General features: G+C 38.1%; 5 protein-coding genes across 9 annotated transcripts; 2 read left to right on the top strand and 3 right to left on the bottom strand.

Moving 5' to 3' along the window:
• The first annotated feature begins 337 nt into the window (after positions 1-337).
• Positions 338-31,129, top strand: LOC117421468 (N-acetylgalactosaminyltransferase 7-like). 2 transcript variants are annotated; one of them, XM_034035935.3, is made up of 12 exons: positions 338-686; positions 2,350-2,804; positions 19,067-19,233; positions 20,676-20,806; positions 21,273-21,352; positions 22,160-22,342; positions 24,622-24,739; positions 27,173-27,295; positions 27,431-27,649; positions 27,859-27,957; positions 29,037-29,165; positions 30,628-31,129. In XM_034035935.3, the coding sequence occupies exons 1-12, from the start codon at positions 564-566 to the stop codon at positions 30,763-30,765; spliced, it is 1,965 nt and encodes a 654-aa protein (XP_033891826.2). In that variant the 5' UTR covers positions 338-563; the 3' UTR covers positions 30,766-31,129. The 2 variants fall into 2 exon arrangements, with proteins under 2 accessions (XP_033891826.2, XP_033891825.2); XM_034035934.3 differs by lacking the exon at positions 22,160-22,342 and adding an exon at positions 22,467-22,649 and having other exon boundaries at positions 339-686.
• A 3,017-nt stretch (positions 31,130-34,146) lies between these two features.
• On the bottom strand, positions 34,147-36,723 carry LOC117420537 (high mobility group protein B2-like). Of its 2 annotated transcripts, none has more exons than XM_059027755.1 (5): positions 36,510-36,723; positions 35,690-35,871; positions 35,257-35,402; positions 34,966-35,140; positions 34,147-34,663 (listed from the first exon to the last, which is right to left on the bottom strand). In XM_059027755.1, exons 2-5 carry the CDS (start codon positions 35,834-35,836, stop codon positions 34,499-34,501), a joined length of 633 nt encoding a protein of 210 aa, XP_058883738.1. In that variant the 5' UTR covers positions 35,837-35,871; positions 36,510-36,723; the 3' UTR covers positions 34,147-34,498. The 2 variants fall into 2 exon arrangements, with proteins under 2 accessions (XP_058883738.1, XP_033889878.1); XM_034033987.3 differs by having other exon boundaries at positions 35,690-35,848.
• A 51-nt stretch (positions 36,724-36,774) lies between these two features.
• LOC117420750 (histone deacetylase complex subunit SAP30-like) lies at positions 36,775-55,493 on the top strand. 2 transcript variants are annotated; one of them, XM_059027776.1, is made up of 5 exons: positions 36,775-36,858; positions 47,211-47,407; positions 49,294-49,422; positions 51,296-51,394; positions 53,427-55,493. In XM_059027776.1, the coding sequence occupies exons 2-5, from the start codon at positions 47,228-47,230 to the stop codon at positions 53,520-53,522; spliced, it is 504 nt and encodes a 167-aa protein (XP_058883759.1). In that variant the 5' UTR covers positions 36,775-36,858; positions 47,211-47,227; the 3' UTR covers positions 53,523-55,493. The 2 variants fall into 2 exon arrangements, with proteins under 2 accessions (XP_058883759.1, XP_033890242.1); XM_034034351.3 differs by lacking the exon at positions 36,775-36,858 and adding an exon at positions 46,743-46,996.
• Positions 55,494-57,563: 2,070 nt separating this feature from the next.
• Positions 57,564-62,161, bottom strand: LOC117420751 (scrapie-responsive protein 1-like). Of its 2 annotated transcripts, none has more exons than XM_034034354.2 (3): positions 62,056-62,161; positions 59,740-59,987; positions 57,564-58,058 (listed from the first exon to the last, which is right to left on the bottom strand). In XM_034034354.2, the coding sequence occupies exons 2-3, from the start codon at positions 59,976-59,978 to the stop codon at positions 58,004-58,006; spliced, it is 294 nt and encodes a 97-aa protein (XP_033890245.1). In that variant the 5' UTR covers positions 59,979-59,987; positions 62,056-62,161; the 3' UTR covers positions 57,564-58,003. The 2 variants fall into 2 exon arrangements, with proteins under 2 accessions (XP_033890245.1, XP_033890244.1); XM_034034353.2 differs by lacking the exon at positions 62,056-62,161 and adding an exon at positions 60,571-60,717.
• Positions 62,162-114,383: 52,222 nt separating this feature from the next.
• On the bottom strand, positions 114,384-117,100 carry LOC117421492 (heart- and neural crest derivatives-expressed protein 2). The gene is made up of 3 exons (XM_034035968.3): positions 116,851-117,100; positions 115,997-116,539; positions 114,384-115,120 (listed from the first exon to the last, which is right to left on the bottom strand). Exons 2-3 carry the CDS (start codon positions 116,522-116,524, stop codon positions 115,022-115,024), a joined length of 627 nt encoding a protein of 208 aa, XP_033891859.1. The 5' UTR covers positions 116,525-116,539; positions 116,851-117,100; the 3' UTR covers positions 114,384-115,021.
• Between the last annotated feature and the right edge of the window lie 4,796 nt (positions 117,101-121,896).

Here is a 121,896-nt window from a genome sequence, read left to right as displayed (position 1 = left end):
AACAAAAATGTTCATTTTACCCAAACACATACCTATAAATAGTAAAACCAGAGAAACTGATAATTTTGCAGTGGTCTCTTAATTTTTTCCAGAGCTGTATATTTTTGTAGCCTGTGAAAATAAGAAAATAAGATTCATAAAATACACGGTTCTGCTAATTAATTTATTCCACTCGTTTAACTAGATGTAAATATTAGTAAAGTGCCACATATCCAAGTTATTGTATGCATTACCACTCCCACTGACTAAATACACCAAAAACTTGAACCCGTCTTTTAAAATAAGCCACGTGCACTCATAAATCAACTTCCCAGATTGGTTCATTTCACATCCTTGTCACTGTCAGTCTTTGGGCAGTGTAATAAATCCGATGGCTGTGGCAGTGTAAATACGAGGAACACGTTTTACACGCAGGAGAAGGCAAAGCAGAGGGGGCAGCACCAAAGAAAATAGAACGATTTGAACAGGACTGAAACAGGACAAGAAGGCGAACACGGACAGGAAGAGAGGGCAGATACATTTAACATTTCATTTAATTAATTTCGTTTCCTGTTATTTTCATTATGAGGTTAAAAATAGGCTTTATTCTGCGCAGTTTGCTAATCGTGGGTACTTTTTTAGGATTGATTGTGCTCTGGTCTTCTCTTACACCCAAATCCAACGACGAAAATCCATTTGTTCAAGTGGTAGGTGTTTTAATTCTAAAATGTTATGTAATATTTAAATTATTGTTTGTTGTATGTATCATTCTGTTTCATATTCGAGCGAATGTCTTTGATATTTACAGTCCGGGTCGTTGTCATGGAAATCCAATTATTATTATTATTTTTATTATTATTTACACATCAACGGGTATCGAGTGCATGGAATGCAATTTAAATTGTGAATTGATAGTAAGGCATGGTATACACTGCTACTAGACATTTCCGAAAAAGAGAGTAAACCGTCGCCAGATGAGAGTAAACACGGAAGAAGGTGTTTGCAATTGATTCAGCTGCAGGATGGACCCCCAACACAGCAGGCCCGTGTGTGTGTTTAACATAAAGATACGGTATTGTCATAGTTTAACATGCCATGTCAGTATGTGACTTGCAGACCTGTTAAGTATGTCGGTGTTTAATGTTTTAAAGCAAGCGTAGACTAAATATAGTCGATCCATTTCTACAACACATCATTAATCCAGGTAGAGACAGACTATCAAACACGTGTGTTGCAGTAGGGCTCAGTCTATGTCTGTGGAATTCCAGGGAATTGTGTAGTTTTGTTGGGGGGCATATATCAGACCAACCCATTTTCTTAACATGTTAGATTTGGTTTACTTCTCAGACACAGCATTTTCTTTTAATACTTTTAGTTATGTCAATTAGTCTAATTCTCAAATACTTGCTTTATATTGATGTGTTGGAATAATCAATTAGACATATTCATATTGCTCACCAGTGTGTTCCAGTAATCAAAAGGTATTTGCATCCATGCAGTTCCTGGTTGAAATTATGTTTTGTAGATGCACTCATAGAGGTCAACCTTATCAGTGCACATACAATATAATCTTAAACTAGAAAATGAAAGTCAGATTAAGGGGCACAGATACCCCCCAAAATACATACATGTCACAGCATCAACTTTTTATTTTGTATCATTTTAATTGTTGTTGTACTAAACTCCACACTCTGTTGCTAAAACATTACAAGTATGTTGCTTCCCATAATAAAGTAATATGATGGTTCAAGTAATAACAATGTAATGAATAATTAGTTACTTGGCTAATGAAACCCGTTATCCAGACCTGGTTTCTTGTTCGACAGAGGCCTGAATATGAAATAAGAAAAACTTGAATTGTTTGTACATTAAATCTGAAACACACTTCTCATCCCAATTCAGGAAATAATTTACAAAAAGTTTGAAAAACCATTGCATTATACTGTATCTGTAATCTGTCAAGATGTAGAGTAAGGCATCCATTTTTTCAGCCTACCCTTACATTAACACGTTAAAAAAGGCATTTCATTTGAGAACTTAAACCCAGACCTCCAGAGGTAAAAGGCAATAGGACACTGTTGTGCTTGCTGTGCTAGAAGAATGTAATCACAACTGAACTAGCTGATTAAACTAAGTGCTTGCCTGGGGAAAGTACATTCATCTCAGATTCTATTACATGTTCATGTAAAAGCAATCAAATTATAATCCTTGTGGAAAGTTTGGGCGGATAACCATACTGTCAATTCAAAATGTAAGTTTTCTTGCTTAGTCATGTTCTTTAACAGTCAAACACTTTTTCTTAAAAGATTTTTTTCAGGTAGCGCTGTTTTGGTATTTGTTTTGTTTCATGTCTGAATTTTTTTGCTGCAGGAAAAAAGACCTGCCAACAATCCTCTGCCCAATGTGAAGGACCACGTCTTGGACAAATTTAATCCTGTGGTCCCCTGGCCTCATGTAGAAGGGGTTGAAGTTGACCTAGAGTCCATCCGACAAAAAAATGACGGTAAAAATAGACTACCTCATCCCCCGCAAGCTGGTGCAGACAATCAACAGAATATAATTCAGAAACAGTATATCACCTTTAAGCCACAGAAACATGTCTACCCAGATCCTGTATTGAGATCTGGAGTGTTGGGAAACTTTGAACTGAAAGAACCTGAGCCCCAAGGAGTGTCTGGTGGTCCCGGTGAGGGAGCAAAGCCATTCCTGCTTGGGCCAGAGTATAAAGATGCCATCCAAGCCAGCATCGGAGAGTTTGGTTTCAACATGGTGGTAAGCGAGATGATCTCCCTGGACCGCACTATAAGTGACCTGCGCCATGAAGAGTAAGTAGTTTTTCCTCTTTAAAGAGTAAGTAGTGGGGTTCAGCAAGTGCTCTGGCTTTTCTTTTCAGTACCACCTCATGGATCGTTATAGCTGTGTTACCTGTTTGACAATGTGGGCAATAATCCTTACACTATCCATGCACTAGAGAGGACATTTTGAAAAGAGCTTTAAAACAGACTTGTTATAAGTGTAAAAAGTTGTCAGGATGTTAACAATGAAAGGAAAAATGATGGGTGTGTTAAACAGTTGTAGCAACACGTGGGGATGTGTAACACTATTTTTTGGAATCCCGTTGTTTTGCCGGAAGTGAATGGCAGAGATCTGATATTCATTCAGGAGGTAGATTAATAAATTACTGTACCGTTTATGACGAGGGATGTAATAGGTTAAACGGTTAACCGATAAATGAATGTGTACCGTTTTTACATAACCGTTAACGTATAATACAAATTGATAAAATGTGTCCGGCATTTTGTACTTTCAAAGTAAATATCCAACAAAACATGTGCTCTTTACGCACTGCCTCTGAATTCTGCAAGTTCTCTGCCTGTAACATTTATTTGGCAACCTATGATGTTGGGTTAGGCATGATTAGTCGACTGAAAACTCATCTATCAAACTAGTTTCAAGCTGTTGATTTCTGGTGTTCGTACACGGAGCACAGAAGCTGGCGTCAAAACAGAAAAGGGAGGATTGTAAAGATGGAGCGGTCAGAACGAAGTTATGTTTCGAAATCCCTGCAAAATAAAAACATTTTAGTTTTAAGAAGCAGGTACGTTAATGTATTATTATTATTGCCACGTTTTACTTTACTTTGTGAAGTGAGTTCAAAACGTTGCTTTATAAATATCAAACAATTGAGGGTTTTCTGAAGAAAAGTGTTGGAAACGGGAGTAATGAAGGGGAATCGAGTGGCACTGCAGCAAAAGAAGTGCCGACAACTGACTCGATCAGCAGTACAAAAAAAAAAAATAGAACCCGATAAACTTGTGCTAAATGGCTTGCTTTGCGTGCTTACCTGGCAGATATTTTTGATCGCTTCAATATTCTTAACAAATCACTCCAAGGACAAAATATTTCTTTTATTCTCGCTGACAAAATCGAAAGCTGGATCAAGAAGCTGTCTTTGTGGTAAGATCGCGTACACCGTAGCAGCCTAGAAGCATTTGTAATTATTTTTTTTACTGTTGGCTGTAAAATATTGTCCAGTCATTTTATTGCTACAACTAGGGGTCACAGTGCAGCAGAGTTTGAGAATTGCTGCTCTGTGATAACAGATGACATTTTCGTTCATCTTTGAGTACAATGTTTTATTTTTTTATTTTTTAAACTTAAGATGTTTTAGTTCAGTTGTTGTGGGCATAGTTTGTTAAAGTTGCAGTTTATCTGTGGTCATTTCCAGCAGCGAAAAAAAAAAAACTTGTCTTTTAGGTACTTGCTTTTGAAATGGATTCACAGCATGGATTCAAGAATTGTTGATTGCTACTCTAAGTTTATGGGATACTATGGTAGGGTGGTGGGCAATTCACATGCACACACGGGAGACACAAGTTTTATTTGCAATACCACTCGTGCCCAGTTTTATTATTTTCTTTTGGCTTTATTTTCTTTTTAGCCCACAGAGGTTGCTGTTGTTTGTGGCCTGAATACCAAAAACGGTAGTCATTTCCACAGTAATACCAATACAGGTACTGACAGGTGCTCAAAAAATAATAAAGGCGAAACGAAAAAGGGAAAATAAAACACCGTAATAAAACTACAAAACAAAAGTGCTGCTTACGCAGTGCCCCCACTGCCTCTATGCTGGTTCCCCTTCTATTCATACACGTTCCCTAGGATACGTAACAATTTATTTTTTCTTTCTCTAGGCTGGCTGTCTTCCTCAGCTGTGCTTACCTATTTTGGTCACTCGCTCCAACTATTATTTTATTATTATTATTATTATTTATTTCTTAGCAGACGCCCTTATCCAGGGCGACTTACAATTGTTACAAGATATCACATTATACATTATTTCACATTACATACAATTACCCATTTATACAGTTGGGTGTTTACTGGAGCAATCTAGGTAAAGTACCTTGCTCAAGGGTACAACAGCAGTGTCCCCCACTGGGGATTGAACCCACAACCCTCCGGTCCAGAGTCCAAAGCCCTAAGCCCTAACCACTACTCCACACTGCTGCCCCACTACTGGCGTTCCTGCCTGGTCTATGTTTACACTGGCCTTCTCAACCAGCGTCTCCCAATCACGGCCACCCGCATGCATAACCAAGCGCGGTACTTATGGGCTGAGCAACCCCACAAGACCCGCCTCTCAACCAGTCGGAGAGAGGGAAAGCCAACACCCCTTCCTCCCAACCTCTCCATGTCATTACCATGATTGACAGCCAGATCTTACGAGGCTGCTGCCCCCTTCCTGCAGAACCACGCATGCGCCAGATAGTCGGCACAGACCTCCCCTGTTACAGATGGTAACATGTATTTTTTTTTTTTAATTGTGTTTTATTTTATGTGAAACCAGTGTCCCCTGTAGTGGATCGAGATTAACTATGAAGGAGATACTAGAAACTTAGAAAGGTGTACCGGTACACATATCATCAATGTGATACAATCGTGATGCAATTAAAGATAATTTGTGCTCTAAGCTGCCTTTTATTTTCGGTAAACAAATGTCATGCATGACAAAGACTAAACATATGTGGAAAGGGTATTTATTTAAAAAGTATTTAGTGTGATGGTGCAACAATGGTTAAACGGTTAACCAATAGAAATCAAATAGTTTAAACAGATTTTTTTATTAAACGATATTTAAATCCCTATTTATGACCTGTGAAAGGTGCAAGCTTACCCCCACCCTCAGTCACATCAGGAACCCGGAGGTATTTAACACACAGGAAAACGTTACTGGTACCGTTCACAGGTATAAATGTTTATTTTGGCACTGGATACTACACGCAAATTTTGCAAACGACAACTGATGCTCACCGACTAGCAGGTTGTATCATCAATAATTGACATAATAATCCTGTCCTCCCTCCTAAAGAAAGATATCATTATATAATCCCAGCCCTGCCTACTCCTAACAGGATTAATTATTCAATAAACATTTGCACCTGGGATGATTTTATACAAAAAAAAAACTATTCCTTACTTTTACAATAAAACATTCATATATTTTACGTTAAAGATGTTTCTTCTCATTTATACGTGTTTGTTTAACCTGCATTGTCTTGTTTACAAACGATCGTTAAACTATTATATTGCTTACTTATTATTATCATTGTCATTATTATTCTTTAGTCGTTAACTATTGCCAGTAAAGACTGAATTAGCATTATCCCTTCTAGTGGAAGATTACCGAACATGTGGCTGTAACAAACCCTTGTTCCACCTATATATCTACGGCAACTTCACCCTAATCTAAATACAGCAATACACCGTCATATATCAAACACACTTGATCAACAGCATGCACACTAAACCCACGGCTCTATTGCCAGTAGAATAATAATCACAATAACAGACAATTCAATATTACAGTGAGGGTCTCACACTCACAAGGCTCTTTATCAAAACACACACTGTACACAGCCACATTATAATGTTTGATTGAAAGCTTTAATTTAAATGTGAACTAACGAGCTGATTTTTTTTTTTTTGAGACTCCTCCAAAGTTCTTCTAAAATGTATTTATTTACTCTGGGAACCCCAAATGAGATGTCATGTCTTATAGTGCTTGTTCCCACTGGATTCATCAGTTGTGAGCCCAATTTACAAGACTGAAACTGGAACTGTTGGAATTGGGTACCAAACTATTTTTGCTCTATAGCTATCTTATATTTATAAGACAGCATTCACAATAGGGGTATTCAATCAAAGGCATGCAAAAAAGCCACTGAGACAAGACAGGTTGCACAACTATTTTAATTCTGAGTGTGCCAACACACACTATAGCTCTTGCTTTTGGATTTATACCCTATTTGTTTATTTATTTAGCAGACGCCTTTATCCAAGGCGACTTACAGAGACTAGGGTGTGTGAACTATGCATCAGCTGCACAGTCACGTCTCACCCGAAAGACGGAGGACAAGGAGGTGAAGTGACTTGCTCAGGGTCACACAATGAGTCAGTGGCTGAGCTGGGATTTGAACCGGGGGACCTCCTGGTTACAAGCCCTTTTCTTTAACCACTGGACCACTCACCCTAGTGGATGAAATGTCACAATTCAAAGACACTTTGCAAACTCCTTTTTATAATAGTGTTTATTCTGACTAGTTTATCAATCAAATTGTCCTTGATTGAAAACAATGACCTGTCTACATTTCTACAGCTATGGCCAAAAGGTAGACTTTTGTGATGTCATTTTGTTGTTTCTTTGGTTACATGATGTTAAATAAAAGATCTAAATTATGTTCATATAGTTGAACATAAAATGAGATCCAGTAATTAATAGCTCATAGTTACCTCTTTATCAAATTTTTATTTTTTCAATCCATCAAAATGTAGGCTCAATCATACACAGCATTTCCGTTAACTAACAAATACCTGTCGGAGATGGTTTCAAGAGCAAGTCGACAGGCAGAGACTGTCCATCACTCTGACTGGCAGCAAAAGGTCTGTGACAGGCAGCTAGAAACATTGACTGTCACTAACAAGAGCGAATGAGTGTACTTCTAGTGTGCATCTAGACTACACCTATTAAAGGCACAGGCAATCGAATGAATGCGTGAGTGATTTGGCAATTCCTGCCTTAGCGCATACTTGTTAACAAAGGAAGTCAGATAGGCCGATTCAATCCACGCCCCCTCCTTTTGTTCCTCCTTGAGGTGAGGATTTATTTTTGTTGTCCTCCATGATTGTGATTGACTATGTGTTTGTTGAAATGAAAGCATAAAGCAAGTGCAGCTTATTTTTATATCTTTGTATGGTTTTTACATGTTCTCTGTAGTCTAGATATGTCAGTATAGTCTTATGTAGCTAAGTTTGCGCATCCACCTTTAGTGCGCATCCACTTTAGTGCACACTGATATTATACCTGTAGTTTTAAGTTACGTTAAGGACTATTATGTAAAATATTTTAATCTGAGATTCTGAAGCAAAATATGAATGCTAAAAAATAAAGTATTTAAACAACTTTTGAAAACAAATTGTTATAAACTTTTTTTTTGTTCATGTTCTACTAAAAATTAGTCACATAGACCTATTTCTTTCTCCATAAAGGGCTAATCGCACTACAGCGTTTATTCACTTCGTTTTTTACACCCGACGTTTCGCTGCAATTTTTGTATTTGTGCAATTTTTTCCATGTGGCAGTTTGCACCCGATTCATATTGCCTTCAGATTACATCCAAATTTAGCAGGACAGGGTGGTGATCGCTGTGTGTTTTGTCCAAAAATCAAACCTGTTTTTGCACCGAATTTCGTTTTGTTTTTTTTGTTTTTTTGTTTTTTTTTACAACGATTATTCTCAAATATGAAAGGTAGTATTCAATTCCATAGGTTCAATTTTTATTTTTTATTTTTTTACCCTAATAAACGCTGAAGTGTGAATAGCCTTTCACTGTGTGTGTGTGTGTGTGTGTGTGTGTAACACTTCGAGTGGACGGGTGTCAGACGAATGATCATGGAATTTTGTCTTGTGACTTGTGGAGTAGTGGTTAGGGCTCTGGACTCTTGACCGGAGGGTCGTGGGTTCAATCCCCAGTGGGGGACACTGCTGCTGTACCCTTGAGCAAGGTACTTTACCTAGATTGCTCCAGTAAAAACCCAACTGTATAAATGGGTAATTGTATTTAAAAAATAATGTGATATCTTGTAACAATTGTAAGTCGCCCTGGATAATGGCATCTGCTTAGAAATAAATAATAATAATTTAAAATATTTAGTGATCAGTCACTGTGGCTGGCGACAGTTTATCCTAGCAAACGCTAATGCATTAATTGTATGAATCAACTGTAAACTTTTGTACAGTATTGAGAGGAACAGTAGTTCCTCGCGCCAAGTTATCAGCGAGAACTGCCAGAGACTCTATACAGCAAGGATAGTTTACGTGTTTTCAGGGTATTGGCGCAGCAAAAGTAAATCAACCAAAAACCACTATTTCACTTTTAATTTTAAATTCGCTGATTTTATTTGTTAGAAACCCAGGTTTAACATGTCAGCTAAATGTTAACTCGCTAAGTGTAAAATTTATAGACTGATTTTAAATTAATTTGTGATACGCTTATGTATTTAGCTAACTCTGGACTTTTGTGGTTAAGGAAAAAATATGTGATTTTTAACACCTGTTCAAATATAAAGTTAAGGACGTTTTTAATATGTGTGTGGGGAGGGGGTGCACCACTGGGATATACGACACTGTCACATTTTACTGTCCTTGTATTAAGAAACACGTAACATGCGATTTCTAAAGCCCATCTTTTCAGTGTTACAATTTATTTGATTATCCGTCACAACACGTGTATTTTCTTTCGCATGCCATATCAGTCTGTGTTTATTGTGCAGTTACACAAGGCTTCCTCCAGTTACACCTGACGAAAATGCAGCAAAAAAAGCGAACAAGACCAGCTACTGTAATGTAAAAGAGTTAATCTATAAAACCGTTTTAGATACTGTGATGTATTTTTAATCTTTAGTTGCTTTTGTGCATTTTCATTTGCAAGCGTACTGTGACATTTGGCCTTATCGAGCACTATATTCTGCAATTTTTAATACTGACTTCAGATACTGGTTTTTAATTCTGGAAACTGTTGTAGGTTTTTTTGTTTTGTTTTGTTTAATCTTTTGCTAAATTGCATTGCCTTTTACGTTTTATGCAGTTCTGTGCATGGGTAACATTTTGCATACTGATTTAAAAGTATGTACTGTATTACAATCCATGTGCCATCTCTTTTGGCAAGTTTTATATTTTCAGAATCGTATTGTTCTGAATTAAAATACTACTTCTGTTGAAAATTAGTACAAAACCAACTACAGTACATCTAAATGTATTTTAAAACACATCCCTTTCAGATATGTATTTTTGAAATTGTGTTCCCTGAAAAACGGACAAGGGTTGGAACGGGCCAAAATGAAATAATCAGATATGCGTCGCACTCTTTTAACCGTCACTGAAGTCAACATTTCATAGGACTGGATATGTGAGTGCTGACTGTAATTAATTTTCCCTAAAGCTAACACCATTGATCTGCAATCCCAGAACTGCTGTTCCTCACAATAAAACCTGGGTAATCCTCTCTTTGAATTTGAGAACACTGCCAAGCCAGAACTTTTATTATTTTTAGTTTTCATGAGATAGTATTTATATTGCAGTTATATATTTGCTGTAGTGTTTATATATCTCTTTAATGTTTTGTCACTGTTTCTGGGTGTGTTGTGCTGAGTAGTGGGGGACTGGCTGTTTGCCAGTTGAGAGTGTGGGTGGTGTACTGCTGTTGACCGGCGTTCTGCCTGCACAATAAACACTCAATAAAATATTTGGTGTCTGCTTGACTCCTTTGCTTGATAGATCTGACAACAGCCCTTTAAGTACTACAGTCCTTCCTTCCCTGTCTTGGGATCCTCACACATGCAGCTGGTGCTGGCTGCTACAATACGTTGTTAACTATTAACTATATATGGCAGCATAAAAAGCGGATGTGGGGTTATTTGTTTTAGCAGGGTGCTTAGTGAAAAGCAAATACAATATGTGTTGAAAGTGCCTGAGCTGGCTGCATAGTACTTATGCTGTTCTTGATGTCCACCAGGTTTCCCTCACTACCTTGCTGTGTTATTATTTTATGTCCTAAATATGGGGAAGGTACAAGCTGTATGGTGAAATCTATTGTTGTGGCTTGTGTCTTGGTCTGAAATGCAAAAGTGTCTCATGCCCAAGAAAAGGTTGGACACCCCTGCCTTAGGTTGCATTGCATTCAGCTGGCACCCCACCCACCTTTTTATATATTCAATTTCAGTTGTCTTAACTCTTTCATAATGACTGATCACGGTATACGAAAGTCCACATGGCAAACCGATCTCTTACCATTATATTTTTCGGATGTGTTTTATTGATATGGGTGAGGAAGGAAACAAAGTACATTACTTTAATCAATGATGTCATCTTTTTGAACGATAAATATATTTTATCTGAATGAAAAAAAAAAAAGTGGCCATGGGGGTGGTTGAGCAAATGTTGGTCTTGTGCACACCCCTGTACTGATATAGGCTGTACCTACACGTTGATGTTTTGCTTCTCAAAAACAGGTATTTTTTAGAATACCTGCAATACCTGTCTAGAGCATGGCTGATGAGATTGTATGACAATGTACTGAGAAAAAAAAAAAGAAACTGATGGGCCTCTTTCTGACCAGGATTTATACACACTTCTAAGACCAGTGACATCTTACTTGCATTCACTTCCATTGATATTCCAAATCATGTCATCCTGTGATACCATACAATTCAGGTTCTGAATCATAGGCAGCACATAGATTATTTTTTAACTATACCTTGTTTTAACAGGACCTTTAAAAAGGAGTCCAAATCAGTCTTCATATAATACTATATTTATAACTCAGCTCTGCCTGTCTTAATTAACATCCACTACACTACATACAGCTCTGGAAAAAAATTAAGAGACCACTGCAAAATTATCAGTTTCTCTGGTTTTACTATTTATAGGTATGTGTTTGGGTAAAATGAACATTTTTGTTTTATTCTATAAACAAAAATATATTCCAAATAAAAATATTGTCATTTAGAGCATTTATTTGCAGAAAATGACAACTGGTCAAAATAACAAAAAAGATGCAGTGTTGTCAGACCTCGAATAATGCAAAGAAAATAAGTTCATATTCATTTTTAAACAACACAATACTAATGTTTTAACTTAGGAAGAGTTCAGAAATCAATATTTGGTGGAATAACCCTGATTTTCAAGCACAGCTTTCATGCGTCTTGGCATGCTCTCCACCAGTCTTTCACATTGATGTTGGGTGACTTTATGCCACTCCTGGCGCAAAAATTCAAGCAGCTCGGCTTTGTTTGATGGCTTGTGACCATCCATCTTCCTCTTGATCACATTCCAGAGGTTTTCAGTGGGGTCCAGGTCTGGAGATTGGGCTGGCCATGACAGGGTCTTGATCTGGTGGTCCTCCATCCACACCTTGATTGACCTGGCTGTGTGGCATGGAGCATTGTCCTGCTGGAAAAACCAATCCTCAGAGTAGGGGAACATTGTCAGAGCAGAAGGAAGCAAGTTTTCTTCCAGGACAACCTTGTACTTGGCTTGATTCATGCGTCCTTCACAAAGACAAATCTGCCCGATTCCAGCCTTGCTGAAGCACCCCCAGATGAGTCCAATTTTCAGCTTTGCCCAACACCTGGTCGTCTAATGGTTAGACGGAGACCTGGAGAGGCCTACAAGCCACAGTGTCTCGCACCCACTGTGAAATGTGGTGAAGGATCGGTGATGATCTGGGGGTGCTTCAGCAAGGCTGGAATCGGGCAATTTTGGCATGAATCAAGCCAAGTACAAGGTTGTTCTGAAAGAAAACTTGCTTCCTTCTGCTCTGACAATGTTCCCCAACTCTGAGGATTGTTTTTTGCAGCAGGACAATGCTCCATGCCACACAGCCAGGTCAATCAAGGTGTGGATGGAGGACCAACAGATCAAGACCCTGTCATGGCCAGCCCAATCTCTAGACCTGAACCCCATTGAAAACCTCTGGAATGTGATCAAGAGGAAGATGGATGGTCACAAGCCATCAAACAAAGCCGAGCTGCTTGAATTTTTGCACCAGGAGTGGCATAAAGTCACCCAACATCAATGTGAAAGACTGGTGGAGAGCATGCCAAGACGCATGAAAGCTGTGCTTGAAAATTCCACCAAATATTGATTTCTGAATAGTGCAGCTGGCAACAAGGGAAAGACCTTGTGACAGCCTGGAGAGACAGCTGACAGGAGGAAAGAGACCCCATTGGGGCTGGTAAGGGTTAGCTACCCTTGTCGGCAGTATCCAGCTCTGTGTTTACAGGATGCTGGAGACACCCGCCCAAGGCTTCTAAGAAATTAAAGAGAAAAATACCCCTAGAGTCTGCGAGAGCGGGGGCGGAAGATGACTCAACGTTGGACAACACGGTTAACGACTTAGGAACGGAAACGGATATGAGTATGGAGAGTACTTCACAAAAGACTAGTTCAAGATCTGCAGTTAACAAAGACATGGAACTCCAGGTTTGTGTCTGCGGCTGGAGCAAGGCGACAACGGTCAGGGGTTTGAAGATTCATCAAGGGAGAATGAAATGCTTGAGGGAGAAGGGACAAGGGCCTCGCATTGATCAATACTTCTTACGAAGTCAGTCAAGTCAGTCGAATGAAATCCAGCGACAGGAAGCAAACCACAGTTCGCAGGATATCAGCACCCCTGTCATAGATGTGAGGAGGACTTGCATGGACACAGTTAGTGATGAACCTAATGATCCTTGTGAACCCGGTCAGACAAACCAGCATAAGAGAGAAAAGAACCTCAACGGGCACAAGCCTGGAGTTAAATGGCCAAGAGCTTGTGAGAAAACTGCATGGGACACAGTAAACACAGATCTCTGCGTTGCATTGGAAAGATTAAGTGGAACAGTTGAAAAGAAGCTGGATAAATTTGGGGACATCATCTACGCATATGGAAGTGAGAGGTTTGGAGTTGAAAAAAGGAAGGAAAAAGTACAAACTATTCCTGGAAAGTCTAGACGGCAGCAGGAGATTGAACGCTTAGTTAGAGAAAGGAGACAGCTGAGGAACCAATGGAGAAGAGCAGAACAAAGTCAGAAGGAGGGACTCAATCTCTTACAAAGGGTCATAAAAGATAAGCTTGCAACATTGCGCAGAGCTGAGCGCCTACGGAAACGCTACAAAAAGAAGGAGCGTGCGAGAGCTAACTTTTATAAAGACCCATTCAAATTTGTAAAGAAGTTATTCACCAGTGAGAAGAATGGCACACTAAAAGCATCTAAGGTTGAGCTGGAGAGATATTTGGAGGAAACACATACAGATTCAAAAAGGCAGGAGCCTATGTCAATTCCGTCAGACATCCCACCTATCAATCCACCAGAATACCAAATGGAGGACTGTGCACCTAAGTGGAAAGAAATAGAGCAAGCTGTGAAAAAAGCAAGGGCTTCATCATCTCCAGGGCCTAATGGAGTTCCGTACAGAGTGTACAAGAGTGCTTCAGGAGTTCTACGAATTCTGTGGAAATTGATGAAAGTGGCATGGGAAAAACAGGTTGTACCAAGAGCATGGCGCCGAGCAGGTGGAGTCTTTATACCTAAAGAAAAAGATTCTACAAGCATCAGTCAGTTTCGTCCCATTTCCCTATTAAACGTAGAAGGCAAGATTTTCTTCAGCATTATTGCTCAGAGATTGTCAGCTTACCTATTAAAGAACTGCTTCATTGACACTTCAATACAAAAAGCGGGCATTCCAGGTTTCCCAGGTTGCTTAGAACACATCAATGTGATCTGGCAACAAATTCAATCAGCTAAAAAGGAGAGGAAGGAGCTCCATGTGACATTCCTGGATTTGGCTAATGCATATGGTTCAGTGCCACATGAACTACTTTGGGCAGCATTTGATTTTTTCAGTGTACCGATGACAATAACAAATTTAGTGAAAGCCTATTTTGGAGATTTACAATTCAGTTTTTCAACTTCAGAATTCAGCACTACATGGCAATGCCTAGAGGTTGGAATAATGGCAGGATGCACCATTTCTCCACTGGCTTTTACCATGGCAATGGAAGTAATCATTAGGGCATCAAAATGGGTAGTAGGAGGAGAGCGCTTGGCTTCTGGAATGCGACTACCACCAATTCGAGCATACATGGATGACATGACAACCATGACTACAACAGTAGCCTGCACTAATCGATTATTGGGCAAATTAACCAATAACATTGAATGGGCACGAATGCAATTCAAGCCCACTAAATCAAGGAGCATCTCTATAATTAAAGGCAAAGTAGTAGATAAAACATTCTTCATTAATGGTGAGGCAATACCAACAGTGTCTGAGAAGCCAGTGAAGAGTCTTGGGAGATGGTACGACGGGGATCTAAAGGACACAGTTCGTGTGGGAGAAGTTAGACAACAAGCAGTGGAAGGGTTGAAGAGCATAGACAGCTGCGCTCTACCAGGTAAACTAAAACTCTGGTGCTTTCAGTTTGGTCTACTGCCGAGGTTGCTGTGGCCACTGACTGTGTACGAGGTTTCTTTGACAACAGTAGAGAAGCTGGAAGCTTTAATCAGTTCATACATCAGGAAATGGTTGGGAGTTCCACGCTGCCTCAGCAGAGTGGGACTTTATGGTAAAGGAATACTGCAGCTACCAGTCTCTGCTCTAACCGAGGAGTTTAAGTGCGCCAAGGTCAGACTGGAAATGACATTAGTAGAGTCACGCGATAAATGCGTAAGGGAGGCAGCACCTGTGTTGAAAACTGGAAGAAAGTGGGCGGCAAAGAAAGCTGTGGAAGATGCAAAGGCTGCCCTTCGAATTGGTGATATCATGGGGCAAGTTCAGCATGGAAGAGGGGGTCTTGGTTTCAGTTCAACTCCTCCTACATGGCACAAGGCGGCCCCAGCTCAAAGGAGGAAGCTGGTAGTCAATGAGGTGCAAAAGCAGGAGGAGAGGATGAGGTGTATAAAGGCCATTTCCCAGGCCAAACAGGGAGAATGGATGAGATGGGAGAGTATGGAACAACGCAAGATTGGCTGGCAAGACCTATGGTCAATGGAACAGAGCAGGATCAGTTTCCTCATCAGGTCAACATATGATGTTCTCCCATCACCACAGAACCTAAACCTCTGGGTAGGAGAGGATCCCTCATGTCCTTTGTGTTCAACACCTGCAACATTAAGGCACATTTTGACAGGATGTAAGGTGGCTCTTAGCCAAGGACGGTTTACTTGGCGCCATGACCAGGTGCTGCGATGTTTGGCCTTAGCATTGGAAGACAAGCGTAACATGACCAATAAGTTGCCACCTGTTCCATCAAAACATTACACACAAAAGACAACATTCCTCCGCCCAGGAGAGCAACCACCAAGAAAAGGTGTTAAAACCAATCCTCGCCCAGGACAACTGGAAGCTGCTAGAGACTGGAATATGCTGGCAGATGTTGGTCAACGGCTTATTTTTCCACCTGAGATTGCCACCACTAACCTTCGACCAGATATTGTCTTGTGGTCTGGATCAGCACGCCTTGTTCACCTGGTAGAGTTAACAGTGCCATGGGAGGATGCTGTAGATGAGGCGTATGAGAGGAAGAAACTGCGGTATGCTCAACTAGCCACTGAAGCGGAACAGCGAGGATGGAGAGTTCGGGTTTACCCAGTGGAAGTGGGTTGTCGAGGATTTGTGGCACACTCTACAACCCGGTTTCTCAGAGACGTCGGATTCAGTGGCCAAGAGTTGCGTCGCACAGTGAAGAACTTATCTGAAGCAGCAGAGAGGAGCAGCAACTGGCTGTGGTTGAGACGGAAAGATTCTGGCTGGGGACAGGTAAGTAAGCTGGGCTGAGTTGAGTGGGGGACGGAGGGGGGTGATGCTGGGACGCCAGAATCACCGTCGAGCCCTCTTGAGGTGTCGTGGGCTAGTCGACGAAACACTGAGGATGGAAGGTGCCCACTTGAAAACCCCAGAGATGTACCCTACTTAGCTCAATCCAGACGGTTGTCATGCTGATGCGCTGGGGAGGCCGCACTTTGGTTGATCCCCGGAGCCAGCATCGCAGCCGTTGTGTGTGCTGATGCGCCAGGGAGGCAAAATAAGCTGATCCCTGGAGCCAGCATTACACTTCAGCCATTAACACCAGACAGAAGGATATCTACATCATCATATGGAAGGAAACGTAAATGGATGGAGACACATATGGATCACATTAGTTTACTGTAAAGCTACGTCTTAGTTGGTGCTTATCTTGGCGAGAGCCGAGTTCAAATCAGCATGAAGTTTTAACATCTACTCTCGTGTAATGGAAATCTTTCAGTTTGCAGTCTTTCTTCCAGTACAGAAAGCAAACCATACTAGTATGAATGCGCTTGTACAATGGATTTGCCCCTTCCCTGTTTAATTGCAGTGCAATTGCAAAGTTTTGTACATATTACTTAAATTTGTCTTTGTTTAACGTTGCATTTAATTTAATCTATTGATATTAATTGATACACACCAAGTTACCACTTTGAATTTGTAGGGGTTTCTTTTTTTATTCAGTTTAAACTTAATTCAGGTACTGGAAGTCTGTAGTTGTGTGCAAGCTGTTCCTATGATGTTTTAAAACATGTGATTGGCCTTACAAATATAGTCCTACTCCAAATGCTTTGGTTGATTTTTTTTTTTATCGTACAAACCCTATCCGGTACATTCTTCCATTAGCAGTTTAAAAGCGTTAATGAAGAGCACAGAGTTTGAGTCCAGTTCCCATTAGAGTTTAGTTCTTATGAAAACTTGTGAGGCTTGGACTATAACTTATGAATGGCTTGTTGGATTGATCTGAAAATCTGTATCCATAGTGGTGGTAGAACGAAATGAGAACAGTCAAATATATATATATATATATATATATATATATAACATCCAAAACAAAAAAAATGTCTGCTAACTATTAATAGTGGCATGTCTCAAGCAATACAAATATGGCTAAACAGAATAAACAAAAACGTTCCTTGCGGAAGTGAAAGCTTCACGCAGGCGTGGCTGTTTGTTATTTCATCGGCTGTCATGCATTTTGTCTCGCTCAACCCGGGTCAAAGCATGTCGACCAACATCCTGAGGTGCGTCGCTGGGACCCGGGTACGACCCATGTAAGTGGTTTCAAAATACGCAGGATTGTGACCTGGGTAGGAGTGCCAGTGTGAAAGGGGCTTAGGAAGAAATTACATTGTAATGATTGTAGATGTCTGTCATGCAAGATCAATTGCTGTCTGTAGGAGAGGGGTGTGGCCAGAGGATCACCAAGCAATACATAAACTGTTTTATTGTCCAGCAAAATGGTTGCTATTAGGGTTGCAACGAAGGGTACATTTTGACCTTCGAAGGTTCGGATCACATTACAGAAGGAAGGTTCGAACCTTTGATGGTACTAATTTGCTACTTTTATTATTTATTTATTTTTCTTACCTGACGCCCTTATCCAGGGCGACTTACAATTGTCCAGCAGTGTAGAGTAGTGGTGTAGAGTAGTGGTTAGGGCTTTGACCAGAGAGTTTTGGGTTCACCGGAAAGCTGCTTTGTGGAGAAGTACTGTAGCTGCATAATGTTAATCAAATGTTATTTTGTAAAAATCCCGTCATTTTAAAACTATGCAGGCTATAGGAGGGAATAAATATATTTAGAGCTATTGGCACATCGGTCATGTTAGCAAATACTAAGCAGAATACTGTACTGTTGGTGTTCTGAATTGTGAAAAATAAGATAATACAGTAAGTCTTTGAATAAATGTTATGTGTTCTACGAACAGCAAACTGAGCATTTTACATATGCCAAGGACAGTATTATTATTATTATTATTATTATTATTATTATTATTATTATTACCAGGCTTTTTTTTTTTTTGGCAAGTTTTATATTTTTTTTTAATCATGGTTTATGTATTGTACATACTGGAACACCCTTGGTTTGTATTGAATAGTAAAGAAAAATCTTTCACATAGTTCTTTTGGTTGAGTGGAAAGAAGACTTTGAAGTTACGGAGTGCAAGCAACCAGTTGTAATAAAGCCACAGTAACAGTCGAGTTAGTGTTGATACCACCCAGTGGAAGTGAAACTAAACTTTTGTTCTCAGAACGGCAGCTAAGCCTCTTATCAGAAGTTCTCAGTATGATCTTAGCACACAGCTGCCATTTTAAAACTTCTCTTCCACCTGTGTGCAGATTCTTTGTTTTATGTGTGTGAATTGCAGTATTTACAGTAGCAAGCAAGTCATGTTGAAATTGAATTTGAATGAGCATTGCTTTTCACTTTACAGAACAAGCTGAAATTAATTTGTGTTTATAAATATAACATAACAGCTAAGAGGTCATTTACAGTATCCACTTAGTGTTAGTGCTGTCCTAGCTGGCTGTTGCAAGGAGTCAGATTCAATGTGCAGAGTCTACTCAAAGATACTGTAGCCCCACCTATATATGAATTCAGATGCAAATGATCGCCTCACATTTCTAATTAAGTCTTTTTAGTTTCATTTTTAAGCCGTTCCCTGCAGCTGAATAACCACTGTTTTCTCTCCTCTAGGTGCAAGTACTGGCATTATGATGAAAACTTGCTTACAAGCAGTATTATTATTGTCTTCCATAATGAAGGATGGTCCACCTTAATGAGAACTGTGCATAGTGTTATTAAACGGACACCTAGAAGATACCTAGCAGAAATTGTATTGATTGATGACTTCAGTAATAAAGGTAAATGTATACATTCAGTGTCAAATACTAAACATAAATACTATCGATTCTATTGGTATAATATAGCTGAATCATTCAAATCCACAACAATAGGTAACATCTGTTATTTTCAATACACTTCAAATTATTAAAAAAAATATATTATGGGTACTGTATCGGTGTAATGCTTCCAAATTTTAGAATTCTTCAATGGAATACAAGATTAATTACAGCATATGTGTAGCGTGACAAAGCAAACTATAAATATGTGGGGAAAGCAGTGGAGGGTGTGTATATTGGTCCGAGAGTGACGAGGAGCCTGTATCCTCTCCACTGAATTTGTGTCACACAAGTAAATTGTAGTCTGTGACTGCCAATGTCAGAGAAGACTACAATTCCCAGAGTTCTGTGGGGTCAACCATTTTGAGAGCATGGTTTTTACCTGTCTCCAATTAGGCAGACATAAAAGAGCATTTTTTTTTTTTTTTCTAAACGCAGGAAGTGTATGGGCTACGACCCACGGAGAGTCCTGTGCGTACTGAAAATAGGTTGACGGTTGGTGTTTTACCTGGGGGAAGTAATGTTCCACTAGATTTGGTGATTAGTATTGCTTGTTGTGTTGTGTTTTTTGTCAGTAACAGCTTAGCTGTCTGACTTGTAGAAAGGGGTAGTTAAAAGATAACTAAAAGGTTTAGTTAGTGGTTCGCACTAAGGAGCTAGTTTTTTTTTTTTTTTTTGGCTTTTTTTGTTTACGTTGTTGGTATTTACTTTGCTTGATTTCTGTATAGCAAGGACTCCAATAATGAGAAAATAAACATACAGGTACTGCCCTGTTTTAAACCAATACACTGTTGTCCAGAGTGCTTGGTTCCACCAGACTCTGTTCAAGATCTGAAAGAACAGTGACAAAACACCCCAGTCTGTCACAGTAGACAACATTACTTTATAGGAGAGAAGTAGAGTAGAGTAGAGTAATGTTTGCAGATCTGTAAAATGCCATGTAGCCTATGGGTGTGAATTGGTTGCTTTGTAGACCATAGCTTTAAACCACTGCTCAGCTCCTACCCCAAACAATTGCAGAATCCTGAAATGTTAATGGTAAGGCTGTGGAAGCTCTTTGAACTGTCCCAGTAAAAGGTTTCTTTGCTTTGAAGAAAGTCTTTTAGACTTCTGTAAATGTCTTTCATACTTTAAGGTGGGTGGAACTGTCTCTCTACACTATTTATACAATAAAATATCACTGAATAGAGAAGATTATTAAAGTAATTTGATCAGTATACTCATGTACCAAGGTCACGCTATTTATTAACTGAGTTGAACCACATTCACATGCCTCACCCTGCACTTCAAATAGCAGAACATTGCTTTTATCAGATTCATGCTAACTGTGTCTTTTTGGTTGTTAATTTTGTCATTTTGTAACTGTGAGAGGTAAAGTAAAGTTTATTTTTGTTTTTCTCCAGTTCACTTGAAAGATAGATTGGAGGAATATATAAAGCAGTGGGGTGGCTTGGTAAAATTGTTTCGAAACGAGAGGAGAGAAGGCTTAATTCAAGCAAGGAGCATTGGGGCAAAAAGTGCTGTGCTTGGTCAGGTAAATTTAAAACTAGTATTCTTGCTTTTATTTTGTTGTCCTTGGCAGCATTCATGGGTTCTCTCTAGTTTCACCCAAATCCCTACAAACTTATGTAGGGGAATATTTTGGGGTTCATTTCACAATTGATTAATGAGAAAGTACATGAATAACAAATTAATTACATTTTTTATAAACCCTAAAGTATTTGTGTTATTAATAAGTTTGTCTGTAGTACTTCTGTAAGTTATAAAGTTGAAACTAATTTACTGCACATTTCTCTGAACAACAAGTTACAATAGGGGGGGGGGGGCAGTAATTTGTGTTGTAAAATGTTTTTCATAAATAACTACTGCGGTCATACACATATACTGTTTAACCCTAAATTAACACAACAAAAATGACTTTACTCCTCAAAATATTTTGTGTTTAACAGGATGGTTCCCTTAAAACTGCTTATCTTCTGCTATTCTGAAAAATTCCCTAGGTGCTGATCTATCTGGATGCTCATTGTGAAGTGGGACCTAACTGGTATGCACCCCTAGTGGCACCTATCACTAAGGACAGGTAAAAGAACTTTATATGTACCATATTTGATGTAATAATGTATATGATGATGTTACATTATATAGTGTTTGTTTGCTTGTTTTTATTGGTGTTTTAAATATTTGGTTTGTTTTATTTATGCTTCAGGATGTTTACAATGAACTTTCAAGCTGTTGCCATGTCAGTTTACCTTGCTTTTAAATAGATGCAGCAATGATAAGGAAAGCAGATATCTGGCTAAAACTTCTTTTTGCTCTAAAATAACAGTAGGTTTTTGCCCTTTAAGTTACTGGTACTGTATTGACTCAAAATTACTTCAATACAATCTCTAAAACAAGCAAAAGACATTGAAGGGTGCATGTGTACTATTCTTTTATCCAAGTTTAACAGAAGAAAGCAAAAGTGAACTGACCTGGTAGTACTCTTGTAGTGTACACATGCATTTTAATTATAAATACTTGATCGAAATATGCACTGGTAAGCATAAGGGAAATTTTCCAACCATTTTAATTACATAATTATCAAAATATTGGCAAAGGTACATTATAGCAAAGTGGTAGCAGCCCAATTTTATAAAAAGAGCATTCCCATTTGGCTAGCCAACAAAAGAGTCAACGAGAGTCAGCTTTGACATTTGTTTTTTTTCATAAGTTCTTGTAATTGTTTTTAAATAGAATAATAAATTGAAAATTGACTCTAGGATTACATTTTACTTGTGGCCATTATGGTTGCCAAATAGCATACATACATTTAAAACTTTTAAAATGACATAACAAATGTCTAAAATGATGTAACATGTTTTACTGTTGTTTCTTGTTAATGTTCCAGAACTATATGTACAGTTCCCTTAATAGATTACATAGATGGAAATGATTATACCATTGAACCCCAGCAAGGTGGGGATGAAGATGGTTTTGCCAGAGGGGCCTGGGACTGGAGTTTGTTGTGGAAACGTGTGCCCTTAAGCAACAAGGAAAAGGCTAAAAGAAATCATAGAAGTGAACCTTATCGGTAAAAAAAAGTTTTTCATGCTTGTTTTATAAGTACATACATCTTGTTTGTTTGTATTCCTTTCTCCCACTTTGTATGCATTTGATGCATGGATTCCCTCACACCATCCACCTAACGACCACAGAACTATATGCACAGTCCCAGTCATTGATTCCATAAGTGGCCAGACTTATGAGCTTGAACCCCAAGGGGGTGGTGATGAAGATGGGTATGCGAGAGGAGCGTGGGACTGGAGCATGTTATGGAAACGTGTGCCTTTGTCAAAGAGGGAGAAGGAGAAGAGAGTAACTAGAACTGAACCATATCGGTAATTGTAGAAAAATGCTTACAAATATGGCTTGTTACTATGGTGGTGGACACTTTCTTTGTAAATGTAAGCTTTACTTGAAAATGGTTTCAGTTGGAAGTAACGGTGTGTCTGGGGTCATTGTCCTCCTATGATCTGTTAGTCCTGCATGCTTCTAGTTCTGTATTTTCAACTACTTTACTGTTGCATTTACCTTACATTGAACTGCTTGGGAATGCTGGCTGTTCCACTTTAATTGTTGTAACAATTTATGTAACATTCTAGAATATACTGATTTAAAGAAATTATGACTGTGGAAATTATTAAGCAAATTCTAAGGTTTATTTTCCAAGGTTTGTACACTTGAAATACACAATTAGGTTTTAGTAGGACATTAAATGCAATTTACACACCAGGTACATAACCACATAAACAGTTGTAGTCAAAAGTTTTCATAACCCAATGGAAATCTATAATTTAGAAATTTTATGGATGAGGGGAAAAAAAGGTAAAAGAAATAGATGTCTACTTTTTTTTTTTTTTTTTTTTCAAAAACTCCAAAAATGCTAATTCAAAAGTATTCATACCCTGACAAGGAAAATGAAATTAATAGCTAGTTGATTGCCAATATCTTTTGGTATGCTATGGAATCCATTTTCCCATGTATTGCAACTAAATTTCCTGTGCCATTAGAGGAAAAACAGCCCCATAAAAGGATATTACCACCTCCATGCTTGACAGTAGATATGGTGTTCTTTTCTTTGTACACCTCACCAGACTTTCTCCAAACGTAACGACTATCAGCGTGACCAAATAGGTCTTTTTGGTTTTTTTGGGGTTTTTTTTGTGTCATCACTCCACAAAACCTTTGACTAGAACTCATATCTATCTTTCAAATGCCGTTTTGCAAACGTTAAGCAATTTTGTCATTGTGACGTTTTCCTAAGAGTAACTTTTCCCTTGGCCTGCAACCATTGAGACCTTCATCATGCAATACTCAACCTATGGTTGAAATGGAAACCTCAGTCCCACTCGCAGCCAATTCATTTTGAATATCTTTGACAGTCAATCTCGGATTGTTATTAACCTTCCTCACAATTCTTTTACTTGTTCTTCGTGAAAGAACCTTCTTTCTTCCAGACCAAGGGAGCGTTGTGACAGTACCATGAGTCTTGTACTTTTTGATAATAGAAACATAAGTTGAAATTGGGATACTCAAATACTTGGAAATCTTCTTGTATCCTTCTCCAGCTTTATGACAATAAATAATTTTCTGCCTAAGATTTTCAGATAGCTCTTTACTTTTTCCCATATTGACTTATTGGTAATGACAGTAATCAACCTATGCCTAACCCTTTTATACTCTCTAAGAATGTTCACCTACAATCCAGCAATTTCTAGACTTTTCTAGAATTAGGTTCTGCATTCATATTGAAATTTCTAGCACCTCGTAGACAATACTATCACAGCATCAAAGGGTATGAGTACTTTAGAATTCGCAGTTTTGGAGTTTTGAAAAAAAAAAATGCCGAAATAATTTTTTCCCTCATCCACAAAGCAAAACTGTTGCTACAAAAGATTTTTCCTAAAATTATTTGTTTCTAGAAATTATAAATTTCCGTAGCGGGTATGTAAACTTTTGACTACAACTGTATACATGCTATCCTACATTCCTGGTTCATGCCATTCTCATTTACAGTGTTTGTTGTAAATGCATTCATTCTGTATTGTCGTATATGTTCTTTTCCTATACCTATTTTATTCTTGTTAGTTGTTTTATCTTTAACCCATTTACTTTTTTCTATGTATTCTAATGTGTAGCTGCTGTCTGCCACTCTACGAGAGTTGTTCTTATGAATTATGCCTTTCAATGCGTATTGTTCAAACATGTCCCAAGTGCCCAGGTGCCTGCAGTATACGTGTTTGGATTCACCAAAATGTGCAGTAAAATGTAGTGTATCTTTAGTTATTTGTTAATTTTCAATTGTTTTAGGTCCCCAGCTATGGCTGGTGGATTATTTGCCATTGAACGAGATTTCTTCTTTGAACTGGGATTATATGATCCAGGTCTGCAAATCTGGGGAGGAGAAAACTTTGAGATTTCTTTCAAGGTTAGTAAAATACATATTGGATAAACTGTATTTTAATTTTGTAATGTACAATTAATTCTGCTATGGGCTTCATGAAATAGTGTGCTTTTTAATTAGGATTGATATCAATTTGTTTATCATAATAATGCCACCAATTGCAGTACCCTTTTTTAGCATATAGAAATTGAAGTACAGTATATTGAAAATTTAAATATTCTATAGTGGCCACTAATACAAAACACATGTTTGCATGTGGTCCTCCTGACATTTCTGTTAATTGGTAAATACCAGTCAGACGGTTTCAAAAGCTAGGTGACTGGCAGAGGGTGAGACTGAAGCCACCCGTCAGTTGGACGTGCAGCAAAAGGTCTGTGACAGGCAGCTAGAAACCTTGACTGTCACTAACAGGAGCGAATGAGTGTGCATCTAGACTACACTTATTAACACTAGAACCACCGGATTTTCAAACTACCTAGAACCGCCACGCAGGTCACTGTGACCCATACATTTTTAAACTGCTTCGTTATGAAAATGAAAGACATACTGTCGGATACAACTGAAAAGGTTTATTCATGAACATCATATCTAACATTTGCATCGCAAAAACACAGTATTTTAAATGGACAATTAAACATAAAAGGCTTTATTTTTTAAAATGAGCACATATACAGCACGACTACAAACAGTGAAATATAATAAAATACTAATTTCAAAAGAAACAGGTATGTACATGTACCCGTAAACAGGTACATGTACACACAAAACTATAAAACCGAAATCATTGTTTCTAATACTACATAAAAGGAAAATATAACACTAATTCCGCTATGACGGCTGCATTGTACTCTATGGAGGAGTGTACGCATCTGCCAGCTGACTGTGCCTGCATCCAGGATTATGTAAACAGACGCAGTTCCATTGAACACTATTGTGTAAACTGATACATACAAACCTGTAAAACCGAAATGTTTTTTTTGTTGTTTTTTTTCCTCTCATAGTAATATCCAAAAAGAATAAATAACATACATTTCCTATTAGGCACATAAGTTGTTATCCTACCTGTCATTTCAGTTTGCTGTGTGCATCCGAGTGCAGCTTGCCGTATTCCAATCAAAATGACTACTTTCAAGATTAAATATTTCCTTCTGCTATATTCCCAGTTGCATTTGTGGAACAAAATGAAGGATTGTTGTCTCCCAGATACATTTAAAAATAAAAAAACTAGGCTTTCACTGAGTTTGCATCTTGACAAATCTACAATCATAGCAATCTTTGTCTTGTAGTCAGTCTACAAACAAAGAAAGGCTTGAAATAATAAAAAAAATGTGTGCTAGGAGTGTCTTGTTTGCTGCATTTACAAAAGAATAGAATATCTTACATTACGGTATATTAAAAAGACATGTATTGTAATGCATGGGTCACATTGACCCACGTGGCGGTTCTAGGCAGAACTGTTTATAACTTTTATCACTTTTGCGATTCTGGCTATCAAATGCCGCCTGGATATTTAATTCATATATTTAGGAAAAGTATAAAACGGACATACACATACAATTTACAACAGAAGAGTAATTAACATTTTAAATCCAAAATGAGCCAGATTGACCCGCATGGTGGTTCTAAGGCACAGGCAATCGAATGAGTGAGTGATTTTGCAGTTCCTGCCTTGGTGCATGCTTGTTAACAAAGCAAGACACCGATAGGCCAATTCAATCCAGCCCCCTCCTTTCATTTCGTTTTTCTCCATGATTCCGATTGATCGCGTGTTTGAAACGAAAGCATTAAGTGCAGTTGATTTTTGTATTGTTTTTTTTTTTTACGTGCTCTCTTTAGTCTAGATATGTCAGTCTGGTCTTAAGTTTGCACATCTTCCTATCTTTTCAGTACAAAATGCTTTTAATTCACGCTGATATTATTCCTGTAGTTTTCATTTGCAATAAGAACTATTGTGTAAAATAGTTGAAATTTATAAAGCAAAATATTAATGTTAAATAAGAAAACGAATTGTGTTTGTTTGTTTTTTTCCCCACAAAGGCCTATTTATTCTCCGTAACTATGTGCATGTGACTCTCTTTAAGAATGGACAGGTGTCACGCGAATGATGATGATGTTTTGTGACTGGTAAAACATTTAGTGACCAGCACATACCTTTTTGTTTTAAGATGTCCCATTTGAGTTTAGTTCTGTGTGATCAAGCTTTTTAGCTGCTATGACATGAATCAATTGTTTTCTTACTTATCACTTGAATTGATAATTTAGTCCTTTTTTAGATTTCAGTTTATTCACGGTTTAAATTGTAAAACACTATGGTATCCACTATGCAGATGTCCTTGGTGAAGTTTCTGTAATTTTCACTGTGTCTGTTAATCTCCAGTTTCTCTTGACAATATCACAGGTTTCAGATGCACAGTGTCTTCTGAGCAGTGTAATTCCTGTTTTCTTTCCAACATTCAGATTTGGCAGTGTGGAGGCCAGCTGCTATTTGTGCCTTGTTCTCGGGTTGGACATATTTACCGTCTCGAGGGGTGGCATGGAAACCCACAACCTGCTCATGTGGGTTCATCTCCAACGTTGAAGGTCAAGTTTTATATTTTGTACAGTTACAAAATTCTAAAATTGTCAAAGAATTCAACAAGTTTTCCATTTTTGTATGGTAGCTAGCTGGCACAAGGAGCTCAATCTCACAGCTGTATATAATAATTCCATTTTCAGAATTATGTCCGTGTTGTGGAGGTATGGTGGGATGAGTTCAAGGACTATTTCTATGCAAGCCGTCCTGAGACTTATGCTCTAGTCTATGGAGATATTTCGGAACTGAAAAAATTCCGTCAAGAACACAACTGTAAAAGTTTTAAATGGTTCATGGAGGAAATTGCCTATGATATTCCAGCACACTATCCACTGCCTCCAAAAAATGTGGATTGGGGAGAGGTAAATGTTTAGCTTTTTACTTTTATTTACTTAAATTTATTCCTTCATCTGTGCATACAAATGCCTAACTCCTCAAGTGAAACAGAATTGCTAGCACACTTTGTGTTTTGACATGTTTATGACAAATATGCACCTTTTTTTTAATCCTCACAAAACATGCTGTATGGATAAATGGTAAAACTGTTTGTTGTTTTTTTTTTTTCTTTCAGATAAGGGGATTTGAAACTAATTACTGTATAGACAGTATGGGTCACACCAATGGGGGCATCGTGGAAATGGGGCCTTGTCACAGGATGGGAGGAAACCAGGTAAAATAATGTGTGTGGGTGGGAACAATTATGCATTATTTAGTCGGTTTAGCACAGTGTTTCCCAACCCTGGTCCTGGGGACCCCCTGTGTCTGCTGGTTTTCATTCCAACTGAACTCACAATTACTTAACTAGACCCTTAATTGAACTGATCATTTGTTTAATTAGACCTTTTTAATTGTTGCAGATTTCAAGTTAGCTATACCATTTTATAAGTAACTTGAACTCTGCCGTTTTAAATGCCAACGTCATTTTCTGTGCACCCAACCCATATTTCAGGTAACTTATTCTGGAATATAAATTGGAATAAGTAGACATTACACAGTCAAACATGAGTGATGGTATGTTTAATTTTTACGAGAAGGCACCCTGCATGTTAATGGACTGGACCAAATGTCTGTGCATCTCTTGGATGAAGTTATATTTACAAGCTACTAACGTGATAATTTGTGAGAGTCTATTGATCAGTTAATAATCAATTCATAGCAGATTTATAGGTACTTAATTGGTGACGTCTGCTCATTTTCGTTAAATATATCGACAAGTCTAATCACCAGGACTGGGTGCAGTGTATTATAATTACACAACGGTCACACACTGCTCTCTCATGGTTTGCTAGGGAGGTCAGCTATTCTGTTAGAACTCAATAACTGGAAAGATAATGCTAATTAAGGACATCGGTTCTAAAACTATGCTTTCTGGTGAAACACTTCACAGGGGCTCTCGAGCTCTGTATACCTTGTAAAAAGCCACAACATTGCTGCTATTTCTTACAAATATTACATGTTTAGTGTTGATATATTTTTGTAAGCTTTACATTTTGCCAAACTACAGCCATGGTGAATACAATGTTCAAATATTACCTATTCGTTTTAAAAAGTAAATAAATAGTTCTGTGTGATCACAGAATAGTCTGAACAGCATCATATTCTGCTGGTGGAGTGGAGATTTGACCTATCAACCGAAAATAAACCAACATTTTATTGCAGAACTGGAAATGCTGAAAGTGTCATCCTATATTTTTTCTTATCAATGCAAAATGTATACATATTGTAACCTAAATACCTGTTTTCGTTTAGCTTTTCAGAATAAATGAAGTGAACCAGCTAATGCAATATGATCAATGCTTGACAAGCGGATCTGACGGCTCCAAGGTTATGATAACTCACTGTGACGTGAAAGAGTATTTAGAATGGCAATATTTCAAGGTTAGTGTTAGTCTTTCTATATCGCTAAATTCCATGCATGACAACAGTAAAAAAAAAAAAAAAAAAAGTTGTTAATGCTTACCAAATTATTTTTACAATATTGGTATATAACACTATGAAACACAATTTTTGTTCCTGGGTAGTGTTATTTCCTAATTGCTTATACCTCAAAAGTATAGAAAATGGCTATTATTCCCCAATTTACCTATTTCCAATGAGAAAACGGGCGAATTTGTACCTTTTTGTTCACATAAAGTCAGAAAAAAACAACATATGAATCCAAATTAACATGTATTTATACTAAAGTAATACAAAAATGACTACAAAAGATTTAGAAGTGAGTAGTTTTTCGAGATTTACGATTATACTGTAAATCACTTTCACGAATCAGCCCCCAAATGTAGTCTCCCATCATGTTCTCGTTATACTGTCCTTGGTAGCGGCGTTCAAAGTCCAGTATATCCTGGTGGAAGCGCTCGCCTTGCTCCTCCGAGTACGCTCCCATGTTCTCCTTGAATTTATCAAGATGAGCATCAAGGATATGGACTTTGAGGGACATCCTACAGCCCATTGTGCCGTAGTTCTTCACCAGAGTCTCAACCAGCTCCACATAGTTTTCGGCCTTGTGATTGCCCAGGAAGCCCCGAACCACTGCGACAAAGCTGTTCCAAGCCGCTTTCTCCTTACTAGTGAGCTTCTTGGGGAATTCATTGCACTCCAGGATCTTCTTTATCTGTGGTCCGACGAAGACACCGGCTTTGACCTTTGCCTCAGACAGCTTAGGGAAAAAGTCTTGAAGGTACTTGAAGGCTGCCATCTCCTTATCTAGAGCTCTGACAAATTGTTTCATAAGGCCCAATTTGATGTGCAGTGGTGGCATCAGCACCTTCCTGGGGTCCCAGCCGTACTCATCATACTTCAAGGTGTCCAGCAAGGTCTTGATGCTGTTGTAATCCTCTTTTGAGGTGCACCGAGTGAGCCAGGGGAAGAGACGGGTACTTGTTACCATTATGGAGCAGCACGGCTTTGAGGGTCCTGGATGAGCTGTCAATGAAGGACAGTATAACGAGAACATGATGGGAGACTACATTTGGGGGCTGATTCGTGAAAGTGATTTACAGTATAATCATAAATCTCGAAAAACTATTCACTTCTAAATCTTTTGTAGTCATTTTTGTATTTCTTTAATATAAATACATGTTAATTTGGATTCATAAGTTATTTTTTTCTGACTTTATGTGAACAAAAAGACACAAATTCGCCCGTTTTCTCATTGGAAATAGGTAAATTTCAAAATATCACTGTCCTGGTCACAAAAGCAAAGTTTGTGGGGAATAATAGCCATTTTCTATACTTTTGAGGCATAAGCCATTAGGAAATAACACTTACTACCCAGGAACAAAAAATTGTTACACGGTGTAATTAATGATCAGATTTTCATTGTTTGTTAATCTCATTTCAGGATTTGCACAGGTTTACCCATATACCTACAGGGAAATGTCTAGATCGTTCAGAGGTTCTTCATCAGGTCTTTGTATCGGATTGTGACACAAATAAAAGTACACAGAAGTGGGAGATGAACAATGTAGTGTCTGTGTGAACAACTGGACGTGCAGGACTGAATACAAAAGTAACCTGTGTAACTGCTGCAAATAGGAATTTTGTACAGACAAGTGTAAATATTTTAATGAAGGAGAACTGTGATAATAGGCTGTTCATTCATGAATTGTTTACAAAATTGATCATTTTCATTTTTCACCTTGAAGTCTTTAGATGATGTTTACATACTTTCCTCTTGGTTTCTTACACTCTATGTATATCTTTTAAGGTACATCTTTTCTTTGGGATTTCGCTCAAGGGTCTAAAATATGTGGCTTTGTTAAAAACTGTGCATTTAAATTATGGGTGGGAGTCAATGCAGTTATCCAGACAGATCATTAAAATATCTGTTTAAAAATCCAAAAGCGGTACCCATGGTTTGGTTCTTTTATTTTATTCTTAGTTATTATATTCAAACACTCCTGATCTGATTTAAATGATGTAAAGGGAAGCGGACGCTTGCCTCATCAACTGGAAACCTTTAGTGTTCATTTTTTATGACCAATGCTGTTTTGGAAAGCAGTGACACTATCAATAATGTGGCCACTTTCTTTGAAAGTACTGCCATCTTTAATAATGCTGTGCATTTTTTCTTTTTTGTGGGGAGAGTTCATATTTTGTCACCAAAGTGACAATCTATATAAACTAAGTCTTTCAGTAGAAATGTTGTTTAACTTGTTAAAGAAAATATGTATTCAGCTCATACAGTAAGTTTAGAATTATACCGAACGAAGAATGTACTTCAGTCTCCACATAAACCAGCAGACACACATTAGTTTTACTATCAGTTGTTGATTGTGTGTCAATTCTAGTTTTCACGTGAGCATCCTCTGAAATTGTTGCAAGGGTGTCCAGTCACGGGCCTGGAGGGCAATTCTACTCCACGTTAAATGAGACAATGAACAACTTCTGGGTCTGGCTGGAGGTTAAATGGTTCAATGAAATGATTTAGAACAGGGTTGGAACAAATACTAGGAGTGGAATAGCTCTCGGACCGTGATTGGCCACAGCTGGCTTATAGACTAAACTGTAAAAATGCATTGTAAATGTATTACATAATACTCTGCTTTTTATATGAAGATACTTTCTAGAATGGGTACATATATTTTAAAGATGAAATATTTTAATTGTATTACCATTTTAAAAAGAAGAATTTTTCACTGAAGATCTAATGAATCACTGAAACAAGTAAATTACATGGATTTTAAAAGAAATGTACTTGTCTACATGGCAAGCTATGCATAACTAGTTGTATGTATGCAAATTTGCATACAATGTAAATATAGATGCTGTTTCTATAAATTAAATACTTGATTTATAATATGTATTTAATGATGGGGGTGTGTGTAATTTTTATATATATATATATATATATATATATATATATTAGTGTGTTTTGTCTATGGGGAAATAAATATATTTTTACTTTGTGATGGATGATTTTTTTTTAACCATTGTGTCAAAACAAAATACCCCCTTGTAGGCTCTTCAACCACTTTTCCTGTAGTAACTTTTTGCACACCAAGTAAGCTTTTTTTGTTTCCTTTAAACCGATTAAAGGTCACACACAGCTCCGCACTTCTTTCCTGAAACGTAATGACAAACTTAATTTGTCATTTGATTAATTCAGTTTTTTATTGCGTTCAGCTTCCATTATTTGTTATCTGTTTCTCTGACCATGTCCATTTTTCAGATGAAGAGATTGTTTACAAATTAACAGAGAATAAAAAAAAGATTCCTCAGTACATTCTACTAGCCTCTCTACCACAATCAGATGTACTATATCAAAAGCCTTTAAAATATATGCACTTCTTTGTACAACATTCTCACAAGTACCTCTTCATTTTGATATCAAGGAGTTTACCAGTTTCTTTTTTCACCTTTATCCAGGCAATGGGATGTTTTTTAATGTACAGGGTGTGCTTAAACACATCAGATTAGCAAATGGGTATGCTTTACGGCTTACTCTGTCTGAGAGATCGATAATTATTAATATTATTAGTATTAGTATTTCTTTTAATTTCACTTATTAAAATGCAAAAAAAAAAAAAAAAGACCACACTATAAGTAAGGGGAAGTGTGATACTCTACTATACTTTTTCATAGGGAAAATGCAAGACTCATTGTTATTGATTTTCTGTATATTTTATTTGCTTGAATTACATATCCACAATTTCACTAATGTATCTAAACATACACAATTAAATCACCATGCGTACGATATGAGATCTAAATGAAAAAGCTTTGAAAAGTGAGTACAAAAACACTTAAATGTTTTCATCTGCTACTTATATACTACATTCTCGAGATGTTTGTGCAAATGTGGTATGGTCATTCATGCATTATTTTACGTTCCAGAGGTACATCTTATGAAAATAACCTACAACCAAATAGATGAGAAATGTATGATCTTACTTGAATTTCTGTGTACTGTACAACTATATTCTATAATGAACATGTATTTTATTAACACTAGTTTGTTATGAAAAAGTACACCATGATTTAAATCCAATGTGTACACAAGCACACAATACACAGGACTAGTAATGTAGGTTTAAGCACCGTTGTCTGGCCCAGTGGTTAAGAAAAAGGCTTGTAAACAGAAGGACCCTGGTTCAAATCCTGGCTCACTCAGACTCACTGTATGACCCTGAGCAAATCACTTGATCTCTGTGTTGTCTTTTTAGTGAGACGTTGTTTGTAAATGACTATGCAACTAATGCAGAGTTCACACACCCTAGTCTCTCCAAGTCACCTTGGATAAAGGCATTTGCTAAATAAACAATCAATAAGTGTTTAAATATCAGTGCAGGAAGGCAACGATAGTCCAGTGCATTCCCATCTGAATCATCATTTACGGTTTCAAAATAAATGGTCAGGATAACTGCTCTTAATCAGCAACTGCTCTTGTAATAGGCAGTAGTCTTGTTTTGGTTTTAAGTGGGGTGTTTGTTTGGTCACTAATTTTCAGGTTCTTAACTTAAAGGTTTAACATTATTTAAATAATGTAGCATACTAAATTGGACATGTAGTGCATACCTATATTTGAGCACAATCGACAGTTGGTAGGTCTCATTCATGCCTGAATAGTAATTGTTTTGAAACCCAGCTCTACATCTATGGAAACATGGCCTATACATTGATTGACAAGCACCTCCAAATTTTATTACAACCTCATTTTGAGGATATCCCAAGGATGTATTTAAAACAAACATTTGCATATAAACTCAAATTTAGAAATTATGCATCCTGTATATTTATTAATAAAAGCAGAATTAGTAAACTTTGACCAGCCACCATTTCATAGTACACTAAATAATCTGTCAAACAAAGCCCACCAAGTCTATCAGAAAGTGCAATAAAACACAAAAGGGAAACAAAATAATATACAAACTTTATTATAAAAATTGTGATCTATACATGAAAATTAAAACAAAAACAAGTTTCATGTAAAAAAAAAAATCCACAATTTGTTTGCTTTTACTGCACTACATAAGCTACAAAAGTAATTAAAATTGAATAGGCTGTGGAAATCCACATACCAGGGGAAAGCAAAACAATGAAATGAAGCAGTGCTTTCAGGATCACCAACTACTTGCATTACAAAACAGTACATTACCCTAGTAAGTATGTATTACAGCTATACACTTCTGTACATTTCTTAATTTCAGCCGCATGAGTTCACATTCATGTTTTGTAAATTCCAACTGAAGTCTTCGTGCTCAGAAGGCACATCACTCATCATCGTCATCATCCTCGTCGTCTTCCTCATCATCATCGTCATCTTCATCATCATCGTCATCCTCCTCTGGTTCAACCTTCTTCTTGGACCCAGTTGGCCTGCCTGGTCCCTTTTTTCCAGCATCACCCTTGCTCTTAGCACGATATGCTGCAACATCCTAGAGGTTCAGGAGAGCATTTAGTAAGGCGGCACATGTGTGAATAAATGCACTTTTGGTTTACCAATTGGTTCAATAATAAATACATATTGGTATAAATAAATAAATCCACCATCACTTCACTTTTGGCATTTAAGTGAAGTTAATGGTATTTTTAAATCTTACTATGTTTAACAAAAAAGTAGCCGACCACTGGTATTGTTTGGGAATTAAAATGTCTTTATAGCTATTAATAATAATAATAATAATATTCCTGTAACCAAGAGCCAACACCACTTTTAGAAACAACTCTTTCAACTCACCTTTTCATATTTTTCCTTTAGTTTAAGTGCTTTCTGTTCAAAGGGCACCTTGTCTTTGGCCGTTTGCTTGGACCACATTTCTCCCAATTTCTTTGCAGTGTCACCAATGGAACTACCTGGATAGTCAGCTTTGATCTTTGGACGGTTTTCAGAGCAGAATACAAAGAAAGCTGATCTGAAAATAAATAAAATAAGATCAATACGCAACACTGAGAGAAAATGCTACATTAGTCCAGGCCAAATATGTCTTTGCAGATGGCTTTAAAAGAAAAAGAAACACCAAGTACTTACGGTGGTCGCTTGGGGGCATTTGGGTCCTTCTTTTTCTTTCCCTTTTCACCCTTGGGAGGAATATAATCTTTCATTTCATGATCATAACGGGTCTTATCACTCTTTGCCAGGTCTTCAAATTTCCCCTTTTCTTTTGCAGACATTGTCTATAAAAAAAAAAAAAAAAAAAAAGTCATGTTAGATTCACGTACATTTTTTAAAATAGATTCTAAACTTTCCTGCCAATATTACCACAAGTCTTGAGATGCATACATAGTACTTAAACATACTTCGTAATCATTTGACGCCACAGCTATTAGAAAAGAACATACGCAACCAAAAGGAAATGCCAACTTTGGTTTTATATCAATACATAAAACAAAAAAATACAGAGGGGAGAAGACAATAAACAATATATATATCTATAAAACCATCACACATAACGTGCACTCACCCTCCATCTTTCTGAACACTTCTTGGAGAACTCGGAGAAATTTACTGACGTGTCCGGGTGTTTCTTCTTGTGCTCTTCTCTGCACGTCTGGACGAAGTACGCATAAGAGGACATCTTCCCCTTCGGTTTGGTAGGATCTTTACCCATGGCTGGTATTATCTAAAATTAGTAAACGTAGAAAACTAAAAAAAATATATGAAATTCATAAATATTATTAAACAACCCCTGCTAATTTAGACCACAAAATCAACAAAGTGTAAATCTACCCACTGAAACGCCCAAAAGGAAGACTTGGCGAATCCTGTGCGCTGTACTTCCTGCTCTGGTAATGGAGTCTGAACAATGATAAGCGTCCCTCCATTTTGTTTCCCGCCTAAACCCTCGCTAGACAAGACTCACAACCCCAAAACAAAATCCAACATGCATTATATTTATATAATCTTATATAACCATTATTTATAATACAAAAGTTCAGAGTCAAGATACACACAAAGCTAATCACGTACACATCTACAGCAAACAAAACATCTTGAACAACGCACGCTTATTTTTTTTTTATATATTTTTGAACAAAAATAATAAATAAAAGTTTTGCTTGCAAACATTTACAAAAACACGCTGGATAACATAACAATTAATACAGTAAAAACGCCACAACGAAAACAAAGAAATCGTACAGCTTGAAATAACTTACTTTTAAATTAGCATTTATTTCATATTTTTTTGTTGTTCTAGATCATGACGTTAAATATTTGAACACAGAATTAATTTAAATAAACACATTCAAAAGAAAACCACGCTGAAAGACATGCTTGCTTACCTCTGCTTAACCTTACAGTCTCTGTTACACAATGTGCAGTTCCGAGTTATGCGCACTGTTTTGTTTTGTTTTTCACTATATCACTGGTCACACAAGCTTGAAAAACTCTGTAAGCGCTCCTCCCACTCAAGCTCGTATTGGCTAACTGCTGACTTTCAAATTCGATTTCTATACGCTAATGACTGATTCACGCGTTCGGGTTGGCTCTTTTTTTAACTCTGTTTTTACAGTCCTAAACATAAAGTTGTCTGTCACGCCTATTTATATTACACCTAAACCAGTAGATAAAAGGAGAGTAGCACTGATTGGCCAAGGTTGTGATTTAAAATGCGCGGGGCAAACGTGATTGGTGAGTAACAAAAAGCAACGTTATGATTGGTCGTAGATTTGACTGCGTGGTTTAAAATACAAAAGGAGCGTTTTTTAAGGAAGCTGAGCATGGAAACAAAGGACATAAAAACGCAGGATAAAAGAAGACAGAGAAATAGACTGTTAACAGAATATTAGTTAAACAGTTTTTATTTAATATTATAAATTAATAAAACCGTATATCTGCCAGATTTAAAATACTTTTTGGCATCAATTTTAAGACCCGTCGTCACCACTAAAGTAAACGTTTGATGTTTGGTGTAGCATCTCTGCAGTCATTTACTTTTGTAACTACAGTGGGGGGTCTCACTACCAAATAAGTGAAATAATAGGCACCTTCTGTAAAAAGACAAGAACGGGTTGTTTTAATTGTACTGTATACTGTGCTGAATGGTATTTCCCCTCTGTTTTTTACGAACACGGTCTGTTTTACATTAGTATACCACTGGCTACAAAACATTACAAACTGTACAAACTTATTCGGTGGTAGCAGCGACTACAATTTAAGAAACAAACATGATTTCACTTAAACGACTTTAGGCTTAGCATCGCTATGTTATATCTACCTAACACGTGCATTTATTTTTTTAATATGAGAAAACAAATAACAATGTAATCCTCGATTTAGTTATTATTTGTTAAATGTCATACTTAGTTTACATAGTCTCACAAACCTTATCAGCATTTTGGTAAATTAAGAACAGATTAAGAAAAGAAAAAAAACAATAGCTGATTCCACTGTCTCAGGAGACGGGTGTTGTGCGTATTAAACTCCGCCCCAGACATTTGTCGCAGTTTTAAATTGAACTATGTGCTGACTATTTGGGATGGCCAGCTAGTAACTGTTTTATACAAAACGTTTTTGTTTCGTTTTGTTTGTTTACACAGTTTTATTACATGTATCTGAAACCTTAATCTTAATCTTGACATTTTTGGCAATGATAACCTTGAAAATGATCAACCAAAATATTATACTCAGAACCCCGGATTCACTTTTTTTTGTTAATGATATATTAGAACTCAGTCATGGTATATATTTTGTTGGCATACAGTTTGTTTGCAGCTTTTAAGATTTCAGCTCCAGGCATACCCCTTTCTTACCACTCTCTCAATTTATGAAGTAAACAAATAATACATACCTGAAGTTATAAATGTAATTTGCAAAAAAAATAATAATTCTCAGAAAATAACAAATGTTGGGAACTAGGATATGTTGTTTGGAACAAGGCTGTGTCTTGTTAGCACACCAGTTACCCCATATATGGGAATCTAATAGGGCATAACCTTGTGTTTAATATCCCTATTATGTTTTACATGTTACAGTACTACAATACAGTAATTCACTTGGTAAACTATTCTATGTTCTGTATAAAAATGTGCTTCCTACTTTTGTTCATGTACTTAAAAAAGACACACACTGACATAGCTTGCTCCCTGCAACACACAAAGTGGGTATTACTTGCCCCTGCCCTAAATGAATGCCTATGTAAACCAGACACAATGGGGGCCATTTGTTTTTAATGGCAGTGCAATCATGTTGAAATGAGGGCTTATTTTATGCATGAATGTTGTGGGGGTTGGGAAATGTAGCCCGAATTTGGTCTTTCATTATTTTTGCATAGCTTTTTGTGTTGGGCTTTTTTTTTTTTTTTTAACTTACTAAAGATATATAACAAACGCTCATCTTGTTTGAAGTGAAATACCTTTTTATTGTATGAGGCTGTTTTTGTAGGTGAATACCATGTGATACGTCAAACATTTATGATCATAATCAAAGCCAATGATCAAGCTTCCACCACCGTTGTAACGAGTGTAAGTGAATTCTCTTTTTTGTGTCAACTGAGATAAAATACACTGTTAAAGCAGACTGTGCTTTTTGTTGACATTCTGCAGTTTGGTTGCATTCTGTTGAGGCAGTTTCAGCTCCAGGCACACCCCCCTTGCCACAATTTTTGAATTAAACAAGCATGATGCATATCTGCATCAGTAAGTTGAATCACTTGCAAAAAAACACAATCTCCCATTTCCAACATAATCAAAGCCAATGAATCAAGCTTATCCACCATCATAGTAACAAGTGTTCACTGTCAATTGAGTGATGTCCCAGGTGCCCAGATCACAGCCCAAATGGCTTTCTAGGTTCATCTAATCTAACTTGATGTTAATATTTTATTGAGAATATCATATTCTAAAGATATATGGGGGTGTCTGTCCATCTGTATGCCACACTAACATTTTTGCATATCTCTGGAAAACCGCTTATGCAGTTATCATGAAACTAGGTATTACCCTGAATTCGCTTATACTACTGATAATATCAGATTCTGAGGATATTATTATTATTTGTTTATTTAGCAGACGCCTTTATCCAAGGCGACTTACAGAGACTAGGGTGTGTGAACTATGCATCAGCTGCAGAGTCACTTACAATTACGTCTCACCCGAAAGACGGAGCACAAGGAGGTGAAGTGACTTGCTCAGGGTCACACAATGAGTCAGTGGTTGAGGTGGGATTTGAACCGGGGACCTTCTGGTTACAAGCCCGTTTCTTTAACCACTCGACTACACAGCCTCCTACACAGCCTCCCTAGAGGTGTCTGGTTGTCCGTATAACCGTCCATTATGTCATACGTACATTTTTGCATATAGCTGGTGAATTGCTTATGGAATTGTGATGAAATATTTCATTGCTCATTTTTTATTCTATACTACTATGTAGTTACTGTTGATATATGTCACGGTCATCAATTTTTTCATTCTACTGATATCTCTCATTTTGAATTGACAAAAAAGTTTAAACTGCTGATACCTTATGACTTCCTGTGCAACTCCTAGTTTTCTGCAATTGTACCACACAACTTTCTCTATGCACATACCACAAATACACAAATCCAAAACACCTTTGAATTCTGAAACACAGTATTAGAAACAACATATACTTAATTGTCAAGTAATTTATTTGAAGTGATGTCTCACTGATATGTTATTGTAAGGCTGGATGACGGACCCTACATACTGACAGTATACAATACATTTATACTATGTGCAGTTCAAGGAGAAAACACAACAGCATAGCAATTGTTTTCTTTGTAACAAAAATCAAATTTGAGGTATGAAACTAATGGCAACACTATTCAGTGTGCTGTTCCAATACATCTAAAAATGAAGACATGAGTGCCATTTGCTCATCATGCGTCTTTTTCAGAGTGCCCGTGGCCTGCTGATGCTCTGACTTTAGGTCCTCCTGTAGCTGTTTAACAAGGGCCACAATCGCTGATCGCTGTTCCTTCTTTGAAGAGTTTATTTTAGTGTTAGCCAGGTTTTGCCCCAGTGATGTCGCCAGGCTGGACAAAATCCCTATCAACAATGTGCAGTTCTGCTGATTCGCTTCTCTGACTTAACGTTTTTCTTGCATTTCATTTCTGTGCTGCTCCCTTGCTAATTCCAATTTTTCCTCTTGCAATTTGAAATATCTTTCATCTGACCCAGAGGTAATTCATCAGCTCTCTTTCCACATCAGCCTTCATTTTCCTTCCTGTTTTAATAAAAAAAGAAACAGTTGAGTTTATACATATTTCCCTATTAACCAGAACCTATCAAAGGGCCATTGCAAGTTAAAATCTCTATGGTTCATAAATGTATGGCTATAGGACAGAGTGAGAAGCAGCCTTCTTTGCAATGTGCTGCAAGAAAATGACTGGGTTTATTAATCTTATACACTGTATGGCAGTGGACAACATATATCTAACAAAGGGACAGTATTCACATAACATGGAGTGTGGAAATGCACTGTAATGACTGTAAAAACACCTACCTCTGTGGGATGCTCTTGGTCTTCCACACAGCCATGATGAGGAGCTGCCAGCACCCCCCTGCTGATCCTGGCACCAGGGAGAGCTGGCAGACATCTGTGGGTGTTCTGGAGATGGGGAGTGTCTCCAGTTGTCCAGCTCTGTCAATTAAAGAAACACATTTGGTAAGATCACTGAACACATTAAGTGTAAAAAAATTAAAAACATAACTAAAACTAGTACAAAAAAATGCACATCTTCCAAACTGCCACTGAAGCTTAATGATTTTTTTTTTTTTTTAATAATTGGGCAGGTTCATAAAACATCCCATGTTAAAAACAATACATAAATCTAGTCTCAGTAGCAAGGCACGCATCTTTAATCGTGCATGATTTCCAAACAGGTAACATTCGTGTTTTATCTATGCCAGAAACAAACATTCTTAACATCGCCTCAATGTAAACAAAATATTCCGAAACGGGGCAGACATCAGCCAAAAACAAACAGCTAGGTTTTGTCGTTGCGTTTCGCCTGGGCAAAACAAGTATTGTGATCTCTCCCGTAAACCCGTAACAACTCCCAAGACAACAGTTTACTCTGGAATCACTGTAGTGCTGTGAATGTTTACCGACGCACTGAGAACATCACTGTTGCAGACACACTTTCCTGCTTTTCAGAGAGTACAGTAAAAATATGTATTTATCTACATAAACGTCGCGTGCATTTTTTATCTACAAGAAAGAAAAACAACTTATAAGCTTCTGGTTTACTAAAGCTTTACACAAATGACTTTCTTTTTTAAAACGATAATATGTGAAACGCTACCATCGTGCTGTTCCATCGTGGCGTTCTCCACACAGGAACTGTTTAAAAGACCCTGCAGCTCATTCACGGGCCGGCACCCTAAAACACTGTCCATTTGTTCATAAAACGAAAACTTTTTCGCCTGTCCCCCCTCCTATTGTTGCTGTCTTTAATTTTTCTGTAGTGAACCCGCAGTTTTTTTTTTTTATTTTGTCCCGGCACTGTTTTGGTGTTCGTGTGAATCCGTTATCTGCAAGGGCTTTTGCTATTTTTTCATACACTTGAATATTCCGCACAGCGCCCATTAATTGTTTTTTTTTTTTATTTCCGAGTCAACCCATATACGGATAACAACAATGTTGTCTCCTCGTTTTCACACATTCCAGCGCAATTTTGTTCGACGGCAGCCTTTGTAAAGAGTTAAATTATTTTCCGTTCACCTGTCGACTTCCAATCACACGCCTCCCTGTTACGTGATGACGTAGTTCCCTTGTCAGCAAATCAGGGCTGGAATCCACAAAGTTTTGGGTGCGTTTTTAAATTCACCGCTGCATGCACCGATGTAAAGCGGATTCACCAAACCGTTGTTAAATTCACCAGGAGCTGCTCAACGAACTGTTGTTAAATGCACCGGTGCGTCATCGCTGAAGCAGCGGATTCACCGGGGTTGAGTGTCGGTCAACTGCAGCAAAACCAAATGGCCGCTCTCACTGTGGAAGTTTGTCTTGTACAGAGATATACTATTATCAATGTAATTGTAGATTCAGAGACGCAAAATCTTTTGAAAATTGGAATGGAGTTGTGTATTTTTAATAAATACACATGTGTATTTTTAATAAATACACAATAGCGCTAATAAATATATTGATAAACAATATAACATTTGCTAATTTATCCAGAGTAGCGACTGAGCTGGTGACTTACAAGAATTCGATATGAGAGCGAGAACAGATTTTTTTTTTTTTACCGTGTATGTTATTTGTCCATTTATGCTTCAAACAAATATGTTACAAAGTTGCGAAAAGTGCGCGAACTGTACTTGAAAGTCTATCCATTAATATATTCATATTTATAAATATTTACAGTTGCAGGCTAGCTGCTTTCTACATTTTAATGTAACAACAAGCTAGCTCCTAAACCTTCGTCCAATAAGCTTTCAGCTCGCACAGGTCAACCACAGCCTTGCATGTCGCAGCAGCAACCTTTCTATTATTATTATCAGCTATGTTGATTCATCAAACTGTTGTTAAATTCCCCGCACCGATGAGCACCAAGTGATGTCACTTCTGACTCGGCGATGCAGAGCACTGATGAATTTAACACTGGCCACATCGGGTACGATAAAGCAAAGTGGGCCAGAAAAACCGTTCTCGGCTGGTCACGGTTGTTGTGGCCAGCAGTGGAAATACCCTATTTGGTAATATGACCAGACAGTAGTTACTGGACAGATCTCCTTCCATTGAAACAAAGTGTAAACACAAAAGTAAGGCTACTAATAAGTTGTTTTCATTGGTATTAATGGCATTTAGCTGTGTGCTTTCTGAAACCATTTCTTCAGCGAATCCAGAAAAACTATTTTCAGTTTCACTTTAATTGAGGGTTGATTTAGCATTTAGTTTTCTCCCAAGTCAAACACTGATCAATACATGTTTTGCATGATTGAGCGATAAGTGTGGGACACCCAACGTCAATCAGCATAGTAGTTTTTGCTTAAAGCAAGTTGACTACAAATGTATAATGAGGCATCGTATTGTGGTGAACCGCGGTTTCCGCAGGCAGGGGCTTCTCACAGGTGGAGGTGGGACGCAAAACTGGGACATCCCGCTCTGAAGCATAGCGCCAATACCGCTGTACAAAAGAACCAGCTCACTTGCAGGAAATGGTATTGGGCTTATGTCTTCATATTTGATTGCATCACCTATCAGCCTTGATCCCTACCCCCGTGCACACTACACTCTCCCGTGCCAGCCTCAAGTCCGCCCTCGGACTTGCTCACCAGGCTACAGGATTCCTCGTGAATTCCGGGGTACCTGCGTCCGCTTCTGACACCAATGTGGTGAACCGCGGTTCCCACAGGCAGGGGCTTCTCACAGGTGGAGGTGGGACGTGAACCCGGGACCTCCCACTTTTGAAGCATAGCGCAGATACCGCTGTACAAAAGAGACAGCTCTTTTGCCAGCGGTAACCGCAAGGATCGCCACACTGGTGTACAGAAGTGAGGATTATGGAGTGCATGCTATGGAAGGTGAAGAAGGAAAGGGCAGAGACAGAGGTTTTGCCGCAGCCAGGAGTGAGTAGTCTCTTGGAGAGGCTGGAGGAGCTTGTCACTGACCTGAGGGTCGGGAGTGAGTCGGGGATGGATACCCCGAGGGCCAAAAACAGCACAGAGTGAATGGGAGGTAGCTGTCTGTGGGGAGAGATGGAGGAGGCGGCGGTGGTGACATCATTGAGTAGCAGAGAGAGGCCTGATAGTGTGGAGCAGTACTACGAAGATGAGGGAAGCGGAACAGCAGTGATGAGGTCAGTAAGGGACAGGGAGGGGCCTGGTACTGCAGGGCAAAGCCACAACAACAGTGGAAGGACCCATATAAAGCCAACCAAGTTCAACGGTAAGGCCGATTGTGATGCTTTTAATACTTAATTCGAATTAATTCCACAGTTGGGGGGGTTGGACTGAGGGGGAGAAGGCCCTCCAATTGTCAGCAAACTTAACTGAGGAGGCCTTACCGTGTCTGTTAACCTTAACACTGGGACAAAGATTTACTATGGCGTGTTAACGGGGGTGTTGCGGTGCCATTTTGGGAGCAGCCGACAGCCCGGGCTGCTCCGCAACAAGCTCCGCAGCCGCAGCAGAAAGCCAGGGAAGCCACTGAGGGTACTAGTGGCGGTGATAGAGGGATTTACATAGAGGGCATAAGCTGGCTCGGGACCAGTTTTTGGAGGCCCTGGGGCCTGTGGAGCTACGTGTGCAGGTCCAGCTGGACTATTTCACAAAATTGCCAGGTTTATGCGCTGCTGGACCAAGAGGGGTTCTTCTGTCAGTTCAGGGTCCCTCAGGATCTCTACTCGGACCAAGGATGCACTTTTGAGTCCAAGCTGCTGACCGAGATGTGTCGCCTGTTGGGGATCCACAAGACCCAGACCACACTGATCCACCCCCAGAGTGTTGGCCTTGTGGAACAGTTCAACCGGATCCTCGCAGTGCAGCTGGTGATCACCGCTATCCACCAGTTTGACTGGGACACTCGGCTGCCCTTGGTCCTCCTGGCCTGCCGCTCCGCCGTCCAGGAGTCCACCCGCTGCACACCAGCGCGCCTGATGATGGGACGACCCTTGCTGAGCTAGTGTTCGGCCAGCTGCCAGATGCTGGCACTGAACCGCCTGGTCCCGAGTATGGATCACCTGGACACCGCCTACAGTTTCGCCTGTGGCCAGTTGCAGGCTGCAGGCATCTGCCAAAAGTGGAACTATGACACTCGGGTGAGGGGAAGGCACTTTAGTGCCGGAGAACTCGTCTGGGTGTATAGTCCCAGACACATGCGTGGCCTCTGTCCAAAGCTGGACAGTGCTTGGCTTGGACCCTGCCACATTTTGGAACGAGTACAGCTGCCACCCAGAGGACGTAAAGTGGTGCCTCACCGGGACTGACTCACCCCTCAGAGGGCGGAATGGTGACCTCCCCGACCCTGAAGTGCCCGACTCTTCCTTGCTCGAGAGCCCTTCACTGGCCGGATTCGACAGCCCTCAGTCCAAGGGAATTGTCAACCCTGGGGCTCCCCTTCCTGCACGCCCTCAGCACCAGCGCCGCCTGCCTCGCGTTTTCATGGATGAGGAGGACTGTGGGGTGGGGGGGGGGGGGGGGGCCTGTGTAACGACGAGGCAGACAATGGAACTGCAGCCAATCGCAGACATGCATTTGCAGGAGAGCCCCCATGGGGATTGATGGACTATGTGGGTACATTGAGATAATGGGTGGTGGGACACAAATGCAAGCCTGTGATTGGGGGAATGCACACGATGGCACAAAATGGGGGGGGGGGTACTGGCCGGCCCCCACTGACCAACGGCAGCTAAGAGGGTTCCTGGGGCTCGCCCTACCACCTGTTCTTGGCCAACTTCGCCAGTATAGCAGCCCCCCTGCACCAGCTGCTGCGCAAGGGAGAGAAATTCGACTGGACTCAGGAGCAGCAGACCGCCTTAATTGCCTGAATTGCTTTCTTTACAATATACCATAACACAAAATATTCACTTATAGTTTTCTTATACACTTTTTTAATGGGTTCAATATTTTTAATTTTTACATAAAAACTATGGCTTCATCCAACTTTTTCGGTAGGATAACGGGTTAAACAAACTATGACACGACAAACACACGTTTCAGTAAAACACTTAAAACAAACCATAACATTTTTCAAAGAAACTACGTTTGAAGACAAAGGTGCAATAAAACTAAGATATATGAAAGGGTTGCGAAACGTATTTTAAAGAAAAATTAGGCCTATATTTTAAGTATTTACGGTACAAGAGAACATTTTGAAAACGTTTACATTACTTTCATATTTACCAAAAAATTACAAGACCAATCATAGCAATATTTACCATACAATTATAAATACATGTGTTTGTGTAGTTGATGAATTTATTTAAATTAAAAGGCACACTTGTGGGAGAAAAAAAAAACATTTAAAAAAAGCACAAAGTTTCGGTTTTTCAAAATTGGTTAATACGTTTCACGCGCTCACACAAAACATGTTTGTCCAACCTTGCCATCTGCTTGGTTGAGCTATTGTTATTTATTCTTCTCGAGATTTGGTAAATTAAGCTGTTACGTTTTTATTGGAAAGCAATTCTAAGACATTTGAAAGTCGTGATCGACTGTAATGCAATACAGTACTACGTATGTGTTTTGTATCACTGCCATTTTCCTTTGCAATTTAATGGGCGGTTCTAAAAACCAGTTCCCCCTTGTAAACATGCAGCAATGGTGTCAGTCTTTTTTTTTTTTTTGTCAAGAAATAGAATACAGTATTCATATGTATTATAATAAAATGTAACTAAACGTACCTTTCTGTCTTAAAGAAAGAATGTGATCTTGAACCCAAAACATGTGTTCACCAACATGCTTTAAATTTGGAATAGAAAATAACCAATAGTACTATGTATTGTGGGGATTGTAGTTCTATAACAAATTCTCCGTGAGTCTTTTTTTTTTTTTTTTATAAGAATGACCACAATACCCACAGTTACCCTGGCTAACTAAAACATGCGCACTAAAAAGTCAACTGAGAAAAATCTGCGATTTCCTCATTGGCAACATTTAATTCAAACTGCCCTTGAAGTATTTTCAGCAGAGGAAATAAGTCAAATCGATGCTGTAACAAAATATAACCGAATGCAGAATTAACTTTACATGTAGGATAACTACTGTTTTTTTTTTTTTTATTATTTTCTTTATGTTGTTTTATATTTCATATGAAAAGTTACGTTTTGTGTGGCATACACCGGTGGACCTCTGGATCAAAGGTTTGCTTTTTTTTAGATTGTAACTTTGGAAAAGTCCTGTTTTAAATGAAAGAACATAACATAAATAAAACCGTAATTGAGGAATTAAAATGTTGTGCAATGGTATCTCTGTTTGTTTTTTTGCACGTGACAACAGAGTCATGTAAACCAAAGGTTACTTTCGCAGTTTTTAGAATTTTATTTTAATTAATTTTTTTTTTTTTTTTTTTTACAGATTAACTGTTTGAAGAAATGAGGGGCTATACGGAAGGCGAGAGAGTCGGAGGCGTAGTTGCTGGTCCAAGCTTGGAGCTGTGCTGTCTGGAGGAGGAAGGGGAAAGATGTAATAAACCCAAAGGAAATGCCAGCTTCAGCAAAAGAATACAGAAAAGTATATCCCAAAAGAAAATTAATCTAGCGGTCGACAAAAGTGTAAGTTCTGTTCACCACGCCGGTACTATGTTTCATGCATCAGAAGTTAATTTTAAAATATAGAAAACACGATTATAACTCGGTTGGTCCCATATGATTAAAAAAAAAGTTTTCCAAGTCTATAAATGATACACGTGCAAAAAGCAAAGTTTGAGGAAATGTATTATTTTCTACTACTGCAGATATAGCAGGAGTATGGGTATTTTTTCTCAAAACGAGTAACAAGTAGAAACACATCTCAAGGGAGGGAAAAGGTGCTTTTGGGGAATGTAAACAAACTGTTTTTCAAAAAAGCGCACTCCTGAGAAAGTATACTGCATACCATATGAACACTAGATCTTGTGCAGTCAAATTGAGAATGTGACCCAGTATACAACGGGTCTGTTTTAACTATTTGATATCTCATAAACCCGTTGAGATGGCAACTTTATATTTAATTTTATGGGAATGCCTCCAGTTTGTACCCTTTGACCTGTGACTCAATAAAGTTACTACAGTATAATGTGGTCATGTAACTTTATGGTTTCTGGATGAAAACATTTTAAAATATTGGATTCATACTTGGTACACAACTGTGATTCTGTAGTTACATTTCTGTTAATGGTCCAGTAAAAAAAAAAAAATATATATATATATATATATATATATATATATATATATATATATATATATATATATATATATATAATTACCTCGACATTAACCAATAACAATTAACCAATTTACTGCCATATTTGTTTTACAATCCAGCCAGCGTACTTGACAGTGGGTGACAGCTTAATACAGGTTTCACTGAAGTCACTGTCTTTAACGGGAAGACTTTCAAATATATGCATTTTTACATTAGTCCATTGTGTTATTTTAGTGAAAGGAGATACTGTACAGTGTTTAGCTGTTGTCTTTCTAGTTTGGAAAGTCAGTGCTATATAAACCAGTACAGTTGGGTTCCCAGAGGAAACTGCAGCAGTTTTATGTTTTGATGGTTCCAGATATGATATTGGAAAAATGTTTGCTTATATCCAAGTTTAGCTTCCTCAAACCAAACATTGTTTATTTATATTTTAAGAAAATGTCTTTAGAGATTATTGCATTTAAATGCTTTGGCTTTAAGTAAAACATGCGTTAGTGTGTGCAGTGGAACAAATGATAGGCTACATGATGATCATGGGGCAGTCCACTGATGTGCACTGCCATATGGGTCTCAGATGTGCAGTTTTGAAAGAAACACATGTTATTATTGTTTATGGTACTACAGAAATCTCAGTTTGCAACCGTGTTTTCAGTTAGTGTTGTAGTTGCTTGGTCATTTCACCTGGAGGGTTACATTGTCCCCACCCCCACAATGGTTTCTTTCCTGTCAAAATCAACTAGCTGCTTCTGCTGTTGACTTGCATGCTGTCAGACAGTAATATGCTTTGTCCCAGATAACACTGTTGAGGCAAAATAACCTGAAGTGTAATGTATATCCAGAGAATAAGGTACAGAAACTGCTAACTTTCTTTAACCTAAAGATACCAGGTGTCATGTTTTGAAACAAAATTACATTTGCTATAACATGTGTTTCTTTTAAAAATGCACATTTGAGATCAATGTAGCAAATTGAAGTGCAAGTGTTAAATACAATTCATTGTTAATGGTTCATTACCTAATGGTCTAAGTTACTGCTTGCAAATGAAATGAGAGTGGGACCAATAAAAGAAGAAAAAAAATGTGAAGGAGAAATGTATTGTCGTTGTTTCTGCAGTCAGACCTTGTAAGCCCAGCATCATTGACAGAATGTAAATGTGTTTTTGTATGCTTTTCCAAATCCCACCAATGCTAACATTTTATAAAAAAAAATAAAGCAAAAGTCTCTTGCTTTTTATAATATGTGTTTTTCCCTCTAGGCTAGGCATCTGTATATATGTGATTTTCACAAAAGCCTAATTCAGAGTGTAAGAAATAAAAGGCGGAGGAAGGGCAGTGATGATGATGATGGAGGAGATTCACCTGACCATGACACTCATTTCCCAGAGGTACTCTTATAATGGCTGTGCTAATTGCTTGCTATAATCTTGAAATATATGCTGCTAAATAGAAACTTCACTGTTCTTAAATGTAATAGATTGCTCTCTGATATTTGCTATTTTTACTGTTTTGTTTGTTTTGATAACAAGTACAGTAATCCGTCACATAGCCACCCGAACCGTTTATCCACCGAGATCAACCTCTTCAGCAATGTTAGTTTATTATTGAATAGAGAAGATTAATTCAGATATTGTAGATCCTACCAAAGTTTTGTACACTGTATGTGCTCTGTGCGCTGCCATTGCTGGTAGTGTCACATGAGCTGTTCAGTGTGTTGATGTAAATAAATACTGAATCTCAAAATAATAAGTTGTGTGAATGTCCGCCCTTACTTTGGTCCCCTTACTTCGATGTGCAACGGATTACTCTATTTTATTTGTTTTATTTAGCATACAGTCAAACCCGAGTTTTACTGAAGCACAGATGCTTAATACATTCAACATTTAAATGTTGAATGTATTATTATACAGCAGGTACCACTAAACAGCAAGGCATGAATATTTTTTGTTCTATACATCTTATAAACAGTTGCCTTTTTATATTTTCAAAATGTTTTTTTAATTATGTTGCCTTAATATCTAGTATCACAGTGTTGTACATGCATTCTTTTAATTCTAAACAATTTTAACTTACTTTATTTGTGCTGTGTTTTGCCATTCTCTTTTTTTTTCCTATTTCGGAGAAACTTTCTTCTTGGGTTATCTGAGCGAATCCTTCATGATTTATCAATTTACATTCCAGAAATAAAATTCCAGCCTTAAAAGTTCAACTTGAAATAAAAATGACTTGTTTTCAAAAGACTCCAGGAATTTAAGTCTTGCCACCTTGTCAGTGGAGGAGAATGACACTTTAAAAATAAATAAAGACTAGTAACGATAGTAATGTTCTTAGAATCATGTTTGTTATAAACATTTGCTAATTATTTATTAAGATGTGTTTAAGACCCATGGTCCCAACCATAGCCAATAATAGAAGCAAAATCAAATATAAAAGATAATGTCTAGTCTACACATATGCTAGTCAAAGCGACAGTTATTATGAAGTTATAGACCTAATAATAATAATAATAGTAATAATAGTACGACTACTACTACTACTACTAATAATAATAATAATAATAATACATTTATTTATTTAAAACAGGAAGGAAAAGTGAAATGCTGTTCTGTTTTATTTCTTGGTCACGCTATGCAAAAATATACTTTTAGGGACGTTTTTCAGAGTTGGTTGATAATCTTTTTATTCTATTGTAGTAACATTACCGTAACATAGACAGAATGAACCACTGCTCACAACCAGAGCTGTCTTGGTATTTGATTTACTGTATAAAATTTACAAATGCTGCAATCATTTTGTGAAACAAAAAAAAAAAAAGTTTTAATGGTGTCTAAAAATACAAAAATAAAACATGTCTAAAACCTGTAGGCCATTGAATTCATGTCTTCCTGATGACATTGCTGCACATGACACCAGGCAGTCAGTATCCTAGCAACCTGAGCAGCTACTGTCTGTAAAAGCTAGCTTGTAGGAACACTCGAGTGAGAGTAGTAGGTGCATCTAGTGACTTTTCTCGTGGTGCACCTGCTACTACCTGACCGGAATGAAGATGCTAATTCCGGGACTGCAGCCAAAAATGTAAACAAGCTTCAGGATAGATTTGCAGTTTCTCAGAGCAGTTAATAATCCAGAAAGAAAGTACTGGAAGTTATTTCAATTGATCTTGGAAGATAAGAAATAGTACAGCAAGGTCCAATACTTCTTACAGGTCATACTGGGTGTGCTATTTGCTCTTTACCAGTTTATCATTCTTCTGTTTTGTAGGTTGACTTGTTCCAGTTACAAGTAAACACACTGAGACGGTACAAGAGACATTTCAAATTACAGACCAGGCCCGGACTAAACAAAGCACAACTAGTAGAGGTATGCCATGGCAATGACATTACTTATTATATGTTTTTTTCTTCTTTTTTCTAAATATGTCAATGACGTTAACATTGAACAGTTGTTCATATATATATATATATATATATATATATATATATATATATATATATATATATATATATATATATATATATATATATATATATACACACTACCGGTCAAAAGTTTTAGAACACCCCCATTTTTCCAGTTTTTATTGAAATTTAAGCAGTTCAAGTCCAGTGAATAACCTGAAATGGTACAAAGGTAAGCGGTAAACTGCCAGAGGTTAAAAAAAAAAGTTTAGGTTACCAAAAACTGAAAAATAATGTACATTTCAGAGTTATACAAAAAGGCCTTTTTCAGGGAACAAGTAATGGGTTAACAACTTACAGCTGTTCTGCAGCAATGGAAGTAAATTAAGCCTTGAAAGTTGATGCTAACAATTCCTACAGGTGTCCCAACTTTTGTTGATTACTTACAAACTCTCTGTCTGTATAAAAGCAGTGTTGGAACAGACTGTGTTACTACACCCTCTGAAGCATTATTTGGACAGTATTGTACTGCAGGAAGTAGTAAATTGCTCTCATAATGGCGAGAAAAAGGCAATTAACAAAGGAAGACAGACAGACCATTATAACCCTTAAAAGTGTAGGTCTGTCCTTTAGAGAAATTGCAAAGCAAGCCAAGGTGTCAGTGAGTACAGTTTCCTACACCATCAGAAGGCACTTGGAAACTGGAGGAAACTCTGACAGGAAGAGGTCTGGCAGACCCAAAGCCACAACAGAATCAGAAGACAAGTTTCTGAGAGTCAACAGCTTGCGTGATAGGCGGCTCACAGGACAACAGCTTCAAGCACAGCTTAACACTGGTCGAAGTAAGCAAGTCTCAGTTTCAACTGTGAAGAGAAGACTTCGAGCTGCAGGTTTGACAGGTCGAGTGGCAGTAAGAAAGCCATTGCTAAGATGGCAAAATAAGAAAAAGAGGCTTGCCTGGGCCATGAAGCACCGCCAGTGGACTACTGAAGACTGGAAGAAGGTCTTATGGACCGATGAATCAAAATTTGAAATCTTCGGTTCATCACACAGGGTTTTTGTACGCCGTCGAGTAGGCGAAAGGATGGTTCCTCGGTGTGTGACACCAACTTTCAAACATGGAGGAGGAAGCGTGATGGTCTGGGGCTCTTTTGCTGGATCCAGAGTCAGCGACTTGCACAGAGTGAGTGGCACCCTGAACCAAAACTGCTACCACAGCATTTTGCAGCGCCATGCAATACCCTCTGGTATACGCCTAGTTGGTCAGGGGTTCATCCTACAGCAAGATAATGACCCAAAACATACCTCCAGGCTATGTCAGAACTACCTTAGAAGAAAAGAACAAGACGGTAGGCTTCAAATCATGGAATGGCCTGCACAGTCTCCAGACTTAAACCCCATCGAGCTGGTTTGGGATGAACTGGACAGAAGGGTGAAAGCAAAGCAACCTACAAGTGCAACACATTTGTGGGAACTTCTGCAACAGTGTTGGGAAGAACTTTCCGAACGATATTTGATTTCCATTGTAGAAAGAATGCCACGAGTGTGTTCGGCTGTTATATCTGCAAAAGGTGGCTACTTTGAGTCAAAAATTTAGATTAAATTTTGTTAAACAAATTGATTCCATGATTTCTTTTTATCTCCAATTGTTTATTTGTTCTATGCTTTAATTTCAGAGTACATTGAGACTTTAAACTGCGTAAATTTCAATAAAAACTGGAAAAATGGAGGTGTTCTAAAACTTTTGACCGGTAGTGTGTATATATATATCTATCTCATTGTAGCCTGATTTCGTTCAGCTATTCTTTACCAGCACCTATATTACAGTATACCTATTGCTATTACTACACGTTTCATCCAACTATGATGTATTGTTGTTCATTGTGGTTTTTGTTGGATAATTATTGATTCAATGTGAAGAACTTTTTTTATTTATATATATATATATATATATATATATATAATATAAATTCTTCTTTATTCTTCTTTAACAGATAATTGGCTGCCACTTTAGGACAATACCAGTGGATGAGAAGGAAACCCTAACATATTTCCTCTGCACAGTAAAAAATGAGAAGAGCATGACCTGAAGGACAATTGCATTCATTTGTTATACCCCACCCACTCTAACGCGGGTGTCGGGGTCCAATATAAATCGCTATATATCGAGAGCCGCGATATAGCGAGAGACCCATAGAAAAACAAAGAGGCTAACAAACACTGTACAACCACTCCCTTGTTTTTATGGGGAGTGTCAGGGTCCAATATAAAACCTCTACACAACCTGCTTTTTCTCATATTTCATACAAAAAGCAATACACTGTTTTATTTGGTACTTCAAAGGGTAATTGATTCTCATCAACTTAAGTATCCAATTAATTGAGTTTTCCTCTCCTTTCTCAAATGCACAAACCCGCTGCATTGAAATAATCCATTCCCAACATAGGAGGCTTGTTGCTAGGGAGCGGACGTCACTGCTCTGTGACTTTTGCTGTGTATTGCTGCCACAAGTGAACACCTTGTTGGCTAAAGTAAAAAACGCTTCAGCAAGTAGATATTTAATTTGCTTTGTGTTATTGTGCAATGCATGTGTATATGATAACAGTACAATATTAATGCTTTGTTTTTAATGGCTCTGTATATTTCTGTTTGTGATGAGCAGTACGAAATAAAACGAACAGTAATTCTAAGTGAATTTGCCTATGTATATTGCAGCTAAGGCATGCGCAGTTAGACTGTAAAAATGGGGAGCCAACTCCAGGACCGCGATATATCCTAATCCACAATATAGCAAGGGGCGATATAACGAGGGGTGGGTGTATATATGTGTGTGTGATATATATAAAAAATATGCTAAGCTTTAAGACTTTTTCCCTTATTTTATAGTGGATTTTTATTCAAGTGTAATTTTATTTTTGCATATATGTATGTGTAAGTTATATTTGTTACTTATTTTTTTTTAATATCTTTTCCACATTAGACAAACTTGGGATTTCCAACTGTCCTAAACTCACTTTACTATTTCTTTTAAGGTGGGTACCACTGTTTTATGCAGAAAAGTTACAGATTATGTATGAAATCCCTTTTCTCAGATGTGCTGTTTTATATTGGAGACAAATAGTACATTTTATAATTATCAAATCTTTATATTTATCAACACTGATGAAAGCATTAGTTGAACTGTTACTTTAAATCGGGGGTAAAAACATGAACAACTCTGATTGCATGGATTATATATTTATCAAAAACGGTAAAGGATTCTGAATCGATGTTGTAATTTATCTGTGGTTTATTTTTTGGGGGTTGGAGCAAGCAATATATTTCTACCCACCTAGAATTTACTGTATTAAAAGAGCAGGGAAACCGGGCCAGAAAAATCTACTGACTGAAATTAAATCAGAAAATGCGTACCTACAGAGCAGTAGACAGTTAAAAGCAATAGAGACATTGTTAAAGTAATATGTTCCAGTATCTTTGGAGGAAATCACAGACAGAAACAACAGAGACATTTGCAGAGTGCAGTAATGGCAGGGAACACTTGCATGTTATAGCACTTGAGAACCTCCATTATGGATATTAGATTACATGATTACATGTTTCTGGATGTATCAAATATTATACTGTAAATTGTCTGTTTAGATTTGGAGTAGAGATCTCAAAATGTTTCCCCTGGTTAAGAAATGTAAAAAACTGTACCCAGTGGAGTTTATTTGTAACTATAAATCCACATCTATTTCAACAGCTAATTTCTCATAATCCATTTAGATTATGCTTTTTTTCAAGTGCATGAGCTCTACTTTGGGACCTGTGATCTAAAATGGCTGCCATATTGTGATCATGTGATCTTTTGGTTTCTGGATAATAGGAACCTCATGCTTCATATCAAACTGTATTCACAAAAACACACTTTGAATAAATATTACTTAAATAACTCACAGGTTCAATCTGTGTGTAAAGGGCCATTGTCTTTACATTTGGTACACTCCTGTATTCTATGGTTTTCTAAATGAATTACCATTACCTGTGTTGACCAATAAAAAAAATAATTTGCATTGTTTTAATCTCTGGTTAAATTACTGAAACAGGCCACACACCTTATCCCAGTCATTGCAGTTGGTATATTTTTATTTACTTTGATTGTTTCAGTCCAGTTCCATTACCTGTGTTGTCTAGTAACAATTTAGATTTGACTCCAGGTTTATAAACTCTAGCTGCTTTGTTTATGTACACAAAGACTCAATTCTTAGCTGTGAGTCAGATGCAGTCAAAATATCAGCAGTGAGGGTTGCAATACCTGGCATACTGTACACGTAAATATACTGTATTCTGTTCCATTGTCAGCAAGTTAATTGCAGTTCACATTAGTATTCTGTATAATGTTTTATTAAATAAGTCTAATACATAAATGTGTTAATTACACAAATGAGAGAAAACCTGCCATTTAGCAGCTTGATTCACCAATTGGTTATTTTTACAATATGCATTATAGAATTAAATCAATTTTACTGTTAGCTTGGGAAATTATTCAGCATTTAAAAACAGTATTCAAACATTTGGTGAAAATAAATATTGTCCTGACCTGTCAGTTGGCCATCTCCAATATAGATTTTGGTAATCTTCTGTTACCCATATATAGAGATTTCTGATCATAAATTACATTCTACACTCACTAATGATAATTTATACTTATGAAAATGCCACCTTTCTGGAAGTGTTTCTGGAACTTACCAAATCCCTATTGACAAAAATAAACTATGATGTCTTGTGGCATTCAGAAATGTTATTAGAATTGCATATGACATGACCTAAATCTGCATAACACCTTGTAATCAAAACCACCCAAAGTGTTCTGATCTCTTAATAGAGCACTTGCACACAGAATTTTTAGTGCACATTTTGGTTTCAAGTTTTGAGTACAAAGAAGTACCATTTATGTTGCCTCAATATGAATGGCAATAGACATTCTATTCTATATTGTATCTTGCTCTTAATTGTATTATTACTTGTAATGTGATTCTTGAAATGTGTTTTTGTTTACAACTGTAAGTCACCCTGGATAAGGGTGTCTGCTAATAAATAAATAAAAATAGACAATCATACTCTTTGGTGGTACTATGGGATCTGAACATAAAAGGCTGACAAAATGATAAACCATGGCAGTCCCTCCCGACTTCTATAAGGATACATGCAAAGTGATTCGCGGCTGCAAAACATCCATATTGTGGCCAAAATCTTGCACTTGGGGCAATTGCTGACCCTCCAAAAACTTTGCACCTCCTCTTACAAGGTACAAACCTTTGTAGAAGTGAGTAATTAAGAGCTGTATAAAACCACACACCTTCAGAAACCTGTCATTGGTCTCAGGATGGCTGCTGCGGTACACTTTCTGATGCGGCGACGCTTGGCTCTTGTTGAGGACAGGCAGGAAAACCTTTTTGGAGAAGGGCAAGATGGAGAAGACGCTACATATTCAAACCCTGGGTCACTTTGGGATGCCGGAGGATGCAGTGGTAAGGCATTATTGTCTCCCTCCACAGCTCATCCTAGACCTAATAACTGAATTTCACCTTTTCATCACCTGGTTCTATCCTGGTAACACATACAGCATTGACTTTCTCCACTATAGAGGACCATATGGCCTCCTTGGTAGCATAACTGATGTTGGCTGAGGCTTTTGCAGATAACTATATTTTCATGCTGAGTGATCTCATTATCATGATTGCAGCTCATTATTTGTGCGTGTTGAGTAATTCGCATTGCTCTTAAGCTTACATGGGCCACAGTGCAAAATAATTGCTTGGCCGCTAGGCAATTTGGATTTTGCAGCCGCAATTGTTTGCACTGCGCCTATCCTTACATCAGCCCCTTAATGTGTTAATGGGTGTGTTAAGTGGTATCAGGGACATGCATTCCTGGTTGAGGCTTCTGTATTTGTTCAGACCCCCTTTTTTGAAGAAGATATTTTTTAAGGAATGGTCAACTGTCTGTCCAGAATAATTTAAAGAGCCAGCAGACTGAATAAGTGCTGTCCTGACTACTCGTGATTGTAAACTGTGTCGGCTGTGTTTTGGCAGATGTTTCTGTTTTTGTGTTCAATCCCTGTAATTTAGGAGCATTCTAGCAGCATTACATACAGTGAACATACAGTTTTAATAAAAATAATAATTGTTTTTTTTACAACAGGTTTATAACTTTAAACTGCAAAAACAACAGGTCAGAAAATATCTGCATTCGCTATAACCTGCCATTTTATTGGCTTGTGATACATTTTGTATAAAGTATTTCTGTATAATCAGTAGATAATTGTATTGTTAATTATTAAAAGATGTATTATTTTACTTTTGTGCCTGAAACTACATAGAGCTCCCTTGAAAATATCCTACATTAATGTGACCAATACTAAGAAGTTTTTACAAAAAATTAGCAAGTTATAAACATACTGTCCTATCATTGCACTACACATCAATATATGTTTAAGAAAAATTATTGGTAGGCAGTAATAATAAAACTGTATTTCTGTTTCACTGTCTGGATTTAAATCCTGATGTCTGTCCATTTTGTCCAGATCTCTCTATGCACTGTTGCAGGGAATCACAAATGAGATCTTCGGTCCAAAGAAAATGTCCCTGAAACAGATTGTAAATTAGCCATGTTAGAAAACATTAAAAAGTACCTCCAGTTTCAGGCTGCTGCTTTACACAGTGCAAACTAGAGTATATATCAATGCAGTAATCTGTCTCTGGCAGTGCAATACATTGAGATTGATTTTATATATATATATATATATATATATATATATATATATATATATATATATATATATATATATATATATATATGTATATAATAGATGGGCTTAAGTGAGTTACAGGGAAATAATTCCATCTAGGGTTGCTGTGACGTCATAAATTACAAGTAATTTATAAACTGTCACAGAAACCTGAGATGGAATTGTTTTCCTGTAACTCACTGAAGAGGCTCATCTACTATTTTTTATAATACATGGATACCCTTGTGATGCTAATATTAAAGAAAACGAGGTTCAGCAGTAGTTTTTTTTTTTTAAAACTTAGTGTTTCAGTGATGTACAGACGTTCTATGATTTTCTCTGTTAGTGCTTCAGCTTTATTTGGATGATTGCCTTTACCTTAATTTCCCGTTCCTCTCCAGTTTCTCTGAGATACGAATGTACCAGTTTTACATCTTTTTATTTTTTTTTAACGTATTCTCATTTTGTTGACCATTAATGAACATTTCTGTACTGTAGGTTTTGTCGAGTGATTGAAAACGAGACATTTTGTGTTTGAATTGAAAGTATAAACTATAAACTTTGCCCCATGTATGTGGGTTTACTTTGACTGATGTATAAAGACCAACTGAGTTTCCCAACAGTACTCTAGAAACAAGTAGAACAGCATTTTAACCACTGTTGTGCTTAGTTTGATTGAATTCCTGTGCTTGCTGGAGTCAGTATAAAGGGCAAGAAATGTTGGGGCAACCTCACCACGGTCAAAGTTGAAATAAAGATTTGGAAACTAAATTATATACATTAAAATGATAAGGGATTTACGCTGTGGTTCCCAACGTTTAGACATTTCTGGAAGTCTTAAGGTGCATGATTTTAAAAAAAAATGTATCACACTACTCTGATCCATGTAAGTCCTGCCTTGGGCATTTCTGTCTGACACACACTACAAACAAGCTTTGAATTCTTTGTTGAGATTATTAGCTTTTCTGATCCTGAGTGGTGGTCTGTCTGTTTTATATGATTTCCGAATAACCAAAGACATGCATTCGACAAACAGCCTGATCTGACAACAGTTTTCCTGGAATCATCTGATGCTTTCAGAACACTTGCTAGGGGATATTCCTTTAAGCTGCAAAGGCTATCAGTTTAGATTTCGCTTCCAGTCATGTGACAAGGAATGTGTTGGAACACTACATTTTATAGGGGAGGTGTGGGAGGAAACAATTATCATGCCAAATGGGGATGGAGTGTGTTCTGATAAAGTGGAAGTGATATCCATGGTTTTAAGAATTGCACAGTGAATATTATTTGCAGCAAATCATACAGAATAATGGAGTATGTTTTTTTTTAATTCTTTATGTCTACTGCAAACTGAACTGTCTATAGTAAAACCGTTACTACAATGTGCCCACTGTGGTCTGCTGTGGGGAATTTCACGTCACTTGCCATGAGGCGCCAGACAGCCTGTGTGGTGGTGTAACCCAATACGTATGGCCAGAAGGAATATTATGTTTTAGTTTTGGCCTCGGGTCCCTCTAGTAACAAAAAAGTTAGCTTACCTTGGACAGCAGAGCAATTCACTGAAATTGCAGTAGCAAACAATTTCACAGCCTTCACCCTCCCAGAAATGGCCCTGTAGAGCCTTTTCGATAGGTCTGAGCGGCTCCATTCCATTAGGGATATTGTGGCAGTTTCGGTCTTTTAAAATCTTCTTGTAACATGACAGGCGACTGGAAGGAATCGCATCTATTGCCAGGAATCCAACCAAGAAAGCAAGAATCGCTAGCGGTGCCTTCATTTTCTCACACTGAGGAGGAGTTAAGGTGTTAGCAACAGCAACATAAATTTACATTGTGCAAAAATATCAGTGCAAACATAAAACCGTACCCTTCATAAACATGACGTAACATTTTACTATATGTTAGATTGCTATTATTAAAACGTTAAGTAAACCAATAACAAACTATAGATGTGTGCTGTAAACTGCGGAATATATTTGGTGGTACTGTTTTAGTAATAAGAAACAGTTTAATAATGATCCATGCGTGTGGGTACCAAGTGCACATCACCGTTTCATCAAAGAAAAACTACAAAAATGTTTTTACAATATGAAATGATACCAAAAACAAACCAAAAACTTGAGCGTTCATTACATGTTAGACGGCAATACATTTGAAATAAACATGCACTGGTAACAAATAATGCATTGATCCACGTGTTAAATATTTGTTTCTCCTTACATAAAATAAAACAACATAGGGACCACCAGATCATACATCATAAATTCCCATCCCGTGTCACTAATTAGGATAGTATACGATATCTTTTTTTTTTTTTTACTGCATATATGTTTAATAGTAAAAATTGAAATAGGAAAAAAAAAAATCTACCTTTTACTGTGCAGTGCTCTCTTCAGGGGTGATAACAGATTACTGAACACATTTCTAATAAATATGGGCTTGTATTTAAGAACGTACAAACGGGTCTTTGTGTTGTTTAGTTACCAGCCAAGACTGACAGGCTCTCACTGCTACCCAGGGACTGGGCTGGAGTGAAATAAGTACAGTAGCTCCTTGAACAAGCTCGTTCCTTAAGAAATCTGTTACACCCAGTGAATCAAAACACAACTGATCCACACAACACGCCATACATTGAGCCTGTGGGGTACTAGATTCATTCCAACCCACAGGAAAGGGCATACGCGGTGAAATGTGTAATATTTGTAACTCTGGGGTAGGTAGTTTCCTACTGAAGATAATTATTCATAACTATTATCACATCTTGCAATTGCATTTTGTATGCCTTTAAAAACTGGTGTGGATGTATAATGGTTGTTAGGTTTACAGCATGGGCCTATTAATTGAAACATTTAAAATGATTTTAGAATAACGTGTACTTATTTTACTGAAACCGTGTTTTGTAGAACCTTCTTTATGGTCTATTCATAAGAATATAGTGCCAGTATTACAATACTGTATAATGTTGTTTACAATATTAATTGTGTCTATACTGCCCAATGGCAAGTTCTTCCTGTGATTATTCATTAGCTCTAATTGGCACTGCCAATGAATTGATGACTTAAAGGGGGTGTTCAAGCCTATTTGAGCATGTGCCTAGAAGAAGATGTTGAGAAGACTAAAGAGAGCCCCCCCCAAAAAAGAGAAGGCTACCCTAAAACATTCCTGCAATTTGCAACATGGATTTTACACTTAGTGATAGAGTATTTCTACTGTTTTATTGTTGATTTTGCATTTGTTAATTAATAATTTCCGTAGTCGGTTTATATTTTTAACCTTTTCTATTTTTGTTATGATTATATTAAAGTCAATATGGGAAAAGAAAGCTATGAGGTAAACCTCAGTTTTTCATAAACAGCAGACACATAAAACAACCTTAACATCACTATACCAAGAGTAAGGGCAAATTAAAATGGCTTCATGAACTGGTCAGAAAAGAAAGGCTCTGATAAAACTAATTTCCGGCACAGTAGCCTACACTTTTCTGACAGCTTTATGAATCCAACACATTGCCTTCTAATTGTACGACCCAACAGTTTAAAATAATACTGCACATAGAAAAGTGTTATAAAGCATTGTGAAATCAGGCAAGAACAATAACAAACACAGGGGCATTTCGAAGATTATAGTAAATGCTTAACCCAAAGTATAATCTGAGGAAAAGCCTTGTAAAAGCTCAAAACATTTCACATACCTTAAATAGATACAGAGAAAAGGTTTTAATAACTAAGTATTGTTGTCATACATGATTAAAGAAAACAAACTCATAGGTTCTATTGTTAAAACAAGTCAATGCTATTTTCAGTATGGCTACTATCAGGAGAAAGAGCCTTGCCTTGTAACAAAAACTAAACTTACTTCGAAGTTCAAATGCTCTTTGATCCGGTACAGTCAAGCAAATCTCCCTCCCAGCCCTGCTCCCTCCAGCTGTGCCTTGCCTTTGTATTTGGTTCCTGCCACAAAAGATTCAGACTTGCTGGCTGTTAGTCTTTGTCTGCGAAGCTGCTGATTAAGCCCTTTGTCCTATACCCATACCCTAACAAGTAAGGCTTGGTTTTAACCTCAGGAGTTTGTATCGATCTTTGATTAAGAGTACATTAACATCACACCCAATACATATAAAATGTATACAATGTCTGTACTCTTGAGATATCTATGTACTCTAGTTTAGATAGTCTTCATTGTATGGCTGAGTACAATGCTACAAACTTATATGGTCCTATACTCTCTTGTACTTTTGCAGTCAAGTTAATACACTTTAAGTATTATGGATAAAGGCAATGCAGGTATTACTTACCCCCACCTTCACATATCTCTTTATAATACATTAGCACCAGAACACATAGCACCAGAAAAAGAAAGAGGTTCTGCAGCAAACATGAATTCTGATGTTTAGTTTATACAAGTAGTTCATTTATCCCAGTAGTTAAAAAGTCTACAGAAGAAGTAAAAAGAAAGTACAATTTTTTGCGGACAGACTGGAATATGGACCTGCATACAATTCTAATTACCCATTTTGTTCCTTTTTAAATGTCTTCACAGCTCATTACTGACCCTGTCTGTGATTCTGTTAGCACCATCTTGTGGTACTTTATTGCAAAGACAGGAAAATATCAAATACAACAGAAAATGCACAAGGAGCAATATCAAGTTTCTATTATTTTTATTATGTCTGTTTATTATGGATATTATTATTATTATTATTATTATTTATTTCTTAGCAGACGCCCTTATCCAGGGCGACTTACAGTTGTTACAAGATATCACATTATTTTTACATACAATTACCCATTTATACAGTTGGGTTTTTACTGGAGCAATTTAGGTAAAGTACCTTGCTCAAGGGTACAGCAGCAGTGTCCCCTACCAGGGATTGAACCCACAACCCTCCAGTCAAGAGTCCAGAGCCCTAACCACTACGCCACGCTGCTATATATATACATGTGCGTGCCCTTTCATTGTTTTCCTAACTTTAAAACATGTCTGAAATTGACATTTGGTCTGCAGGTATTACAGAGTGCCCACTTTATTTCTGTGTACTTAATACATGGTGACTTTTGGAGGAGAGACCAACTGTTCAATACTGTTGAAATTATGAAAATGTATTACAAAAGAAAAGTTTGACTGTGCACTTGTACTGGTATCTGTGGGAATTGTACAAAAGCTGACGAAACAAACTGATTTTACACCTTTAAGACCACATTTTAGTATTAATATTCAGTACTTTTTTTGATGGGTCACACACAGCCATTTTAGTGTGTGTTGTCTCATACAGTACTGCATATTTACAATAACCACTAGATTTTAATGTTCAGAAGCATGGTCCCATATAAAAGTTGACACTACTAAAACCACAGCAAAAACAATTACCATGGCAACGACGGTAATGGTAAATCCATAGGATAACAATAGGGAACACATGGTAACACTGCAAATCCCTCCTAAAGGAGTAAAATGACTTTAAAGCAGTTATGAGTTATCAGTTTAAGTCACAAAAATACATAATCATGTTTCAATAAAAAGCTGTAGAAGCTAAAAGCAGGGAAATAAAAAAAGTACTGTAAAGTTTGAATAAAATATTTCATGATTCATGTACCGCTTTGTGTGAGTTATATTGCCACCTTGTGTTTAAAGATAGTCACTCAATTCTGTTTCTGTTTTTTTTTTAATTGTTTCTGCTCTTTACTTACAGTTTGAACAAAGTTTTAATTTGCGTCTTTTTTTGTGCCAGACTTTATAATATAATATGTTATAACTGGTGAACTACTTAATATATAAAAATAAAAATAATAAATAAAAGCAAAAGAAAAAAATGCTAAAGCCATTCATTTTAACCTATGTTTTGCTGCCACCTAGTGTTCATATGATAACATTAGTTTGTATGGTTTTTCTGACACCTGACATATTTAAGCTAAAAGTACAGCAGCTGCTACAGATCTCTTAGAGGTGTTGCAAGAACCTGTAGACTGTAAGGTTTTTAGTACCCTTCAAGAACAATCTAAACACATAGGCAGCTGTCCTATTGACAGGCAGCCTTTCTATGCTTCATCCTATCAGTGCATACTTATCAGTTTTACAGTCTGAATACAGAATTCATCATTATTTGCGATACTTGAGGCTATACTCTGCAGTAGAAGGACCTGTCAGAGGCTTGCTTTTAATCAGGAATCTGCATGTCACACCTTGTACATAATTCCCCAATTCTAACAATTACACTCAATAGTAAGAAAGTGCAAATAATTCAAAAGTTACAAAAAATAAAGCTTGAATTGGCACCCTGTGTATTCATTCTTGTGCCTTCATTCTTGTCTTGCCTGCATTTCATTACCCCTTAAAAGAACCACAGTCAGGCTCTGGACTCTTGGAGTAGTGGTTAGGGCTCTGGACTCTTGACCAGAGGGTTGTGGGTTCAATCCCTGGTGGGGGACACTGCTGCTGTACCCTTGAGCAAGTAGATTGCGCCAAGAAAAAACCAACTGTATAAATGGGTAATTGTATGTAAAAAAGTAATGTAATTGTATGTAAAAATAATGTGATATCTTGTAACAATTGTAAGTCACCCTGGATAAGGGCGTCTGCTAAGAAATAAATAATAATAATTAGAGACTCTCTGCAACCTGTATGTTACTTTGAATACTGATGTTTCCTATATGTTTGCAAAGCCTTCCCCACTATTGACTGTAATTCACTTTCTTCTTATCCTTTAAGTGGTGAAAATCCAAAGTGAGGGAAGCCTTGTTTTCAATTTACAATGTGAGTAACCTCAATAACACTTATGGTATTGATGATTCCAGCGCTTCTTGTAGTTGTTTTGTACAGAATAATAAAAAAAAGAATGGTCCTCTGGGAAATAGACAGGGCATTAACGATGTATTCAACTATCACTAATATAAGTGGCTTCTCAATTTTAGATAAGCATGGCAAAATTCTAGACCCAGTACTTAGGGTGCACAGTCAACAGCCTAAAGGTGTGATTTTGTGAGACGAAACAGCCCTGGACATTCTCACATTACAAAACAGATACGAACATATTAATATGGTACAGAGAAGTTGAAATGGTGTCATGAAAATATCTGCTTTTTTGTCTTTGAGTATGTTTCAGAACTGTAAACTGTTTGGAAAAAAAAAAAAGATTGTAATAGGCTTGTGCGTGGTGGAAAAACTGGCACTCCAAGCAGTGTATTGTGTGTCAAAGCTTACAATAGTGATAAACAGTGTAGGGACTCAGGGGTTAGTAGCAAGCCATAGGAAGTAGCTCAGTGAATGACACCCCTGAGGTCCAACCATCAGTAATATATGTAAGGGGAACCCCAAAGGGTCACAGAAATATTATATAGTTTCACTTTAGCACAGGAACGGCTGCATAGGGACAGGGTCATATTGTATAATATTATAATCTCCCCAATCTCTTTCTCTTTTTTTGAAACGAGACAGCCTTGGTGTCTGTAAACCCTGTGGACCCTAAATGTAGTTCTTCATCTGCTTGACTGCTTGTATTTTCTCAAGTGTGACTTGATTCACATGAGAGCTGAGCTTTGTGTTTTTATGTCCCTCACCTCTGGAACTCTTCCCCTAGAGATTTAAAGGAGCCTGACTCACTACAGATGTTCAAATCAGGATTTTAAATCGACTCTCTACAAGAGTTACTCCCTGCTCAGTATCTCTGTGGAATTTGTTCAGTGGAATGCTCTAAATGTGATATAAATTCAATTATATTTTTTGAACAAAAGATTTTAAAAAGAAGATTTTCCATTCAAACAGTTTTGTACACCATTGTTCTGGCTATTCCCCCCCAAAAAAAGCTGAGTGCTGTTACTCAGAGCACCAGTTAGTCAATCATAAAGCAAGTGAACATGAAGCAACAGACTGTAGAACGTAAGGATTGACTTCATAATTAAATGCAGCCCCTGCTCAATCCCTGGTTGGTAAAGGGGTCCTCTGGATGTTTCAAGGGGTCATTTTAAATGTATTTCATGAAGACCTGCCTGTTTGAAATGAATGTTTCAAAGAAAAACTGCAAATTATAACAAAAAAAACAGGAAAACGGTCCACTTTAATGCTTAAATTAGGAGAACAAAGAAAAGAAATTATGGCACACAGACATTTTTAATTAAGTGGGGTTGTGCCCTCTATAAAAATCCTGCAGTATTTTGCCGTTTCCTACAGTACCACAGCACACAGCTAAAAGGAACCAACAGCAAATAACTGCACAACTCTTCTTGTCTTGGTGACATGGAAGTAATGAGAAACATGCACAAAGTAGGTGATAATGCAACGTTTACTGATCCCCGAGTTTGCATATGAGGTGCAGAAAGAGCAATAAACTATAGCTGTTACTCACTCAAGAAAAAAATATTCCTATTAGTGTTAAATGTTCAGTAATAAAAACCCCATGGTTTTGAATGGAATAACTGTGGATTCTGAAATAAAAGTATGATTTCTTTAGGACAACTTGAGCGTTTTGTAAGTGTTTGTGCCTTAAAGGGCTATCATTTACACTTCATATTTTATCTATTTTTTAATATGTCTTACTTGAGTAATTACAGTATTACATTCTCTTTCTATGATTTTTGCAATCATTCTCAATAGTGTATTATAATTATTTGAGCAATTATTCAAATATTGTGCTTTAAATATATCTGTTAATGTGCTTTGACTGAGTTCAGGGGCTTCTCTTCACCTCTAGTTTCCTTCCATGGACATCTATAATAGGCTTGATCAGCCAAATTGTAGCCTCTACTGCATGGAAACACACTGCTAGAAAACAAATGACTTGATCCAAAGTCGCAGATCACAAAATGCTACTGCTCTTTTGTTTCTTTTTTTTTTATTAGAAAAAAAAAAAAAAAAATTGTCTAATGTTACCATTTTCTATGGCAGGCAACAACTGAAGAACTCCTGAAAGCACCTCAAGACCAAACAAAATGTGAAAAGAAAGCCATCTGGGGAGAGGGAGGGGGGAATGGGAATGTTTTGTGGTTTTGAATTAGTGTATTGTACTTCTTATTTTAATTTCAAATACCAAAATGATGCATGTTCTTGATCGTTAAGTGTCGTTTCATCTTAGATGATATTGAACATGACAACTAATTATTTAATATTCTGAAAATGTAAAAGTATTCCTTTAACGTGAGCCAAAGTTAGTGCAAACATATCACCAATTTAAGTAATTACTGGAAAAGCATTTGTGCTTTTAACTGGATAGAATTCTGATAGAGATGGAAATCTGTAACATTGGTCTACTGTAAATATATGGCCTCCTAAATAGGGGGCGCTCTATGGTAGCCAACTACACTAAAACCTGTTTAATGAGGAGGAATGCCTCACCTTAAAAACTTCAATAGCTCTATCTTAATCCCACTGCCTGGGTTCTGTAGGTTATTTACTTTTGTAAAGCCTCTGTTTGTATCCCACCCCATGCATCAAAAGGAGAAAGGATAAACCCAACTGATTTTATTTGACAGTTAAATAAATAAACAATTCAGAGTCAAACAGTTCAGCACAGCATACAAAATCTAGCAGTTAAAAAAAATTGACATCAACACAATCCACATTCCACATTGTCTGGGCATAATTAAGGTCAATTAAACACATTTATACATAGTCCAAATACTAGTGAGAAGGGTTTTAAAATAGACGGTTATTGACGCTTTCTCCAAGCTCTGTTAAAATATCCACATTGCATACAGTTAACAATAAAGCCCAAGTGAAGGTGCGCTGCAGACACAGACTGAAGCAGACACTTTTTTAAACATTTGCACGAGTAACATTTAAAAAGCTAAACCAAGGCAATTGAAGATCAGCATTACAGTTAAAGACAACATGAGAAAGCAGGGAGCATGAGTGGTCAGTCAGCGTATGTAACACACCTTACGATGTACCCAGGGTTTTCAATCAGTAGTGCCAAAGCGAAGAAAATACAGCAGTTAAAAAAGGCCAACAAGATGCTCGGATATATTGTGAAAGTGTTGAATTTAAATCAAGGGAAGTAATATTAAAACCTTCTTATTATTATTATTATTATTATTATTATTATTATTATTATTATTATTATTATTATTATTATTATTATTATTATTTATTTCTTAGCAGACGCCCTTATCCAGGGCGACTTACAGTCGTAAACAAAAATACATTTCAAGAATCACAGTACAAGTAATAATACAATTAAGAGCCCTGCAGTATAAACAATTAGTAAGAATATTGTGTTCAGTTCTGGTCACCTTGTTACAAAAAGGATATTGCTGTTCTAGAAAGAGTGCAAAGAAGAGCGACCAGAATTATCCCGAGTTTAAAAGGCATGTCATATGCAGACAGGCTAAAAGAATCAAACCTATTCAGTCTTGAACAAAGACGACTACGTGGTGATCTGATTCAAGCATTCAAAATCCTAAAAGGTATAGACAATGTTGACCCGGGAGACTTTTTCGACCTGAAAAAAGAAACAAGAACCAGGGGTCACAAATGGAGATTAGATACAGGGGCATTCAGAACAGAAAATAGGAGGCACGTTTTTAAACAGAGAATTGTGAGGGTCTGGAACCAACTCCCCTGTAATGTTGTTGAAGCTGACACCCTGGGATCCTTCAAGAAGCTGCAAACGAGCAACATGGGCCGAATGGCCTCGTCTCATTTGTAAACTTTCTTATGTTCTTATGTTCTTAAAACCTCTCCCCAAAAAGAACATGCAAATTAACAAAGAAAAATAATTGCATCTCGTTCAAAACAAAAGTGCGGAAGCCGTCTCAACCCCCCAACACTTCCACCTTTTCTCTAAACCAGTTCCAAGTTTCACTCGTGCTGCTTGTAGTTCACTGTTCCTGTCTTCCAGACTCAAAACAGTCCCTTTTATTGTGGCTTTAATAATCAGCTACTGCTGTGGGAACAAAAGACGACAATGTGGAACAAGGAGACTAATTAACTTCAAAGGGTGGATCTTAACAAATAATTGAGGCAGGATGTGCACGTGAAAACAAAACAAACAACAACAAAAACAAACAAAAGAAATATAGAAAATATACAAACTAAAATACAATCAATTCAGTGAAAAGCAAACAAAAATATAATCATAGTGAATAAATCAAACTGTGAAAACAATCCCATTAACGTACACAGTAATTACATTCGATCCTATATATTAAAAGGCATACTTAGTACATATTTAGTCATTAAAATCAAATTGTCTGTTTATTCTTCCATACTTAAGATTTATGTTCATTTACAGATCTTCATGTCAGTCAGGTGATTTTTTGGATTCCACAGCCAGTTAATGCGGGTGAATGGGATGGTCCAAAACATACGAGGGCCCCACAGTATAAACAATTAATAAAAAATACAGTCTCGACCTCACACGTTAACATGGCAGACAATCAAGGAGAAATGATTGGTGAGATTTTCCCCTTACAAACTGACTTGTTTTCTTCCCTTTTTTCATCCTAGAAAAACAAAGAAAGAGAGACGGATCGAAAAATGGGAAGGAGCATCAATGAGACGAGCCCCTTTGGTCCCACTGCCAATCATTTCCACTCCCTTTGAGTGCATTGCAATAGACATAGTGGGCCCTTTGCTACCTTCTGATTCCGGGTATACGCATATATATATAGTGTTAGATTATGCGACGTGATACCTGGAGGCAGTTCCATTGAGGTCCACTAGTGCAGCTGCAATAGCCAAGGAACTAATGCAAATTATGTAGATAGTAGGGATCCCCAAAGAGAAACTGACTGATCATTGAACTAACTTCTTGTCTCACACGTTACAGCAGGTATATAAAATATTAAAAATATGTCCCATCGGACATCTGTTTATCATCCACAGATGGACAGTTTGGTTTAACGTTTTAATCAAACATAAAAGCTGATGCTGAGACGGTTTGTGAACCAAGAGCAGAAACATTTGGCAACGCTTCTTCCCTACCTCCATTTTGCAGTGAGAGAGGTGCCGCAGAGTTTGACAGGGTTCTACCCCTTTGAGCTCTTGTACGGCCGACAATCCTCAATCTGGATTTGGTCGGTCGTTTGACCCAGGACAATCTAAAATCGGCTCAGGACTGGCAACAGCAGCATTACAATCAAAATGCACGGATTAAGACCTTTCAACCAGGAGACAAGGTAATGCTGCTTCTTCCCACATCAGAATCCAAACTGTACGCTAAATGGCAGGGGCCATATGAGGTGATTCGGGCTATAGGGAAAGTGAATTATGAAATTCGGAAGCCCGATTGCCGCAGTGAACAGGAAATTTACTATGTCAATTTATTGAAGCCCTGGCAGGCAAGGGAAGCCTTATATATATCCCCAGGCGAGGTAGAGGATGATTTTGGACCCGGCATAGAGGCCCCTATCACACAGAGCATTCAGATGGGGGAACAGTTACTTCCAGATCAGCAGAGAGATTTGTGTAGGTGACGTGCCCAGCAGAACTAACCTTGTTGAATATGACATTATCACTCCCCCAGGTACCACGGTTCGAGAGAGACCTTACCGGATCCTGGAAAGTCGACAAAGTGGTGTTATCAAAGAGGTGCGGGCGATGCTCGAACTTGGGGTGATTGAGCCTTCCAGGAGCAAGTGGTGCAGTCCCATTGTGATAGTTGCCAAAAAGGACGGCACCAACCGCTTCTGCGTTGATTTCCGTAAGGTAAACACAATTGCCAAGTTTAATCAATACCCCATGATTCTCTACAGACTGGGAGCGGCAAAGCTCATCTCGACCTTGGACTTGACGAAGGGATACTGGCAGATCCCCTTAACCCGCAGATCATGTGAGAAAACTGCATTTTCTACCCTTGATGGTCTGTTTCATTTCATAACCATGCCGTTTGGGCTATATGGTGCTCACGCTGCCTTTCAGAGACTAATGGACTAGGTCTTATGCCCACATCGTGAGTATGCAGCAACGTATATTGATGATGTGGTTATTTACAGCTCCACCTGGCAAGAGCATTTGTCTAGGGTCTCAGCCATCCTGCAGTCTCTGAGGGTAGCCCGACTGACAGCCAACTTGGGTATATGTGCATTTGCCAAAAGAGAAACGCAATATTTGGGATTTATTATTGGACATGGGCAGGTGAAACCTGTCACCACCAAAGTCCAGGCTTTGATGAACATGGCAATCCCAGGTGAGGTTTCTCTTGGGTCTCTCTTGGGGTTGGCCGGTTATTACTGACAATTCATCCCTGAGTATGCCATAGTGGTCAACCCTCTAGTGAACTGCACTAAAAAGAGTGCTCCAAATTCAATTAAATGGACAGGAGAATGTCAGGGGGCGTTTGCTGCCATTAAGCAAAGACTCTGCCAAGCCCCAACCCTTATCACACCAGGTTTTGATAAGGAATTCATCCTCCATACTGACGCTTCGGATGTTGGTCTGGGGGCAGTCATGTCCCAGCAGGTCGACAGAGTAGAACACCCCATCCTCTATATAAGTAAAAAGATGCTCCCTCATGGAGAAGGAATATCTGGCCATTAAATGGGCCACTCAGACCTTGCGCTACTACCTATTGGGACATTCATTCAATCTCGTCACTGACCACGCCCCACTAAGATGGTTAAGCACGATGAAGGATAACAATGCCTGGGTAACTCGTGGTATCTGGCGCTGCAACCCTTCATGTATTTTATGACACACCGTGCAGGGAAAGATCACCAAAATGCGGATTACTTTTCCCGGGAGGGGGTTGTAATGGGTAGATTCAGCCGAGTGTTCATTCGTCTCCACTCTGAGCGCTGGGATATGTGACAGAGTGCAAATAAATCCAAGTCAACAATCTGCCTCCCGACTTGTGAGGACGCTGTGTAACAGGAACAGTGTGCCCCGTACTGGATGGTTTGGCAGTTCATTCCAGGGTCAGTTGGAAGCTGGACATCCAGGAAGGGGGCGGAGCCACTATACCAGAAGACATCGCCTTAGTGCAGTAGGCGATGTGTCAGTCATGAATTGGATGACACGGGATTGGTTGCGCCACCGGAAAAGGAACAGAGCGAGAGAACCGCTGAAGGAGAGTAAAAAGTACCGTGTTTAGTGTTTGTTTGTTTTGTCGATTCTAATTGTACTTGTTTGTTCATGTTAGACGGCTAACACGATCCTGAACTGTCACTAAAGGCCAGCACCAAACCCGGACAACACTTCACCACTGTGCACGAATAAATTGTATTTCACCACTTACACGTTCGCACTCACTCTGGACTTGTGATTGTGTGTGTGTCTTGTGTGTGTTTAATACTGTGTTTATTATTTCGGGACTGTAACCCATGGTTTAACACTGCCTGGGATTATTATTTGCGGTCATAACGACCTGGATTACAAAAAGGATCAAATAAAACATTGTTTTCACCGTGAACTTACATGTTTCTCATTACTTGAGCACCGCATTACCTCTACACCTGCAAGACACTTTGCCACAAGAACACATACTGATTTTATTACATACTTGTAGCAACACCATGTTATAAATGATGGAATTATTTTATGAATGATGGGTTAATTTTTCAATATTGATAATGTTTTGAAGAGAACACCTATTGGCATTATATTTTCAATACATTTAAAAAAAACATTTGTGTTTAAACTCATTTAATTGTGCTTAACATATTAAACTCCTCCCCTCCCACAGTAACGTACATAAACTATTTGAGGTTTATTGACTTACCTGAAAACAGCTGCCTTATTTAACTATTTTCTAGTTTATAACACAGTATAATGAAAGGTAGTACTGTTCTGATGGAACAATTCAGTAAAAATACCAGGCATAAGAGGACACATACTAAACACATCACTGCAGAATAACATGCCAACCACACGTGTTAACATTTTATGAGTTTTATTTTTTCCAACACTTGAACAGGTCCCAAGTGGCTCACTGTATAAAAGCTCTTTGGAGTGCAGGGTGAGTCATGCAAGTGTTCGAAATCAGACAATCACATTTTCCAAATGCATGGTATATATGGCCTTTTTAAACAAATTAAAGAATGTTAACTGAAGTTTCTGGCATTTTTGCTAATGCAATAGTATTGGGATGTGGAACTGTTATTAAAATGTTTTTAAGATGGAATACAATATTTCTTGAAGTGTTAACAGTACAGACATTTTCTTATCATTTTTGAAAAGCACCATAAAACAGACAAATAACGTGGTTGACAAAGCAAAACATTTTTTATTGAATCTTTCCCTAGTGTGTTCTTTATAAATTGTTAAAAAAAAAAAAACAAAAAAAAAAAAACTAAAACATAAGATTGGTTAAATCCAGAATCAGGACACAGATTATTTTTAAATATGCCAGTGCACTTCTTTATAATTTTTATTTTACAAGTTTTTAAATGAATTGTGGTATAATTGATTTAAAAGCAGGCCCAACTTGTTTGATGCTTGTTTCAGAATCTGCATCTTGTTCTGCTTAGAAGTGCAAAAACCTGAACTTTCTGATGTGCAGTTCAAGTCCGTTTTATGGGGTAGGATTAAATTTGTAGAATTTTAAAAACAAAAGTATCATTAAACTGGCAACAACATCTTAATGACCTTAAAGCTATGTTGAATTTATGCAATTACTTTTTTATTTGTTTTGAAGGAAGAACATTATTTTTAGCTTTAATGGACTTGACATATAGGTACCAAATCGATCAGGTCTGGTTTATTGATCCAAAGATATGCTGGACAATTAATATATGTTTGAAACTCTTTATTGAACTGCAGTTTATCGCTATTGTCATGAAGAATGTACAGTGAGTGGTAATATACTTTAAAATGAACACAGAGGAGGGAAGTAAACTTTACAAATTATGCAATATGCATTATATTGAATTAATTACATAGTTTATTAACTATAACTTCATATTCTGTAATACTGTTGTCTACTTACATAAAAAAAAGAATTCTGTTTAGTCTTAAACCTGCTTTTTACCAACGCAACAACTGTCTAGCCTACCCTTTTGGAATGCCATTATTGGAAGTCCTATTATTTCTTGCTTAGATTCTTAAAGGAACAAATACATGATCGTCCTGCCCTTATCAAAATTGACAAACAATTTACTTAAAAGGTGTCCACTTTAATTGTAGGAAGGTGCCTTTTCAGCACTATCAAGAGAAGTTTATGCTTTTCCAGATAACCTTGATTTCTACAAAGTTTACATAAATATTACACAATTTATTAGTGAGGTTCCTGGACATAAACACCCATCACTAATATTGGTATAATTTATGCATAGCATTTGTGCACCAGTCCAGCCTTCAAATATAACAAATGGTTACCTCACTGCATTAATAAAAGTACAACAAAACTGAAACTTTTATAATCAGCAGAGTTTTATAAATAGTGCAGAGAAATAAACAGAATGAACTATTCTGACTGACCCTTTACAAATCCTAGGTATAACTCTTTAGAACATACTGTGGTTAAGTTTCACAGGCAGCTCTGTCACAGTCCTGGCAATCTTCAGGAATTCATAGAAGTTCTCTTAGACCTGGACCAAGGTGTGATGCAGACACTCAATCCCATTATCAGGCACTGAAAGCGATAGTGATTGAAGCAGGTATTTTGTCCTTGTTTTACCATGAATGATTTATTTATACCAGGAGAGTGCACTGATGAGCCAGCTTTGGAATTGGACATGTTAACAAATAATTGCAAGATGTAAGATGTTGTTATATTTATCTGTGAAATATGTGTAAGACACAAATGTAATTGGATAATATAATTACTGCCTAGAATAACTGCTGGATCAATGGCCTGCAGCAGCCTTATATTGTCCCAATTAGGTGAGTCATTAAGGACAGAAAAGCAAGCAGTTGTTAGTAGGCCTATTTCATATGCTTGAAAAATAGCCAACCAAAAAATAATTATTCAACTTTTTTAAAGTCTATAAAATAAGCAAATATTTTATTTTTATTTTGGTTTACATGTTTGTCTATTAGGGTGTGTAGGGTGTAAATGTGGTCAGATGTCCGGTGTTTTGGAAGGAAGCCAATCTGACTCTTGCTCAGGACACTGTGTTCGGTAAGGAAGGCCAGTATCCGGATGTTAATGATACTGCAGAACACCTTCCCCAGATTACTGCTCACACAGATGCCCCGGTAATTATTGGGGTCAAATTTGTATAAAATGCTATATACAGTATATATAGCATTTTTCTACTCTGATGCGTTATGAGCATCAACAATTTACTCCACTAGTGTTTTCTACTATTATAACAACCTTGACTTGCATAAAGAAGGAAAAACATTGACTGAAATGGCTCGCATCACTTGATTTTCAAGGTGTGGTATCCGAAGCATAATCAACATGTACAGAGAAACATCATCTGTAATTGACAAACCCAGGACTGGAAGACCCAAAAAGCTGTCTAACAAGGATAAGCAATACTTGAAGATAATATCCTTAAGGAATAGAAAGAAGACAAGTGTTGAATTGACAACAGAACTGTCAGAAGGCACAGGTGTCGTTGTCCATCCATCAACAGTTCAAAGCACCTTTGACCATCGTTCCATAATCTAATTTCTGTGTTCTTGTACATATTTTAGTCTTTTAGTCTTGTTCCCCTTTCTTAATAGAATTATTCTTACTGCAACACATCCTTTAAGTCCTGATTTCAAGAGTGACCTTCGTACTGTTGATTTGATGGACAATGACACCTGTACAGATACAGATGCAACATAGGACCTGCTTTACTAAACTCAAATGGAGCAGTGCAAATGCAACACTAATGTCTGTACCGCTTTGTCTTGGCACCATGTTTTCCATGCGCATGTATATGGCGCAATTATAATGAAGCCAGACGCAATAGATGTACTAAATAATTAATTCTCATTTCATATTTTTCCTATGGCTTTTCTTTACCTTGTGACAGTTTTGCTTAAATAGCATGCATGCTTCAATAATAAATCTCAAACATGGCTATTAGCATAATTTCACTGACTAGCCCCTGGTTGCGCCAGTTAGTAAATCAGCCCCATAGTTTTTTTTTTTTGTTTTTTTTTTGTGATGTGCTGTTGTTGTGTACATGTGACATTATGGTGTTCTTGTCTGGTGTGTATGTGTCATTGTATTGTGTGTATGTGTGTGTGTGTGTGTGTGTGTGTGTGTGTGTGTGTGTGTGTGTGTGATTAGACAAGCCCTGTGTTACGTATTTGTGACAGTGGCGAGACACCTTGGTGCTTGCTGAAGTAAGTAATTTCCACAATTTGCTTCACTGTTTGGGGTGGTTTCTGAACTGGAGTACATTTGGTTTCACATTGCAAAAAGTTGAAAAGGAGCAAAGTGACAAACATACAGAGTCTACTTCCAAGCGAACCGAGACCACCATTTGACGTGATCTCGATTCACTATAGCCCCTTTCACAGTGGCATGTTCTACCTGGGTTCTTATGTTCTTATGATTTCACACTTCTTTTTGAAGAAGCAGGGTCGACCGGGGTGACAGAACCTGGAAGCAGCAATGTTCCCATGACCATCCTTTCATCTGTTCAGGCTTTCAAGATGGCATGCATTTTATGGACGCTTCCATCCAGTCTTCTCTGGATTGAATCGTCAGCCCAAATGGTGATTAGAGCAATTGTTTCTTCACCGCTCCACGCCATCCCTGCAGCAATCTGGCTCACGGTGTGTCTCAATCAACAGAAATATGGCTAAACAGAATAAACAGAAATGGCTCGGCGGAAGTGAAACCTGGCTGTTTGTTACTTCGTCCACTTACGAATGTCCATTATGCATTTTATCTCGTTCGACCCAGGTCAAAGTGTGCCAACCCACATCCTGAGCTAGGGTCGTCCCGGGTACATGGATTCACATTATGCAGAATTGTGATTCTGGTAGCCGGATTCCAGGTCAGGACCCGGGTAGGAGCACCAGTGTGAAAGGGGCTTTGGTTTGATGTGCATCCTGGTGCAATTACGTGGTTCTCGGACACTTCGTATATAACACCAAGAGAACCGAATCACACTTCAATCCACATCAAAGGGTCAAACGAACTAGGTGTGAAAGGGCCCTAAGTTTAACTGGGTATTATACAAGCTTGCTTTCTTTGGCCTTCACTGACATTCAAAAAACAAGGTAAAATGTGGGTTACGTAACGGCAGTTAACTGTTAACAGTTTAATTTGACTATTTTTACAGTGTTGCATTTTTACACCGTTAACTGCTTGATTATGTTGGAACCACCTAAATCATGTTTATATTCAAACACACATTTATGTAGGTGTGGTAATTTTCCAAGCGGGGAATTAATAACCAACACTTTTTTTGAGCTCCTGATCTTCACAGATACATTTACCATCATACAACATCAGTAATTCCACTCATTATCATTGCAGAAACTTGAAACCTGAAGTCATGGATGAGTCTTCTCTAGTTCCCAATGCCCTTGTTTTCCTATTATTTCACTTTACCCTATACATTAAAGAAGTATTTTGTAAGTAACAGAATTGTTTTTAACCAGTTCATATTCTGTTTTGTTAAATGTGTGAAAGTGCTAGTTGATGGATTGGGATCTAACTTCAGAATTGCTTGCCTAAATCTGATGACATTTTGCAGTGAGTGTAGGAGGGTTCTTCAAGTGCTCCAATTGAAGTTTTCTAACAACCCCATAACAAAAGGGGCTGGTGGAAGTAAATGCAGGTGTGCTCATTTACTATAGTTACCTTATTAGCCACATGTGGTTTAGGTTTTATAAACACCCAAGCATTAGGCATCCCTGACATATGCAAAGGGTAAAATATAAAGGGAAATGTATTTTTAATATTTATATAATTTCCAGAAGATATGTATGTACTAATATATCTGGGAAAATAATTCTTATGGACTTATACCAATGCATGCCTGTTCCACAAATTTGATGGAAGAATACATGTTTTCTGATACTGTTGTAGGAGGCAACTAAGGAAGTAGTGGAGGAGGGCTGAAGAAAGTCAGAAGGGAGGCCCTCAGTCTTCTGAAAAATGATCTAAAACATACATTTGCAAAGTTGTGCAAAGCAGAGCGCCTTCAAAAGCACTTTAAAAAGCATGCAAGAACCAGCTTTTATAAAGACCCGTTCAAGTTTGTGACAAGTTTGTGAACTTACTCACTAGTGAAAAGATTGGTATACTCACAGCAACTAAGCCCAAGCTGGAGAGACATCTTGAAAAGACACACACTGATCCGCTGATTCCCTCTGATATCACACCTACTAATCCACCAGAATACTAAATGGCAGACTCTGCATCTAAGTGTAATTTCACTATTAAATCTGGAGAGTAAGAAAGGCATGATAGACACATCCATACAGAAAACTGGTATCCCAGGATTTCTGGGATGCTTGGAGAATGTCAGTGTGATATGGCAACAGATTCAGTCTGCAAAAAAGGATTTAGCTAATGCATATGGTTAAGTGCCACATAAGCTCCTTTGGGTTGCATTTCACTTCCACTCTATCATTCATTCTTCTACTAACAGTCCCAGTAAACTCTTCTCTACCTTCTCCTCCCTATCTTCCACCTTACTTTATCTCAGCTGACAACTTTGCCTCCTTCTCCTGCAAAATCACTGACATCCGCAAATGCATACTCTTCAATACCTCGCCTCCTTCCCCACCCACCCCCTGTCCTCTGCTCACTCACGCCCCATTACCTTCTGCAACCCCTACTAATCTACCCTCCTTCTCCTTCTCACCCCTCTTGGACTCTGATATTTGCTCCCTGCTACAGGGCCACAAACCCACCTAGTGTGCTCTGGACCCCCTCCCCACTCACCTTTTCCAGGCTACTGCCCCAACTCTACTGCCTTTTATTTCCTCTCTTCTCAACACCTCTCTACTCTGCTTTCAAACAAGCCTAGATCACCCCATCTTAAAAAAGCCCTCCCTTGACCCCTCATCCCTTCAGAACTACCATCCTGTCTCCCTTCTCCCTTTCCCTCTCTAAAACCCTCGAGCGAGCGGTATATCACCAGCTCTCTGCGTTCCTGTCAAAACATTCTCTGCCCAACCTTCTCCAATCAAGTTTTTTGCTTGGCACACTCCACTGAAACTGCTCTTCTCTCTGTCACTAACACTCTACTTTATGCCCGTGCCGCCTACCTCTCCTCTGTCCTAATTCTCCTCGACCTCTCTGCTGCCTTTGACACAGTTGACCACTATTCTCCTGTCCTCCCTCGCTGACCTGGGACTCTCTGGCACTGCTCTTGCCTAATTGCCCTCCTACCTCTCCGATCGCACATACTGGGTGTCGTGGCATGGCTCACCCTCTGCCTCTTGCTCTCTTTCGACAGGCATCCCCAAAGGTTCAGTCCTGGGACCCTTCCTGTTTCCTCTCTATACCCGGTCCCTGGGTCCCCTCATCTCCTCCCATGGCTTCTCGTATCATCTATATGCTGATGATGCCCAGATTTTCCTCTACTTTCCCCCCTTTGACTCACATATCTTCTCCTGTATCTCTACCTGTCTCTCGGCCATCTCCTCCTGGATGCACTCGCATCATCTTAAACTCAACCTCTCCAAATCAGACCTCCTTTTCTTCCCCCTCTTCCTCCCCCACTGCTGAGCTCTCCATCTCTATTCCTCTTGAATCCACCACCCTCTCTCCCTCCTCATCCACGAAGAACCTTGGTGTCACCCTCAACCCCTCCCTCTCCTACTCTCAGTACATCTTTACTCTGGCACAATCCTGTTGCTTTTTCCTTAGCAACATACACAGAATTTGCCCCTTCCTCACTAACTACTCCACACAGTTCATGCCCTGGTACTGTCCCACTTTGACTACTGCAACTCCCTCCTGGCCAGCCTCACTGCTTCTGCTATCTGTCCACTCCAGCACATGCAAAACTCTGCTGCTCACCTTGTCTTTTCCCTTCCTCATTTCTCCCACGCTACTCCACTGCTCCGCTCCCTCTACTGGCTCCCTATCGCCACTCTCATCCAATTCAATGCGCCTATCGCTGTCTCGATCTTTCTGCTCCCTTCTAACTCCAGATTATTATTTCTTTCTACACCCCCTCTCACCCCCTCGACTCCTCCACCAATGGCAGATTAGCTGTACCCCCCTCCACTCCCCTGCTTCCAGAGACTGCTCCTTCTCCACCCTTGCCCCTCAGTGGTGGAACAACCTACCCACGGATATCAGGACTGCTCAGTCCCTGACCACCTTCCGGCACCTCCTCAAGACACACCTGTTCAAACAGCATCTGTAAACCTCACAACTCCTGACTATACTGGACTATATGGCACCCAGTTGTACCAGTACTTGCATCACCTTGTACTTGCACTTAACTGCTCCACACTTTGCTTTTTTCTATGACTGCTCTCAATTATAATTATATTTTCTGTATCTTGTACTTGATTTTACTCCTAAAGGTAACCATATTCATGTTTTTTTTGTAATTGAAATCATTCTTATCCATTTATTGTACTTACTACTTGCTCTTAATAGAATTTATTCTTATAAGCAAATATTTTTACTATAATTTGAACTGCTCTTAGTCGAAATCACTCTCAAACATAATTAGTTACTGTATTTATATATTCTGTTATTTGATTTTGCTCTTATTTACTACTGACTTTATGGTATTTTATAACTGCTCTTATCTAGCATGCACCAATAGGTTACTTGGCAAACCAGCAGATAACATCAGATGGGCATGCATGCAGTTCAATGGTAGTGCACTACCAGGCAAGTCTGGTGTTTTCAGTTTGGTCTTCTTCCAAGGTTGCTGTGGTATCTTACTGTGTATGAGGTTTCCCTGTCAAGAGTAGAGAGACTGGAAGCCTTGATTAGTTCATACTAAGAAATGGCTGGAAGTTCCACGATGCCTTAGCAGGGTAGCACTCTACGGTAAAGGGAAACTGCAGCTGCCAGTCTCAGCTGTAATTGCGGACTTCAAGTGCGCTAAGGTTTGGCTGGAACTGACACTGATGTGTGTGAGGGTGGTAGCACCTGTAGTAAGAACTGGGAGAAATTGGTAGGAAAGGACGACGTGGAAGATGCAAAGGTTGCCCTTCATAACAGTGATATCATGGAGCAAGTACAACAGGGAAGAGGAGGCCTTGGTCCCCCAAGATGGCACAAAGAAGCTCCAGCAGAAAGGAGGAAGTTGCTAGTTACTGAAGTTCAAAAGCAAGAGGAGAAGAGGAGGTGCGTCAAGGCGGTTTCCCAGGCTACGCAGGGAGAATGAATGAGGTGGGAGAATGTGGAACAGCGTAAGATTGGCTGAGAGACCTGTGGACAAGAAAAGGGCTTGATACTAGGAGGTCTCAGTTTCTAATCCCCGCTCAGCCCCTAACTCACTGTGTGTGACCCGAGCAAGTCATTTAACCTCCTTCGGATAAGATGTAAAACCAAGGTCCTATTGTAAGTGACTCTGCAGCAGTTGTTGATGCATAGTTCACCCCCTAGTATCTGCAAGTCGCTTTGGTTAAAAGCGTCTGCTAAATGACTAATTAATAATAATCATCGCAGAACCTAAATGTGTGTGTAGGGGAGAACCCTGCATGTCCTTTGTGTTCATCACCAGTCACTAATAGAATGTAAGGTGGCTGTGAGCCAGGGTTGCTTCACTTGGCGTCTTGACCAGGTGCTGCAATGCTTGGAAGAATGGTGCACTAAGATCAGCAGCTTGCCACCAATATCAACAATAGCTGGCACACAGAGAACAACATTCCTCCATCCAGAAGAGCAACTGACAGAAAAGGTTATTAGAACTAAAACTTGCCTGGGGCAATTGGAGGCTGCTAGAGCTTGGAGAATGCAGGAAGATGTTGGTCAGTGCCTTATTTTTCCACTGGAGATTGCTAAAACTATCCTTTGACTTGACATTGTCCTGTGGTCAGCCTCAGCATGCCTGTTCTCCTGGTGGAGCTAACAGTGCCATGGGAGGATTCTATGGAAGAGGCATACGAGAGGAAGAAACCAGTATGCTGAGTTAGCTGCTGAGGTGGAACAGGTGGAGAGTCCAGGTTTATCCAGTAGAGGTGGGGCTGGGATTTAATCGCACACTCCATGACCCGGCTTCTAAGAGATACTGGATTTAGTGATTGGGGATCTCAAAAGAAAGGTGATGGAGGAAGTTAACATCAATGGAAAGGAATGGATGCCCCATCCAGCCCATTCCAGGTGTTACCATGCTGAGGATCCCTGGAGCCAGTATCACCACCGTTGTGTGTGCTGATGTGCCCGGCCAATAAGAAATCCACATTACCTCACTGAAGGCTGATATATTACAGCATAAGATATATCTTGTTGGTGCCCACAAATACTATCTAATTGCATCTTGCCGATAATCAAGTCCAATAGTAGCATGTAAATAACATGAACTGGAAGTAAATAACAGCTACTCTCATGTAATAAAAATCATGACCCTGTATAATAAAGCCCTACCCTGTGAAAGATATCTAATTGGCCCATGAATTGTATTCCATTGTAATAGTGATCCAAATCAATAAGCACTATTTTGAGAAGAAACCACAGATGGGGAACTGACAGTAATAACCTGGCATTAATAATAATAATAATAATAATAATAATAATAATAATAATAATAATAATAATAAGACAAAGACAAAGCCATTACACTAAGATTATCTATTCAGGCATACTTAGATATTGAGTAAGAAATGGGTCTGAGATGGGATAAACTGGGCAGCTATTTTCCCACCCCAGTTGTTCTGCATTAATTCATCTCGCCTAATACTTATTGGAGGGTATTTGATAGGAATGTTACTTTACAGAAAAAGTGATGATTTAAATTAAGAAAAGGTAAATCACCAACTGTATTTGTAACAGCTTAGGTGATTGCTGAGGTGGTAAATATTATATGAATATGGCCCTGTGAGGGGGTACACCCCATCTCCTGTGTGTAGAAACACGTATGCTTACTGTTTGTGAAGCAGCTGATGGAGCGACATGCAGGTTAGTCAGGGCTTCGCTAAAGGTGACAGCGTGGACCAGTAGGTCGTCCAAATAGACAAGGCATTGCCGTGAGCACCCTTTCCATTAGGAGCTCAAATGTAGCGGGTGCATTGTAGAGCCCAAATTTGTTGTATTATTATTGAATGTATGTTTTGTGTATAAAAGCACATTATAATCCTCTCTGACACAGACCTTGAAAAATTACTGAAATCCGACTTTATTTTTATTCCTCCCGTCTGTTGTGCTCAAACAGTATGTCTGCACGGACAGGACTAACTCAGTGCTGTCTCCACTCTACCCTCTGGTGTATCTTTTCAGTGGCAATGTAGGAGGCTGTGTGGCCCAGTGGTTAAAGAAAAGGGCTTGTAACCAGGAGGTCCCCGGTTCAAATCTCACCTCAGTCACTGATTCATTGTGTGACCCTGAGCAAGTCACTTAACCTCCTTGTGCTCCGTCTTTTGGGTGAGACGTAATTGTAAGTGACTCTGCAGCTGATGCATAGTTCACACACCCTTGTCTCTGTAAGTCTCCATGGATAAAGGTGTCTGCTAAATAAACAAATAATATATATTAATGTACATAATATCGAAAATAAAGATGTACTTTCTTATGCATGTTTCAATTAAATTAATTTACTCAGCTTAACTTAGTGTGTAGTTTAAAGTTGAATGAGAGTTAAATGAGACTACTTTATTGGCCTAAGGATATTTAATAAAAAAAATGTTTTGCTCTAAATGTGATTTATGCTTTTTTTCTTCAAATCCACTGTTTACCTGTTTACATGCAATAAGGCCCTTCAGGGTGTCTGTATATGTCGAATATATGGACTTCTCGGGTTGGACGCACTGGACTTTGTCTCTGTCAGTCTTTATTGCATACTTACCGTTGTGTCTGTGTGGCAGGATGGCTTGCAGTGGTGAGGTGTGGTGACGTCATGGACCAGGAAGTAACTGAACCACAACAATGGATGGGCGGGTGAAACTGAACGCAACGGCGTTCAGCTGATTTTATTAATAAACAAAACAAATGATTTGAACAAAACAACAAAACAAAAGGGCACGAGGGCCAAACGAATCAGACAGACAAACAAGTAAGTGTCGTGCTGGCTAATCCAGCACGTTTTAGCAATTGTTATCCTAGATTCTGTCTCCTCTCTATCTCCCCGTACCTCCTCTCTGTACACCCCCCCCCCCCCCCCCCCCTGCAGCACGGACAGCTGCAGGTTCTTATACTCTGGCCGAGGGGTTAACTAGCTGTTAATTATCTTATTACCCCTCGGCCACAGTCTGCACGCGTTTGGTAAGGATGTGTGACTGTCAGCTAGTTAAATAATCAGTAGCTGATCAGCCACGCATCATCACGGGTTTTAAATTATAAATAACAAAAGATGCAGCGCTTTTAACTGCGCTGCAAACAAAAATACAAATAATAATAAATAGGGGCGGGACACTCCGCCACAGTCTGGTTCATTTATTTATCTACATCCTGAAGATGTTGCTCACCCACGTGTTGAATTAGAACATGTTTTTTCATGCCAGAAGCGTAATTCGGGGTGCTCTCTCATTGGTTACTATTGATGATATTAGAACATTTACAATTGTTACAAATTCTCAGAGAGAGAAATAAAAGACTAGCCTAGCTAGCCTGTAATTATAACTAGGCTTGCTACATTTTGATCCCGAGTTGGAAGCCATGGGAGCTGATTTTTTAGCTCGTTCCCGTGACTTCCGACTTGAGCAAGGGCGTGACGACGTGCTGAGCAGGCTCTTTGACCAAGCAGCGGTGGTTAATGGTCGTGTGGTCAAGCCCAGACGCGCCGCCACATACCCTCACTTTGAAATTGATCGAGACCTTTTGTACCGTGTTGAAAAATTACCCCAGACGGGGGAAGTGCGTCACCAGTTGCTCATTCCTCAGCCCTTTAAGGAGGATTTGTTGCAGCTTGCTCACGCTGTCCCCCTGTCTGGTCATTTGGGAAGGGACAAGACTAAAGCGAGGCTCGTGACACGGTTCTATTGGCTGGGGCTGGATGGTGACGTCAGACATTTTTGCGAATGCTGTGGGGAGTGTCAGAAAGCTAGCCCTAGAGCCGTCCCGCGAGCTCCACTGGTGCCATTGCCCCTAGTGGAAGCTCCGTTTGAGCGTATTGGAGTAGATATAGTGGGACCGTTAGAAAGGAGTGCGGCAGGATACACACACCTATTGGTCATTTTGGATTATGCTACGCGTTATCCAGAGGCCATTCCCCTCCGATCTGCGTCTGCTAAATCTGTTGCCAACGAGCTCGTGAAGGTTTTCTCCCGGGTGGGGATCCCCAAGGAAATACTGACCGACCAAGGCACCAACTTTATGTCCCGGCTAGTCCGTGGAACATGTAAACTTTTGGGGATTAAGACCATTAGGACCTCGGTTTTTCACCCTCAGACCGATGGTCTTGTGGAGCGTTTTAATAAGACCCACAAAAACATGTTGCGCAGATTTGTAAACAGTGACGTGTGCTACTGGGACCAGCTGATTCCTCCCCTTCTCTTTGCTATCAGAGAGGTACCCCAGGCTTCCACGGGTTTTTCGCCATTCGAGTTGCTGTATGGTCGGAGACCCCACGGTGTGCTCGATCTGGTCAGAGAGATGTGGGAGGAGCAGCAGGACAAATCGACCAATACTGTCCGGTATGTGTTGGACCTGCGCAAACATCTTGAGTCTGTGGGAAAATGGGCACATGACAATTTGCAGCAGGCTCAGCACAGACAGGAGACCCAATATAACAGGGGGGCCTGGTTGCACACGTTTCAGCTGGGGGATAAGGTGCTTCTTTTGTTACCCAGCTCTGAGTCCAAACTTCTGGCGAAGTGGCAAGGACCGTTTGAGGTTACACGCCGGGTTGGGACGGTGGATTATGAGATCTGCCAGCCGGAGCGACGGAGAGAAAAGCACATTTACCATGTAAACCTGTTGAAGCCTTGGTTACAGCAGGAGGCTTTGTTAGCGGCGCAAGCAGATAACGTCACTGACCTGGGACCTGATCTTTCTGTGTTGGCGAAACAGGGGTCGGTACAGATTGCAGAGAATCTGACACCAACACAGAAATGTCAGGCGCGGGCGCTGGTGGCGGAATTTCCTGATGTGTTTTCTCCCGTCCCGGGGCAGACTCGAGTAGCCCACCATCACATTGAGATTGAGACGGGGGCGCTAGTTCGCCAGAGACCGTACCGCATACCTGAGCGCAAAAGGCAGGTAGTAAAGGCGGAGATTGACGAGATGCTCAGACTGGGGGTAATAGAGGAGTCCCAAAGTGACTGGAACAGTCCGATTGTTTTAGTGGATAAGCCGGACGGGTCAACTCGATTTTGCATTGACTTCAGGCGGGTTAATGAAAAATCAAAGTTTGACGCTTATCCCATGCCCCGGGTAGATGAGTTGCTGGAGCGTCTTGGCACGGCTCATTTTATGACGACACTGGATTTAACGAAGGGGTACTGGCAGATACCCCTGACCCCAGAATCCAGAGAGAGGACGGCGTTTTCGACTCCCTTCGGGTTGTACCAATTTAGGACCATGCCCTTTGGGTTGCACGGAGCACCAGCCACTTCCCAGCGGATGATGGATCGCATTTTGCGGCCCCATCAGCAGTACGCCGCTGCTTACATAGATGACGTGGTTATCCACAGTGAGGACTGGCCGAGTCATCTGCGTAAGGTAGCGGCAGTACTGCAATCCTTGCGGGAGGCTGGGCTCACTGCTAACCCAAAGAAATGTGCCATTGGGAAGAGTGAGTCAGAGTATTTGGGGTATCGAGTAGGGAGCGGCCAGATCAGACCGCTGATTGCTAAAGTGAAAGCCTTGGCTGACTGGCCGGTCCATACAACCAAATCCCAGGTGCACTCTTTCTTGGGACTAGTGGGCTATTACAGGAAGTTCATCCCGAACTTCGCCACGCTCGCTGCTCCTTTGACAGACCTCACCAAGAAGGCTGCCCCAAATACGGTTCAGTGGACGGAGCCGTGGGAACTGGTAGTTGGCCATCTTGGAGGAAGAGCGTAGCTGCAAGTGCTCTGAACAACTCCATTGTGATCAGCTACGGGACACGCAGTGATTGGATAAACCATGGTGTCGAGCTGATTGCAGGGAGGAGTTTGGTACAAAGGGGACGTTGCTACGTGAGTACATCCCCTTATGCTGAAATGTGATTGACAGCCGGAAATTTGTTTTAGTTTGGTCTGCTTGTGTATTACAGAGGGGGATTGAGGAGATAGGAGCTGCCGCCATGGAGCCAGCACGAACCCCTGCACAATACCCTCACTGCACAGCACAGACACGCATCACGTCCCGGATCACAGCACACAGTTTCGTGCACAGAGGATTGTGGTTTTGGAGTGTACCTTTGTGTTTGGGATTGTAACCTGCCTTCTACCACCCAATACCATTGCTGGTAGAGGGGCGGCTGATTATTTAGTTTTAGGAGAATAAACACAGATGTTTTTGAGAATAATACTGTCTTGACATTCACTTTTTTTCACTACACTACTCTCATCATGACACACAAGTATAAAGAGGTTTCGTAGTGTAGTAGGTTCCTGGAGCGGGGCGTCTCATTTAGTGAGGCAAGAGCTTGTCTTGTGTGGCAAACTTTTATTTTTAGCTTTTATTGTTTTGTCTACTTTTCTTTATTAAATCTGCACTAGGATTACCATTAAATCTGTGTGCCTGTGCGGCGTGTCAACACTGATTGCTCTGTGTCTGATTCAGTATTATTCAGTGATGACCCACATATGTAACATCACCCTGTTACAATGCTACAGTCATAAATCACATTGTTTTGACAACACTTTTTAATATGTTAAATTAATTAATATCATAGACAGTATTTTTATTATTATTATAATTTAATCATAGTGGTTAACTTTACTACATTGTTTACAAAGCATGGTAATGTAAAGTTACATTTCTAAATGCAGAGAACTGTATATTATTATTTTTCATGGTACAAATATTACAATAAAATTAATAAATGCATTATTTTGTATATGTGACTAATCGTGCATTTATCGTACAATTTATTTTTATGTGCAATTATATTTATGTTAAAATGTATGATCTTTTTATAAAAATTTTACAGGAATTTGTATGACCCCTTCTCAATTCAGCTGAGTGTAGATCTCTATTATTTATTTTTAGGTTGCAATATAATCTATATATTGTAGCATCGGGCAATCTGGTAAACTAAAGAAGACTGCCGTGTATGTATGTGTGTTTACTGTCACTTCCCTATCAGTTGCAGGCAGCGGCTGCTCTTTCCACCCTCTCCCCTCCTATCTGTGAGTGTGTGACGTCAGTATCCGGTTCTGATTGACTCCTGAATATGTTAATGTTGGTTCAGGACAGTGATCAATCAGGGACCGAAGGGGGCACTATAAAAGAGTGTGCGTTCCCCATACAGAGCAGAGTGTTGCATAAGTAGGAGAAGAGCCGAGAAGGTAGAAGAAGAGAAAAGCCAAGTGGTGTGTAAGCAGATGCTGGAGAGAAGCAGCGTGAAGCCGGGAGAGAGTGCAGATTGACGGTGAGGAAGATGCTAAAGCAGGGCGTGCAGACGGCTGAGTAGACACTGGAGCAAAGTAGCGTATAGCTGGGAGAGAGCAAGCCAGAGTAGTGTGCAAGCCGAGTGCGTGTATGCAGACGGGAAAGAGGGCGTGTATGAGACTGGGACCGGGTGAGCAGCCAAGCTGATAGCGGGCAGTCCAGATGCGTATCCAGATCGAGAGAAGCATACACCTAGACCGACATGGAACCGGGCCACATGGAACCAAGCAGAGCAGCACCAAATTAGCTTATTGTTATCGTGGATTTAAAACAAATATGCATGCAAAATAAATAAAATCACATTTCATCTGCAGCGCTACTCACCCCCGCTGAATTATTATTTACTAAACCCTAATCACAATAATAGTTAGTACAGCTCTTTAAACAGTTACCATAGAAAAATGCATTACAAAGTTAATGCTGCATGTTGAAGCAGTAAGGTATGGTACAGCATATTAAAAACATGGTAAATGCACAGGATAACTTTGGGAAAACTGCAACATCCTGGTGCAGATTTACAGTGGAAACTTTTAGTACATAAACACTTAGTAGTTACAGTTACAGTATGATGGGAACAACATTTTTTAAGCAAAAGGTAAGCATTTGTCAAGGAGTGATTTCTGCCACATAGAAATATAGATTATAACTAAAAATTTAGTTTTTTTTTTTTTATTATATTGTAATGGTCGGCTAAGGCGGGCTCCAGCGGGGAAGAAAGAGGCAGACAACAGCTGAAGTTCAAAGCAGTGACAACTGCTGTTTTTATTTCCTGCTCTGCGCGGCAATGGGCTCACTCTCAGGACACTCTTTTTCATGGATCAGCTCTCTCTCAGACTTCTCACACTCAACCAAACAAACACCACCAAACACACTATAACCGTAACTCCGTCCATACTTTTGCCCATTGGCACAATCATACTGTAACTCGGCACCCCATTGGCTGCGCAAACACCCAATCTCTCTCCGTATGTGATGCTCTACAGTCACACGCAGGTAAAAAACAGAACAAGTACAGATTATACAGGATTGTAAACAGCAAAGTCCATAACACGGACTGACCGAATTCCTGGGTATCTCCGCCGCCCGCCCTGAAGAAATTGGCCGCACCCATCTAGTACAACATTCTATTGATGCCCGCCCCATTCGCCAACAACCACGCCACCTTCCCTTGGCCAGACAAGGTGCAGCCAACCGAAAAATTACCTATATGGTAACAATATCCTGGGAGACAATCAGCATGGTTTTAGGAAAGGGAGATCCTGTCTAACTAACCTGCTTGACTTTTTTGAGGATGCAACATTGAAAATGGATAATTGCAAAGCATACAACATGGTTTATTTAGATTTCCAGAAAGCTTTTGACAAAGTCCCGCATAAAAGATTAATTCTCAAACTGAACGCAGTAGGGATTCAAGGAAATGCATGCACATGGATTAGGGAGTGGTTAACAGGTAGAAAACAGAAAGTACTGATTAGAGGAGAAACCTCAAAGGAGCAAGGTAACCAGTGGTGTACCACAGGGATCAGTATTAGGTCCTCTGCTATTCCTAATCTACATTAATGACTTAGATTAGACTCGTTAAATTACAAAAATAGGAGGAGTGGCAAACACTGTTGCAGCAGCAAAGGTCATTCAAAATGATCTAGACAGCATTCAGAACTGGGCAGACACATGGCAAATGACATTTAATAGAGAAAAGTGTAAAGTATTGGATGCAGGAAATAAAAATGTGCATTATAAATGTCACATGGGAGATACTGAAATTGAAGAAGGGAACTATGAAAAAGACCTAGGAGTTTATGTTGACTCAGAAATGTCTTCATCTAGACAATGTGGGGAAGCTATAAAAAAGGCTAACAAGATGCTCGGATATATTGTGAGAAGTGATGAATACTTTACCTAGATTGATCCAGTAAAAACCCAACTGTATAAATGGGTAATTGTATGTAAAAATAACGTGATATCTTGTAACACAATTGTAAGTCGCCCTGGATAAGGGTGTCTTAAGAAATAAATAATAATAATAATAAATATAAACTAAATTAAAACACATGGCACACTCAGGAATTAGCATGTATGTCTGTGTTAATCACTTTATAAAAATAATGGCAATTATTTTATTTTGTTTTCACTCCAGGTGCCATAAACTAAGTTATATAGGAAGTGGTTGTTTACGTTATTTTGACAAAAGGTATGGGTGCGTTAAATTCACCGCTGCATGCACCGATGTAAAGCGGATTCACCAAACCGTTGTTTAATTCACAAGGAGTTGCTCAATGAACTGTTGTTAAATGCACCGGTGCGTCATCGCTGAAGCAGCAGATTCACCGGGGTTGAGTGTCGGTCAACTGCACAAAACCAAAATGGCCGCTCCCACTGTGGAAGTTTGTTTTGTACGGAGATATACTATTATCAATGTAATTGTAGATTCAGAGACGCAAAATCTTTTGAAAATGGGTATGAGTTGTGTTTTTTTTAATAAATATATAATAGCGTTAATGAAGATATTGATAAACAGTATCACATTTGCCAACTTATCCAGAGTAGCCGACTGAGCTGGTGACGTACAAGAATTCGATATGAGAGAGAACAATTTTTTTTTTATCGTGTATGTTATTTGTCCTTTTACACAAATATGTTACAAAGTTACGAAAAGTGGGCGAACTGTATTTGAAAGTGTAGCCATTAATATATTCATATTTATAAATATTTACAGTTGCAGACTAGCTGCTTTCTACATTTTAATGTAACAACAAGCTAGCTCCTAATTAGTCGGTTAACGATAACTAAACCTTTGTCCCAATAAGCTTTCAGCTCGCACAGGTCAACCACAGCCTTGCATGCCGCAGCAGCAACCTTTCTATTATTATTATCAGCTATGTTGATTCACCAAACTGTTGTTAAATTCCCTGCACTGATGAGCACCAAGTGATGTCACTTCTGACTTGGCGATGCAGAGCACCGATGAATTTAACAGCACACCTTATTTGGAGTGTCTCATGCTACAAGAAGTGGCTGAAAATGGGACTTTATTAAGCTTTTGAGGCAAATGTCGGAACACCGGGATTTTTGATGGAAAACCGGCCGGTCACCCTACCCTGAAAGCACCAGCTTGGTTCCAGATAGAAGACAGTGAGTCTTGGTCATGTTAAGTTTGATCAAATTCAGGCAAGCAGCTCTCAGGCCTTCATCAGCCCAACAAATTGCGAGCCAGACCCCATCAAGTAGACATACCTACATTCGGATACCTTCCAAGACCTTGTGCTAAACCTCCTTATCAAATTTAATCAAAATTGGATATTTGGTTTAATATGTCGGGAACACTTTAAAACAGTTGTCTCAAATTCATATGCTTTCCGATAAAAATGTTATTGGAATGTAAAATGGCACTTGAATAATTAATTTCTTTATACACAGGGGAAGTGGAGGGGGGATACAATAGACAAACAACAAAACATACAATAGACAAACAACAAAACATCATGGCAAGTCTTGATAGAGATTAATACTACCTACTCTTCCAAGGCCCCTGAGCAACTCTCCGGTATAGTGTCGGTACAGTATAAGCAGACCATAACATCAATAGCACATTCTAGTATTTTTTTTTTTTTAAATGGAATGGAGTTTGGTTTCACTGGAGCTGGATCATTAAGTTCGGCTGTATAAAATGGACCAGGCTTGGATTCCATTCACCCGTCACTGTCATCCAACAGTAGTGCTGTACACACTGTAGCAAAAAAATTAAACAATGAAAATCAACTTTGTCATTCGGTTGCTGTATTTCAAACCGTTAGTTTTTATTATCATCAAAAGTGCATAGCATACTAGTACAGTATATATATATATATATATATATATATATATATATATATATATATATATTCAGTAACAAAAACTTTGTTAAAATAACGTTAAGGTTGCAGTTCAAAATCACAAAAGTCAGGAAACGGGACGTTAAGGCACACAACCTTAACTCGCCCCTATTATGCCTATGCCTCACATCAGATATCAGGTTGTGTGCCTTAATGTCCCATTTCCCGACTTTTGTAATTTTGAACTGCAGCCTTAACGTTATTTTAACAAAGTTTTTGTTACTGAATTTCCATAGTATTTTTTTTTTTACCTGAATCTACAGCAAGGGTGGCCAACCCTGGTCCTGGACAGCCACAATCCTGCAGGTTTTATAGGTAACCCTTAATAATCAATTTCTAAAGACTTGGAACAATTTAATTTTGACTGGTAAGCAGTATTTTTTCAAAGTAAGTAGTAATTTGTTCAATTAAGTAATTTAGAGATAATTTGGAACAAAAACCTGAACACCCTGCTGCTCTTGTGGACCAGAGCTGACCACTCCTGATTTAATTGAACACATTAACTTACAAAATTGATCAACACCTTACATTCTTCAGAAATTGATGATTTAAGGGTTACCTATAAAACCTGCAGGATTGTGGCTCTCCAGGACCAGGGTTGGCCACCCTTGTACTACAGTATCAATTTCTAATGTCTTCACACATGAAAGGAAAAATGTTGTACAGCAACCCATGAAGTGGAGACCGCACAAAAAAAGGCAACCAGCCTAGTATAATTTAGGTGAAACAGGACTGTTCTAAGAGATCTAAGTAAAACACTGCATCCCAACACATTTTTTTGTTTTTCACCCAGGGTCAGGGACATAAAAATGTGAGATAAGCTACTGAAATGTAGTGTTTATCCTGATTTTATGAAGAACTAGTTTGTGTTGCTAAGTGTTTGCCTCAGTATTCCATGAGTAATGCGGTTTTCTCAGAAAACATCTGTGGTCTGTTCAGGTTCTTTCAGTTTAACCCAAGTGGATCCTGTAGTCTACTTCCAGTTGCGGCATAAATAGCAACTTCATACAGTACCGTATGTAATTTAAATATTCTATTGACATGCTTAAATAAAGTTTGCTTCCAGTTTGTTTTATTTTTACAATTTATGAATGAAACCATAGAGTAGCCTAGTTTGGTGTATTATTTACTAAATGTAAGTCATTCTATAAATCTACTGTTAAACTGCAAGAACAATTTGACTCCAGCATGGTTATATGCAAGGATGTCCAATGTTCCGGCCAGGATCCGCGTACTCCTCTGCCTTCCCAGACCACCCCCCAACCCAAGTTGGAGATGCCTGTCGTCACCACTTGGCGGTTTAACACTACTCCCATCCGCACAACCTTGCACAGGTGAGAGGTCGTCCTCCACCAAAGTCAGGCTGCCGAGCACGTGTGAGACACAGTCGGCTGATGGTGTCTGTCGCATTTGGTGTTGAGCTGGAACGCATTGAGCCACGCTTGTAGCGGGCGCATGCGAAGCAGACCCAGCTGAATGGCCAATAGGGCTGCGGCCACCAAACCCAACAGTTTCTGGCACAATAGGAGGGTGACCTGCGTTCCCTGTTGAAACAGGGAGAGGCAAACCTGGATAGCTGCAACTCTATCGTCTGACATGTATGCACACATCGTACCGGTGTCCAGCCGGAGCCCCAAGTACATTGTGCACTGCACCGGTGTAAGCCGACTTTTGCATCGTTGATGGTGAGGCCCAGCCTCACCAGATGCTCTGTCACGACCACCATGTGGGCCACTGCTCCCTCTCGCGACTGGGAACAGATCAACCAGTCGTCGAGATAGTTTATTACTCTGATCGCCTGCAGCCGCAGGGAGGCCAGGATAGTGTCCACGCACTTTGAGAACGTACGAGGAACTAGGGAGAGGACGAATGGCAGCACAGCAAACTCAGAAACGCTTCCCTGAAAAGAGGAGTGGAGATACTTCCTGTGCTCTGGACGAATGGGAACGTGAAAGTACGTGTCCCGTAAGTCCACAGTGGTGAACCAGTCGCCTGGCTGGACAGACTGGAGAATGTGACGGTGAGTCAGCATCTGGAACCTCCTTTCTTTTAAGAACCCGTTTAGGAGCCTGAGGTCTAGGATGGGGCGAAAGCCGCCATCTTTTTGGGGCACCAGAAAATACCTTGAGTAGTACCCCTCTCCGTGGGAGGTGCGGTCTACGAGACAAATGGCTCGCTTGCACTGGAGAGGGTCTGTCATGAAAGTATTCATGATATGTTGAAAGGGAGGAGGTCCCAAGTGGAACTGAAGGGCATAATCGTTTTGCAAGGTGGCGAGCACCCAGGTGTCCGAGTTACAAGCGCGCCAGTATTGCAGCTGTTGTGCCGAAAAGGGGGTTTGAGGCTGCCAGCCTTCAGGGGCCCTGCTTGGGCTGCTGAGGTTACGGCAAGGCAGTCTGGGGTGGCTGTCTAGGGCGTTGGCCCTGGAAACGCCTCCTGGTACTCTGGTGTGTGGGCTGGCCACATCCTGCGTTCCCTCTGCCTGCAGGGTGGGCCCGGTTGTTCACTGCTGATGTGCCCTGTAGGCGATGCCTTAGGTTACCTAGCAGAGCTGTGCGGACTGGAACTGTCCTGGTGACAGTCCGTGTCAGAGGAGTTCGCCAGTGGTTCAACCTGCCCCAAGCAGGAGCGCGGGGAGGGAGCAACGCGGCCCCCGGCAGGGTCTCTGCAAGATCTCCTCTATGGCTGGCCCAAAGGTATGTCCTGGGAATATAGGCGTGTCTAGCAGCGCGGCCTTATCCGCATCAGGAACTCTGGCTTGTGACAGCCACAGCTGTCTATGAGCCACAATCAAGCTAACCAGGCTCCGGCCAAGAGCTTGCCCTTGGAGACCGGAGATCTGCAGCAGCGTGCTGGACACTGGTCTCTAGCCAACCCACCCACCGGCAGGCCCTTAGCCAGGGCCACAATGGTAGAGTCTACTGGGGGGAACCCCGCTAGACCCAGCTTTTCCGTGCCTTCTCGAGAGGCAAGTGGTGTGGCCTGTTTTAGCACACTAGGACCTCAGGCCAGACGATCCCAGGAGCGTACCTCCTCCATGAAGTCTGGGAAGGCCGGGAACTTTTGAGTTAGACAACAGGCGAGCACTGGTTTCCAAGGCTACCTCGTAGCTATGTTCTTCCTCAGCAAGGGGTTCGAGCTCCCCTCCTACCTGCATGTCAGAGGAGAAGGAGGCCCTATCCCCGGAGGCCGCTATAGAAAGCGTGTCCTCTTGCACCAGCTGGGACACCTCTTCCAATCCACCCTGATCTCCCCTGGGGGAGGGGTGGTATGGCAATTGGGCCTGCAGTGCAGCTGGGACTGCGGTTGGGGCCGCAGGTGCCTGTTTGGCCAAGAGCTCCAGGACCTGGGCCATCTGGGCTTTCAGGTCCACAATGTCACTTGCATGCCTCGAACACTTCACCCTTCTCGCTTGCGGAGATGGGGAGTGACTACGGGGGGCCTGTGAATCGGGGATGTCCAGCAGGGGGTCCTGGGACAGGTCATGGAGGAGAGGCCAAGAGCCGCCGATGGTCTGGCCTCCGAGGATGTGGAACTCGCCTTCGTGGTCCTCTCCAACCTATTTTCCTTCACCCGTGGCTGAAAAGCAGCACAGATGCTGCAGACCACCTCCCTCTCGAGGGCCAAGGTGGCATGTTGGACACCCAAAGCACCGCGCTCAGAGGGTATGCTTATCCTCCTGCAGGATATTTGCATTGCAGGCCATGCAGGGGTGGAACCCTGACTTGCCTGACATAGGTTTGGTGTTCTGCATCGGCTGTGCACCGAACCCCGCTTGCACTGGTTGTAATGGTGCTTAAGCACTGATTAATAGTGTGGCGGCGTGTGTTCACCCACTAGTGCTGTAGCGAAAGGCACCGAAAACTGTGCGCACCATGCACCGAGCACCATGCACACCAAGTACCGTGGGCACTGTATGCCCGTGCACTAGTGTAGCGGTCAGCACCTAGCACCGTGTGCGCCGTGCGCACTATATGCACTGTGTACCGTGCACTGACGCTGTCGCAATCGGCCTATCACTGTGTACACCGTGCGTTCGTGCACTAGCGCTGTAGCAATGGACACAAAGCACCGTATACCACGTGCACCGTGCGTAACGAGTACTGTGCAGCACTGTGTGCTCTTGCACTAGCTCTTACTGTAGCAGTGAGCACCAAGCACCAAGCATTGTGCGCTGTGTCTGTGCACTGACACTGTAGAGCTGGGAACCGTGTGCCGTGTGCAATGAGCACCTTGCGCACCGGGATACCGAAGTAGCGAGGGCTATGCGTGCGCCGCGGTACCGAAGCACCAGGGGGCAGCTATGCAATTGTGCCTACCCTAACTGCGCGGTCACACACCTGGTCAGCGCGTAGCATGCACCAGGGGGACACAAGGGCCAAAGCCGCGGTGGTCTCTCTTCACCAAATGACTGAGCCAAAAGATGGACTTTAAAGAAAAAAAGGCTGTGTTTGTGCATCCAAAGGCCAAAAAAACCTTTCAAATATACCTCCAGGAAAAATCCAACCAGTACTGGATATATATCCATGTTTTGACTTGGATCATACGTATGTATTACTGTTTACCATTACAAATATCCAATAATGTATGTTATATTACTACTACTACTACAATTAGTATCAATAATAATATATTATCTATGACTGACTTAGATTGAAGACAATAGGACTTTATCTTAAAAAAATACAGCTGTATTCTGTTCACAGTAAGGAATCAACATATTTGTCTTTGTAAACTGTGTCAATCTATTTCTCTCTCCAATTAGATAACAGAAGAATTTAAGATGGTTCTGTTGAAGACAAGTTCGAGAAAACTGAGCAAAATGCTCTGTCGCTGATCACAAAATGTGAATCTCTGATTGGATCCAAGGAACCGGTATTGTTGTTTTAATGTCTCCTATTTAGCATTTTCAAGAACAAAAGATCTCAGTACTTAGAAGCAAGGGAGAAAGAGGCTCATTTTTTTTGTTGTGCTGTTGTGGTGGGAGACACAAAGACCATTTTCTGCCAGGTCCAAACTTGTCTGGATGCTGTCTTCCTGGGAACATGCTATGTTTGACCCATAGACAGGAGTTAGATCAAATAAGTACAATTTTTTCTTTCCAAAAATTGCCTCTGCAAATCTGCAAACAAAACAATCTATCAGAAATACAATATCCACTATGAATATTAAAGAATGAATCCAATGGAATCCTATTCTCTATTTCTTTATAGGGACCTGTAGAAATTATTATTATTATTATTATTATTATTATTATTATTATTATTATTATTATTATTATTATTATTATTATTGTTGTTGTTGTAGAAATTATTATTATTATTATTATTATTATTATTATTATTATTATTATTATTATTTTTAATAATGTTAAATCTTTCCTTATGTGTTGTAACCTAAGTATACCAATATAAATAAAAATGTTTTTGTATTAAAGTACCTTGAGGTAAGCTTATTGATTAATTTGATTTTTTATTAATTTAATTTAAAACACAGTTTTATTACATGTATGTATTTTAAGGATTAAATCAAAACTTTGAACCACCCACTAATCGCAAATTACAACCCAGAATTGGATGGCGGATGTTTGTTTTTTTTGTGAGTAGAAGAAAGAGGCTTCTTACAAAAAAAAGAAACCACTAATAAGTACGAGTTTGTAATTTGCGATTAGCGGGTGGGTCAAAATTTTGATTTAATCCCAGCTATGGTTTCTCTAATATGCTTTTTAAATGGGTTCATTTGTTCAAGAAAATGCTAATAGGCATTATTAAGACCTTCTATGCTATGACTTCCAATATGTCTTTCCTTGTCATTGAAATGGGATTTATATTACTTCCTCTCATTACATCTTTTTCTTGTGCGCTATGGACTTGAGAAAAATATTAAACATAAAAATGTCTGATAATTTCATCATTGTTATCGTCTACTTTGAATGAGGAGGTAAAAGGAAAACACACCGAAACCATGAACACCTATGTCAACCTCAAAAAATAAGGACAGTTCAAATAATGTCTGCTAATTAAATCTAGAAGTACTACTTTTATAGCAGTGTATGTAACTGGTATCACGTTACCAGCACGCTTATGTTTTATCAATCCAAAGAGTTGGGCCTTTACTTGCTACTCTGTGCTCTTTAACTCCTCAAACTTCGAAGGCCAGCTGAGGTAAACTTGTTCAAATTGTTTTATTTTAGTCACTCATCAGTATTTTATTTTTTGTTTTAGTTCAGTTCACCAAGAGAGGGAATTCAGGGAGAGTGAATTGTGGACTAAAAACACTGCCTGCCTGTGAATCAGTAATGGAGTGAAATTGAAGAGTGCTGAAGAGCCATGGCCAAATATGTAAGTAATAAAAGTAAGTGAGTAATCCCAATGTAAAATGTATGGTACAAAATAAACCAAAATAAAACTGCTTTTTAAATTTCATGAAGCTTTACCCGACTGTATATGCTGTATTATTTCTCTTTCAGTGAAATGCAATTTCTCCTCTGTTTTTTTTTCAGGTATGGGCTTGATAAAGGACAGTTAAAAATGTGAAGATTGAATCAGTATTTATATCGGTCTTTAATGGGGTCAAAGAAAAACAAGTTGAAACCTTGGACACCTATGTCAGACACCACAGTATAGGTAAAGCAATGTTTCGATGCACCTGATGTATGTCTACTTAACAAATCTACAAAATGTACTAATTCTGTCTCTTCTGTGACTACATTGGTTTTGACAAACTATCTTTGCACATATATTTTCATTGTGCAACACGTGATTATTAAATTAAGACATTTTGCAACAGATGAAAGACATGAAAAAGCAAACAACAAAAAGTAGTTGTCCTTTATTTTTTTTGCGTTGTCTGCTCTGTTTTTCAAATGTATGTATTTATTTATTTATACAGCAAAGTGTTTTGGTACTTAGGCCTAAAAACTCATTTGAGTCACATATGAGTTGATCCTTTATCTTCTACTCTATATTGTGCTCTTTAATTCCATTCCATAAAATGTCCTAACAACGATAAAACAAATTGCATGTATACACATTTTCTTCTCAACCCAGATTTTATTTTGGAAATTAAATGTAATGGGAGCTGAGATGAAATATCATTGCATATATTCCTTAACACCTCTGGCCTTCACAGCAGAGAAGACCAACACTATGCTAGCACAGATCTTTGGATAGTATAGAACTGTATCTGGGTGGCTATGTTGTTTTGTCTTCATGTAACTAGTGTTTTCCCATTTGTACTTTTTTTTCTTTTCTGCCACGATGAGTTGTAGAATTTAAACTTCTGTGAATAAATATTATGTTTTAAACACTGATGCTTCTTTATTGGCGAGCATAAGCGTAACCTGGTTTTGGGTTTGAAATTTGTGATTAGTGTCCAGGCCCTAGTGATGGAAGTAAGTTCTCATGACATCTCAAATACTGAGGGTGAAATTTACTCTTTCTATAGTACAATACTTTTAAGTCCTTTTAAAATCGAACAGGGTCAAGGAACAACTTATTTTAATTTAATGTAATTATGCATTTCATACACCTATATGTGTGTGTGAGTGTGTGTGTGTGTGTGTGTGTGTGTGTGTGTGTGTGTGTGTGTGTGTGTGTGTGTGTGTGTGTGTTGTGTGTGTGTGTGTGTGTGTACATTATTTTTGAAAAGAAGATTGATTTGACAATTGTTTAAATAATCATTTGTTCCAAATTTGTGTTCGTTTTATGTTTCTTTATCCATTTACAAAGAATTAGTAAAGTTTATTTTATTTTTTTTTACTTTTGTGTTTGTGTTTAAAATCTAGCACCTCATGTACATCAAGGACTGAATAACTGTAATGTACGTCTAAATGTATTTAATAGACCTACAACTTTAAAAGTGCATTAAGGTTATTCATTTCTTACTGTATATTGGGTGTTTAGATTGTAAACACAAATGCATAAATAAACGTGTTTGCGTGTACAAAAATGTATTTCTAAACACATACAAAAGGTTATTTTCTAAATACGTTTAGAATATTAAAGGGCTTGATGTGTGTAAAAAGTGTTACAGAAAAGTGTTAAATTATCTGTTGAAAACCTAAACACTTGATTTTACACTGCAGTGCTCTCATTTGTGTGTAGAATTTGGTGAATGTACAATTTTATACAATGTTTTGTAAAGTATTAAGATAGCATCGCCGAATTGCAGCTGCATTTTAAAGAAATAAGAATACCAGGCGTTTTAAACATTTTTTTTCAATTTGCATTACATTTTCATTTTTTTCCTTCCTGCTTTTTTATAGTTGACCAGCCTTTTTTATTGTTGTTGTTGTTTTGGTTTTGCTTTTTGTTATCTTTGTGATTGGTTATAAGGTTAAGTGTGATACAATACATAAAAGTACTAACATTTGGTTGCCATAGTTCCTGTGTTGGTTTGAAGTCACTTTTGTATTGCACAGCAATGGAGACTGCTCTTCAAATATAATCCTGGATTAAATCAAAATGATTATAAAGGATAGCTATGGCAGTGCTAATAACTTCATTATATTTAGACACACGACTCCTCTGGATTAGTAGACCCTTTCTTGATAGTAGCATCCCTGCCATAACACAATGTTACAACGTATCTAGAGCTGCATCTGAAGTAATATTCAGAAACTGCCAAATAGCCTATAGTGTTACATTTTATATTTAAACAAAACAAAACAAAAAACAAACATACATCACATTAAACAAAGAGTATCAAGTTCAAAACAAAACAAAACAGTTAAATATACAATGAAATAATGTGTCACTAGTATAATCGACTACATAAAATTAATAAAACCGTATTTTCATCTTGTTTTAAGGTTAGGGATCAGCTTTATTGTTGGGACCTATATGATAAAGACTCATTTTGGTATAGTTTTTATTTTTCAGGACCAAGATACTGGAAGTGACTACCAAATACATAAAAACATTTAAAACTCTTCATGTGGTATTAATGCGTGTTTCAGTATATACTGAATGCTGAAAATAATAGGTTGCAGTCATTTTACCTAACTAAATAATTCGTAATAAATTAAAATAAACCATATAAAGTTGTGGCTTCCCTCACTTGGGCATTTGTGCCCTTGCAATCTGTTTCACTCATATATCGGCCTTGTCCCTATAGAATTCTAGTTACTATGTTTTTATATATATAGCCTCTACTCGGGTCTCATTTATTTAAAACATAAACCTAAACAATATGTTTTATTCGATGTACATATGTAACTGATGCCGTTTTGATTTATTGTGTAATTGAATATAAATATATTGTTAAATAACATAACCTTTTTAAAGCAACATACCGAAGCTCAAACTTTTTTTGTGTATTTGGTGCTATGCTCGTTTTGTCAGGTCATACAAAACGCTAAACAACAATACTACTACTACTACTACTACTGCTACTACTACGACGACGACGACTACTACTACGACTACGAAGAAGAAGAAGAAGAAGAAGAAGAAGAAGAAGAAGAAGAAGAAGAAGAAGAAGAAGAAGAAGAATACAATATTTCACAAGTATTTATCAATTTACCTTGACCTACTGGTGCCAATCATACAATAATAAACACAATAAGAGGCAGTTACTTTACCATTAGACCATTTAATCTATTTCAGCTTCAAAAACAGTGAATGCACGATTACGCCGTCATCCGAATACTCTGAAACCTCTTGCACGACACAGACCTCTCGTTTGCACAAAGGGCACTGTCCTGTCTGCAACTTTAAAGGCAGTGTTATGTGGAGCAATTGCTCAAAACACGTATCACAATAACCAGAACCCACCAAAGACATATCATGTATCCTTTTTGGTGTAATTGCTTGATTATTTAATTTCACATCACCTCTAATTAAAATGGTTTGATTACTGTTTATGTTATCGGTTTACACCCCCCCCCCCCCCCCCCCCCCCCCCCCCACATATATGCACAGACTCAGGGGCGTGCACAAGGGGGCAAGCAGGGCCACTGGCCCCTCCAATAATCATCTCCAAAATATTGATTTCTGTTTTGAAGTGTACTGTGTTTGCCCTTTCTGTCACTGACACTCACAAATGAACGCATTTCCTCATAACCTGCAGTTAAGGACGCTCGGGTATTCGTGTCCACTTAATGTTTGAGTCCAGCTGCACTACAATTAGTGGAAAAACAGCACATTTTTTAAATTATGCTTTTTGCAGAGGGAGAACATTGATTTAGCCAGTGCAGTAAGTGTCGTTGAGAGTTGTTTAAAAGTTTTGCTAGTTAGTTCTATGAGTACTTTTTAAAAGCTGAAAATCGTGCTAATGAACTGAATCTGCAAATGCCAACATTCAGGAAAAGGCGCCCGACAAAAACACTGGAACATTTTTATGCGACTGGCACAGACAAAATTCTACGTTTTTGAACCTTTGCAAGAGAAATATAGCCTAAAGTCGATAGTTTTTTTCCCCAAGCTTGATGCTGCAATAAGTGAGATCGACAGCCAATGTAATCAGAAACGTAGAGAAATACTCCAAGCCGCGTCCTAGCTTGAAATCTGAAGACTGTTCATACACTAAAGGGAAAGCACTTGTGAAGCTGAATCAAGAATTTCAATGCAGTACTATTCCTGAAAACGCAGTACGATTTATTTATACACCACATTGAGCCTATTTTAACGCTCGGGAATCGGACAATGCAATGTCTTTGCCAGAACTCTTGAAGAACTGTTGCTTTTGGCCATACCTGTCACAGTTTCAACTGCAGAAAGATGTTTCAGTGTTAAAAAGCTCCACAGCGTATGGACTTTCTTTGAAATGGCGAGTGAGTGTAATGTTATTTATTTATATAACCATATCAACACACTCACATATATATTGTTTAATGTGCCCCTCCAAAAGCGGTCAAATTTCTATTCCTCTTCCTGCGCACGCGCCCTCTAGACTATAAATAAACTGACACACGCACAGAGACATAAAAGCATGTGTAGATATGCATATATACGCCCATGTATAGTTTATAGAACCTGAGTTATGAGACCTACAACTATAGCTATATATATATATATATATATATATATATATATATATATATATATATATATATATATATATATATATATATATATATGGTTTGTTGGTATTTTTTATAATTGGGAGAAAACTCAATGTGCACGGATTACAAGAAGCGGAGAGATCTAATGAAAAAACTGTGGATGGCGCCCGAGTCTATAATTAACCCCTGTTTTTGCAGAGCCATGTGGTCAACAGAAATCACCCCGTCTGTTTCTATGAAAAAAAGAACGAAGTTCATACTATTCCACTGCTTATATTTTACGTATCTTCTTATATAACAGTCCGTATGGCAGAGACCTAAAATCTACAATAAAGGATTCATGCTAAATTGTTTATTCTTATTTATTTATTTATTAATTTATTAAATTACTTATTTATTACCAATGCAACTGTATTTTTCCTTTCATAAAAATGCCTTAGCTTATGCCAAACGCTTCTTGTGTTTAAAATGGTGCTGGAAAGACATGTCGTTAAAACGTACCCGGATAAAAGCACTTGTACAAACCCACTGCCTAATTAATACAATGTAAGTTAAGTTAATGTGTGCCTTTTACAATCCCTTCATAATAGTGCATATAGCTTATGTTAAATATCGATTTGTGTTTAAGTGTCACATGTATAACAACCAGTTTTAAGTTTAGTTAATTTAACACAAGGTGTGTTATGTATATAAACGCGCGTTTCCTAATATTAAGCTATTAGCAATATGTTTGAATTGATGTTATCAAGGAAAAATCGACCTAAAAAATCGTAGGTTTATTTACTTAAAGCTGTTAAATTGCACAAATGAATTTGAAAATCAAACTCCTTTTTCAGATAATAACCAGTGACATTTTGTTGCAAATGAACAACCGGTTGCGTCATTATTTAAAAATGATTTATTAAAAAAATGAATTTAAGAGCCACAAAGAAACACATTATCAGTTTTATCAGCTATATAAATATATAGGGCAGCTGGCTGTTTGAGCTAATATATATATATATATATATATATATATATATATATATATATATATATATATATATATATATATATATATATATATATATATAATATTGAAGAATAAGTTCATTGTTTCTCGTATAGGTTAACGTGTGTGATAGCTCCGAAGACAGTGCAGTATTCGCTTTTTTCCCTCAGATTGTGAATGTGTTTTTTCAGTTTCATTATATATATGTTACAACTATTTGAATTGAATATTTTACTGGGGCTGAATTGAATTAATTGTACAAGGTTTTTTTTTTTTATCTAGGCTTATAAATGATTGGAATTCGTTTAAATGTAACTGAGGTGATTCAGTGCGCGAATTAATGTTTTTTTTTTAGTACACATTATTACAAAATTAAAAGTAACAATAAAATAATAAAGTATCTGTGGATTCAATGGCAAAGTCCTATGGCGCCACTTACTAAAACATGAGATGGTAATTTAAATGAAACGGTTTTTGGAAAGCTGTTCAAATACAGCTTTCTAACAAAATGTGATCGATTAATTCATTCTTTAATGGTATTTTGTCACTATAATAAGTATAATATTCCTTAAACATATCTACTCTTTTTTTTCTAAGCGGTTGATAGCCATAAAAAAGTCAAATGAAAATAAATGGCTCATTAGATATAATTTTTGTAAATGTTTGGATGTTTAAACATTATTTGCGGATGCGTTCCAACGTTATTACACGTCTTACCATCAACAACTTCGATTTATAGCGCCTTATCATGTGCAGGCCTGCACAGCTCAAGGCGCTTTACATCGTCATGTTTATTGTCTCGTGCTTTTTGAAATAAATGAATGAACATGGTTCTAAACGAGTGGGGGTCACTTACTGTCAATCTGGATCGTTTAGTAAAAATAACATAACTATTAGGGCTAATAGAAGGAGCTGGTGTCCATCCTTAATGATTTAAACATAGCCTTTCGTTTAAAGAAGGTTAACACCCATTAACTGAACACGCACAAGCACACATTCCATGATTTACCTCTGCCGTGCAAGAAATAAGCCTATTTTACTTAGGGTATATATTTTTTATCAATACTGGAACGATTTACCCTTTTAAAATGACCAGGCAGTATTTGTTTTGCTTAAGCAACGTATGAATTATTTATGTTTTTACCAATAACAAGTAGGGCCTATAGAACGCGAAGCCTACTTGGATAAATAGAGTTAACTACTTAGTTCGAACCGAATCACATCCTCACACAGTGAGAATTGGCTCCGCACAGGCTACAATCTCGTATGGACAATGTGCCGAGTCCATGGCAATAACACCCATGCAGACCCTAACCACTTGGGAGGTCTCTGACCTTTGTGTGGCAGAAACGCACAACAGCAGACTCTGGACTTATCATAGCCGTGCTGTCGAGGGGGAAAGAGAAACGCATTTCTACGCATTTCTAATTAATGGCGGTAAGAGCTCAGATATATCAAGACACCTAAATACATTGTCAATGCTGTTAGGAAATAGAAAGACGTTTTTTTAGTAGGTCAGGATGCGAAAAAAACCTATTGACCTAATGCATTTGTTTTAAAACAAACTGTTAATCTGACTAAATATATACACATGCGTCTATGTATGTATGCATGTATGGATGGGTGGATGGATGGATGCATGGCCATAACTATGAGGACACCGAGGTCGTGTCCTTGGTTGTTTTTTTGCATCTCCAATGCTGATACTCATGTAAGAATTCTGGTAAAGTACAAAATACTTCGTTTTCTCTGTTGGTTTGCCGTGTAACCGATTTTGAGGTTGAATAGTAAATACCAAGCAGATAAATACTGCCAACTATAGCTTGAAACCTACATTCGACCTCGGTAGAATGTCAGCTCTTACGACGCTGCATGTACACTGTAAAACCAAAAGCACGTGCGACGCGTTTAATAGCTAAATGGCATGAGTGTATAGTAAAACAGAAACATTATATTCCTAAACAGCAGTGTCTATACGTAATTAGGTGTAACACTGGTGTTTAGTCATTTGGAACTCTAAATAATTGTTAAACGTTATGTGTTTAATCTGTGCCGTTTTTGCTAAGTTTAATGTTTAGATTTTAAACACCAGCCCTGTTAAAACACGTAAAAATGTTTAAGAAGTGTTACAAATCCTAAACACGTCCAAGAGTTTACAAAATAAACACCACAAGGTGTTTAAATCCTAAACACATTTAGATATATAAACGTAGTGACTTGTTTGAAAAGTGTTACAAATAAGTGTTTTAAAGGTAAACACTCGGTCTTACAATGTATGTATGTATGTATGTATGTATGGATGTATAGATGGATGGATGGATGGATGGATGGATGGATTTCAGTTGAAGTAATGCCCTTCAACTACCGGACAACTAAAAAAATATAACAATAAAATTGAGGCATGTTTCCTTTTTTGCAGCAGTTCCAAATTTCTCGAAAAACGGATTCAGTATATTCGAGGTAGGCCTACTGGTCACATTTTTGCAAATTGATGTTTGGTGTCTGCAATTTGTTTACTCAAAGCGCCTTAATAACTTTTTATTCGCATAACAGGATAAAAGTGAAAAGAGAATCACGCTCAATAGAGAACATCTAAACCACGCGCGCGCGCGCGCACACACACACGTCTGCGTTGCTGTGTTTGTGGGGACTTCTCATTTACTCTCACTATAATTTTATTTACTATTTCTAAATCCAGTCAGACAAAAAACACAGGGTGAAAGTCGACAACAAACTAAATATTCTGGCACTTAAAAAGGTGTTTTACAAAGTGGGGACGTCCCCACAACGTTGTTTTTTTCAGGAGTTACTATCTTTGTGGGGATATTTTATCAGATTTTGTCTGCACATTGATAGTAATACCTGCCCCCCCCCCCCCCCGCCCCCGCGCGCGCCCGCGCGCGCCTGCGCGCATACACACACACTATTTTTTTTTAAATTCCTTATAGTTTTGTTTCATTCTTTACAGTCTACAAAGAATATTCTTGTTCAAATAATTTTAGAAATTCGAAGTAGGCTAAAAAAGTAAATTTTATATTGTGCATAGTGATATTAACATGAATTACTGGAACATATTTTTCAGATCCGTGAGGTTGTAGTCGTTTTATTGCGGGAATTTATACTTAAGCACTGAACTCAAATAAACTCTGTTCGAGATAACTGCGTGTATGCAGTATATGTTTTAATGTACAGCTATGGCCAAAGGTTTTGCATCGCCCTTGAATGAACTAACTTTGCTTTATAAAGTCAAATGAAACCTGCGGAATAATGTTAGGTTAACATGTTGAATTACATACTGTTTTGTAGTTTTCTCTTGCCTGTACTAAACGAAAAGCTGACAAAAAATTGAAAAATGTGAGATATTAAATAAGATATCTAAATTATATTCATATAGTTTATTTTTTAAAATTATGTCTCAGCCCTAAAATTCTCGTTGATGCAACACTTGTACTGTATATATATATATATATATATATATATATATATATATATATATATATATATATATATATATATATATTTTAAAGAACACTTACCTGACAATTATGGCACCATGTTCACGTGGTAACAGCGATTTCAATCTTCAGTTTGCAATGCTTGAATAGCAATCTGTACCATTCCAACAATTCCAATTCACGTGCCATGGATGTTGTTTTGCTGCTTCCTCGGCATGAGGTAGCCCTCTTACTTTGTTCGCTTTTGGAAGTTCTGAGGTATATTTTATTTGTGTTGATGTGGGACGAAGCAACCTGTACTACACGGAGGAGGTTTTTGAAGACGATTTGGAGAGCGACTGAGTTTTTTGGAGCGAAACTCAATCTCACATACAGTAGCGGCTCCATCTGGGATCTGTCATTGCTGACAGCACTATAGGGCACAGACCTGATCTTCTGCACAACATTGCAACCCGAGAAAAAAAAATAGCAGTCTAACAAATACTGTCTGCTTGGCTGGATAATACATTATACAACATAGGCTATATAAAACATACCGCGTTGAAAATATATAGTTCCCTGACCTCATTTATGTTTGGAGCTATGGTTGCATGTGGTTTGCATCTTTTTTTCTTCTTTTGTGTGTAAGACATGCGAAGTACCGCAAAGATAATGTATTAAATGCATAAGATTTATACAGATTTAAACAGATCAACCCAGTAACATCTGATAACTTTCACGATTACTGTTTCCAGAATATTTTTTAACATAATGCATTATTTCATAATGTGTTTACAATATACCGGTATAAAATACTTTAATATTTGCTTTCTTTTACTATGGGTCTATTTTAATTCCCTACTTTGATACTTCATAACCGCCCAAGCCATACCTTACACATACCCTGCACGTGGTGAGAAAGTCTTGAAACAAACTTGTCATTTTTTTTTTTTTTTTTTGGCTCACAATAAAATATGTAAAATGCCCGTTTAAAAGTCAATATTTATAGCAAACTGCAGGCTAATTTAGCGTAAAGGCTAAATTGCAAAAGAATAATTCTCAATAATGGAACGTTTCTGCAAGATTGATCTCACCTGCGACCTAGGAAGATAACCCTTGAGTGATGAAGTCTTAAATTCATTTCTATCCTGTGATCCTGAAAAGCATAACTGAGCTGAGCATAAATCCATCAGAAACAAATACCTGAGGCTCGTTTCTATATACCAATACGATGTCGTATAGGCTACTACGACGTCGCGACCAGAATATACGAGAAGTAGCGTTTCTATATAACAATGCTTACACTTGGTCGTATTTCACCAACACCAATTTACTTGGCGTATATATACGACAGGAGGACCACAGTCATTTCCCTCACTGAGCAGAGAAACATCGTAGCTCTAATTTAGGTTGTAAGGCACACTGAGACAATTACAGCTATTGGCATCGGAAGATGTGTGCGCAGTATCTGTGACATGGTTTATTTTGATTGTGTTATTATTATTTATTGATATTGTTAACTATAATAAAGCAGGCTATTGCTATTTATAATTTGTACTATTTCTTGATACTGGAGACGTTCTGTTTTAACCGACATGTAAAGGGCTTTCAGATACCGTGTTATGAAAGGCGCTATATAATTAAATAAAATAGAAAAACTGAAATTGATCAAGAAATGATTGTGAACATCATGAAGAGGGAGGATATGTGACAGACTTCCCCAATATTCCAATGACCCTCTATGTCCTGAGAGTGTGTAGGCTTTCACCTGTTTGACCCCATGTTATAACCCGCTATCAGCAATGTGTCGCATGTTCTAATATATTTAATAATTATTTAGGTAGATATTATATTAGACGTATTAAATATATATTATTATTTATTTCTTAGCAGACGCCCTTATCCAGGGTGACGTACAATTGTTATAAGATATCACATTATTTTTTACATACAATTACATTATTTTTTCGCAATTACCCATTTATACAGTTGGGTTTTTACTAGAGCAATCTAGGTAAAGTGCCTTGCTCAAGGGTACAGCAGCAGTGTCCCCCTCCGGGGATTGAACCCACGCCCCTCCGGTCAAGAGTCCAGAGCCCTAACCACTACTCCACGCTGCTGCCCTATATGTGTGTGTGTGCATGTGTGTGTGTGCGTGTGTGTGTGTGCGTGCGTGTGTGTGTGTGTGTGTGTGTTAAACCTTTTCTTTGTGTGTCGTATATGACTAATGATTCCGCAAATGTTTCCAAGACCATTCAAAATAAATGTATTCTGCTACGTGCTTCATGTCTTTTCAGACGTGGGTACAACTTACGATCTCGCAATTAAACGAGTCCATGGTTACCAAACTGCTGCCGACAGTAAGTCTGACAGCTGTAGACTAAATAAATGGAAATGGACTACATATTTTTCGAATACAAGACCTGATTTGATTTCCATTACATGCCAGTAGATGTTAAAACTTCATGCTGATTTGAACTAGGCTCTCGCATTATTATTATTATTATTATTATTATTATTATTATTATTATTATTATTAGTAGTAGTAGTAGTAGTAGTAGTAGTAGTAGTAGTCGTAGTCGTAGTCGTAGTCGTAATAGTATTGATGTTGTTGTTGTTTTAAACTATAACTATAAAAAGCACTCGGTTAGTGTTAATATAGGCTATTTTTACAATGTGATTTTCCATTGATCTTAATACATTTTCTACAGCATGGAAAGTTGCATGTTTCACTTTGTTTTTAGGACACGTTTATTTCATGGAAATGATGGGATACAGTGTGCCGATATGCGAGACTATGCATTGGTAGATTTTCTTCACAGAAGTGGAAGCTAAAACTGAGACCACGCTTGATCAACGGGTTCAAAATGTTTGAGGATTGGTGCCTCTTACAGTAGGTCTAATACCACGCTTCTTTGGATCGTAATTGTTAAAATTACTGTAGCCTATACTGGATCAAGAACCGAGCCTTATTATGTTGAAAATAACACCGTTTAGTTGCTGGAAAAATTGTCCAGATCAACTAAAACTCGAATGCTGCTCTCTCAAAGTATTTTAAGGGCACAATAATCCACATACCAGATTATGGACTGGATTTCAGTCGGAATTGGACGGTGCAGCGTTGATTACACCCAATTCTGGAGCATGCGGATGGCTCCTGGCCGTCTTATTTGAAGTCAACATGTCTATGGGCTCTCACTGGAAAGAGAAAATAGAACTGGAGGAGGGCCCGGTAGGCACTAATCGCTCGCAGATGTTTGTAATACCAGAAATAAGAATTTAAATGGTCTATGAAAATGTTCAACAGCCTACCATTCTTAAGATTTCCTTCAATTCCTGTGTGTTACTTTAACATGCAGGTTGTGGATATTTGTGGAAATGACAACATCAATTATCAAGCACTCTCTATCTTAATAACTTTGACTTCATAACGTATAAACAGTTGTAATTTGGATAACTACAATATCTTCTACACAGCATGTTGAAACATCTGTACAGTAATTGGACAATTAACAAAGCAATGGAGGATTGTGGTTCTTTTTTGTATAAACGTTCTTATTGTAGACTCAAACTGATAGTTTGGAGAGAGAATGATATCAGAATAGCTGTGATTATAGAGCCACGTAGTTGATACATACATGAAAGTACATGAACACAGTTGGCATTCCGATTAAATTGGTCAAGTACATTACACAATGGGATAATCTGTTGTGATTTAGCCAAACTACGCATAGAATATCTACATTTTTTTTAAAACAGTTTGGGATAAAGAAAGCAATCATTAAAAGGCAAATATTCTCTCTGACACTTTGCAAACAAAAAAAATGCACTAGCCGTTCGTGATGATTTTATTATTTTATTTCGTTATTTTGGGAATAGCATGAGGTTGTTACAAGGCCATGTAATTATCTATCCTTTAATCAGAGGGAATGGCCGTTAGGTCTATCTCTGACGCCATCTTGACACTGATAACACATTAACTGCAATTATCAGCTCATACAAGGGACCGCTATTAATATATATATATATATATATATATATATATATATATATATATATATATATATATATATATATATATATATATATATATAAATACACACACACACACACACACACACACACACACAGGAACACATGCTTTTCAGACACAGCAATTTCTTTGCTGCTCTTGTTTCTGCCACCCCTCTACATCTAAAGTCAATGATAACTTTGAGATGTTTGCCATTCAGTTAGTGACATTGTTTAAACAATATTGCACGTTAAAATTCTGAAATATTTGATATTGTATACATTCAATGTACGGAACAGTAATATGAGTAAACATTGAAATCCGCTAAAGATTGAGTTTATTGAGACTAAGAATGAAAATTTGTTTTTAAACTTTTTTTACACTGAAATTCCAAAACACACGTTTAGAATAGGCTAGAATATTACCTTGTTACATACTGTTAAATTAATAAATGTAGGTTCTTTCAAACTTTTTATATACCATATGTACAATCTGTAAAAGTATCGATTATTCAACTATAGTGTAAATCCTAAATAACACTAATTTTTAACAAGATAACACGCACCCTTATAAATATGACTGTATATTTTGAATAATATAATGTTTCCCCCTCCATTTACTGGACCATTACCAAACAATGTAAGCTATAAGGCTACAATTTAAAATGAACAGCGAACCGCACCTGCACCGTAATTATAAAACAAACTGTTCTCTGGAAATTGTTTACCAATCTGTTGTTAGACACTCATACACACCAGAACTAAGGACTGTTTAGTGTAAGTATTCCCTCAATACAAAGTCAATTTTGATTAAAAACAAAACATAATATGTATTGAGGCCTCTACAGTTAAAACTCCACAAGGAAGCTTGGCGTTAAATATGTTATCCGTTATATCTGCTTCTGGCGGTGCTCTAAGGCCATGATACTGACATCCACCATCAATTTACGTTCTACACAGCCCTGCTTCACCATTTAGATATTTGACGTCAAAACCTACATTTTTGTAGGCTCCGGATTGTCTAGCTCTCGAGAGATTGGTCTTTAAAATACCCCCCCTTAGCTCTATTATTTTATAAAACAAACACAAGTTAGCTAATAAAACGAACTTCAACACTTCAAATAGTGTTCATCACACGGTGCTGGCCATCCATTTCTTTAAAAAAATTATAAACCATATATAGAAAACAAGTTGAATCTCTTTCCGCTTTTTTTGTATACAATACTTAATTTAAGCAAACGCATTACAAATATACGAGTATAAAGGAGCAAGAGTAATGTAGAAAATAAAATATAATGTAAACTGACCATTCTGCTTGCACATCCTCATGGGGAACATATTTTTTATCAAACATTTCTGTGAATCTGAGAAAACAAATGACGGCACTTTAGTATCACGACAGACAATAACCTCTCAGTACATGCTGCGACCTCGGAATAAAAAGGACAGGGCACTTTTGCCTCGTTTTGATAACCCTTCAACCTCGATATTGTCAGATATATGTTGAAGGTGTTAGACTTTTCTTATCTTTCTGTGGGATAGACGGTGCCCCAAGAATAACATTTTAGCGGTCCTGTTTTGCATAGTGACGCATAAATTGAGACATGTAAATAACTGAAAAGTAAAATATGCAGCCCTCACACACAAAATGTTTAAATGTAATACAATGTATTTATATAGTAATTGAAGACACCATTTAACACAAAGTAAAATTTCAAAAATATGTAGCAAATTATCACAGACCTAAAATTTAAATCAATTTAAATGATAGACCTATATGTGCATTTTACTTTTCATTCCAGCGACTTGATATTTAATTTGACCATTATGTTTTTTTTGTTGTTTGTTTGTTTTTAATTTTCGGTAAACACTATTTTCTGTAGTTTAGTCAAATGAACAAATACGACGTAAATACACAGATTAACTATCATAATACCGAAATAATTCCTGTTTGAGTTCACCTCGAACAATGCACAATGCATTCTGTATGTGCTTCAGAAGTAATAATTTATATTATTGTTCATGTGTGTCGTAAACAGAAGTGGAGAGTAAAGAGGACATATCTGATGTAGATTAATAATCCATAGCCCTTGAGCATTTTGCTGACCACAAAGTTAAGATTTGGTTGGGTAACACGTTGTAAATCGTACGTCCATTTAAATACATATCTCGCTCACATATTCGCTGTTTCCTATTGGAGGTAAAAATTACCTGTTACATGACCACCTATGCTACCATGCACCCCCCTGCCCAACTTTGTTAACCACTTCACATATCGGCTTCGTGGAAATGTTATAAAATGTTCTATATAAAAAAAAGCAACTTTCATGTAACATGAAAATATTTGTAAAGGGATTTTTTGTTGTTGTTGTTATTTTCATGTTATGAAGTATTTACACATTTTTTATTATGCTTAATATGGAAACATAATTCATAATTATTGCCGGTATTATTCAAAACATACTTTTTTTTATTCATGTTTTAACAGTTGATCAACATTGCTTGTTTTGTTCGTTCATAATATACAGAACAAGTGATCATGCTTTGTTTTTTAAAAAAAAAAAAAACACAGTGGTTTATTTAATGAATTACATTGTTTACATCTCCAATATTATTAAAACTCCACTTTTCTGGACGGAAGTGCACAGACTAAACAGCTGTTCGAAAACATCATCAAATACTGGACGACCACAAAATAGACATCACACTTAACATTTCCAAATGAAACATTAATAGATTCCACCAATACTTATACCCAAAACAAGAGCCAACTTTGAAAATTAGCCTACACTTCACAAACAATAATACAACATTGTTTTGGCTTTCTTTTGTACATTTAAAGCAACGAAACAAACATTCACAACATATGAGGCGACACAATCCATTACCGAATCGGTTTCCTCCACTTAAAAACTGAATGCTTTTCTTCAAATATCCTTTCTGTTCAGGGCGGGAAATTGCACATAAATAAGTTTGATTATTCCGAAAAATATAGTTTATCGGGTATATATTAAAGAAATTTGAAGCATTTATCTTAAGCCTTTGATTGAAAAAATAAAATAGAAAGCTTCACTGTTTGAGTTCCAAAGCCCAGACATGCTGTGGCCAGCCGGTCCTCCCTTTCGTTTTCTTGTCGTTGCTGCTTGTTGAACTCTTCAACACCTCATTCTGTTGAAGACAATGAAGTTTGTTTTTAGCATGATTTCGTGCTTAGGAACCACACAGTATAACATTTGGGTAATACATTTCTGTTGTGTGACAATAGAGTGCAATGCTGAAGGACGTCTGGATTTGTTAATGGAAAGTTTTTTTTTTTTTTAAAAAACCCATAATTACTGCATTACTAATAACGTAAACCCATCACACTTTATTAATGCGTTTTTTTTTTCTCAATTTGTAATAATAAAATTATATTCCACTTAACTATTTCATGCAAAGTATTGTAATTCATCAGCAATGGAAACTTTCTTGTTAACATTATCCATTCTGATGTTTAGGCATCCATAAGAATACCACTACTACGACGACGACTACTACTACTAGACTACAACTGTGCAAATTGGTCGTCCGACCTGGGTATAGGGACACGTATTTTACACTTAATCATATAGGGAAACGGCATGTTTTAAGCTGCCCCTTAAAATGTATTCATATTTTTATGCGTCATCGAGTTTATTTTTTTTACACCGACTGATGAATGGAGGTAATACTGTTAAACAGATTTTAGTTTTTACTTAAATCATACTGTAGAGTTATAAAACCAATTAGAAATTATACTAAATAAGTTACGTAATAGTGCATGAACACTGTCAATGTTACATGTACTTTATTTAGGTTTTAACCGGTAATATTTTTCCAATATAAATGAATCTATTTGCATTTAGGAAAAATGATAACAGACATAAAGGAAATGGGCAACGTAGTACAACTGAGCACATCAATATTCCTATAATTATAGGCTGACTGAACGGTGCCTCGTTTTAGTTACACAAAGCGTTGTATAGTTTATATTCAAGTTGAGAAATAAAATAATAAAGCGCTTACCAGTTCTTTCTTTCTCTTTTCTTCTTTCACATCTGTCTTTTTGAACTCTGCCTTGAAGGCCTCTGCCTCTCCGTTCTGATCGTCTTTGGCCAGTAGGTCCATGAGGTAGGCGATATAGCTGGTAGCCAAGCGAAGAGTTTTGATTTTGGACAGTTTTGTGTCGGCCGGCACATTTGGAATGCACTCCCGGAGCTCAGCGAAAGCGCTGTTGATGCTTATAGTCCTGCGTCTTTCCTTGCGGTTAGCCGTACCTCTGCGCTTCACTGGACGGGGTCCGATCCCAACTGTTCCTGGAGCCGGGACTCCTCCGTAATGCGAGTGGTCAAGTCCGGCAGCGCTGTTAGCGTATTCGGGGCTATAAGACGGTGCCATACTGTAATCTGGGGGTGACATCTCCGGGTGACTAATGAGCCACCCATGGAAGTATGGGTTTTCTTCGTGGCAGCGGCTAGCTGCGGCTGCAGCGGCAAAAGAGTAACCATCGTGATGTACCACCGGGTGGTGTGGGAATCCTCCAACTAAACTCATTCTAAGACAGTCCAGCTGTTTAGTAAGTGTTACAGGAGAATGTTTCAGCTTTTTTTTCAGATTTATATGCCCCCACAAGGTCTAGGAAAAACAAACTCCATATATATATACACTTCGGATATTCAGCAAATGTCCAAATAAATAATGTCACTTTCATATAAACATATATTAAAATAATATAAATGCAACTTCAAATAAAGCACAGCAGCACAACACAATTGCACCAGTATATGTTGGGGACAATTAATGCATTTCCAGGTTAATGCAGCAATAAACAGAATGCAAAGATGATTTTCAGATATAGTGCAGATAATTGTGGTACTTACACTTAATTTACTCCATTGTCCAGTTACTGCATAAGATTTCCTTTTTGTATAAATTTAAAAATCTCTCCCCTCTTAACAAAAGCATTCATTAGAGCTGGAAACCATTTTGTTTGAAGTTGGAAACCGGATTTTTGTTTTAAAAAGTCTCTGCATAGGTCAAACAGTCAGTAATCTCACGAATCCAGTGTTGCCCGTCTGTGTGCAATGTGTAGTTTCACTGTTAAGCGCTAGAAGAATTTCTTAGTTTGATCTCCATGTCACAGCTTCATCTTTAGAGCTGCCTGGGTTCATATATGTCGTCAAAACGTATTTTGGCCAATCAGATCACAATGTAGGAGGGCTTGAAAGCTGTAGTACAAAAAACTGCATGATGTTTATGTTACTAATTGCCAAGCTCCTCTTTTAGGATTGGCTGCTTAATTCTATCCATAATACATTCTTTTTTTAAACGAAAAAAAAACACGTTTACAACAGAAAGGTTAATGTGTTTTACAGATGTATATTTCGCTAAAAAAGTTGTAAATTAAATCTTTGCATATGGACAATATGACAAGGTATTGTATATTTAAACCTACTACACTGTTTATCATAATACAATATGAACAATATGTTGATTAAGTGTATTACGTGTATTTAATAGGATACACGATTAATTAGCTGGCTTCATACATATACGTTCTGTTTAATCAATGTTGGTAGTCGTATACATTATAAAATTTTACTGTCTCCAATGTGAAACACTTTGAAAATATTGGTTTGCTTTTGATTTTTATATTTCTAGAGGGTAGAGGGTATTTGCTGAAAGAAAGGTATGCATAATATATTTAAGAAAACAACTCTGAAGCAAATACATAACATACATTTAAAAAATGCGAAACGCTTAATAGGCAACATATACACGCAGATTATGTACCAGCTGTATGTTAGCAGTTTTGGTTTATATGCAGTTTATAAGTTATTAGATTTGCAAACCTTTTAATTTCATTACTTTCAAATACACACACGCACACGCACGCACACACACACACACACACACACACACACACACACACACACACACACACACACACACACACATATATATATATATATATATATATATATATATATATACTTGCAAGTTTTAGGTCATGTGTGTATGTACCACAGTTTGTATATGTTATATGTTATGTATGTATATATGTATATGTATGTGTGCATAAGTTAAAGTGGTAAATACTTTGCAGTATTCAGGAATAAGCAAAATAAGACCGAAAATCCTACCTAACATTTATACGGTTTATAATTAAAACAAAACAAGCTATAATATATTATTCCATTAATTGCTACGGGCCTTATTTGTTGTTAAGGATAGACGATTCCAGCATTAATGTATGTAATGGGCGTAGGCATTGCTTATTAAAAGGACTCATTCAAATATAATATCACAGTTTGAGCTCAACCTGAGCGTTTAATATTTTGAAATATGAAGAAATCAGATGCGCTGCTGTATGGAGTTCCGAATGGTAGAGACGTTTAAGTTTCTATATTCTTGTCTTTTGTGCTTTTGTTAATTTTTTTTATCAACTCCCTATCTGTCTGTAGCTGTCTATCATTACTATGTATGACCCCGGTTGATAGTCGTTTTTTTTTTTTTTTTTAAATTGGACGAATCCAATTATATTCTTTCTTTTGTATTTAAACGTGCGACATCCCTATAGTAATTCATCATATAATACACATTTTGATTGCCCGAAAGACAATCTGTAAAACACATTTTAAATGTAACATTAGAGTTTGGAGAAGGTATGTTATTTCCTGCACATAAAACAATTAATTATTTACAAGCAATGCTGCATAACACACACACACACACACACACACACACACACACACACACACACACACACACACACACACACACACACACATATATATATATATATATAACTTTCATATCAATGTTTATATACATTTAACGGAAAGTTGTATTGCATAGGCCATATGTCAAGTGCATTTATTTCTTATGCAAATATGAGATAACAAAAAACGACTCTAAAGGCTACGTTTAACAAAAAAATACGAGCTAAATTACCCATAGTTTTTGCTTGCTGTTCGATTATGAATATTATAATATGAATTTATATAATTATTAATAAATAATACACTGTTAAATGTTCATTTTTTTCACACATCTATGTATAATGTAACAAAATAGTTGATGTCTGAAAAATGTAAAAGGCTCAGTTTCCTAATTTGCACACGTTTATATGCAACATTTACACCCAAGTGCACTGGATGTTCAATTTAAAGAAACAAACAAACAAAAAACAAAACAATAAGACAACGATCTTCTATTTAAATACGCAGTTGTACTTCTATAAGCCTTCTTGAATATCAATGAACATTGAAAAGCATGAAAGCAAATACAGTCCAAACGAGGGCGCAGTTTAACACGCACTGACCTTTTGTGTTCATTTCATGCAAATGTAAAAATGCTGCACAGTCGCAGTACGTTATGGAATATAGAGACCATTAAATGAATACAAATGAAATAAATCATCGTAAAACTATTAAACATAAAACATTTTGCTTTTGTTAATGTAGTTGTCTTTAAGTTTTATTGTTACTCTAGTTCTATTTTAAAGTAATCCGGTAAAATGTATTTTATTGCCAAAACCCCCAGGATAAATTCCAATGTGACGCAAGTTTCTATAAGCATACACACAGGATACTTATTTTATTTATAGCCTGCTTAATCTGACAATGTCATCATTATGACACTGCGGATTTGAAAAACACTGGGCCATATAGGCCTGTATTCTACATGCTATGTTCATATACAAGCAGGCAGAAAAAAAAATAATAATAAAAAATAAATTGCACTAAAATTAGATTATTGAAATGTATTTAGCTGTACAGTAATACTTTACAGCCAACGATTTAAATGGCCGTGGGTTTCAAAACGGGTATTTAATAAATATCAAAATTCAGCAAAAATGTAACACAATATAGTAGGCCCGATACAAATTAAACCTAAGATCTGACGTGAAATGCAATGATGAAAAAAGTACATTTCTTCAATATGGGGCCTTTGCAGCCAGGTTGTTAATTGAACAGATTGATATATTACAATACTGACAGATGTGTCCTCGGATTTTAGTCAATGGTTGTAACAGCCTAGGTTATTTTCTGATTTTATGTTCAGTATCCTAACACTTCATACAGGCCTATTGAGCACAATGAAAACCAAATGTGAGGTTGCCAGCGTAAATTGTGCACTTAAAATATTTCTTCAAGTCGGATTTGATGTTTTTTTAATGAAAAATAAATAAACACATACAAATAATCCAAATAATCCAACATCATATTTATAAAGCATGAACAACCCTGTACATTACGTCATACTTTCAGGTTGCCTATAGATTTGGGTAACGCTATAACGTTATACTTTCAGGTTGCCTATAGATTTGTTTAACGCTATGACGTCATATTTTCAGGTTGCCTATAGATTTGGTTAACGCTGTTATGATGAATATTTAAAACCAAGGGCCATACCTCAATAACTAAAATCGCTACATAATTTTAGCAACATAAAAACTACACACAAGTACTAATATTTACAATTTAAAACTGCCCGTATTGACGGTCGAGAACTAATAAGAAAGAAATAGGGCAGGTGTTTTTTCTTTCTTTTTCAATTTTTATATAAACTTCTAATTCTTTTTTTTTTTTTTTTTAATAATGGGCCAACTATAGTGTTTTGCTCCGACTGTTTGGTTTTACATACACATTTCCAATTTTGGAACATAATGATAATACATTATATAACAAGTACATTTTGTGGTGTTCTCAGTGCACAAGATGCTTGGAATGCGCTAGGAACCACCTCACACAATTAATAATGCCTACACGTATACTTGTTTATTGTAAATTATATCCCACATTGCAAAATGACATAATTTGTATTTGTTTAAGTAGTGTATATGTGCTGCAAGTGTAATTCATCTGGCTGAGTGGAGGTACTTTTAGTAATTTCGATTCGTCGAGTCTCCAGTTAATGACATATAATCAGCCTTCAGGTCACTTGGTCAGACTCTTGTTACAAACCCCTCCTTTACCCTCTGATCTCCTTTCAAACCAAATTTCGCATAGATAAATAAAGTTATGCAGAGCCAAATCTTTAAACACCGGCGAAGTGTTGCACGTGATATAAATTAAGCACAGATAATTAAACAGAGACAGTTTATAATCATAATCAAGTTTCGAACACGTAAACGAATGTAAGACATTAAAATTAATAAAACCTCAAACCAAGGTGCCATACACACAAACTGATTGAATTTTAGAGCCTCCTATAAGTTGATATTTACTTTTTATAAATAATGTAACGAGAACCATTTTATGATTTTTTTTTTTATTTATTTTTTTTGCAGACAACTCGACTACAGGCATACTATTTCATATTTTACTATAGGGGTGTAACGTACTTTTGTGTATTAAGTTTTGCCATTCAATTTATATTTATATTTTATTCCTACAATAATTGTTACAATAAAACGGAACCATGTACATTTTTAATCTATGTAATGTCGTAGGAGTCGTGTAAAATTCCCTTATTTTATACAAGACGAATGCATGTTTTCACATGCGTTGGCAGTATACTTGTTATGTATTTAAAGTTATATGCACGAGAAAGAGGTATAGATGTCATGTATAAATGTTATTAAATATTAATTATGTATTTTGTTATGAATTCATGGTCTCGGTATTGAAAACGTTGATGTATTGCTCAATTTTTTTTAAATGTTTATAAATACTTCATATATTAAGTGCAAGTAGGCTTTTAGCAACATAACATTGCAGCCACTTTTTTCTTTGCAAAAAGTTTGTACATTCACAACAAGATGCATTTTGTTTTTGTTTACCTAAAACATAACTGTACGCCTAGCCAATATGCAAACTGTTCCTTAATTAACGTGCCTGATATTCTTTATAGCATGTGTTTCGTCACCCTATCCTGTTTAATGACCAGAATGAGAATGATGCTGCAGATACATTCTGATT

This window comes from Acipenser ruthenus, chromosome 1, assembly GCF_902713425.1.
Source record: "Acipenser ruthenus chromosome 1, fAciRut3.2 maternal haplotype, whole genome shotgun sequence".
NCBI classification, from domain to species: domain Eukaryota; kingdom Metazoa; phylum Chordata; class Actinopteri; order Acipenseriformes; family Acipenseridae; genus Acipenser; species Acipenser ruthenus.
This window is presented reverse-complemented; position numbering and strand designations above follow the sequence as displayed.

Excerpts from the sequence above, each read along its gene's own strand:
- LOC117421468 (XM_034035935.3), top strand. The coding sequence starts at position 564 with ATGAGGTTAAAAATAGGCTTTATTCTGCGCAGTTTGCTAATCGTGGGT. Across the intron at positions 2,805-19,066 it reads AGTGACCTGCGCCATGAAGA|GTGCAAGTACTGGCATTATG; the intron begins GTAAGTAGTTTT and ends TCTCTCCTCTAG. Across the intron at positions 29,166-30,627 it reads TAGAATGGCAATATTTCAAG|GATTTGCACAGGTTTACCCA; the intron begins GTTAGTGTTAGT and ends ATCTCATTTCAG.
- LOC117420537 (XM_059027755.1), bottom strand. The coding sequence starts at position 35,836 with ATGGGTAAAGATCCTACCAAACCGAAGGGGAAGATGTCCTCTTATGCG. Across the intron at positions 35,403-35,689 it reads AGTGTTCAGAAAGATGGAGG|ACAATGTCTGCAAAAGAAAA; the intron begins GTGAGTGCACGT and ends TTTTTTTTATAG. Across the intron at positions 34,664-34,965 it reads TAAAGGAAAAATATGAAAAG|GATGTTGCAGCATATCGTGC; the intron begins GTGAGTTGAAAG and ends CTGAACCTCTAG.
- LOC117420750 (XM_059027776.1), top strand. The coding sequence starts at position 47,228 with ATGAGGGGCTATACGGAAGGCGAGAGAGTCGGAGGCGTAGTTGCTGGT. Across the intron at positions 49,423-51,295 it reads ATGACACTCATTTCCCAGAG|GTTGACTTGTTCCAGTTACA; the intron begins GTACTCTTATAA and ends TCTGTTTTGTAG. Across the intron at positions 51,395-53,426 it reads ACAAAGCACAACTAGTAGAG|ATAATTGGCTGCCACTTTAG; the intron begins GTATGCCATGGC and ends CTTCTTTAACAG.
- LOC117420751 (XM_034034354.2), bottom strand. The coding sequence starts at position 59,978 with ATGAAGGCACCGCTAGCGATTCTTGCTTTCTTGGTTGGATTCCTGGCA. Across the intron at positions 58,059-59,739 it reads GAATTGCTCTGCTGTCCAAG|GGACATTTTCTTTGGACCGA; the intron begins GTAAGCTAACTT and ends AATCTGTTTCAG.
- LOC117421492 (XM_034035968.3), bottom strand. The coding sequence starts at position 116,524 with ATGAGTTTAGTTGGAGGATTCCCACACCACCCGGTGGTACATCACGAT. Across the intron at positions 115,121-115,996 it reads AAAAGAGAAAGAAAGAACTG|AATGAGGTGTTGAAGAGTTC; the intron begins GTAAGCGCTTTA and ends TGTCTTCAACAG.